Source organism: Sitophilus oryzae, unplaced genomic scaffold (assembly GCF_002938485.1).
Source record: "Sitophilus oryzae breed Bouriz unplaced genomic scaffold, Soryzae_2.0 scaffold_1181_pilon_pilon, whole genome shotgun sequence".
NCBI lineage: Eukaryota > Metazoa > Arthropoda > Insecta > Coleoptera > Curculionidae > Sitophilus > Sitophilus oryzae.
The window spans coordinates 2,013,221-2,157,399 of record NW_022145817.1 but is presented as its reverse complement, the minus strand read 5'-3'; the positions used below and the strand labels follow the sequence as shown (position 1 = coordinate 2,157,399).

Below are 144,179 nucleotides of genomic sequence, written 5' to 3'. Positions count from 1 at the left end.
GGCAATACGCAGTGACTAACTATTCTGGCGGTCCGTCTTTTATAGGTTTTAATCGACGTTGTTAAACTGTTTAAAAATCGTCTAATTATTTTTTATTTTCGAATGGATTTATATCAAACCATGTTAAAATTATATATAAAAGTATCTCTTAATCAATAATTTTCCCATTCAGCACGATATATTCATGATATTGCCAATATTACTCAACATGCAATACTACTGTCACATTAGTCAATTAGGCCGCGTAAACAAACATAACATATACAATTTTATATTCTAATTCATTATAATAAAATTAATAATAAACATATTCTAATTATACTCTACATATTATAAACGCGTGTTCAAATATTAATTTTGAAGAATATATATTAAAATAAAACGGCAATGTACTTAACGAAATATCATCGTAAAAACAGCTATTTTAGAAACGTTTACGTTTACTTATTTCACTGAGATTTATGAAACAAAAATCCTTTGACTCGGGTACAGATACCGCCACGTTTTGGAGATATCTCAAAACGAAATAAAATTGAACGAGGCAACAGGAAAGGCCAAAAAAATCCCCCACGCCCTCCTCACGAGTAGTTTTCAGGCGCTTTTAAGAATCGAAAGTAGGACGAGGCAAAGCGAAGTGGGTCAAGACAAATCGAAATGCGATGAAGTTGGGCGACGAAATGCGAACTTGACCTGTTTCGAAGAGTTCACCGTAGAGCGTAGAGGCTGTTTAAGGATCATAAGAGGACCACAATAAATCTGAAACGGTCACAGTGGAACAGGCCGATCAAAAAAAGGCCCAGCCGCCTCAAAAGTGTAAACAATCCAAATCTAAAGTCATCATGTTGTAAATGTAGCATCAAACACTTTATCCCAATTTCGTGCCCCATATTAGGACAACAGAAATATTTTCTATATTAAAAATAAATTTGTCATTCGTTAAAGAATCCGATGCACTTCCCATTAAACGCCATTATCACCTCCCTCATACCTGAACTTCTTTTTGAAATCTCGTCCCGTCGATACGAACACCACGAAACAAGTATGGCGCCGGCATATCCTCGGAACTACTCTCCGATTCTCGACAGATATTTAATCAAAAGAGGACGATAATTCGACCCGGAACGGGATAAATATTTGGGTTTCAAGGGAATTGTTAGAGCAGGGAGTTTGTAAAACGAAGAGAGAAACTTTGTGGATTCCGGAAGACGTAAATGAGATTTTCTGGTTATCGAGTTTCAAAGGAGGAGCTTAATAATGCTTTAAATGATCATTTCGTTGACACTAAATTTATCTTGTTACATTATTAATGCGCTAAATATGTATAGTTCATATCAAATAAAACTATTAGTCACGTCATTAAGCTTGACCGGCACAGCGTTGCCCAGTTTTACATATTTTCTGTTAATCAAAATATTTTAGGAAACAAAAATAAATTAATTATGAATATAGAAACGGAATAAAAAGTTATTATTTACATCAACAAAACTCACTTCCTTAACAGCATAAAGGACATAAAAGGCATTACTACCGCTTTCCGGTTCAAAATATTTTAATGAGGTTACGATGAATTTTTTACATCAGCTATTAAGCTATCTTGTACTCTTCGTACTAAAGCAGGTTCTAAAAAGAACAATGTACGACTGCAAGGTCTGCTAGTAAAAATTTTGAAGCTTAAAGTATCACAACACAATTCATTCAAAAACTCGTAATACAAAACTACAGTGTCAAAATGAATAACAAGTCAGTAAATAAGTAAATATGGCAACTTGACATTTTTTACAGCAGAGCTACCACCTGAATCCCCAGCGGGAAATTTAAATTTCAGTTAGTCAGCCCGGCGCCGAATATGTCCATGGTTGATAACAACGAATTTAAAAATTGCGCCCTCGATTACGTAACTAAAAGTTTAATTCGTATCGCTTATATATTAAAAATCTCATTGAAACCTAGAAAATATATCTAAAATACCTGTATAAATGTTATCTGAAGTCTAATATTATTTATACCATACAATAAAAGAAAGTAACGAAAATAGAAATATTATTATAAAATACCTGTTGAATCCAGTGTAGTAGAACTTTGGCAACGTTGGGATCGGGTTGAGGAGGTGACGTAGTGTTCTGGAGCGCCGTTGCCAAATTACTCGCGGCCTCCCTAACGCTTGGAGGTGGATTGTTAAAACCGTAATCTGGCGAATGAGCGGTCAGCGAACCAGAACCTGAAAATGCAAAAAATTACTTAAAATAAAAATATGTATATCAAATTCAGAGATAATTTTATAATATAGAGGTAGAAAAAAATAGTAAATAACTTTTTTCCACAAACATTAAAATCGGGATATCCATAAAAATTATCTATCAACAATAAAATTCAAATATCAAATAAAATTTTAGAGTGTCAAATACCGGAATCAAGTACCTCTACTTGTCAAATACCGGAATCAAAATTGGATAATGTCTAAAGTCCCAAAACCCCCATATCTGAAGCAAAATCAGAACTATCTAGTTTGGTTTGGTTTGATTAAATATTGGTTCGTATACTGGTTGTACTATTAATGTTAATATTGTAAATAACAACTAGAATATTATGCATTAGTGTTAAGTTTGATATTTGTTATTTGTTTATTCTTGTATATTTCGAAATAAATAATTAGTTATGATTTACTTCATTTTCCAAAAATCAAAATTTTAAAATCCCATATAATTTACATGCAGTGTGCGGAATAGGCATTTCGCGCATTACTTCGCGCACCGTTTCATGGTAACGTAAGAAAATTAAAAAAAAGTGTCACTTCGCACATTGCTATCAACATTGCCTGGAAACCATAGATAAAAGAAAATAATCTACTATTAAGATAGATATGAAACTTAATAGTAAAATTTAGGTCAAAGCCCCCCCCCCCGTGTTCTTAGTAGAGACTACGTTTAACCCAGCGCCTTCGCCTTTTCTGCTGTAAATGTTTTTTATATTTATATTTGAATTCAAAGGATTTATTTTTAAAGTTACACTGATATATTAGTAATCAGCAACTTTAATAAAACATAAGAATATATATATATATATATATATATATATATATATATATATATATATATATATATATATATATATATATATATATATATATATATATATATATATATATATATATATATATATATATATATATATATATTTTACAGTTTATTAAAAATAAATTTTGACTACAAGGTAGAAGGTAAATCACAATATTTGATAAAACTTATAAGTATACCATTTTTACATTTAATAAATAATAAAACTATTTCTGACTATGATATTTAAAATTTAGATAGATAGAAAATTAAAAAACATACCGGTATTTGCAGACGCAGACCCAAATTCAATAAAAACCAAAATTTTTCCTGCGAAAATCGGGCTTTGTTCACTGAAAGGGTATAGTCTGTCCAACGAGAAGATCCTTGACAGTGATAGATGTGTCTGTCATTTTAATTTCAAAGTAGTTTATTTTATTTTAGAAAGAAATAAGTTGGTACAACTGGAACGCATAGCAGGATATATTTAAAATTTGATTGGCAAGATGACAAGTGATTACTTCAAAATATTGTGAAAAAAACTGTGTAAAACTGAAAAAATGTAATCGAGTTATTTTATTTAATAAAAACGGTATGTGTTAATACAAAACAAACAAGAACAAGCCACTACATACCAAAAAAATATAAAAAAGAACTATTATTTACTTTCAAGCTTTATGAAACTAACCGCATTTATGATTATATTTATCAATATAACTTATGTACAAATACAAATTTGTAATATTCCACAGGAATAAATAAAACAACATAGGTAAATAAAACAAACTATTTTAATAATAATAACACCTACCAAATTTTATACCTTACAGGTTGATTAATTAACTTTAATCTTAATTTTTTTAAACCAGTACCTTTTGACATTATTTTTCTGCAGTACTAAAATCCATTATTTACCTCTCGTGTGATGTCGATATTTTACAGCTACTCCAGTTTTTAGTATGTGTTTAGTTTGATCCTTCTACCATATACGAGATGCACTTATCTACAACGAAATGGTATACAAACTTTATCGATGGCAACTTCATTGGTGTATAAGACTTTCTGCCTGGGCAGCGAGTATTAACCATAAACTGTGCTCTGGGTCTACAGTTAATTTTCACTCGATTTTTCCTCCACTTGACTTCAAAAGACACAAAACACACGTAATAATACGAATCAAAATGCATCATCTTCCAAAACGCAGGGTATGGCGTAAGGTATTAAACAAAAGTTGACAGAAAATTATAACCTATAATTTGGCAAGACTTTGACAAGCGTCAAAAATGACAAAAATCTAAAGGCGAGTTCATACGCATCGGTGTCCGTTTGTCGTTCATCGTTCCGTCAAACCAATAAAAATGAAATACGATCTGTCATTTTTTAAATAAACCAATAAAACTGGTTAAAAACAACAAGACACGACGCCATGACGGATTTATATTTAAACCCATCCATAGATAACTTAAAAATTATTAGAAACTTTTTTTAGTAAAATAAATAGATTGGTATGGGACGTCATCTGCTTTTCTTCTGTCATCGTCTGTCGAAATCTTACCTGAGAAAAAAAACAGAGTATATTTTTTGATTTATCAGCAATCATTGTCAAGTTGACAATATACAGGGTGTTTTCTAATTAGTCTAAATAAATTGTGGTGTGATTCCTCATGTGTTCTTAAAACAATTTTTATATAACCATTGGGTCTAAAGTACTTCCTTTCTGATCTACAGGGTGTTAAAAATTTTAAAAAATCAATTTTTTGCTTACCATGAATGGTACACCACTGCTTTTTTAAAGAAAATATATGTTTTTCTTGACTAGCCATCCTTTTTCAACAAAATTGATCTTTTGAGTTTTTCTTGTTCATCAAACGGTTGTCGAGAAACAAATAAATATACTTATTAAGAGCCCGCCTTAAGCCGTTTTCTAACGATTTTTTATTTTTTAGATTAATGGCAATGCTGGAAACTTATATGGTGAAATTTTGATAAAATAATTCAGTACTCACTAAAAACACGGTATGTCGCTAGTGGTAGGAAAAATAATTTTTAGAGGTTACTAGTTTATTTGGTTGCCTGTGATATGCATACACAGGGTGTTTCCTAATTAATCTAAAAAATAAAAAATCGTTAGAAAACACCGCAACCGTTTGATGAACAAGAAAAACTCAAAAGATCAATTTTGTTGAAATAGGATGGCCAGTCAGGAAAAAAATATATTTTCTTTAAAAAAACAGAAGTGTACCATTTATGTTAAGCAAAATATCGATTTTATTTTTAAATTTTAACACCCTGTAGATCAGAAAGGGGAAGTACTTTAGACCCAATGGTTATATAAAAATTGTTTTAAGAACACATGAGAAATCACACCACAATTTTTTAGACTAATTAGAAAACACCCTGTATATTGTCAACTTGACAATGATTGTTGATAAATCAAAAAATACCTTTTCTGTGAAAAAAGCCCGATTTTCGCAGGAAAAATTTTGGTTTTTATTGAATTTGGGCCTGCGTCTGCAAATACCGGTATGATTTTTAATATTCTATCTATCTAAATTTTAAATATCATAGTCAGAAATAGTTTTATTATTTATTAACTGTAAAAATGGTATACTTATAAGTTTTATCAAATATTGTGATTTACTTTCTACCTTGTAGTCAAAATGTATATTTAATAAACTGTAAAATATATATATATATATATATATATATATATATATATATATATATATATATATATATATTCTTATGATTTATTTAAGTTACTCTGATATACTAATATATCAGTGTAACTTTAAAACTAAATCCTTTGAAATCAGATATAAACATAAAAAATATTTACAGCAGAAAAGGCGAAGGTTAAACGTAGTCTCTACTAAGAACACGGAGGGGCGCTTTGTCTCAAAATTTTAGTATTAAGTTTCATATCTATCTTAATAGAAGATTATTGTCTTTTATCTATGGCTATCAATTCGCGAACCTTGTCATTTTTTGACGTTTGTAGAAAAAATGTTGTTTGCAACTCGTGCGCGAACTACTTTAGTGATCTCTTAGACAAGGAAAGAGAGGGGCAGGTAACACGGCAGCTGAAAGCGAGGCCACTTGTCACCACACGAAATTCTCCAATGGCGTAGCATCAGAAATTAGCTTGTACCTAGACGATACAAAATATTTAATAAAACGTTAACTAATATATCGTTTATTTTTGAGTAATGCATATACAATTTCGTATTTTATAGTCTCACCTTTATAATATTAGAATATCTAAGTCGATAATGCAAAATTTAACAGTCACACCCGATCATCAAGACAATTATTTATTTATTAACGTGTGTATAATGTATAATTAAATAAAAAATACACAATTCTAGAAGCTTTGTGTTATTTTATATATTTATTGTTAATTTTTTATTAATTACTCACTGAAACTATTATTATACACCTAAATTAGCAAATTTTTTGAAAGGATATTTCAAAAATATAGTAAAAAGTAGCCCACCACAAGTTTGTCCACCTCCAGCAAATCTTGGCAGGTAAATTTAAGTTTTATATAACAACTATACATATGGATTTTTTATAACCAGAATTTTTCATGTTTTTTTTATAGTTTACAATTATTATTTTACATATTTGATAACAATACTTTATACATTTTTTTTACATATAAAATATATAAAAAAATATTGCAGAAATTGTATTTCTTTGTTTATAATTCCCTACGCCACTGGAGAAATCCAGTCTGAGTGGCATTATTGATAGTTTCAAACATTAATTATAATATAGGATATTGAAAATACTACTTGGAATTAATAAAAATAGTTTGCTTTGGATGTGGTACAAGACATATTAAAAGCATTTTACATATTTTTTCTGCTATAATGAAAAAAATGTACATTTTATGACTACATAACAAAAGTTGTGTATCGACTTTTACCTGTAAAATGTAATTCCAGCCACTTTTTTCTCGCTTCAGTATTTGCAGCCATACGCTGAACATCTCACCATACTAAACAACACAGTTTATAAATCTAAAATAAAATAGTTGTCACAAAAAACATAAAAATTCGCTCGGTATCGCCTCGAAATCTTGTCACCAAAGTATGGCCGCCGATCAAATTTTGGCCTCACAAACCGATCATGGTAGAATATGCGTGTTACCCGTCCCCTCTCTTTCCTTGTCTAAGGGTGATCTCGACTAATTTTTCAACTCGGCTACGCCTCGTTAAAAAAATCAAGTATCGATCACCAAAGTAGCACGTCGCGCACTAGATACAAAAATAACTATTAAACACTTTGAATTTTTGCATCCGTTGGAACCAATTCTGAAAGCAGTTATTCCACTTGCTTCTTGGTATCTTCAATATTTCGTTTTTGAAGGCGCTGACTTTATCTTCTGGGGACTGTAATATCAACATCGATATTAACCGGACATCGGACTTTATAACCAAGCTTTAACCTTAACTGTAACATATACACTGCTGTTACCACTTTTCCTGAAACTAGCTCGTGTGACACGGCCTTGAATTTTTAATCCCAACGCGCGCAAAGAAATTTCACTTCAAAAATATTGTTTTTTTCGATCATATTGTAATATTTTACATTCAAGCATTGTGAAATAATAATTAGTTTCTTGAAGTAAAATGAAATCAATTTTTACTCGAACAAGCTTTTTCCTTCGGACCTCTGTAATCGTCCCATCAATCTTCGGTCACTCCGAAACAGCATTTTAAAACTGGAGAAAGCCAATCCAGAACGGAATTTGGTCCATAAATCAGGCTAACGTGAAGTTGCCCAGTTCACTGCGAGGCACATTTTCCAACTGCAAAAAGCTTCTTTCTTACCACTTGCATGCCCCGTTAAAATGTTGAAACAACATAAAGTAATAAACTGTATGTATATAAAGTTTTCGAAAGCCTTAAAATCAATTTCGATTTGATTGAGTTATTAACGATTATGGTTCGCTGCTACCTCCATACTTCGTTACTTGCCATTAATCCAGATAATAGCTCAAACCTCGCCGTGCAACTAAATGGTTATCGTTGAGCCAGGACTATCGAATGCTTTTGATAAATGAAATTTAGTCAGAGTATTCGTTTGATTTTTGTGTGCGTCAGTGCATTATTAGTTCTTCCAAATTTTTATAACTTCACTTTATAAATACTGTGCCAATTTTGGGTTTATTAAAATATTTAAAATACTAAAATAGTAATTTATTTTTAATTGGCGATTGTGTGCGTGTGCAGGTGTCAAAATTTTTCCGAAAATTTGTGTGATTTCCGTAGCCCGATCATTCAATTATTTTATTTTATATGGTATATATGGTCTATTTTTTAATGGGAAATTTTGAGAAGTAGCAATTTTTAAGAGAGGTGAGATGAACTTGGAATTAATTCTAAAAATACATATTTGTATTTTAGATGTTTAAATAATATGAATTAGTTGAACTTAATAATCATATTTAAGTAATATGGTTAAGTAAATGGTTATCGAACTCAAACTATGGGGTGAGAAAATTAAATTGAAAGTTGTACACGTGCCAATTTAAAAAAAAAGTTAACGATGTTTGTATTTTGTTTATGCTAATTCTCTTACATGTAGTTTTTTGCGAAGAAATATTTCATTTATTTTTTAAAGTAAATGCCAGTAAAAGTAAATATTATTTTTAAATAGTAATATAAAGTACCTAATATAAATAATTTTGATTTCTAATATTTTATTTATATTTTCCTTCCATTACACTGCATGCTTAGAAAATTAATAAATGTTTATATTTCATGATTTTAAAGTTTGTTGTTAATATAACAAATTAGTTCTGTAATTATTATTATTTAATAAACCAACGTTACCACACAAAAAATTTAAAGACTATATTATTTTTAAATAGGATCTAATATAAATAATTTTGACATCTAATTTGTTGTTTATATTTTGCTACTACGTAAAAAAATGTTTATATTAAATTATTTTAAATTTTGTTGTTAATAGGTATAACAAATTATTACTGTTATTATTATTTTTTATTAAACCAGTCTTTGCTTAAAAACATTAAAAATCATTTTCCTACATCCAAAATAACAAGTATTATTGCAGTGTAACAACAGAATATTAATAAAAAAAATGCAAAATATATAGACATACTATCCCCAACTAACTAAAGCCAAACAATAATATTCTTTGCTAATATCAACTAATACCAATATATGGCAACAGCGCCCTTCATAATGTATTTTCTGTGTAAATACTAACACCTCAATAAAAAAAAAGAATGAGCCCTTATCTTTATATGACTCCCCAAAAAATCAAAGATGCCGGCTTCTTTCATAGCATTGCCATCGACCGCTGTCGGGCGGGTTTCTCGGAAAGAAACCTACGTCGCCGGGCGACAACTAAAATCCAGTTAATATTTTATTATAATCGATCCTTACGAATAAATGTATTTCATAAATGAATGAATTTTATAAATGAATGGTTTTTGCTGCCGAATTACTAGAATACAATATTTCAAGGCAGATGACGCATCTATTCGATAATTTTTATTCGAATAGTTTTCAACGAATGTTTTTTTACTAGCTATCGAATTATTCGAATGAATTCCAACTATCGAATGTTTCGATAGTATTCATTCGATAGTTCCCACTACTAATAAGGATACATTCCTTCGACCAATTTGATGTTTTTTCTTATTATTTCTAGATGTTTACGCCTTTTTTTCACTTACCACAAGGTTGAACGATCAGGTGTGATAGTTGCTAGATAGCTGTTCTGCGACTTGTGCGTTGAAGTTCTTCTCTATATCGTATGCAATTATATCTATCGTTAAACTTTTTAACAATTATGGTATACTCACATGCAGAAGAAGTGGAAATACTCGAACTTTATTTTAAAACTAATGAATGTGGCAATCGGGTTGCGCAGATATTCAATGAACGCCATCCTGACAAACACCTTTATGGCAAAATTGTTCGCGAGTTGGTAGCAAAATTTGGCGAAACTAGTTCCGTTATGAATAAAAAGAGGCAGAGGGAAATTCCTGTAATAAATGAAGCTATGGAGGTATTCGTATTGGGCCAAGTTGCCATGGATAGTACGCTGAGTACAAGAAAATTAGCCAATGAGACCGGCGTGAATCGTACAAGTGTCCAAAGGATATTAAAAAACACAAGTTCCACCCGTACAAAATTCAGTTGGTACAAAAAAGAACTCAACGAAGACGATTTTGATCGTCGCTTGCAATTTTGTGAAAATATGAGTGAACGAGTAGCGAATGATACTAATTTCCTATGTAATGTGTGTTTTTCGGATGAGTGTACTTTCTTTTTGAACGGTGTAGTTAATCGGCACAACTCTCGGTACTGGGCTGAGGACAATCCCAGGGTTTTTCACGATGTACACACACACAACACCCTCAGAAATTGAACGTGTGGGCTGATATTTTTGGAAATTCTATTGTGGGTCAGTTTAACGATATTGAGAACAACTTCAACGCACAAGTCACAGAACAGCTATCTAGCAACTACCGCACCTGATCGTTCAACCTTGTGGCAAATGAAAAAATGAGTAAACATCTAGAAATAATAAGAAAAAGCAGCAAATTGGTCGAACGAATTTATCCTTATCATTTACTCTTCTTAGTGTTTAAATAAACTTTTCAAATTTCAATTCTTCATATTGTCTCAATGACTCGACCGATTTTCAAAAACGAAGCGCGGAAATATAGAGAATAGAAAGCTCTTTTCATTGCGGCGCCACTAGACCACCCTTCCCATTTGAAAAAAGTTGGGGGATGACACCCCCGCTTAGAGGGTTGAAGATTTTGCAATCATTTTTGGGGCAAAAGTTGTCCCTTCACAAACAAAATTGACGTGTTTAGGATTTTATGAAAAAAAAATATCCTGGCCGTTATACCTTGCGGAACGTTTTCGATGGGCCACCCTGTATAACATAAATTAGGATTGATTGACGTATTCAATTGTCACTTCCTGTTTCTCCGGAAATGACTACAACTTTTGATTTTTAAGTGGCACATTCGATATTTTTTTTTACTTTATTCGATAGAAAATGACATATCATATGTCAACTTTTTACATTTTAATACAGCTATGGCACTCTAAAATTCAATTCCACCATTTTTTAATCAAGGGGCAACAATATCGATATTTTTTTTACTTTGTTCGATAGAAAATGACACTATGAATAAAATGCATACATACATACTGCCATTACTCGCTGACGAGTATTCGACACGCATCAAAAGATGGTCACGCAAGGCGTTTTCTTTCATGAGCTTTTCTGTGACTGAAAAGCCCGATACGTGATGTTATTTGTTGTATACAGCTATAGCTATAGCTGTATTAAAAACACCAATTTTTAATCAATGAGCCTCGGAAAAATAGATTTGATCATCTAATGTTTTTCGTGTATTGTCCTGGTCGGTTAAAAGTTGCCCAAATCGTATTTTTAATCATATCTCAATTTTTTCAAATGAAACGAGGATGGCTCATTAGCATATTTGGAAAAGACATTTTTTTGCGAATAATTTGGTACCACATTTGATATTTCGAGTAAAATCGTTGTTACATTTATGACCATGACACTCTAAATTGAAATTTAAATGCTATTTTTTTATAATTAAATATGTCAAACGTTGACATATGATATGCCATTCCAGTGAAAGTGTCATTTTAAATGGAATTAAGTAAAAAAATACCGAGGATGCATTTAAAAATCAAAAGTTATTAGTAGTTATTTCCGGTGAAACAGTAAGTGACCGAAAAGAATTGAATACGTCAATCAATCCTAATTTATGTCGTATACTAACATACCAAATCTCGTTTTTTTATCTGAAAAAATAAATAAGGTATAGGCGGTGAGCCACTTTTGAGAGGCACCCGGTATAGAAAATTAATAAAAAATTAATTATTTGTTTAATGACAAATTTAATTTATCTTTAAATGCGAACCTATACGTTTTGTATGCAGAGCAGACGGTGTCATTTAATAAAAGTGCAACAACGCATTCGAAAATTCCAGCAATCGCAATAATTCCTATATGATTTCAGTGTGAAAAGGGTCATGTTAGGGGGTTAAGGCCGTTAAGGGCTAGCGTTATGAATGCGTTAATTGACCATTTTAAAGGATGCGTAAATATTATTCGAATTCCGTACAATGCAGCACTAACTGTATAATCATGTTTAGATGTGACAGACAAAATGCGCATAACAAAATAAAATAATAATGAATATTTGTTATGCATATTCACAAAAGATAAAAATTTGCAAAGTTAAATTTTAAATATTTTGGCATTTAAAATATAAATTGTGCTACATATGACATATGTATAATAGGTATAATTTATATACACAGAAAAAAAAAACTTAGTTTAGCCCTTAACTGGTCCGGTAATAGATATGTATCATAAACGGTCCGGCGTAGTCTGTGGGACTACGCCTTCTAAAAAGTGAAAAAAACACACAAAAACTAAAAAACAACAAATTTTTATTATATTATATATTATATTAATAATAAAATGGGTTCAATTAATATAAACTTTAAGAAAATATAGTACAAAATAAAATAACATACATATAAATTGGTATTAGTATCTGTACTCTTTAAAAATTTGGTATATCTTTAAAAATAATCTAAAATGTCAGTATTCCATGGGTATATTGATAAATGAGTTCTAAATTACAAGAAAATGCATTTTCTACGGAAACTTGAAGAGATAGGTGAAAAATGGTATAATACAATTTGATAGACAATTAAATTGTGCATCTGATTCTTATAAAATATACAGGGTGTTCTTATTTTTAAAGTAAATAAGTTATTGCCATTTAAAGCTAGTAATTATTTAAAATAAATTTTTAGACACTCTGTATAAGGTAGTATAATTTTTATTATTGCAACACAATAACTGATCAATAAATAAGCTTCAGTAAATATTTAGTATTAAAAACTTTGATATCCTCGGAGAAATGAAGCCTTAAAATTTATACTGCAATTTCGCAAAATTGAAAATATTTCAAAAACGGTAAGGTTTAAGTGTAATCTTAATCAAATTTACCTTTATTTTAATCGTAGAAACTAAAAATGCAATAATATACAGGGTGTTCCATTTAAAAAAATACAACTTTGATATTTTTTATTTATTTGGGACACTGTATCTTGTAAAAATATTTTTAAATTGTAGCTCTAATAGTCCTTCAACGAACCCAAAACTTACAATTTGTAAAAATCTAATCATTTAGCTACAATACTCCGTGTCGTATGTGGGGAACAATCCTGTATTAATGAGCCACCTTCGTTCCATTTGAAAATATTGAGATATGATTAAAAATACGATTTGGGTATTTTTTAATCGGCCAGGACAACAGACGAAAAACAATAGACATTACTTTTTTTCAAAGGATCCTTAATAAAAAAAATAGTGTTTTTCAACACAGCCATGGTACTCTAGATTGAAAATTAATATACGATTTTTTAAGCGTAAATGTCAAAAGTTGACATATAATATGCCATCCTATTCAGAGTGTCATTTTCTATCGAATAAAGTAAAAAAAAACCGGGGGTGCCATTTAAAAATCAAAAGTTGTAGTCATTTCCGGTGAAACAGGAAGTGATCAAAACGAATTGAATACGTCAATCAATCCTAATTTATGTCATATGCTAACATACCAAATCTCGTTTATCAGACAAAATAAAAAAGTTATAGGGGCGCACCACTCTTGAGAAACACCGGGTATATTATTAATCTTGGCCCTAGAAAATAGTACCTTCTCTGTAAATAAATAAAATCTGAGAAAAAAATTACATCGCAGTTTACTATAAAATGCTGCAATGGACCACAAAATTACATTCGCAAAAAAATCCCAAATCGCTAACTCCTATAAAAAAACTCGCAGATCAGGTATCACGGTCCTAGTTTACAAAATCACAATCGCAGCAAAATCGCAACTCGCAACTATAGTAATATTGGTTGCCTAAATTGAAACTCGCAATTAGAAGGAATCTCAGTCGCAGTTTCCTATGAGAGTCAATCATAGGTTGCGATTGCGAATTTAAAAACGCAGCGATTTGTTGCTCATATCTAGAGGAAATATTTGAAACTGTTTCTTTAATTTGATAAAGGTTGCTTTTATATTTTATTTTTTTCCGCTGGTCTCAATAAGGAAAACCCGGTAAATATCGGTAAACCGGTATTCCTATATTTTAAATAGGGTTTTAAATTACCGTTTACCGGTACATTAAAAATTCCAATGACTAAAGAATCCAAGGACAAATAACACCCGAGAGCAAATAGTGACCAAACCAAACAGTGCCGTGGCACATATTTTTCTTAACCTATGTAGCTGTTTGAAAAGTTATTTATATTTTTTGATAAATGTTTTAACGTGGTATCATACTAATTCATTTCGAAAAAAAAGTATTAAAATGTTAACAAAACTAGTATGGACGTATAGCACACATCAAGTACATATAATATCAGAAAAATAATTATCGAATTGAATAAGAACACTAAGAAAACGCAAAAAAGGTGGAGCGAACTGTTTATTTACCTATGAAACGTAACTTCTGGCTCTTTCTTATCGCTGCTGCTTTTACACTTGAAAGCTGAACAACTAATCACCATTGTAATAAAGTTTATACAAAGTTCACTACACACAAACTATTAAAAATCGCTAAAATTGTCGCTGGTGACCAGCTGATGACTCATTCGTTGGCATCAAAAGAATGGCGTCTAAGGTCAAGGTTATTAAAAGATAAGGTTGTCTCGTAACTCGATCCGCCATTATCGAAAACGTCATCTACTACGTCATAGGAATGATACCACTATATTTAAAGGGATAAAAACTACCCACAGTCCCACAGTGCATTTCCGAATCGATATTCATTGTGTACTTTATGGTTTATAGTGTATGGCGTCAATAGTTTTCAGTTGTTTGATGTGTGTTTTCTTTATTGTATTGTCCATTTATCTCTCTTTATCAGTTGCATTTTATTTTTTATTCCTTTATCTATGATTTTATACGTTCTGTAGCATCCGTGTGACGTAGTTGCAGCTTCGCTCCTATTGGTCCAAAAGTTACGAGACAACCTTATCTTTTAATAACTTTCGTCTAAGGTCACAAATTCTGCTGCAGCCCGTATATGGGCGTTACATGTCCTTATATTCTTTAATCATTGAAAAAATCGGCAAACTTGCCATTCCCACCTAGTAGATCAATTCAGATTCGTTGGTCAAACTGTAAAGATGAGTGTTGCGATAGAGTATAAAATAAAGAAGCATAATTAAAATAAATCTTAGTCAATAGCTTACTCACCATTTGCATTGACGATGTTTTCGTCACCACCCTGTGGGGCAGCGCCCGCGTGACACATATTAAACCACCACCAGCGCGTCATGTAAGCTTTATAGTCATCACACTCCGTAAAAAAACCCTCAAAAAATTAACCGAAAAAGTCTCTCCATAATTAATAAACTTTCCTTACAGGTAAGCACATCGACGAATATAATATAATTTTTACCATTAACCAAGCGTAATAAAGTTAGTTACAATGTTAATATCACAAATAACACCTATATTCTTATCTGTGTTTAATTTTTATGAAATGTTCCTATGTGGCTTCTTCATACACACAAAAAAATTAAGTCAAGGTGTGTTTGTCCTATGAAATTTAGATTAAAATAACATAAACCGCTTTATAGAAAAAATATTCTGTTAATAAAATTATAACACAGTATTGCACAAAAATGTTTTACGAAATATACAGTATGTCCCCGGATTGTGTTTACAAGAAAAAGTTTTTTATTATTGACATTTTGAGGAAAATGCATTCTCCGTAACATTTTTTGCTTGTTCTAAAATGGTTAATCCCATTTATACTTTTCCAAATTTCCACATCGTTTTAGAAAAAATTAAGAAAAACTTGATATAGTATAGTATTGATATAGTATTTTTTATCATTTAATATCATTTAAAATGTCATTCTTTGACAGATGGTAATTATTAAATTTCCATTAACGTCATATTTTTTACTGTTGTTAAAGTATCACATTTTCCGATTTCCCAACTATGATTTCTTTAAAAATGAACTAAATTAATTTTGCACTTAATAATAACAGCAAAAAATATGATGTTAATTAAAATTCTATTAACAACAATCTGTCAAAGAATGCAATCGAAATTATATTACCATATAAACACTTTTTCATTTTTAGGACTTTTTTTAGGATATTTTTTAAATTTTCTCTAAAACGGTACGGAAATTTCGAAATTTAGAAGTTGTAAAGACAATTCGGGGACATACTGTATGTACTTTTTGGGGTCGGCGTAAATACACTTTAAGTACAGTTCGTCTGCTGGATCTGTGTCTATGAAAGGAATGCGGACAAAAAACATTTAAATAAACAACAATATATTTTATACGTCAGCTTGATGAGTACGTCACCGCAAATCGCTCCGCCCACTCATTTTATTGGCTACTTGCAAATTTGTCGAATTTTTATTGATGCTGTTCTAATTTTTTATGAAAGTCTGCGTCGTCTAATTTTTTATGAAAAACATGGAGAGAATATCGTTTCCCCTCTCACGGATACCCCGTACGTCTGTCCCCCCCGTACGTCTGTCCCTACAGAAGGGACAGACGTACTGTATACATAAGCTAGTATTTGCTTTTTAATTTTTAACTTGTTAAATTATACAGATTGTGTCTTAAATAAGCGCACAACAGCATAATATAAAGGTTTGTTTTTATCGCGAAAAAAAGTTTTCAAATAATTTCGAATTTTTGGTATTTTAAAAATTTTTTTTTAATTTTCAGTTAAAAATTTTTTGTTCGCTTATTAAAATCTACCAGCCCTAAAAATGTTCCCTGTTTTTTAACTTATTTAAAACTCCCCACAAACTAACTTATAGTTTGTGGACTCACCCTGTACAGATATATGTAGGTATAATTTAAAAAAAATATAATATGTTATTTTAAAAATTATATATACAGGGTAAGTCTTAAATAAATGAAAATATTTTTAAGGGTAGTATATTTCGGTCCCAAAAACACGTCTATGCGAGGTTTTTTTCGCGTAAAAGAATTTTTGAATTTTTTGAAAAATAATTTGGATTTTTTTTAGTTTTTAGTTAAAAACACAATTTCTTGATAATATAGCATTATAGTAAGTAGATTAAATTTCTAAGACAGAAAACCCAGATCCAGTCTCAAATTTTAAGAAAAGATCATTTTTTTAAATTTTCAAAGTAAAATACTTGGCAAAATAAAAACACTAAATCACCACAATACACCAAAACACTTTTACTTTTACACTGGACGCGCGTTTCGCTAACCATGTTAGCATCATCAGCAGATGATTATAAACTAAGTTTTGAGTTTATAATCATCTGCTGATGATGCTAACATGGTTAGCGAAACGCGCGTCCAGTGTAAAAGTAAAAGTGTTTTGGTGTATTGTGGTGATTTAGTGTTTTTATTTTGCTGTGTAACACCAAAGGTTCCAAACCTCAACTGTAATAAAATACTTGGGTTATTTTTATTTTGGATTTATTTGAAAAACGACAAAGAGAAATTATATGTTTCTTTTATCGAGATCTACCGGCTCTGAAAATATTTGCACTTATTTAAGACTCACCCTGTATAAAGAAATTGCTTTATTCTAGATCACAAGTATTTCAAAGGTATTAATATAATAATTATTTAAAAACAGTTTCAAAATTTTATACAAAATAGGACGAAAATATCAAATACAATTTATATTTCTGAAACATCCTGTATATTTGTAAATTGTTTTAAATTGTGCATATATTACAAAAAAAATATTACCGCATACTTTAAATGCAATTTTTACCATTATGATATACTGAGCGATATACATATACCTACCAATTTATTTATTTTTATGAATTTTAGTTTTAGAATCATTTTCCTAAATAAATACGATGATTCGAGTATAATTTTACCTTAAAATTTACTGGGTAGATCTACTACAAAATCCCAATTCCAAAAATACCAAAAAGTAATCATATTAAAATCTATACTGATCGGTTTTTGAATATCACTATTTTTAATGCTCTTTCAAATTTCAAAAATCGCTAACAAAATTGTTAATTTTTTAATTGACAAAATTATATGATAGTGTTCTTCATAACTAATGTAAAAAAGTAAAAAGAGAAAAATGATACAAAACTAGAAATAATGTTTGACAGTAACACAGTTTTTATACAATTTTATGTTTTATTAAAGACTTTCTATAGGTACTCAAATTTAATCATTTTTGGCTTAAAATACAGGGATATCTATTTCAGTTCTAAAAATTAGTCCTAATTTGTATAATAAATAGGTATGTGTATTTTGTTGACAAATGCCATATTTCTTTTAAAATAGTCTAAAATAGATATTTCAATTTTTTCAATAAACAATGTAATAAATTTAATAAACAATGTAAGAATTGTAACGTGCTTTCCTATAAGAATTGTTTTTTTTTTCAAACGTCACAAGAGTATTAGTTTTTGCGACGCGATGGACAATATAAAAACGTCATTTTAACGCCTATGCATAAAAGTAAAGCACTTTTACGCCTAAGCATAAATGTACGAAAGTATAGGTATTTTATTAAACCATTATTAAACTGACATAAAGTGTCAAATTCAACGAGCGTAACCATAGTTTCTCTATACAAGGTGTCCCAGAAATAAGTGCAAGTATTTTAACTGGTAGTATAGTTCAACCCCAGAAACACGCCTATGAGGTTTTCTTCTCGAATTTTTTTTTTGAAAATTCGGAATTATTTGAAAAAAATTTTGGATTTTTTTTTAGTTTTTAGTTAAAAAACATAATTTCTTGATAATATATGGCAACATAGGTAGTTATTATGGCAACTACAGGTAGTAGAAAAGATCCAGTGGTTCTCAAAACTTGAGCAAAAAATCATTTTTTTTTTTGGTAATTTTCAAAGTAAAATAACTCTGTTATTGTGGACTTATTTGAAAAACGATAAAGAGAAAACGTGTTCATTTTATCGAGATCTACCACCCCTTAAAATACTTGAACTTATTTCTGGGACACCCGGTATATAATTACTTACAAGGTATTACTTTTAAATATTTTTATATTATTTGGAACGTTTAAAAAAATAGTTGGAACGTTTAAAAAAAAATAGCATGTTCTATTCGGAATAAAAATGACTTCTTGTGCCTCGCCTGTATGTCAAACGTAGGTACTTCCTCGCCTCGAAAAGTATCATTTTTTACTCCTAATTCCTAATAAAACAAGATACTATTCTCTGTCATAAAAAAAGGTAATAATTTTTTTAAAACCTGTCAATTAGATATATTTTTCTATGATTACCATTTACCGGGTATAATAGAACAAACACACCTCTCAGACAACTTTTATCTCACTAAAAACTCTTCGATATTCCGTCCAGATTTTAATTTAACTTTCAAAGACAATTCCAATTCACGTCATATCTCGCGACTCGAAATTTTTTTTTCCCAACCGCGTCCGTAAACACGATACAGAGTTGACAGTTCGACAAGAGAAAGCAAGTTTGCGCGAATATTACCGTATCCAGACTACGGCCGAAATCCGAAGTGGAATTCCTACGTCGCCGGTTCCAACTTGTTGCCTCCAAACGATAGAGAACGGCGAAGAGATGGAAAGAGGCCGATGGAGGAACGTGAGGAGGTGCCACCAATCCCCCACGAGCGTGGAAGAGCGTGCGCAACCCTGTATATTTGCATATTAGCGCGCACTATACCCCGGAAACCTGTATGTGGGGTAGGTCCAAATGCCATTAAAATGGAAAGGTTGTCTGGAAACTGGGTAAAGGTAGGGAAATGAGGAGACTAGTGTATTATCGGATTTTCTATTAACTTCTTTATCAAATAATGTCATTTTTCTTAAGCAGTGGTTGGTTACAGTAGATGATACTGAATTATTTACGACGAAAATGTGTTTCGTTGAAAGCGTTGTTTCGTTAGACCTTAAAATTCATATATACTGTAATAAGTCGACAAAGATACAGGGTGTCCCATTTTGGTTGAAATCATACAGTATCTTCCTTATTAGTGAAGATAGAAGGGTGCGGTTTGCACAAATCTCCCACTTTTTTGTCAAACTGACGGTACCCTAAATAAAATTTTCATAGCTCTCTTCGTTTCTGAGCTACAGGGTCTTTTTGAAAATTTTGCAAGATGGAACACCCCCGGTATCTCTGTTATTCGTAAAGGTATCGAAATTCTCGATTCTGTGGGGAAAATGGGGAAACACCAGTACACCTCATCACTGAGTACGCCGAGACGACAACCATTCGTGCCATGAACTTTGGTACGACTGATATTGGAGATGGAGAACTACCCTCTATAAAACCGTCCCAGATACTGTCTTTTGTCAAAGCCCTGGGACTGTATGATGAGTTATAACTCAAGAAAGGGCGACACAATAGATCTGTAAGGTCGCAATGTTTATCCCCCCCCCCCTCATTCTAAAAGGTATCGAGAAGGTGAAAACTGTTTATTGTAGAATGTTTCCCCAAAACTTTGAAAATATTATATTTTTTAACTATTTCCCAAATCAATGAATTCAGACTAATGGACCCATACGATGGCCTCCCTAATCCCCGGATTTGCCCGTTCTCGATTTCTGTATTTAGGAATATTTCAAATATAAAATAGATCTAGGGCTATATATAGAAGGCCTAGAAAATGCTATATCAGCTATCAGGCAAGCTTTTAGATTTTTGCAAACCCATCCCGTTAAAAAAAAGAAGAAAAATATATTCAGAGATTTAGTGGTAGCAGTTTAAAAGTAAAATATTTCAGTCCCAAATAAAATTTTAATATGAATATGACTATTTTAGTAAATAACATTTTGATTTTTTTGTTATCTATCACGGCCTCCAAGAAAATGATATCTTTTAAATATTGCAGTAAATAGTGAAAATAAATATACAGGGTTGTTCACCACATACGACACAGAGTATTGTAGCTAAACGATTAGGTTTTTACAAATTGTAAGTTTTGGGTTCGTTGAAGGACTATTAGAGCTACAATTTAAAAATATTTTTACAAGATACAGAGTGTCCCAAATAAATAAAAAATATCAAAGTTGTATTTTTTTAAATGGAACACCCTGTATATTATTACATTTTTAGTTTCTACGATTAAAATAAAGGTAAATTTGATTAAGATTTATTACACTTAAACCTTACCGTTTTTGAAATATTTTCAATTTTGTAAAATTGCAGTAAAAATTTTAAGGCTTCATTTCTCCGAGGGTATCAAAGTTTTTAATGCTAAATATTTACTGAAGTTTATTTATTGATCAGTTATGGTGTTGCAATAATAAAAATAATACTACCTCATACAAATTATCAAATGTCTACAAATTTATTTTAAATAATTTCTAGCTTTAAAAGGCAAAAACTTGGTTAATTTAAATGGAATGCTCTGTATATTTTAGGAGAATAAGATGCACAATTTAATTGTCTATCGAATTGTATTATACCACTTTTTACCTATCCCTTCAAGTTTTCGCAGAAAATGCATTTTCTTATAATTTAGACCTCATTTATCAATATACCCATGGAATATTTATATTTTAGATTGTTTTTAAAGCAACAAATGTACAGACTAGTAATATTCTCGTTTTTAGCAAAACGATGATATTACTAGCCCATTTGTATGCAAAAAAGAAACTATTTAAATCTTTATAAAAGAGTATACCATTAATTAAATAACCACCATTATTTCCGCCCAAATACTAATTAATTACATACTTAATTGTGTTAGTTAATAAATTATTCTTAATAAATATGGATTTGAATCAGAAATTAATATAATAATAAGTTATGAAAATGAACGTCTCTGTTGTAATAAATAAACATTTGTCAAAAAAAGAAATATCATTTTTAAGATGTTACTTTTTACCACACTGTCTAATACACATACCAAATACAGGGTATCCCACTTTCTGATTTTTTGGTGTTTGGAGCAATTATTATTAATCAACGCAAACAGTCAATTAATGCAGTTTGAATACTGGAATCACATTAATTGGTCCTCTTTAACAAATATTTAAACAGTTTTTTTTATTTTTTAATGAAATAATCGAACTATATCGACAATATTAGTGTCTGTACTCTTTAACAATTTGGTACAACTTTAAAAATAATCTAAAATGTCAATATTCCATGGGTATATTGATAAATGAGTTCTAAATTACAAGAAAATGTATTTTCTACGGAAACTTGAAGAGATAGGTAAAAATGGTATAAAACGATTTGATAGACAATTAAATTGTGCATCTGATTATCATAAAATATACAGGGTGTTCCATTTAAATTAAACAAGTTATTGCCGTTTAAAGCTAGTAATTATTTAAAATAAATTTTTAGATACTCTGTATAAGGTAGTATAATTTTTATTATTGCAACACAATAACTGATCAGTAAATAAACTTCAGTAAATATTTAGCATTGAAAACTTTGATACCCTCGGAGAAATGAAGCCTTAACAGTTTTACTGCAATTTTACAAAATTGAAAATATTTTAAAAACGGTAAGGTTTAAGTGTAATAAACCTTAATCAAATTTACCTTTATTTTAATCACAGAAACTAAAAATGTAATAATATACAGGGTGTTCGATTTAAAAAAATATAACTTTGATATTTTTTATTTATTTGGGACACTCTGTATCTTGTAAAAATATTTTTAAATTGTAGCTCTAATAGTCCTTCAACGAACCCAAAACTTACAATTTGTAAAAATCTAGTCGTTTAGCTACAATACTCCGTGTCGTATGTGGTGAACAACCCTGTAGAGTGATATGTATATATTTTTGAGCTCATAGCAAGACGGATCATATCACTTATAAATATACAGGGTGTTCCGTTTGATTTGATCGTCTAATGTTTTTAGTGTCTTGTCCTGGCTAGTTATAAAATGCTCAAATCGTATTTTTAATCATATCTCAATTTTTTCAAATAGAACGAGGGTGGTTAATTAGCATATTTGGAAAAAGTCATTTTTAACGAATAATTTAGTACCACACACTTATTTCGAGTCAAACTGTCGTTATGAATCGCATGTTGCAATTTCAAATAAACCCTTAATAAACCATATTCGAAAATGTCAAAACTTGGCATATGATATGTCATTCTATTCAGAGTGCCATTTTCTATCGAATAAACTAACAAAATAACGAGGGTGCCATTTAAAAATCAAAAGTTGTAGTCATTTTCGGGGAAACAGGAAGTGACCGAAAACAACTGAATACGTCAATCAGTCCTAATGTATGTCATATACTAACAAACCAAATTTCGATTTTTTATCTGAAAAAATAAAAAAGTTATAGGGATGAACCACTTTTCAGACGCACCCGGTATGTCTATTTAACTTTCTGATTATGTAATGGCACTTTGTTTACACTACACACTTGTTTCGTCGAATTGCTTCAATTCATTTTTGCTTTTGATCAAATCGGTTTGAGAAGCTGTGAAACTGTGAATGTCATTGCACCCAAATTGCACCCAACAACCACGTAATTACGCCCTCCTTTATACGTTGACATTTTTCCGGTAATTTTATTAAAATTTGAAATTGAGTTTTGAGTTCTTTTTCACTTAATTTTTACTACCCGAAACAACGTTACATCACACAAACCTGGTATACCTGAGTGTTTTATAGTTTCAATAACTGCACTAGCAAAAAAAGTAAAATACTTAAATCGAGACTTAAATATTATGACAAAGCCACAATTTCAAAATTATTTTAATGCAACATGAAATGTAACCGAGACAGCGTGAAATATATAGCGAAAAATTCTGATTACTGCCGTGGAGAGTGCTGGGGTCGGAATTTTTTGAAAACAACTGAAATGCACCAAGCCTACTCACATATATGTATAATCTCGCATATAACTAAATGCACTAGCCATATAGACATATTTTAATCTAGAACCATGTTGTACTATAAATTGGTCTGATTTACTCACATGCTAACACAATTTTTTGCCCGAAAAAAATTAGGTGATATTTGCCGAAATCCTCTCTCTCCCTCACGTGAGATTTAGTGAGGTTCAGCCCCCTCCCCTTTATTCCCTCACGTAATTAATGGACGCACCCAAAGATAAAAGGTAAATAATAAATTTGCAATTCGTTTACAAAATAACAATTTTAATTTTATGCCTATGGCAAATTATACATTTAAATATGTGTTTGTTCCAAACCTCTGTTGGCTTGTAAATTACCATCGATGACATTCCCCATATAATTTTACCCAGAAAAAATGACAGCAATCTTTATTTCATAGCCATCGCTGACACCGTTTTTTTTCGAACATACGGTAGAATTTATTACGCCTGTCTTAAAAATAAAAAAAATCAAGGTTCAATTTTAAATTCTACAACATTCCGGATGCAACAGGTTACTGTAATTACCTAAATATACTAATTTATATTATATTTAGAGATAAGATGGGTAAATGATATAAAATGACTAGGTAAATCACAATAATTCCTTACCAGATATAATTCCATCCATCTGCATGAGGGCTTGTTCCAATAATTTACTAGCCTCGGTTTGTGGAGATATTCCGGGTACGTTATCACCCATTTTATCGGATTTTCCCATTTTATTTCTCTCGCCAATCATTTAAAAATTGTTTTAATTAACTATTTATCAGTTCAAAATCACCATTAAGGTTAATCACCAAAGAAGCCACAATCTTATAATCCGAAGCACACACTCGCGAAAAGAACCGTTTTACCGAAAAGAAGAAAAACAATAAGTAAAATAGTAAAATTATATGTTTTTATTTTAACATAAATAAAATTATAAACAAAAAATACACTTTTTGATCAGTCCCCTGATATCTGTCAGTTTTTGTTTACTTGTTGTTGAAAACTGTAAAAGTAAAACTGGTGGCGCCATCTGCAATAATCTTAGCAAACTAAAAGACGATATTCTCCAAATAATAATAGAAATCTTCAAATATTTCCAAGGATGGGTAGGTAAATTTTTTTTTCTTTACATTTTGGTATGTAAAAATGTACTAAAAGTTTTAAAAAAACTATTTACAGAACAAATATTGCATATAAACACAATATAAATAATGTTTTACCTGGTATACCTTTTACCTTAATATTTAACAGGAACTTTTATCGAAAATTACTCTTTATTTGTCCAAAATACTATATTTTAAAATCTAAGAGAATGTGTCAATAGTGATCCATATCTATGGTCATTGGCAATGGATCGTTTATAGTGTTTATAGGTTAAATTTTAATAAAACAACATATTTTATAATTTATTTCTCTATATTTCAATTTAGAACGAAAATGAGTGAAACTGATGTTATACAGGGTATTAAAATAACATAACATTTTATATATGTATTTCAAACCATTAAAACAATATTCCAGAAAAGTCTGATGCAAGACAGAAAAATAACAAAAAGGAAAAGAAACAAACAGAGAAAAGTAAAACTGACGGGGCCACTAACAAGTTATCATCTACAGGAGAAGATAAATTAACAGAAAAGCAATTAAGAAAACTGGAATGGGAAAAGAGATTGGCTGAACAAAAAACACAAGGAAATGTTAATGATGTAAAAGAAAAGCTAAGTAAATCGGAACTTAAAGCGAAAAGACGTGAACAACAAGAAGCGCAAAGACAGGCCAAAACCGGAAAAGACAAGGAAACTGTTATTAACAATGTTATTACAGAGGTAATAAAACAATATCATCAAAAGTAACTAATCTAATGTGTGAAATTTTTATTAGGTAAAACAAGTATCCCCTGATACCCCAAAATCTCAAAATAATAAACATCCTGAAGAAAAAAAATCACCTGTAAAAAAATCTGTAGATATTAAAAAAGCAAAACCGGGGTATGTTCAACTTGTACAGCATTTGTACAGGGAACCCAAGCTGGAATATGTATCTAAAGTGGTTAATTCTAAAGAAGTTCACCCTGTTTTTGTAAAACTAGGAGTACAATATTCAGAAAAAGTTATTCTTGGGTCCAATGCAAGATGCCTTGCACTACTGTCTGCAATTAAAACCCTAATAATTGATCTACAAAGTCCAGCTAAACAAGAGTTTTGCAGATATATGGAAGCAGTTTTACAAACATGTACAAACTATTTACAGGTGAGTGTTTAAAATTAGACAATACCTACTTTCAAATAACAAAATATGTTTACAGGATTGTAGACCTTTTGCTGTATCAATGACAAATGCTCTAAGACATTTTAAAGTACAACTTACTCATATGGATAAAAATTTATCAGACAATGAGAAACGAGCAAAATTAATTGATGTAATCGAATTGTACATTAATAATGATATTAAACGGGCTTGGGATGCTATTTGCATGAAAGTAAATGCAAAAATAGTAAATAATGATGTCATTTTAATATACGGATGGTGAGTATTAAGGGTAATATCAAGTTTCATATAGGTACCTGTAATTTTCTATAAACTTTTTAGTTCATCTCTCATTCATAAAATACTTCTGGAAGCCAATAAATCTGGAAAGAAATTCTCTGTAATAATAGTGGATAGTCGGCCTCTGCTGGAAGGCAGGGAAATGCTCAGAAGATTAGTCGGTGCTAAAATAAAATGTACATATGTTTTAATAAATGCTCTCGATTTTGTCATGAGACAAGCAACAAAAGTGCTTTTAGGCGCTCATGCCTTATTAACCAATGGAAGTGTTATGTCAAGGATAGGTAAGTTATTGGTATTATTATCAATGGTTATAAATGTATAAATTGATAAAATTATATTTTGGTGAATGCGCCAAATTCAATTTTGCATATTCTACAAGGGCAAGTTAGTCAAAATAGACCTTAAAAATTTAATTCTGATACAAATTGTCCCCCAGGCAAAGATTGTGTCTTGTTAGAGTTGTTACCGAATATATAAACAAAGGTTATAAATGTAACAGTATAGGGTTCTACAAATATGATGTAAACTTTTAGTCTGTATACTGTGATTATTTTTAAAAAGTAAATTATTTTTTAATTATTATGCTTACAGGTACTGCCCAAGTAGCTTTGGTAGCCCAAGCTTGTAACAAGCCTGTACTAGTTTGTTGTGAGACATACAAATTCAGTGAGAGAGTTCAAACAGATTCGTTTGTTTACAATGAAATTGGTATTTTATCATGTTTTATAAAAAAAATCCAAAATAAGATTATTTATTTTAGGTGATTCGAATTTGTTGCTCTCCATTGATACATCGAGCACTGCCAGCCCTTTAGTGTCTTTAAAGGACAATACTAAATTAAGTATTTTAAATATATTGTACGATGTGACACCTCCAGATTTGGTGACGGCTGTTGTTACGGAATTAGCAATATTACCTTGTACAAGCGTACCAGTTGTATTGAGAATCAATGCCAATGAGAATATGTAGCAATGAGTGTAATGTGAATAATGTATTTTATTTAAAAACGATAATATATTCTTTATACAAAATTTGTTTTTAAATTCATATCTTCTAATTTTATTGTTGAATTTTATTTTGATTGATTTAGAACCGATTTATTAACGGTTCGTCAGTGACGTATGCGTTCATGTGAGTTGATGTGAGTAGGGCAAATTATTTAAAGCTAGAAAACAGTCAGTTTTTAAAGTTCCCAACCCTTAGTAATTGACATATTTTTATTCTATGGATGATTTTTCTATAGAAAAAAGAAATCTGTAATTAGAACCGCCTCTTTTTCGGTCGATAAAACAGATTTCTTTTCCAACTTTCCATAACCCCACTTCTTATTTGACAAATCATTTTCCATAAACAAATTTTTAACAAGTCATTCACAATGGAAGCAATGGATGTTGTTTTACCCGAAAAAGTATAAAAATACAGTATTTCACATTTATTTCTATCTATATTTATTAACTGGGATTTTAGGAAGAAGGTAGCCCTTCGGATACAACGAAACCAAATCTTCAGGATCTAGACACTGAAGATTTATACACAAAGTATAAAAAACTGCAACAAATGCTCGAGTTTTTGGAAGTTCAAGAGGAGTATATTAAAGACGAACAAAGGAATTTAAAAAAAGAGTATCTGCACGCTCAAGAAGAAGTCAAGAGGATTCAGTCTGTTCCTTTGGTTATTGGGCAGTTTTTAGAAGCTGTCGATCAAAATACAGGTCAGTTTACGTAGATGTTTAGGGTCGAAATAAATATGTGCCAAAATATTTGTAGCTTTTTCATTTGCACTTGGTATAATGATTAGTTAGAAGAAATTTATGTTATTGTTATTAGGTATTGTTGGATCAACAACTGGTTCAAACTACTATGTAAGAATCTTATCAACCATTGACAGAGAGTTACTAAAACCTAGTGCTAGTGTAGCATTACATAAACACAGCAATGCCTTAGTTGATGTATTGCCTCCCGAAGCTGATTCATCAATCAGCATGCTTCAAGCAGATGAGAAGCCTGATGTTAGCTACAGTGATATTGGTAGGTGAAATGTTATCTATATTTTAAAAAAAGTTAGCAATATTAATTTGTAACTTTAATTAAGGTGGTATGGATATGCAAAAGCAGGAAATTCGTGAAGCAGTAGAGCTACCCCTAACTCACTTTGAATTATATAAACAAATTGGTATTGATCCTCCAAGGGGTGTGTTAATGTATGGACCACCAGGGTGTGGCAAGACTATGTTAGCTAAAGCTGTTGCTCATCATACTACAGGTTCACAGAATATTTTATAGATTTTTAAATTATTTTCTATACAAAATATTTTGTAGCTGCCTTTATCCGAGTTGTTGGTTCGGAGTTTGTGCAAAAATACTTGGGTGAAGGTCCCAGAATGGTAAGAGACGTTTTTCGTCTAGCCAAGGAAAACTCTCCAGCCATTATTTTTATTGATGAAATCGATGCCATCGCTACAAAACGTTTCGACGCTCAAACGGGCGCCGATCGTGAAGTTCAGAGAATTCTTTTGGAGTTGTTGAATCAAATGGACGGATTTGATCAAACTACTAATGTTAAGGTATATAAGAGAAATAACTTTCTATAATTCTTTTGGCATAACTTTTCTCAATATTTTGGAACACAATTCAGTCTAAGCAATCAAAGATGGTTTTCTGGTGATATTATTTGTCATTATTTTTAAGCCATCATCTGAATATCACAGGTTGTTTTAAATTTTGATTAGTTGATGGTTAATATCAAGAATTTAGAGTAAAAAATAATTATATTGATTACTTAAGTAACTACTTATGCTATTCTTATTCTATTTTTGTCAATTTTTGGATGCGGACTCCACACTTACTGTCGCTTCTTTATATATATAGCATTCCGAACTATTACTGTGCACAACATTGTAAACCAAAATAAAAAAACTTACATGAGAATAATAAAATATGTATTTTCTAGGTTATTATGGCTACAAACAGAGCTGACACCCTCGATCCTGCCCTTCTTAGACCTGGTCGTTTAGATAGGAAGATAGAATTCCCGCTACCTGACAGAAGACAAAAGCGTTTAGTTTTTAGCACTATTACCTCAAGGATGAACTTATCTGAAGAGGTTTGTCTGTGTGTTGTGTTTTTTGAAGAAACCTATTATTTCTACCCTTCCAACTGTTCAATATTGTTCTTTTTCAGGTTGATTTGGAAGACTATGTAGCCAGGCCAGATAAAATTTCTGGAGCCGACATAAACGCCATTTGTCAAGAGGCAGGTATGCATGCAGTGAGAGAAAACCGTTATATTGTGCTGCCAAAAGATTTTGAGAAGGGCTACAAAAACAACATTAAGAAGGACGAGAGCGAACATGAATTCTACAAATAGATCTTTATCTTTTTTTGTGTATTTAAGAATTAAAATATTCAGTTTAAAAAATTAATAAATGTAATGCTTTTCCTGTAGCAGTTTATGTGGCCTTTATTTGAAAAAATTTCATATTTTTATCCTGCATTTTATTTTTGAAGCTTTCAATTGCTTTCCTCCATTCACGCAGTTGTGCAGCTCTGAACTGTTCAAGAACGCGAAACTCTCACTCCATTCAATTGAGTCATAAAGTTCAGAACTGTTCCGCTCCATATGAAGGCACCATGCTATTGCGCACAGCTCCTTTCAGAACCGTTCTCGAGTAGCCCAGGGCGTAAAGCACTGGAACTTGAAGTTCGCGAATGGAGGACAGCAAATAATGGTTAATAAAATATTGTTTTAATATACTGACAGTATTTGGAAATTGCATAAAATATGTCTGTACCTCAGAAGCAGTTGGGCTGAAGTCCACTTTTTTACTAAATGTTTATGGAACTTTTGAACATAATATTATCATGGCTTTCTATAGCAAAAAGGCTGGAGTCGAACATATGATAAGAAAAAAGATAATAAGCAAATAGTGGACTGAAGTCCCTATACCTTTAGTGTATAGTTTGGTTTTTGCTCTCCTGTAAAATTATAAAAACTGGACTTCAGCCCAAGTGCTTCTGAGGTACAGATATAAAATTGAGTGATGCAACGTGGTCAGCCGTGGCACCAACAGTAGTGTGTCGATCTGCTGTGCGATTACACACATTACAACTACATGCAAGAGGTAACCTACACTCTGTACCGAGTATGGCACTGTAAGACGAAGACTCAAAGTTCTCACTACATACATGCATAGGGCGGGCATAGGTATAATAGAATCAATAATACATTTTCAATGTATTTTCATATACACGGTGTTCGAAAAACGCATGTCTAAATTTCAGAGAGTGATTTGTGATTCTCACAAAAGATATATATTAATAAATATAAATAAATATTGCATCATGTCTCGGTCATGTTCTCGGCCGAGAATTTCTTTTTCTCTCGGTCTCGTTCTCGGCCGAGACTAAAAATCCAGGTTCGGTCAGTCCACAATTTTTAGTTGCTTAATTGAAAAAAATATAAAAATTGCAAATCAGTCAGTACCTCACATTTGTCAAAAGTATTATTATTTTCGATAAGGTGTCCCTTGGGACGCCACTGGACTTAATAATTTTAATTTAATTAAATCAAAATTGGGCACTTATTACTAGAAATAGTAGCATGAACAAATTACAGGAAAATCGGCTACAGGATACCTAATATTAAACACCGTATGATCGAAAAAAAACCGGCGTCCAGTTGGCTGAGAAATGACGATCGATGACATTTCCCATATAAATTTACATATAAAGGAACAGCGAACTTCATTTCATAGCCATCGCTGACACCGTTTTTTTCGATCATACGGTACTTCATTAATTTTAATTTGCATTTTCTAAATTTACAATACTGTATAAGGTAATTCAAATATAGTATCTTTACACATTTTGTTCAGTGTTGCCATAAAAATTCAATTTAGCACTCACGGCGCACTTAGACGTTCTTTTAAAACTCGGACACGAGTCAGCGGCAATACAAAAATTCAATTCAAATATAAGATGTCATTTTTATGGAATATGGTTTGTTCTAAACTCTTCTTTCTCTCTCAAAATTAAGAAATCATAAATTCCGTAGTGTAAAAACTCCGATATTCTAAAAAATAATTATACACTTAACTGAAAAATTCAACATTCATCTCTTGAATAACCAGGTAGATATTTTAAGTCAAAAACAAGAAACTATAGAAGTTTTGTAATAAACTTTATTAAAATCTATAATATATCAATGTTAGTTACCTTCTAAAGGCTAAACAATATTTCATGATAAAGAAGTAAATAAATAAAAAGGCACTATACAAACTTCATAAATTAAAGTATCTTTTCCATTCTATATAGAAAAATAATGTATTATCACATTCCTTAATCACCACTCAACACTTTACGAACCAGTTCATTTTTTTTGTATTTTCTCGACTATTTCACGGTAACAGGTAAATTTCATGTTGAATTACATGATGCATTTAAAAATATCATTCGGTTTGAGATTACAAAACCGCCAAATTAAACGCCCCTTCAATGTAATGTCAATATTAAGTGCATCATATGTCCTAAATTAACATTTGGCATTCTCGCAACACCCTTATAAACATGCAGAGACAATAAAGTCGCGATAGCATTATGATATAAAAGTTTTAAAATATGAATAATATTTATAATATATTAATTCTATAACACCTATAAGGCTTGATTTATTTTAGAAAAATCATTTATAATGTTTTTGGTCGATGTTTTAAGGCCCTACGGAGAAATAGTTATTGACATAACAACCATCATAATATAGTCATCAGTTTTTAAACCGACGAGCAGTTAATTGTTGCTTAATTTTACATAAATCAAAAATGGATGTTACATCCAAAACTATTTTAAACTATCTGTCTCATTCTTATAATCTAGGGAAAGTCGATTAGGCAACTACTTTTTTGTAAAAAATTAGTAACTGCTTATCTTAAAGCTGACCTAAGGAAGTATTACTTTTGTGACATATTTTTTACGTTTAAAAAAACAAGACCCTAAATAATCAGATCAATATTGAAATCTCTTGAAACGAGCGACTATATTTATATTATTGAACTCCGCCAAAAGGTATACAAACATTACTAATATCTAAAATAAAGTGTCTTGTTTTTCTAATAAAGTTCTAGACTACCACAGTTGAATCAATGGATCTTTGTGTGCACATCATCCTTTGTGTGTAACTTTAGCTCCAACTGTATGCTTATAATTATGAGGACAGACGCTCAGTGTTTTTTCGAATTGCTTCGTTTAAGAGTCTATTTCGCTGTACTGTGCGGGTCGGGTAAAGCAGGTGTGCAGTCGAAGGAAATATGTATTATATTTCAGAAATCTGCCTAAGGCTTAGCCCGATCCTGTCGTGTTAAGCCACACCCAAAATTCCAAACACACATGCTTTGCTTATAGCTCAGGGCCGATACATCGTTTTACATGGGTGACCTTCAACAAATTAGAGACAAGCTGCAATTTTGCATGGAGCTTCATTTTGTAGATCTTTAAACATCTTGAAATCCCAGCGATGAACCGTTGAGCCCGTCACCCCAAAACCACCCCTACAAGTGGTAAAAATGGCCCTTTTTTACTTTTTCTTCAATCACTCTAAAACTACGAATTTTAGGAAAAAAAGTCACCAGTAAAAAATTGAAGAAATTTCCTACCACATAGGTAAAGAAACAATATTTTTAGAATTTCAGTGGCGCAGGTGCGAATTCTTTAATTTAGGAGGATTGTTTTAATAACCCACCATTCTGTGTTTAACTTCAAATGAAAGCATTTTTGAGATAAATCTCGAGACCAAAAAATTTTAGGATACGAGTTCCTATAAAAACGATCTTTTTATAAAGGTCAATTACCAGTGGCGGAGATAATTTTTTTAAATGTGAGTTTTTTACATTTTAAAAACATTGAATAAGAAAAATTGGTATATTGAAAAATTTACACGTTTAATAACAAAATAAGAAAAACCTTAGCTCAAAAATAGGATAACTTGTCTTAAGGATAGTCCTCATTTACTCCACATTTTGCATTGACCACATGCCATAGTGCAGGTGAGTCCCATTCGCTTTCATGTACATACTTTTTTACAGCCTCCCAAAGAGCAATTGCAAAACATTTCTCTAAACCCCATGAAGGAGCAATGGGCTGGTCTGAATGTATTGGATTTATCTCTCGATTTTTCAGATTTCAACCCCAATCTTACGGTGGTAAATTGTTATTTAGCGAAGCCTGTACCCTGCAATATTTTCAGATCTGTTTTCTCAATACTATAATTATATAACATATCACTATGGTAAAAATGTGACCGTTGTTTTTGATGAAGATTAATTTAGTGAACACCATCCAGAAGAAAAAGTTATGTGAGCTATTAAAAGAATTTTATAATCCCGAGGCTTCAAAGGAGAAGTTACATCTCAGTTTTTTATAGCAGCATATGTTAAAAACTCGACAAAAAAAAGTAGATTTGAATAGTGCCAGATACATGTGTTATCAACAGTACGTAGCTAACGAAGTCTTAATACCAACTTCAACTTGGCATCATTACCACTTACCTCCAATAGTGCGAAATATTAGCATAATTTATTCAATCTTTTTGAAATGTAAAAAACGCACATTTAAAAAAATCTCCGCCACTGGTAACTTACCTTTATTAAAAAGATCGTATTTATAGAAACTTGTATCCTAATAATTATTTTGGTCTCGAGATTTATCTCAAAAATGCTTTCATTCGGAGTTAAACACAGAATGGTGTGTTATTAAAGCAATCCTCCTAAATTAAAGAATTTGTACCTGCGCCAAGGATAACTAGATAAAAGCCTTGTTTCTTTACCTATGTGGTAGGACATTTTCTTCTCTTCAATTTTTTACTCATGACTTTTTTTTCCTAAAATTCGTAGTTTTAAAGTTATTGAAGAAAAAGTAAAAAAGGGCCATTTTTACCCGTTATAGGGTGACGGGCTCAACGCTTCATCGCTGGGGTTTCAGGATGTTTAAAGATCTACAAAATGAAGCTCCATGCCAAATTTCAGTTTGTCTCTAATTTGTTGAACCTCGGCCTGTATAGGCTCTGGGCTATTAAGGCTCGATTAAGGTTTCCAGAGCTTCAGCATTTGCCATAAAATGGCGAGCAAGTTGTTACAAAACCATATAAATTACATATCACTCTAATCACAAAACTTCAATCTTTGTCGGTATTGTAACAGAATTTTAAATTATTTCTTTATTTTCGAGAAAATTTAGTCCAAACATAAGGTATATTTTGTTGATGTTTGACCATCAAAATCTTAAAAACAGAGAAGTTATCTAAAAATGTGCTACAATAGCGACATAGTATAATCTTTTATCTTTAATTTCGTCCTTCATTTGTGTAAAAATAAAAATACCTAGCCAGTTTTACATAAAACGTTAAATGACGAACGCTTATTTTGCTACTTTTTCGGACTAGTGAAATGGACTCTTAAAAAGAAAAAGAAAGAGAGCGTATAAAAAGGAATTGATGGCTGATTAATGTTATGCACAGTTTTGTGACGTGCACGCAGAGATCCATTGATTGAACTGTAATTCTGTAATTAAGTGTAAAATTAGAGAGTTACTTAATACACAAATACATGATGTTAAATTAAACCAAAACTAAAAAATAGTCTCTCTTAAATACAATAATTAAAACTATAATCTACAGTGTGACCAAAAAGAATTATAAATATTGAATATTTATTTTTACACTGACTGAAAAACATTTATATATGGTTTTCTATTATATATGTGGTGACATTCATTAGGACACACTGTGAAATAACAATACTATACATATACTTATATAAAACATTTGAAAATAGAGAATCATTAATGCACCACTTAACAACAATATAATGTAATATATGCCTTAGTAAACTAAAGTTTCTTTGAAACTTCCATAAAAATTATAATGTAAACCTACAACCTATATAATTTGGTATTAACGATTAGAACAAGTGGGATTCTTAATTATAAAAACAAATAATTGACACAACATAAATTATATACAATGTAAAAACGATACAACAAATAACTATGGTAGGTAGCTCATTTTCATAAGTAAAAATTCAGAGAAAATAAATTATTTTATACTCTTAGCATTGATAATGGTTGACAGAGTTAAGGAATGATTGTCTGTCATAAATATTGAACTTCAAAGAAACTTGAATAGTGATGTCGCTTGTATCTCCAAATAAGTTTAAATATACTTAACCATATGTCATAATTTCGTTGAATTAGTCATTATAAATTGTACTTATACTTGGACGTATCTTCTTCAGTTAAATTTTTAGTACTTTCAAACGTAGTTTAGAACCTTGAAATACTAGCGCCATCAAAATTTTTAAATCATGAAGCTTTTTTTAATAGAGATAATCCTCCTTAATCTACACCCATAGCATGGAAAAAATAAGAATATACTGTACCTGAGTATAGAAAAACCAATATTTTGCCATACCATATCCGGTCACTTCATCTGCGTGGTCTGTATTTTAATGCATGCGACAGAGATAAATATAAATGACCGGTTGACAAACAGAGAGACAAAATAAAAAGCGGCATACAGTATTGCCGGCTTATACATTTGTAGGAAAATGTGTGGTAGAAAAACATAAAGTATTTTTAAAAATTTTCAAGTGTACTACTGAAATGAAGATAATATATCTAAGCTAAATATAATCTATTACAGCTGTAATAAAATGAGTAACTAATTGTAAAAAATAAAGTTCCAACCCTAGATACATTTTTTATAAAGGCCTACTTGTGTAGTTTGAATTTTTGATGCAAAATCTGGCAATACCGCATAGAAGAAATGTATCAACCCATCTTTTGTCTCTTTTTAAAACATTTGATTTTCCATTAAGCTGTCTACATCACTGTCTTACACGTTAAAATCCAGACTACGCAGTTTCGATGACCAGATCGGTATATCTAAATTTGTAGTATTCCTTATGAAATAAATATCCATGTTGTTAAAAAAAGTCGTCTTATGTATATCCTTTTTTTATCACAATATAATTGTCTTTTAATAATTTGAAATATAGGATCGAAAAAAAAACATAATTTTACATATATCAAGAGAGCAATTTTCATTTCCAAGCTAACTCTGACGCCTTTTTTTCGATCGTACGGTATTCTAGTATGACGAATTCAATATTTTGGAATTTATTATATCACATTGACTAAATGTAGATGCCATTTTACTTTGAACGAGTAATAATTACCAAAATAAAAAAATAATACCTTTTATTAAAACTTGCTTCTTTAACATTTTTTGACAATAATGCCCAAGCAGCTTTGGCATTCCTATACTCAGATATTATTTTATACATTTTTGACAAAAAATAATTTCCATTATGATGCAACATATTTCATATCACTTTAACAAACAGGATGAGCACTTAAAATAGATAGATATTCCACTCCACGCTATCTTCATAAACAGCTCTTAGATTTTTGATTTTATCTTATATAGAACAAAGAAATATATTTTTAAATTCACTTAATATTAGTTGAAAACAGCGTAAAAATCTGTGAAGTTATAACAATTATGATATATCACTGGTCCTATAAGTTCAACTTGTAATATGTGAAGCAATTATTCTCCCAATTTGTATAAAATACATATATCTTTTTTATCATATATGTAATATTTTAGTTCAGTATACATATAAATATCTATTAAGCAATCCTATAACAAAACCCTGTAGCTCAATAGTTTCTATACAATGATACTAATGAATATAGTTATATTATTAAAATTGAATTGTTTTTATTTCAAATAGCTGCATTTTGTTAAATCGTCGATAGAAGAAATAAGAAAATGCGCAATCTTATGGGCGATTTCGTGGCACAAAAGATGTCTGACATGTAGCTGGCGTTACTGTCAGAATGTCCGAGATTTAGTTTAGCTCTGCGCCGCTGCGCGCTGATAGTCGTTTACAGCGCAGCGGATAAATACTGTACCGTATAAAAACTAAACAACTTTTTTCGATCATACACGAATTTTTCATCCAAAGATATTTTCCTCAAACGTATTACAGATATTACACATTTTAATATGGCAACACTGTCACTTTCAGTTCCATACCGTCTTCGATATGCCTTCGTTGGCCGAATTAAAGAAAATAAGTGTTTTATGCATTGGCCGCAAAACGAGTGGCGGCTCCACCGTACAGCACTTGGGCCGTAATGGGAAATTAAATCAGTCTCGTCACGAATTCGCCAATTAGGTTGCGTATCTTCACAATTCTTTCAATGAACGGTTAAATGTAGTCTATACAACCATCGTTCCACGCTACGTCATATATTGTCCTACTCTTTTGTTCACGTGAAAACGGGATAAGATTGTAGACGTCATTATGGTAGTTCGTAAATAACTCCACATTTTTTTTAGTAGATAACTGTCGTTTTACTAGAGGTGTGACCTCTCTCTGATGGAAGTAGTATTACTGAATATCAACCCATATCCGCGAAACTGCATTGCTGACAGCGAACAAAGAAATCAGCAGACAAGAACTACATTTAAAATTTAGTTTTAGTTATTTTTTTTATCTCTTTCTGTCTCTCTTTTTTTTCTCTAATGATCTCATGGTGCATCCACACCATCCTAGAAAAAGCGGAACGGCGCGGCGTATCGGCTAGATTTCCAGCAATTCTATTGGCTGAAAAATTCATCGGTCACAAATTTCATCTGTCAGGTTCATCTGTCAAAAATTTCAGCCAATAGAATTACTGGAAATCGATTCAAGGTCGTTACGCCGATATGCCGCTCTGCTTTTTCTAGGATAGTGTGGATGCACTCTCAAACACACCCTAAAACGGGTTAGATAAAAAAAATTATGACGTAGCGTTGAAATAACCTTGTACAGACTCTATGAGAGGAAGTCTTTCTATTGTAGATGCAATTTGTCCTTTTTTTTTCGAATTTTGCAAACACTGTAAAATGGGTATTATATTTAGTCCTTTTTTTCCAATTTTGCAAACAAAGAAAAATTGCCACGCTTTTTGCAAGAAACTTACTGAAAAACTAGTATACTTAAAAATGAATAAAAAATCATAAAAATGTATGTAAAGTACAACCCACATGTAAAAAATCTAGTTTTGAAGATATCTGGAAAATTTAAAAAAAACTGTCCTTTAAAATGACCGTCCTTTAGACGTGAAATTCCTCTATATTTTTCTGCTACCACAGTCCGTATCCACATAGTCCGTCATAGTTCCATTCATTATTTTAAGTAGTATTATTCAAAAAATAGAGAAGTTGTAGTACAAAAAAGCTCTTCATCTGTCAATGCCAAACAGCAGTATGTCCACAGCACACATGGACATACTTGTTTGTTTGTCTACCGCCAATGGACATACAGCACATAGAAAGTCGAAGGCATTTTCGCCATTTAATTCGAATGGGATAAAATGTTTTTAACACGTCGTTTCTGGCATTCTATTTGTAACTTTGTGTATGTAGTTTGCAATGCCACTTTTGGTTGAAAATCTTAAAGTATGGACAAAATGCATTTAGTAAGTCTGCTCCTCATGTATGTATTTTCTATCTCTAATAGCAAGTCAGCTAATACATAGTTTGTGAAATTTAAATGATCATTATCAAAAGTTTAGAAACCATTGCTTTAACTACATTTTTCTATACTGTACAGAATAAGATAGATATGTTCTTAAAGATTTGTTATAATATGTAAAAATTCGTCAGTGATACATCAATTTAATTCGAAAAAAGCACTTGGACAATTCAAAATTGAGAAATAAAAGTATTTGGCAATATCCTTCTTCAACAAACTCTACTTGACTAGAGCACAGTAAAAAACTCGTGATCAAAACCCGTATTTAACCCTTCTACAATCACTACAAGAAATTTAAGTTTTGATTTAAGCAGAATTTATTTTAGTTTGATATATCTTAGCGGTGCAATTCCATCGCGATTAAATTCCTACTAGAAAATATACTTTGTTTGATAATCTAAAATATGGAATAGCTGAGCAGAGAAACTATGCGCATTTCATGCTATTTCCAAGTGTTATTGCTTTTAATTCGCATTGCAACAACGAAATTTGTATATTTTTTTTGGTCCAACAGTTACTTTGTCAAATAAAGAGTTTTAAAAATGCAAACACTAGAAATAAAAACAGCATATAAATGAAACGTGATAAAATTTATAGTACAAAAAAAACTATAATCTACTATAACATTTAACAAAACGAAATTCAACGTAAACAAATTGAATTTTATTTGACCGATACTTAGAAGTGCAAAGAAAAACAAAAATTAACCATTACAACCAAAACTTATATTATTTTAATTTATTTTATACTTGATAGTGATGTTTAGAATGCTTTAAAAATAAAATTAATTGTTTACGTAAAAACAATTCTATTTTCCAAAAAGATTTTCCAATGACTAGAACTTTTTCGTAATATCTAATGGTGGGTTTATGCTTGAGAATATTAGTCATAATTTTTAACCATAAGTGCTAAGAAATCTTAATTCATAAAACTGAGACAATTTTCTATTATTTTGTTACCGTAACAATTGTATTTTTTTGTAAAAACCCTGTAAAGCATTTAATAAATATAAATTGATACTGGAGACGTTTTATAGGTATTTAAAAATTAAAATGACGTCAAAAACAACTAAACATAAGAATAATGGCATCTTTAGTGTTGTAAAATGATCCAGAATTGATTTTTGGGGAAGGTTCACTGAGAGCAGACGAGAATAAACGAGCAAATGTCGAAAACAGTGATAGCAAACACCCGGTATATTAAAATTTGGGTAAATACCCAAGGTTTTGCACCCGGTATATATCCAGTGAGTAAATACAGGGTATCATGAATTTAGGTAAACATCATTATACCCGGTATATACCCAAGTATTTTGGCATTAAAGAAATATCAAAATCAGAAAATCATCAGTTAGTCAAAAAATGCGCAGAAGCCAATAAATTCTATTAAAAACACGAAAGCGACAGTGCAACTTAGGTGAATACCCTAATTTTATAAGGGTATTTCCCCGACGACAACATAAGAAATACAGGGTATATTACCAGGAATATACCAGTATATACCGGGTATATATATACAATATTCCTCAATCGGTATATACCCTACACTTCTGGGCATATACCAGATATATACCCAAATCTTATTTCACTTCCTGTTGGGTATTTACCCACCTCCCATCACTGCCATATATCCTACACCATCTGGGTATACAGGGTGTTGCAGGCTGAACGTGCATTAGAAATTTCTGACAAACAACAATATCTAGAATCTAATATAATCGTTTTGAACCATTGATGTGCAAAAAATCTCCGATCTAGATATTGTAGTTCTCTAGAAACTTGCTAATGCACGCTCAGCCTGGGACACCCTGTATACCCAGATTTTATTTATCTCACCGTTGGGTATCTACAGAATAAGGTAAACTATAAATAATATAGAGAAAATACTTTTTGAAATATATAGAATCACCTTAAAAACGTTCTAGATAGTGCTTATACATGCTCGTTTATGCTCATGCATACCCCTAGAGCTCAAACGCACTGACGGCCAGGTCGCAGCGACCTGGCCGTCAGTCGGCTGGTCGGATATCTTGCGTACATACGTGTGTCAAGATGAACGACCAGTTTCAGCAGGGCTGTCAGATCTAACGATTTTTTACGTTTTACCAATTAGAAAATATTGTTTTCAGAAATGTTAAAATATCTGAGTTAACTAAAAAGCGAAGTTCCTATTCATGAGCTTATTATATGTTCTAATATTAAATGCATTTAAAATATTAATGGTAATTACAGTAGAGTAATCAGGATAGTTTTCGCACATTGTAGAGGAAGAAAAAATAGATTATAAACGGCAGATCAAAAAGAAACTTTAAATAAGATTTTTTATTTTTTAACATCCAAACTCGAAGGTATAATAACAGGTATTATACCAACCATAAATAAAGTATGTCATATAAAATGTTTTGAATTTTTACTAGAATCCGACCATTGATAAAAAAGGGACTAGATTTAAATTTCCCTTTGATCCAGTCTGTATACTATTTCTTTGAGTTTTCTGCACGTGTGCAAAAACTACACCAAAACACTATATCTGAATCGAGCCTTGAATTTGAGGGATTTCATCTGAAAAATTATTAATTTGGAAGATAAACAGGAACAGGCGGCAGAAAATAATACTATTTTAGTGCAGTCTACTGGTCGTAGCGACCAGCCAACCGCCGGGTCGTCAGTGCGCGTTGTATCATTTGATTTAATAGTATTAGAGGTAGCAGCGAACGAATGCTTAGAGTTATGACTAATATTCATAGCATAAACCGGCGGTAAGAGAATATTACTTTGGATAATGACATAACAAGTTTTGATAACAATTGTAAAGATTTATTTTTCTAACCGCACTTACTTGAGCCCCTCCCCCCAAACATCCCACTCCTACGTGCTAGAATTCTCACCGATCTTTTCAGTACTGGCCGCCACCATAGCCAACGTTGCCAAACCTAACAGGGCGTTGTCACCTGGGAGACTGCCCCCTTCCGGCTCAGTCTTGTTCAGATGGGTGATGCTCTGTTTGTTTTTCCTTTTCTTCGACCCCACCACCGGCGTCGCTTCTGGTTTGTTACTGACATTGTTATTATCAGCTCGCTGGTGGATTTTATACCCAACATCCGATTTTATTTTCATCTTGCGCTTCTTGCTCTCTCTTTTCCTCTTGATAAAGTCGTCGTAGTTCAGACTGTCTAAATTGTCTATTCTCATATCCAAATTGAAGTTGATCGTAGACGATTTTTCGACGGGGCTATCCATAGTCGGTTCGGTTTGTTTTTGTTTCGACTCTTCGCTTTCAAAATCGATTTTGACGTTGGTCCGTTTGGCGAGCCTTTTGATGGTGTTTTCGAGTTTGGGCGGATCCAACGAGTGCTTGGTGTGGCTGAGTTCCTGCTCGATTTTCGAATCTATGCGACTGTATCGGTTGTGTTGAGTGAGGCTGCTATCGCGTTTGTGACCGAGAAGTTTGCCTTCCACCATGAACAGTTCGTAGCGTTTTCCTTTGCACATCCTGTCGCTTTTTCTTTGCTCTCTTGGTTCTGAAAAAAAATTATTATAAATACAGATTTCAAAGGACACCAAACTTGAACTAAAAAGAAAACTTATAACACAAAACAGTCACAGTTGCTGGGACCTTAACCACTAACGTGACGTCTTTGAATATCCAGTTGATTTAAAAAATTCCGATCGCAACGCTCAATGCGGCAGAAATTAAAGTGCCCGACTATTAAAGTATTTCACGCAGTTTCGTTACCGTTCATGTCGATCGCATTGAAATAATATTAAAATCGTGGTTTTGTCATAATATTTAAGTAGTTTAGTTTTTAGTAGTGCATTCAGGTACGAGATTTGTGTGATGTAACAATGTTTCGGGTAGTAAAAATTAAGTGAATAAGGACCCAAACTGGGCATCGTGTTGTGTAGTAACAATTTGAAATGTTATATTTCAATAACTCAACTTTCCCGGATATTCAACTTTCACGAAAAACATTTTATAGCTTCACAGCTTCTCACACCGATTTGATCAAAAGTAAAAATGGATTCAAGAAATTCAACGAAACAAGTGAGTAAACAAAGTGTCCTAGTAATGAAAGGATAAAATATTATTGTAATATTAATGGTATACTTCAACACCTATTACAACGGAAGAAATAGAAGAAGCGGTTAAAGAAATGAAAAATGGAAGAGCACCCGGACTCGGAGATATTGTAATTGAAATGATCAAGTGTGGGGGGATAACACTATATGAGAGAATTAAAGGCTTATTGAATAATTGTTTACAACAGAGAAAGACACCGAGTGAGTGGAAAATTGGATATATTTCATCTCTGCATAAGAAAGGAAACAGAAATGATCCAAATAATTACAGGGGGTTGTGCGTCACTGCTACTTTCTTCAGACTCTGGGGAAGAATTATACAAAACAGAATAAGAGCTGAAGTTGGAAACTCTATATCCGAAGATCAGAATGGCTTTACCCCAGGTCGGTCATGTACTGACAATTTATTTGTCATACAACAAATAGCAGAAAAAAAGATAAGAAAAAATGAAGAAATACATATAACATTTGTGGATATAAAGAAAGCATATGATAATGTCCCGAGAAATAAGCTATGGATGGCATTAGAAACTATTGGGGTTAGCCAACATCTTATAGAAGTTATCAAAGAACTGTACACCGATAACATCAGTTATATAAAACAAGGAAAGATACTCTCAGAACCCATATGTACAGCGAAATGTCTGAGACAAGGTTGTTGCGTATCCCCTCTTTTGTTTAATATTTACCTGGAGATAGCTCTTAGGAGGTGGAAGAGATCATGTCAAGAAATGGGTATTCCAATTAATGAGGAACATCTTCTGACACTTAACTTTGCAGACGATCAAGCAGTATTTGCTCAAGATTCCTTTGACATGGAGTTTATGCTCAGGAGACTATATACTGAGTATCAGGAATGGGGTCTAGAAGTCAGTTTAAAAAAAAACAGAATACTTGGTATTAAATTCCGACGCCAAATTTGATATTCTAATTGACGACAAGGCAGAAATACAGCAGGTAGACACATTCAAATATGTAGGAGCTATAGTTGATAAAAATGAAATCGGTGGGACAGAGATACGACAGAGAATTCAGAACGCGAGGAGAGTGGTAGGGGCACTCAACTCAATCTGGTGGGACAAACATATTAATATAAAGAATAAAAAACATATTGGCCAAACAATGGTAGAATCGGCCTTATGCTATGGGAGTGAGATATGGGCCCTAAGAGAAGAAGATAAACGGAGAATATTGTCTGTAGAGATGGATTACTTACGTAGAAGCGCTAGAGTGTCCAGATTACAAAGAGTGAGAAACGAGGAAATCAGAAACAGAACATCGGCACAAGAAACAGTAATTCAACGAATAGAGAAAAGAGGTTTGAGATGGTTTGGTCATCTAATGAGGATGGAGGACACAAGATGTCCAAAACGTGTATTCAAATGGTCACCCACTGGAAGAAATAAAAGGGGACGCCCGCGTCGGTCCTGGAACGATGGTATACGACATGCGATGAGAGATCGGAATATCGAAGAAGATCTCGTGTACGACAGACATGGCTGGCGATTGAGACTGAGAAGGCAACATTTAGTTGTATAATCTGTATAGTACAGCAACTGTATTTTTATAAGATTAATCCCAAATATATATATATATATATATATATATATATATATATATATATATATATATATATATATATATATATATATATATATATATATATATATATATATATATATATATATATATATATATATATATATATATATATATATATATATATATATATATATATATATATATATATATATATATATATATATATATATATATATATATATATTTATATATAACCATCTAAAATTATAATTGTGTACAGGGGTACAGTATTCTCTGATGATGGCAGCACCGACGGAGAATACACCAAGCCTATATGTTTGTCAGATGTCACGTTGCGGCTTACATCATGAAATTAGCAAGTTACTAGTAAAGGATTAATATAGTTTAAAGCATCAATCAAAAAATATTACGTACCCTCTTTGTCATTAGCATAAATATTATCCACAACTTTGTTGAGAAGTTCCTGGTGTGTCATGTCGCCGCTGTTTTCGTCGAAGATCTTCTTGGAACAATTTTTTTCTTCCTCGTGATGCTCAAAAAATCGCTTCTTGATAGGCTTAGGTGGCATTGTGGCTGTAATGGTGTTAGTAGGACTGGAGAAAATATTTGCGAGTATTTTATCGGTATCCGGTATAGTCTGAATGTGTGGATCTTCATTATTATTGTCCTCAGCCTAAAAAAGATTTGGTTGGTTATGAAACCGTGTTCTCGTAGATTACTTAAAAACCTGTAAATGTTCTAAAAAAAAAATAAAAACTAAAACGTTTTTTGAACAACCGCCGAATATGATACTAGAAAAAAAACTAAACAAAACTAGAAAACGTCATTTTTACTACATCATTAAATAGATATATTCTATGAGAGGATAAAATATAATTTGCTATATTAATAGTATACTTTTTTTAATCAGCTAATGATTAAATGTTTTAAAACATCTTTTAAAATTATAATTATGTACGTTTAAAAAATTTCGTTATAGCCGAAATAGCCCCAATTCCCAATAGCCCCCCACTAGGAAAACCGGTGCGTAAAGCTATGCTCGCTACCCTAGTTGAACTTATCCAAAAAAGTTTTTTTAACTGGAATAATAAATTATAATACAAGTGAGACCTTCTGAAGATATCAAAATATTTACTTATTTCTTTTTATTTTTAGAATTTTCACAAATTATACTTCCTAACACTTTTAGAATAATTATATAATAAATTTTTCGTATATTCGCTATTTAAACCCGTGTATTTGTATATACCAGTTGTTCACGATATTCTCCGATGGTGGCAGCACCGGCGGAGAATGCACCAAGCCTATAGAATTAACTCCAAATACTATTTTATATTCATACATTAAACATAGAGAAACACTGTTGATTCTCTTGACTCTTGACAACTTTGATTTTTTTTTTGTGTAATGTAATATTTGGTATACTCTTACCTTACAGCAATATGTGTCATCCTTCTTGACCAAGGTGTAATTGTTATTCATCAGCGACGTCAGGCCACCAAGTTGCGACTCGTCTGCCAATTTCCCCGGAGTGAATTCCGACGGAAGTAAAGTCGGTGGTGGACTGGATATTGTCGGAACAGGTTTGGAGATGGTGGTGGGACGAGTGGTTAGCGTACGTAGTGGTGGAGCTGGCAATTTGTACCAGCGGAAATCAGGATTGGCTGAGAGAAATGCATCTTTATACTGAAAAAAACAGTAAAGAATAAAGTAAGTAAACCCGATGCAAGTGGATGGACGGAGTGAACGTTTGAAAACTCGGTCGTGCTGTTCCATGACAAGAGAGTAAAATCTACTGACACCCACTGCTCATTCACGCCGCACAGTGGAACAACTACATATATGACAACTACACAGAAACATTGTGATACTTTAGAAAATGTATGCTTATATTTGCGTTCATAACAATTAAAACAAATTTTGATCTTGAAAACACAATAATTTATACAGGGTGTTCCTTAATGACATGCAAATATTTAAGAGCGTGATTCTTGGACCTATTCAAAGAGAAAAAGTTCATATGAAGTTTATATGTCCTAAACATCTTAATTTGTAAGATACAGGGTGGTAAATTTTTCTAAAAAAAAACTTTTTAATAAACCTATTTCATAACAGATTTCTTTATGAAACTTGATACACGTCTTCTATGCATCAAAATACTTTTTTTGGTGCACGCAGAATTTTATTTCAACCAGTGCGGTCCATACGGGTTTTACATTGAACATTTTTGACCTAACCAACCCAACCCAAAAATAATTTTATTTTCAATGTTTCTCGCTTTCTGCTAATCCATTCCAATGTGTGGCGTTTCGACGTAAAACTTCCAGTTAACAGGGTGTATTCCGTTGCTTACCTTGGTTATGGTTTTATGTTCCGTTTCTATCGGTTTCCTGAAAGTTTTCTTATTATGGAACACGGTTCCTGAAAAATATCTATCATAATTGTCACCAAACTAACCAGCGCGAGAAGGCTCGTTTTTCTGGTTTTGTTTGTCAATCAATGCCATTATGTGACAGAAAGCAAGCAAATATTGGAAGTTCGAGTGAAAGTCTCATTTCATTTCTAAAATGTGTAATAATACTTTGTATTTATATCCAAAAGCAATGGAGGTAGGTAGTAAACGTAAATTAATTTCATCAACTAAATAGAATTACTTTTTAGGACTATTTAAACTTTTCATGCAGCTATTGTTTCTTAAGGTCAGGAACATTTAAAGAAAACATGACAAACAAGACAAGTAATCGTGAATATGTTGTGAAGCTATAAAAATATAAATATTGATGAGTTTTGTTTATTTATTATTGATCTATTTTAATATTGGACCTGCAAATCTTGACTTGAGCTGTCTAACGAGTTTAACAGTTTATTAATAAAGTACTTTTCAATATTAAACTCCATTAAAAAGACCAACCAAACGTAAAAGCAGAGAAGGTATTTCTGCTGCAGATGCAAAAGTAGATTAGGTACTTTTGCATCTTTTGCATTTACTACAAAAGCAGTAAAATTAGGTACTGCTTTTGCAGTACCTAATCTGCAAAAGCAGATTAGTACATTAAAAATGCATAAAAGAAAAATTTTATAATAAAGGTATTCAAATTTAGAAAACGTCAACATTTGACATTTCCAGTATTTTACCATAGACAAACAAATAAAAAGAGACTAGCAAATTAAATGGTAAAGAGAGGGACAACGTTCCCGTAGCGCAACTCAGAACGCAAAATTTCGTTCTATTTATCTCATTCTAATATAACAAGAGAGAAAGAAGCAGCCATATAAAACGTAATTTCTAAATAGAAATTAGAACAATCGCCCCTTTCGTTTTCGTTATCATGACAACCAAGATGACAACATCATGACAATTCGTCATATTTGTTAATTTTTTTTGGCGATTTACCTTTTTTTCTAAACTTTCCATTAGGACTTATGAATATCTCCAGGACTTATGAATATCGATAGGGAACAAATTCCTTTGTTCCAGATGTGCGATAATGTCTTACGATACGTTTTATACCTATCTCTTTCTTTTTCATATAAAGCACACATAATAAAGAAAGATAGCAATAAAGACGTACGTCCTGCCATGGTCCTGCTAATTGGTTTCAAAATTGTTATTCTGAGTTGCGCTACGGGAACGCGGTCCCACTCTTTACCATGAGATTTGTCAGTCTCTTTTTATTTGTTTGTCTATGTATTTTACCAAACAGTTCCGTATCAAACCGATGTTTTTCAGGAACCGCTCTTTACCGTAGTTTCCCGGTTTGGTTCGCCTGGTTTTGCAACGGAATACACCTTTAGTAGTAAATTAGCAAGTGAGATACAGGGTGAGTCTTAATAAGTACAAATATTTTTAGGGCTGGTAGATCTCGATAAAAGAAACATATTTTCTCTTTACCGTTTTTCAAATAAATCTAAAATAACCAAGTTACTTTACTTTGACAATTTATGAAAAAAATAATTTTATAGTAAAATTTTGAGAACCACTGTCAATTTTGAGAATCACCGTATCTTTTCTGGGTTTCATTTCTTATAAATTTAATCTACTACCTATGTTGTCATAATATTATGTTTTTTTACTTAAAATTAAAAAAATTTCAAAATAATTTTTTCGTGAAAAAAAAAATCATAGACGTGTTTCTGGGGTCGACATATACTACTCCTAAAAATATTTGCACTTATTTAAGACTCACCCTGTATAATAACAGATTGATGGTTAATATCTAACTGTAAGATGGTTATAATATTCATATTTTCATATAATTCTTTCAATTTATCTAATACAATAGAAAATTAATGCCTATTAAAAGTAATATCTTCATTATTTGTTTAAGTCCAGAAATCAATAAATGAATTACAATAACTGTGTCACTATTAGAAACTACACAACTACATAAAAAATGATTAATTTTGATTTCCTTAATGATATATAAAGTAAGTCGCCAGTATATTTAAAATTTTCCTAACGACTTATTGCCTTAAAAATCAATTATTGTTTTTAATATAGGCTCACTTTGCTATAACAATAGTTTACTTTTGAAACATAAATAGGTCACGTATTATTTCTTTTGTGATGAGAATCGTGGATTCTTCTTTTGCAAATGATTCGCCGTCGTAAGAAGGTACACTCTGTTTTTAGCTGACCATACCAACAAGTATGGTTAGGCAAAAAAAGTTTTTTTTAATTTCACTCAAAATGAGTTATTTGGATCATAAATGACCTAAATACAAAATATTTTCATGGCGTCTGTCTGTCTGTCTGTCCGTCTGTAACACAATAACTCAAAAACCGCTAAACCGATTTTAACCAAATTTGGCGCAAAAATACTGTGCCGCCCGAGAATCTGGCCATTAGTTTTTGGGGGGGTGGGGGGTTGGTAAGGGGGTATGGGAGGGGGTTAAAAATTTAAAAAAATCGTAACTACAAAATTACAGTAGCTAGCGAAACGTAGTTTTCAATTTAAGATTAGGAATAATATTTGCAACAAAATTTGTAATAACATCAAAATCAGTCAAAGTAGCAGTTTTTGAGATAAAAAAAAATTGGGAAAATTCCTTTACTTTGAAACTAAAAGAACTGCCTACCAACTTTTTATTAACATATTTTAGTATGGGCGGCTATACGTGCCACCCGGCGATAATTTTTTTTTCTCAGGTAAGAGTTCGGCAGACTATGCCAGGAAAAAAGGCAGATTAAGTGCACACCAATCCATTTATTTCACTAAAAAAAGTTTCTAATATGTTTGAAGCTATGGAATTTATGGATTACCTATGGAATTTATGGATTATAATGAATCTAATAACAGAGAAAAAATATCCCCGGAAGGCAGGATTTTTAGTTCAATTTTAAAAGGTGTCGGTGAACATTCAAAGTTTTCTTCTTTAAAAAAATCTTTTACAGTTTTAGTGTTTATTGATTAAAAATTGTCATATTTAGCAAAAAAAAATTAGATTACTCTCAGATAGATTTTTTAGGAAACTTCATGTTCTACAAGAATTCGCGATGTAAATTTTTTTATGGTAAACCGTTTCAAATTTATGGTACTTTTAAGGGAAATAGATTTTTTTACGTGTTATTTAAATGAAAAACTTTGAATGTTCACCGACAGCTTTTAAAATTGAGCTAAAAATCCTGCCTTCCGGGGATATTTTTTTCTCGGTTATTAGGTTCATTATAATCCATAATTCCATAGGTTCGTTTTTTTGGCCCACCCTAATACCCATCCAGTAAAGTTTGTATACCATCTCGTATATGGTACTAAAATCTGGAGTATCTGTAAAATAACGACATCACACGATAGGTAAATAATAGATTTTGGTCATGCAGAGAGATAATGTCAAAAAATACTGGCTTAAAAAAATTAGGATTAAAGTTACTCAATCAACTTTTAAGGTATAAAATTCAGTAAGTGTTATTAAAAAAATACTATTTATGAAGTTTTATATGAACTTTTTATGAAGGGTTACGTGAAAAGTCCTGTATTACAATTAGTATAATTACCTGTAAATAATTCATACGTCTAAACACCTTTTAATAAGTATTAATATTTAACAAGATTTATTAAATGATCAGATTAGCATTATAAATTAACGTAGAATTGGCATAAATTTCTTTAACTGTTTTTTTTCTTACTTTACAATTCCCCATTTCGGTAGAGCCAGGTTATTTAAAATATTTAGATTTGTTTGGACTAGTTTCCAATGTATAAACAGTACTAGACTATTAAATGTCAAGGACACGGATAACGCAACCTTTATGATATTAACAGAGAGCTAATTATTGCACATATATGTTATACCTCTTTGGCTAAGTCATTGTAAGGTTGTTTCTCAGCAGCGTTCAAGAGAGCCCACCATTCTCCCAAAATTTTCGTCACTCCCCTATTTTCGGTTGTCGGGTATCTTTGTCTAACGATTGGTCTGTGCTTCTTGCAAAAGATAAGAAAAGCATTCGGAGGTCGTCGAGCGTGATGCGATGGAGAAGTTTCTTCGTGGTCTGGAGTGGATGGCTCAGCATGATGGGTTGTATCCTCCATTTGATCACCTAACAAAATATTTTTCCGTAAAGGTTTTATAACATAAAACGGTCATAGAAGACGATAGTTCTAGCTAGCCCATAGCTAAAACAATCTACCGCAACGAGTCAGAGAATATTTCGAGATAACGAAAAATGACAGAAAATACAACTTGCCTGTGAATTAAAACGACAGACATCTGTTATTGTGAAGGATTCCCCCGTTTGACAAACTAGTTGTTCATTCACAAGTACAATGTGACCAGAAAGTATACTGAATATACAGGGTCGCTGGTAGTAAAAGTATACTGGTATACAGGGTATACAACCCTGAATTGAATATTGAAATTATAATTAATTGAATACGTCGATCAATTCTAATTTATGTAACCAAATCTCTCTCTCGTTTTTTTATCTGAATAAATAAAATAGTTATAGAGGTGAGCCATTTTTGAGACGCACCCGGTATAAGGGGGGCATATAAATAATATTTGTATAAATAGAGGTATAATACCGTATGATCGAAAAAAAACGGCGTCCAGTTGGCTGGAAAATTACGATCGATAACATTTTCCATACTGGTATACAGGGTCGTTAGGTATGGAAACGGTCGATTATTGGGCAAGGTATACAAGGTGCCGCAAAATGTTAGATACAAAAGTTATAGGGTTTTTAAATGCCTAAAATCTTGTAATAAATTTAAGTATACAGGGTCGGTCATAAGGTCGTCGCACCTCAAAGATTCATTTTTTTAATGGAACCCCCCCCTGTATATTATTGGGTATTTCAATTCTTCCTTCAATTTTAAACAAAAATTGTAATACACATAATGTACCTAAATTCAACCGTTTCCGAGATATCGAGTTTTAGTTTCGAAGTGTTTAAACAAAATTTTGTAATTTCCATTTTATACATCTATAAATGCTAACTTCAAAACTATTGTTAAATATTATTAAGTAGACCAGTTTCCGCAGAATGGCATGGTTAAATGAAACCGAACATATCGAAATTAATTAAATCAAATTGTTTTAAGTGGTGTTTTCAAAAGTCAATAACTCGGAAACGGAATTGAGAATTGAAATATGCAATAATATTATATACAAACTTTGATGTGCCACGAATTTATGACTGACCCTGTATACCTAAATTTATTATCGCGAATAGACATTTAAAAATTCTATAACTTTTATATTTAACTTTTTGCGATACCTCGTATATTTTACCCAATAATCGACCGTTCCCATACATATGAGCGACCCTGTACAAATATTAATATTTATTTTTAGTTCTTCGACAGACAACATTAATAAAAGATATCCAAATAAACACAATATGGTTTTAAACGAAAATTCTAAACAACTGTTATTGTTATACAAGGTGTCCCTGAATGATATGCAAATATTTAAAGAGCTTATCTTGGACCTATTCTAAAAAAACTTCAGATGAATGTAGGGCGTAAATATCTTAGTCGAGATCTTAGCTTTTGAGATACATTATTATTAGGATTGATTGACGTATTTTTAATGGCACCCTGTATATTTAAATGGCAATGGTATATTTAAATGGCACCCTCGGTGTATTTTTTCTTTATTCGATAGAAAATGACACTCTGAATAGAATGACATATGGTATGTCATCTTTGACATTTTGGCAAATGGTTTATTTGAAATTGTAACATGCAGTTCATAACGACAATTTGACTCGAAATACCAAGTGTGTAGTACCAAATTATTTGTAAAAAAATGATTTTCCCAAATATGCTAATGAGCCATCCTCGTTCCATTTGAAAAAATTCAGATATGATTAAAAATTCGAAATGGGCATCTTTTAACTGGCCAGGACAAGACACTGAAATCATTAGACAATCAAATCTATTTTTCCAAGGCTCTTTGATTAAAATTAGTGTTTTTAACACGGCCATCTAGATTGTAATTTAAAATAAGATTTTTCTTACAAGAAAACGTCAAAATTTGACATACGATATGTCATTCTATTCAAAGTAGTGTAGTAATTTCCGGTAAAACAGGAAGTGACCAAAAACAATTGAATACGTCAATCAATTCTAATTTATGTAACCAAATCTATCTCTCGCTTTTTATCTGAATAAATAAAATAGTTATAGAGGTGAGCCATATTTGAGATGCACCCGGTATAATAGGGGCATATAAATAATATTTGTATAAATAGAGGTATAATACCGTATGATCGAAAAAAAACGGCGTCCAGTTGGCTCGAAAATGACGATCGATGACATTCTCCATATAATTTTACATATAAAACGACAGCGATCTTCATAGCCATCGCTGACGCCGTTTTTTTTCGATCATACGGTAGTATACTGGGGGAATCTCCGAACAGACCGTAAGTTTTTCTGTATTATGTTGTCGTTTGTTAAAAGTCTATATAAAAGCTAATAATAATACCTATTTAGGATCAAAAATACAAAGTCAACTTAAATTATGTAAAAAAATAAAAAAATGATAGGAAATGTTCTCATTTCTACTTGCTCTTAAAAGGGAACGTTCCCTAGTCACAAATTGAAAACCTCTCTTATTACAACACTAGTAGCTAGTAGCAAAGTATTAATCAAAATACCTGTTTCAGAAAAAGAATCATCAGCTTTGATTAGATTTTGAGCTGCATTTTCATTAATTTCCTCGTCGGTAGTTTTCCCTTCACCTGACTCATCTCTTCTGCTCGCTCCCCAAACTGCTGGAACGTTACTAAGATTCGCTAAGTTTTCTATTTTAACTTTATTGGTATCAAAATTATGCTTTGACCATACTTCTCCAATTTTTTTCTCATTTATAGAAGACATCTGATTACTGTTTTGTACTTTGTGATAGGGCTCCATAAAAGACGAACTGGATAACAAAAAATTATGTCTGGTCGGTTCTATAAAGTTATTTTGTATCGAATTCATAATTTTTCCTTTACCTTCACATAGGTGATTCACAAAAAAGCTTTATCTGAAAACCATAAAAAAGGAAAAAAATTAAGCTGTTGTAGATAATCTGGAATTTATAGAAATTATTGTTTGTACAATACTTATCTTTAAAACAAAAATAAGTTAATGAAAAGAATCAGATATTGTTGTTTAAAAATAATGCCGATAGATTATAATTTCGTACGGATGGACTGGTCGATCCTTTACGTCATTTTTAAAAAAGCGATAAAAATTATATTTTAATATAAACATTAAAAACTACATTGAGTAGAAATATGTGATTTAATTTTCAGTAAAAATTATTTTGAAAATATATTTGTATATCTGATATTAATTAAACTTTTAGTTACGTAATAAAGGGCGCAATTTTTAAATTAATTGTTGTTAACCATGGACATATTCGGCACCGGGCTGACTAACTGAAATTTAAATTTCGCCTTGAGAATTCAGGTGGTACTGCAGTAAAAAATGTCAAGTTGCTGCATTTATTTTTTTATTTCCTGACATTGTCATTCGTTTTGACACTTTAGTTTTTTATTACCGTGAGTTTTTGGTTTAAATAAATAGTGTTGTGATACTTTAAAGTTAAAAATGTTTACTAGCAGACCTTACAGTCGAACATTGCTCTTTTTAGAACCACTTTTAGTGCGAAGCGTACAAGATAGCTTAATAGCCGTAAAAAACTCATCGCAACTTTATTAGAATATTTTGAACGGGAAAGCGGTAGTAATGGCTCTTTATGTCCCTTAAGTGCTGTTAAGAAGGTAAGTTTTCATGATGTAAATAATAACTGCTTATATATGTATTTATAATTAATTTATTTTTGTTTCATAAAATATTTTGATTAAAAGAAAATATGTAAAAGTGGGCAACGCTGTGCCGGTGAAGCTTAATCACGTGATAAAAGTTTATTTGGTATGAACTGTAGGTACTTATGTCTGAAAACGTTTTTTCTTTTCTTTTCTCTTTTCTCCACATTTTTTTGCCAATTTTCAATAAATGACGTTCAGCTTTCAGTATGACAAAAATTATCATCGATCGTCATTTAAAAGGCCACTGTAACGCCGTTTTTTCCCATTGCAAATATATACCGGATGATCGAAAATAAGCGCCAATTTACCTGTGAAATGGCAATCGTAATTTCTAAAGTAAGTATATACTTCGGTCAGACTGGTCAGAGCTGCAAGTTCACAGAAAACTTAAGTATTTTTTTGATTTAAATGATTTTAATGACTTAAGTCAATTTATGTCATATTTCGAAAACTGGCTTGACACTTAAAATTAGTCATTTTCAAAATGATTTGTGATTTAATGAATCTGAATAGAATGACATATCATATGTCAACTTTTGACGTTTTGGCTTAAAAAATCGTATTTTAAATTTCAATCTAGAGTGCCATGGCTGTGTTAAAAACACTAATATGTAGTCAAAGAGACTTGGAAAATAGATTTGGTCATTTAACGTTTTTCGTGTCTTGTCCTGGCTGATTAAAAGATGCCCAAATCGTATTTTTAATCATATCTCATGTTTTCAAATGGAACAAGAATGGCTCATTAGCATATTTGAGAAAATCATTTTTTACGAATAATTTGGTACCAAACACTTGGTATTTCAACTCAAATTGCCGTTATGAACCTAATGTTACAATTTCAAATAAACCATATGAAAAAAAGTCAAAAGTTGACATATCTCATTCTATTGAGAGTGTCATTTTTTATCAAATAAAGTAGAAATATACCGAGGGTGTCATTTAAAAACCAAAAGTTGTAATCATTTCCGGTGAAACAGGAAGTGACCAAAAACAATTGAATAAGTCAATCAATACTAATTTATGTCATATATTAACATACCAAATCGTGTTTGTTTATCTGAAAAAATAAAAAAGTTATCGGGGTGAGCCACTCTTGAGACGCACCCGGTATATATCTACAATAAATCATAAGAAATACAAGAAAATTGATATTAACATTTAAAAAATAGGTACTTAAATTGAATTCTGGTTGTCCTGACTTGATTGTAATTATGTTGATTTAAGTCATTTTACTGATTTAACTTGGAGATAAATCAGTAAAATTTAGGACTTAACATGTAAGTCTTTTTAAAACTGACTTGTTGCTTAGTAAAACATTAAAATTTTATATCTCTCAGAATTAAAGCAAATGCATTGTTCTTAGAATGCATTCAGCCAATTTCAAATGGTTAAAATTAGAATAAACTACCTTTTTATTTTTAATTAAAGGTAATATAACTAAACTTGCATATGACAGGTCTAGGTAAGCTTTGATACAATTGATACAAATACTTAATTTGGTATTATATGTTGTATATATTTTATAGAAAATATTTAGTTGAAAGTATTTCGACATTTGCCTTACAGGGACAATAAATTATTCACATTTTACAGTAATTAAACAACAAAATTTAGTAAAATATTTATCAAATAGCTAAAATACCTATGTAAAAAATACAAAGAATTTATTCAGAACTAGAACAATAGAATATAGCTCATTAAATAAAAAGAAAACCTAGATAGTGTTAATTACAACTGCTCTATTGATAAGCCATCTGACTGACATAAATAAAAATTATTAAAAAGGTGTAATTAATTAATACAAAATTGAACTTCTAACAGATGTTTATGAGTTTATGGTTCCTTTCTGCCTACCCACCTCTCAGTAAATTAGTTGTAACGATAATAAATTCATTTCAATGTCACCGAATTTATATAAAAACCATTATGATTTATTTAAAGAATTAAGAAATACTTCTCTATTATTGGCCTACTTGTATTACAGGTTGCACTTTCTCATGAAAATCCTTTAAAAAGAGATGTTTCAAGGTTAACTGTGATCTACAAACAACATAAACATTTTGGGACTCCATAATTAAAGCTTTATAACATTTTTTATGCATGTCGCGGGTTACGAAGTGTTTTCAACATTGTTAAAACTTGTTCAAGGACGTTTGAACAGCTAAATCAAAATTCACGGTTTATTTACTTAAAATATTGATTTTGCCCACTGCCATTACTTAAATTATAGAACTAAACTATCAAGTAATCTTCCGATATATAAATTCCTAAGGAATATGTAATAATTAGAAAGGAAATTTGGATATTTACCTCTTAATTTCTCGTACTTCATAAATAAACGCAATCACATGACGTCACACTATGGAAATTACACGATTTTTCTTATAACGGAACGAAAAAAACTGGAATTTCTAAAAGAAAAAGAAAAAGGAGGAAGCACTCAGGTCACTTTTCTGTCATAACTAAAAATTTAAGTAAGTTATTTTAAGAAAAAGCCGCACGAAAAATGCAATCAAGATGTCTGTATCTGTTTAGATTTTGTCAGTCAGCTGTTCCCCACTCTTCAATTTACCTCCCCTCCAACCGTTCTGTCATTAATCCGAGCTTTCGATTGGTGTAAGCACAACAATTAATTTATTGCATTTTTCCTTTGCCCTTGTGACATATATTTAATTTTTAACATTCCCGTCGTAATTTTTTACCTTAATATTTAAATTTTTAATACACTAATAGGATATCGGGCAAATAAATAATTTAAATCTATTTAAGCTGTCACAAACTGGCTTTAAATTCTGATTTTAACATTGCGGTGGGCGTGTCCAAATGACATTTCTATTTTTTGTTTATTTTGAAATTTGATGAAAAACAATACTCTATCTTGTTTCACACATACCTAGATAAATATTTTTTTTGATTTTATTGTTCTATGCCTAAGTTCTATGCATATTTAAAAAAAGTAGCATAATGAGAAAAGTAACTATAAATAAACCTACTTTCACCTATTCCCTTTAATTAGAATAATTTTTTTAATAATCGATGAAACTTTATAAAATAAATAGGTATGTAATATAGATTTTTTGAAGCGGGATTTAAATTAATTCAGAAAATATGGAATATAAAAATAATAAAATTCACCATTAAATATTTTCAACAAACATTTTGGAAAGCAAGTATTGACGTTTTCCGTTTTTTTTACCATTTCGAAATAAAAATGGAGGTAAAAAACGTAAAAAGTGTCTTTCACTTAAATATATCTTGTACTTTTTTTCTTTTACTACTTTGAACAACTCTTAAAAATGTTTTTCAACATTACATTTTTACATGTCAATAACTATTTTTTATTACAATATTATATCAGCTACTCATCCCTGGTAGGTAATGACAAATTCCATGTTATTCTACTAGATGACAGATGCCGCCACAGTGGCAATCAGCTGTTTTAAGAATAAAAATATGATAAAAATGTTTATTTTTTCTCCTATTTTGACAACCATTTTTTAAAGGTTATATTTTTAATAATATTGAGGTGGCATGTAGGTAATTAGTAAAGTTTGGGGACATGCTGTGCTATTACAAATATCAAGCTTATACTTACTTAAATCGCCCACACTCGTCCATCTTTGAAATGTTATGAAATTGAATTTAAATATAAATTTATTCCATCATGATTGCCGTACAGAATTATTCTGTACTTTTAGTGTGTTTCTTTATTGCTATAATTTCTAGTGATCAGAACACTACTGCTTTTACTGGTAATTCAACTGGAAATAAGGATTTATATATTGAAGCCGAGAATGTTAGAAAAGTAAATAAATCAATGCAAATGCAAACTTCCAAGCAAGTTGTGTCGTCAACTTTGGGAACACATATGGGAAGAGAACATGTAATGATATCCCCTAATCCTAACATAATTACTACAACAAACAGCACAGTACAAGGTAATTATTCCTATTTTAAGATGTTATTGGTTATAAGTATGAAATGTGCTAATTTTTAGCTAATTCTGAACCTGTAAAACCTGTTCACGAGGGTGCACGCCCTATTGCAGATCTCGATATAGCACCAAAACAAGACGACGACAAGCCCAGTGTGCCAAAAAAAAGTGTCAAGTTTGTTGATGTAGAACCACCAACTAATGTTTCCACAAATTTAAGTAACAAGAAAATTGATACCAATTCCAGTGGATTAGACAGTAACTTGAAAAAAGTTTTTAATATAACTGAAACCGTTCCAAAAACTAATGCTTCCATTGTAATTCACAAAAGCAAGAAGCCTTTAGTGACAGAATCTGATAGTGATTATATTGATCTATCAAGCCCAGAAGAAAATGTTATAAGTGCCGATCAAATTGATCCCCTATTGTCCAAAAAACAAAGTAAACGTTCCGATTATATTGTGCCAATTGTGGTTGTTATTTTGTCTGTGCCCCTGGTGGCAATAGCATTATCTTTTGTCTATAAACGCGTTGCTTATTGGTGGCAGCATAGAAATTATAAGAGAATGGACTTTCTTATTGAAGGAATGTATCATAACTGATTATCTATTATTTAGAAAAATACCATAGGACCAAAATTAATAGCGCTGATTTTTGCATAGAAATGCCAGTCTATGATAATTTTAAGTATTATTTTTATTGAAAGTTATTAACTTCGATCAAAATTTCAAAGGTCACTTTGACGCTTTTTTCTTTTGATTACTTTTTGAAAGATTATTTTAATTTTAGAATAACCTTTATACATACATGTTTATTGTTTTCATATTTTATAATGTTGACCCAAAGATAATTAATATCTAACTATATTGTTGACTACTTACTACTTTTTTATGATAAGGCATTTATTTTCGCAATATATAAAAGTGTATATTTTATAAATATTTATATATTTGTTGAATGCAGTGATAAAAGGTATAAAATATTTTTTCTGGAAGTTTACCAATCTAAACATAAGTGCCTTAGAGCAATAATCTTGTTGTGATACATTTTCAATACCTAGGGATACATGTATTTTTCTATGTGTAGAATAAAAACTGCTTTGTAACAGAATGCGTTTTATTTACCCCATTATTAGATACAAACATTACATAATGATACTGTTAAATGTTATACAAATGACTGTATTAATGAATATTGTATTGTACACATAAGGAGGATGAGAGAGAGCAATGCTACTGTTGAAAGTTAATATATACCTATAGGTAATGTAGGATGCTATATGCATATACTATGCTATCTGTGGTATGTATTCAAAAACATTGAAGAAGTTACAGTGTTGTTGAAATCGAAATATTTAGCAAATTATATGGTATAGATATTTAAAGCATTATGAGAAATAATTTCTTTGACTTGACTTTCTTGACTGTTATTTTATAAATAATATTAATATAATATTTATAACCGTGTACATTATAAAACAAAAACGTTTTTTTTATATGGATACAGGATGTCCCAGAAATAAATGTAAGTATTCTAACTGGTAGTATATTGCGGCCTCAGAAACACGCCTATGAGGTATTTTTTGCGAAAAAAAAATTTGAAAATTTGGAATTTTTTTTTAAAAATTTTGGAAATTATTTTAGTTTCAAGATAAAAAACATAATTTCATGATAATATGGCAACATAGGTAGTAGCTTAAATTTACATGAAAAAAAATCCAGAAAAGATCCAGTGGTTGGTTCTCAAAATTTTAGCAAAAAATATTTTTTTTTTAATTTTCAAAGAAAAATAACTCGGTTATTTTGGACTTATTTGAAAAACGGTAAAGAGAAAAAATGTTCCTTTTGACCAGATCTACCACCGTCTAAAATACTTGCACTTATTTCTGGGACACCCTGTATATAAATATATTATAAAATAAAAATCTTATAGGCCATATTTCCATTTTTTTATATAACAATATTTCAAATTATTGCACAGTAAAAAATAAAACTGTTAAATATGTATAATGAGATATATATTAAGACTACTTTAGAAATCACATTTTGCTTTCTGCAATTCTTTCCTGGTCATATACAGGAGATTTAAATGACTCTTACCAGTATATGTATATGTCTTACTTTAGTACAATTTAAAATAAAATATGTTAGAACACATAAACAAAAACATTGTAGCATATAAGACCTCTAAAATAACATTTCAGTTTATTGTTTGCAATTATTAAAACTACGATAAACATCAGAGAATGTATTTTTATTTTCAGCATTAAATATTTTTTACAAATAATGGTATTTGTATGGTTTTAATAGTGAAACGTTATTTTGTACTTACATCTCCTGTAACATATTTTTTCTGCCCATTTAGTGTTTGCATAAAATTATTTATCTTCAATATATTTTTACTAATTTATTTAATTTTTACAGGGTGTCACACTAATCAAAAATATTTTGTTTTTTAACATATTAAGCATAATAATATGTTAATAAATAAGTTTGCTTTTGTTCGACCATTTATATATAATGGGACACCCTGTAGTTTACAACAAATTACATAAAATAAAATTGTTAATTACATCCATTATAAAAATGCTGATGTATAATAAAAACATGTATGAATAAGATTTATAGCGATTTTGTTCAACTTGATTATTTAAACCCTGTATAACATTTATACAAATATACAATCTCTTCTCCTTTATACAGAGAGCCAGTCTTATCTATCACACTCGTTTAAGAACCATTCTCTAAAAAGTTACTTAGAAAAAATTCTTCTATGATCAATAATGAACAATATTAATTGTTTAACTTATAGGTAAACTGTATAACGCATATATGAAACATAATATCTAAAATATACATAGCAAGTAAAAAAATAATTACTTTCAGTAACAGTTCACACAAATTACACCTTTTATCATTATAGAAATTAAATATACAGGGTGATCTGGGTAATACACTGTGTCAAACAGCTCCATCATGTTTCTTACTTGAGATTATTATTCCAATTTATTTTAAATACAAAGCAAATACGCAGCCATTGATTGCGCTAGAATATTTCTTGGTAAGTTAAAAGAAGATATTTTTAAAACACAGGTTTTGTCCTTTTTTGCTAAATTTTATTTATAAAGAGCAAGAATCTCAATGGATATCTAATTTTATTGGTAGGTGTTTATCATGAAGTGCATGGCATTCTATTTTTCAACAAAAATTAATATTTATAGTCTAGAAATGATAAAATTTTTGATGAACCACTCAATTTTGAATTTGCAATATTTTTAAAATGAAAACGAAAAACTTATGACTAAATTTCTTCAAAGAAATACAATTTTTTAATGTCTAAATAAATTGTCACCCTGTATACGAACGTAGCAAAAAAAGGTAGACATTTCGGCACGTTGAAAAATGATAACAGAGAATATTTAATTTCAAAAATAGTACATAAATTTATACAGGGTGGCGCACACCTCATTCGCCTCGGTTGATTATACGAAAACGGAAAGATGTAGGAACAAAATATTTGATGGGTATATGTGGGAAGGCAGTGTGCATAATTTAAAGTTATTTTGAAATGGACAGGGTATGTCAGAACTAAGATCCACACCAAAGTTATATTTTTTCTTATGGAACACCCGGTATTTTATTTCATATTTGGATCCTTGGACACAAAATAAGGCATTTATTATAAGGGATAAATATGTTTACAAGCTTTGGTTTTTGAGATATTTAAAAATATTTAAATATGCATGTTATAATAAAAAAGATTGTGAACAGTCAACACACTGTACATTGCTTTTGAGAATTAATTATTGTGCTGACTTTTAAGTTTAATGTATACAGGGGTATCAAAAATTGCTGGTCTATTTTAAATATTTATTTTACATAAAAACTTCGTTATTTCATATACTACACCCTGTATTTTTTAAAATAAATCGAAGCTGATTCAAATGCTTTTACAAACTTATATTATAGTTTCCTATATCTCAGATTTTGAATAAAGAGCAATTTTTCGGTAAACAAGCCATTTTTTTAGCCATTTTTAGGCCCAAGAAACCAAAAATGAAATATAATACCGGGTGTTCCATAAGAAAAAATATACCGTTGGTATGGATCTTAGTTCTGAAACACCCTGTATATTTAAAAAAAATTAAATTGTGCACATTGCCTCCCAATATAGCCATAAAATATTTTGTTTCTACATTTTTCCGTTTTCGTATAATTAAACGAGGCCAATAAAATGCGCCACCCTGTATAATTAATTTAGACAACTTGCTCAAAAAAAAATCATACATACATACAATGAAATTGTAGTCATTTTTTTTTAATAAGTAAAAAATATTTTTTATCGTCTTTCAGTGATATTTAAAGTATTGGTCACGGATTTCCAGATTTACTAAATGCTTCCATATTCTTTTATGTTAGATTATTTATGAATATACAGGGTGTCCCACTATTCCATGGACATAGAAATACTACCAAACTATTACGTATTTTTGGGATCCAAATAAGTTCATTTGATACAATTTACCACTATATGTATAGGAGTGTGCGTTTAATTTTTTTAAATAATAATGATAATGTTAATTTGATAATTTTAACAGAACGTCAACGGTTTTTGTAGACTTATCTGTTTTTAAAAAAAACTAAAGTGTTCTTGAATAGTTGAATTTAAATATTTTAAATAGTTTTTTCTTTACGCTTTGTATTTTTTTGCTTCCGACGGCGGAAAGAGATAAACTTTCCGAAACGTTCCGAAGCTGACTTACAAAAAACATTTTTTTGACACATCAAGCTATGTATGCGCATAAAATCTAGTATGCGCTGATAATATATAAAACAATATTGAATGTTATGTTAGTATTATAAATGATATTTGACAATAAGCTTCATAAATTTAAAATTAATTGAAGTTCCGGTTTATTTTTGATTGATGCCCTCTAACGGACAAACAAAGCACTTATGTGACTTATTTTGATTAAAAAAATATGTATTGTTCTATGTCCACGGAATATTTATTTCTCTGTATATTTTGTAGGTCTGCTTTGAAAAAAAAATAACAAACTTTTTTTTCTCAAAACTATACGATATGGCTAAACTATATAACGATTTTTTTACAAGGTTCAACAGTTGGAAAATATTTCTGCTAAAATTTATATAGTGGTGGGGGAGGTACTTTTTACCCTTCCCGTACCTATTCTCCTATTCCTTCATTTTTGTGAAAATTAAATGTTAAAGCGCTTAAATCTTATTCAAATCAAGTTTGATGCGCCTCCAACCAGCCAGACAAACGAAGCACTTGTATAGAGGTAAATTGTGTCCATTGAACTTATTTTGATTCTATAAATACGTAGTAGTTCTATGTCCACGGTCTACGGAATATTGGGACACCCTGTATAACTATGAAAAACCTGGAATGCTCATATTTACAGGCAAACTAATATACGCAAAAGCGATTATTTTATTTTTTTTTAAAAATAATTGACTACTGAATTAAAAACACCTGGTCCATGTTTAATACTAAAATATATTATTTCCATTAGTTGAAAACGTAAAATTGTTCTTTACCTAATAATCTGAAGTGTGGAAATTACCTTTTATTCGTACTAGATACGCTAAATTTTCATAATGAATAAATATAGAGTAGATTCTATGTAGTAACGGTATTTGAGTATAATGTTCCAATGGAATCATTTACTGATTTTTTACTTCGTACTGCATCTTCCAATAGTCCATCTTGGTTTGTTGCGTGTCCGGTATGGCTTCCCTTGGCGGAATGAAACTGAGCATCATGATATGCCTAAGGTACGCTCTGGTCTGTCTGAAAGCGGAGTCTGTCCCGTGGATCCTGTCCAATACACCCAGGACACCGAAACAGTTATTAAATCTATAAAGAAATAATATTGCCTAGTTTAACAATTTTGTATTTTTTATATGTATACGTACAGGGTGTATGGTCTCTCTATCTAACAATATATGGATTTGACTGGACTACATTTTAAAATTTGAAACTCTCTACAGTACTCTGTATAAAGCATGAGGCCCAAAAGAAGAATTGCGTGTATATAAAAGTACAAGTCTTTGACTTAAGTCATTTTATTTCAAGTCAGGTCATTTTTGTAAAGACTTAAATCAATATAACATTATTTAAGTCGTTTTTATGACTTAAGTCTATATTTTTGACTTAAATCAATATAATTGATAAAGAATTTTTGTAACATCCAGTCTCTCAATACTGTATACCACAGCCCAACTCTACTTAACAGGCCGTGAACAAGGAAATCTGGCAACCCTGGTTTCAGATCGATCGATTCACGTTTAGCCATAATATCATTTACGTTCATTGACCTGTTTGAATGTTTTGTTAATAAATCCGCTTTTTTGAAAGAAAATATTGTTTAGTTAAAGACTAAAGTTGTGAAAAGTATTACTGTGTAAGATTTGTAAGTTACCGGGACAATTTTTTTCTGTAGACATTGTGTAAAAACAAATATCCGTGGGTGAAAAATTCGCCGGGTTATAAGTGAGGTTAAGTGCTTTCTTCAAAGAATGGCGGCAAATTCGGCGGCGAATGAACATTTTGTGGTGCTGTTTAAAACAATTTATTGAAAGTTAGTTGCTGTCGTAATCAAAAATTACCATGCCAAATCCTTGTTGTGTGCCTGGGTGCAAATCCAATTATAAAACTTGTCTTGATGCAGGAGAACCGGCGGTATCTGTTTTTACCTTTCCAAAGGATGAAAACCTTAAAGCCCAATTGCTTAGGAATATTCCTAGGGAGGCATGGTCACCCTCAAAATATTCTGTGGTTTGTGCTAAGCATTTTGTAGAAAGTGACATTATTAGGGAGGAGGATTATCGCTTGCCAGATGGATCAATGCAAAAAGTACCTACTAAAACTAGACTAAAGTTATATCTTTGGTTAAATACAATGCCTATTATATCTTTCCAAATTTGCCACATTACTTGTCAAAAACAGTCCCTGTTCCCCGAAAAAGTCCTGCTGAAAGAACCAAAGAAATGCAAGATCGAAGTGAGCAATTTAAGCATTTCTTTGGTTCTTTCAGCAGGACATTTTCGGGAAACAGGAACTGTTTTTGACAAGTAATGTGGCAATTTTTTTAGTTTTTTTGTGGCAAACCTTAAATTCATTTAAAAATACTCGCCTCGATAGCCGATAAAACGGCCCGTCGCGCATTCGCGCTCGCTACAAACCATAGACAAACTAACAAAAGCAAGACTTTTCAAAGGATTGAGGAAGTCGAATTATTGTTTTTGCGCTGGCCAGTTGAGTCAGAAATCATCGCGCAGTCGCACTCGTCAAACCTAACCTAAATAAAACGAAAAACGTTATTGCCTTGAACCATCCTTGAACGAACTGTTGAATTCCTGATTTTGCGTTTTTTTTGGGTTATTACTATTATTTTATTAGCGTACAAAACGAAAACAAATAATTTAATACATTTTACATTTATGAAGAACATAATAATTACTGTGATTATACATATTATTGTGATTACATCGCTAACGTAGACAAAACGAAGGTCCTACAAATTGACTGTAAGTTATAAGAATCTTTATCTTTTTAATCTTTTTATGATTTGAATTTTTGTGCTTTATATTTTATAATAGACTCGAAATGTTAATATTTTTGAAAATTCTTGTGAAAATGTGAAGTTTATGTTTTATATTTGAAAAAGTTGTATATTTTTAAGATGTTTCTTGTTGTTCCTATTATTAATATTATAATATACATAATAATTTTTTTGTACCTTTTGAAGAATAATGCTTTTATTTCGTTTACCATAACTGTTGTTTTTTTATCATCTTTTTTGTTATTTTAATAAGAGGAATACGTTTTCGTTTTTTAACTTTTGTTTTTATATCTGTTATGTCCAGAAATTATTGTTTATTTTACCGATGGAAATAAATTTATTTGATTTTAATAAACGCTTTTTAATTAAACATCCTTGTCTAAAAGGCTACTACAAAATACACAATCCATAAGTAAACCGTCCTCGTCTAAAAGGCCAGTTGACGCAAGCGCGGTGATAAACTCTTATCAAACTTGTTACCGTTTTGCAGTACAGCATTGACGCGTCTTGCTTTTGTTAGTTTGTCTATGCTACAAACCGATCTGAATCTCTTGACGGTTGCGGCGTTGCCAAATGGTTGTTCACGGCTTGTTAAGTAGAGTCGGGCTGTGTTTATACTTTGCTTATGTACGATCTAGGCTCGAGTGCGGATGTATAATCTGGAACCCCTTCTATACTGAATATATTAATGTGCTCGAAGGTGTCCAACGAAGATTTCTTAAATACCTAACCTTTAAAATCTATGGCACTTAACCTGCTCGTGGCTACGATAACAACTTACTATTGCAAATAAGGTTCCATAGTATCAAACTTCACAAAGACGAGGTTACCTATGTTTAATGTTTTTATTTAAATTGGTTAGGAATTTTAATAATTGCGAGACATTACTGAGTGATGTAAATATTCGAGTACCGTCAGTGACAACCAAAAATAAAGAATTTTTCTATTTACCTACAGCCTCCAACAATCTGTTGTTAAGACAACCAGTCTACCATATGTGTCACATTTTCAATAGATTGTCCACTGATTTGGACATTTTTCATATGACGCTTGTGCAGTACCGCTTGGAAATCGGATAAATAATGTTATTTAAGTCGTTTTTATGAATTAAATCGATATAGGTAATTACCCTCAAGTCAAGACAACCATAATTCAATTTAAGTACCTTTTTTTAAATGTTAATATTAATTTTCATGTGTTACTAATTAGCAGATGCAGATGAGACAAAAACCACATAAAATAAAACGGTTAATTTACAGAATAACTACAAACACAAAAATATGTTTTTTTTTTAAAAATTCTAAAAAAATTTTATAAATATACTTTATATTAAAAAATAAAATCTAGGAACTAGTGGGGTTGCAGTCGGAAGGGTTTGGACTAGAATTAATACACTTTGTTAATTGTCAAGCTTTCGGAATTTATTTATTCCATCCTCAGGACATCAACGACAACAAAAAGACCTTCATAAAAACTACATTAAAAATAGGCTTGAGAGATACATGGAAAACTCCACAGTAAAAACATCACTGACCAGTCAACTACACTAAGGGCTATCTTGGGGCGGTTAAGCCGCCTGATTGTTTATTAAAACATTGGAAATCATTCTCACTTCCAAAAAAGATGTTTTCTAACGGTTGATAAATGATTTCTAATGGAATTATGAGGAATTGTTCCCAATTTCCGTTTTATTCGACAAAATCAATCAAATCGCAATTCATAGGTATAACGATTTCGCTGAGTAGCCTAATTAACGGATATCTAAAACAGTAGCGGCTTTGTACAAACATGGATAGTGTGGTCACGGTTTCCTGCAGTTATTAGGGTCAGTTGTTAGAAATAGAAAGGGATTGAGCCAAATTCCCCTTTGAAGTGTTCAATAGTACACCGACTGATATTTTGAAACTGCTGCACGCACTGGTTTAAATTTTGATACATATTGTATATAAACTTCTGCAATGCTATAGTTCAAAAGCAAACTAATCTTTACGTTGCTATATACCGGGTGCGTCTCAAAAGTGATTCACCTCTATAACTTTTTTATTTTTTCAGATAAAAAAACCAGATTTGGTATGTTAGTATGTGACATAAATTAGGATTGAATGACGTTAGGATTGAATTGTTTTTGGTCACTTCCTGGTAGTCACTTCCTTCACTGGAAATGACACCAACTTTTGATTTTTAAAAGCACCCTCGCTATTTTTTTACTTTATTCGATAGAAAATGACACTCTGAATAGAATGACATATCATATGTCAACTTTTCACATTTTTGTTTTAAAAAAAATCGTATTTTAAATTTCAGTCTAGAGTGCCATGGCTGTGTTAACAACAATAATTTTTAATCAATCTTTCATGTCTTGTCCTGGCCGGTTAAAAGATGCCCAAATCGTATTTTTAATCATATCTCAATCAATCACTAGGGTGGCTCATTAGCATATTAGGAAAAAGCATTTTTTACAAATAACTTGGTACAATTAAAAAGTTAGTGGCATTTTCTATCGAATAAAGTAAAAAAACCAAGGGTGCCATATAAAAATCAAAAGTTATAGTCATTTCCGGGGAAACAGGAAGTGACCAAAAACAACTGAATACGTCAATCAATTCTAATTTATGTCATATACTAATAAACAAAATCTCGTCTTTTTATCTGACAAAAATAAAAAAATTTGAGACACACCCGGTGTATACCTATAGCGAAGATCTGATGATTTTTTATATAACTGATTTAGGAATTGCAAATATCTATATTATTACATAAAAAAACTCAAAATTTAAGTGAGGATGCAGTCCATAATCACCATACAGGATAATAAAACTACTTTTTCAATTTGTCAAGCTTTCGAGAATTTTATTCCCATCTTCAGGACAGTTTGACTCAGTCAAATAGCAAAACAACATCCTCTGCACAATAAGGCCTTAAAAACTAACATCATATAACACAAGGAAATTTCCTTTATAAGATATTAAAATACATATAAAAAAAAAATAAAAAAAAAAATAAAAAATAAAAAAAAATAAAAAATAAATAAAAATGCTTGCGATTCGGAGCCTCGCAGCGACATATTATGTGCTCCGCTGTTTCAGGATCTTTCAGCTGTCAAGTGTTAAAAAAAAAATCTAAAAAATCTAAACGACGCGAGACGTTCTTTAAAAAAATATATTGACAGCATCCTCACTTAAATTTTGAGTTTTTTCTTAACTTAGTCAGTCACGACTAAACCTGCTATTTTTATATTATTACACATAAGTAATACGGAGCCATCAAAAATGATTGAAATAGTTGGCAATACTGTATTAGAGTAGATTTTCCACATTTTTATATAGAAGTTTTTGGATATTCAGGATTAGTAATCTCTGAAATTAATCCGGACAAAATCAGAACTTCGCCGAAAAATAAATTGTGAGTTTATTTATGGAAAGTCTGTCTAACGAAGGGAAAACACCTGACCTTGAGAGTCGTTGTCTGTAATTTTAATTCACAGGTAAGATGTATTTTCTGTCATTTTTTGGAAACCGACTAACACAGAGATAAAAAATATTCAAATTTCTTAAATTTATTGTTAACCACAGGAGCAAAATATGAATAAGACAACTACATATTTCAATCATTGTTCATCGCTCCGTATTTATGCAAATTATTCTCTTACTTCAAATGATGGAAATCGTGGGCCTCCGGACTGGGAAAAAACGGCAAATGGTATCCAGAATGGGCGTTCAGCGTACTAAGAATGGCCAGAGTAAACCATAACCACGCGGTGGCCACATGGGATCCCATAAGGAACACACCCAGAAAAGGTGGCACTAAATTTGAAAAGATGTGCTCTATCGGATGGCAATAGATTGCCGTCACCGCTATCGGTGCCGTCCATTCGTGATGCTGTTTGTGGATGTATTTGTAAATACGTTTATTATGTAAAAACCTGAAACAAAAATATGCTTTTATACGGGATAGAACTACTACGTATTTTTGGAATCAAAATAAGTTTATTGAACACACAGGACTGTGAGAACACATTAGGAGTTCGTTTACAACATCCGGGATTCTCCACTAATGTCCTAAAGATGGCGCGCCATTCAAATCTCTGTCGGTAACACCCTTTAACGGTTATTAGTTTTTTTCCACAACAAGAGGCCGTCTTCTGCCGGAAACACTGCGACCTGTGAGGCCTATTGTATTTATCCCCTTTCTATATCGTTTGTCCCCTTTCTATCTATCTGCACCCATTCTCCTATCCCTGTGCCCTGCATTAACTTATGCAGGTCCTTGATAGGATGGGAGCATAGTTCCTCCGGTTCTAGCCTAGCTTTTCCAAATAAAAATGCTTGCGATTCAGAGCCTCGCAGCGACATATTATGTGCTCCGCTGTTTCAGGATCTTTCAGCTGTCAAGTGTTAAAAAAAAAATTTGGATGCGGTTTGGACCAGATTTTAGATGCATCTATTGTGATTAAGATGCTATGTGGTTTTCGAAAATATATTTAGTGAATTCTCGTATACAGGGTGTTTTATAAGAGTGTGAAAATTTGGTTAAGAATCTTTTTTACCGCAAATTTACAATTTTTAAAAAATCGAAATTAAAAGTAAGTAATTGAAAAGTACGACTAATCTGTATTGAAATTAGAAAAAACAATTTGAGCGTTTTTTTTAATTTTTTTTGTTTTAAAGAAAATACGACGTTTTTTCGAAAAATATGCATTTTTAGTCATACCTATGGTCCTAAATGGTACAAAAAGCTTTGTACATTCTGCATATGCCAAAAAATTATCCATATAGAGTGCATCTAAAAGCAGATAACTAACACAAGTTAAAAAAACTTCAACATCAGAATAATATTTTTATTTATAAAATAAGTAGATAAATTATAATAAAATTTAAGTTTATTTAATATTAAATATATTTTTTGAACACTCTGTATACATCGGTCCAAATTTCTGTACTGCTAGTTTAAGATACACGCTATATCAATATATTATGGGCCTATGCAAAATGTACAATGCCTTTTGTACCATTTAGGACCAAATGTATGACTATTGTTTACAGTACCGCAATTTTGCGGATCCGCGGGATTGAGATTTTGGTGCGGGATTGCATTCCCTAATTAGTACTATTAGGTCCATTTTACGAAAAAATCAATCGTCGGTGGAGTTGAAAAATATTTCTACAAAAATTTATGTAGTGGTGGGGGCACTTTTCATCCTTCCCGTAACTTTTCTTGTTTTTTTTTTGTGAAAGTCAAATGCTAAAGCGCTTAGCAAAACATAATCACCCGAAATCTCATTCAGATCGGAATATTGGTTCATAAAATATCTTAACAAATGTTATTTTTTTTTAAAATATGGTGCCTTCTAACGGAGAAACAAAGCACTTTTGTGTAGAGGTAAATTGTGTCCAATGATTTTTTCGAATTCGATTCCAAAAACATGTAGTAGTTAGGTATATATCCACGGAATATTAAAACACCCTGTATATACAGGGCGGTGCGAAATGTATTTCGGAAACTTCGGCAGCAGATTCTGCAGATAAAAATAAGTAAAAAAGTCAGTATAAATGTATGTCCTGAAATGCTTAGTTTCGGAGATATAGGGTGTAAGATTTTCATTTAGGACATATATTTATTTATACGAATTTTTTAATTATTTTTATCTGCAGAATATGCTGCCGAAGTTTCCGGAATATAGTCCGGACCACCCTGTAGATGTAGAAGTATTTGATGTAAATAGATCTAAAAACAGTATTACCTATGCGAATAATAAAAACCGGCTTCCTCGGTTAGGATATGTATTGCCAACTCGTACAACACCCAGTGGAAGGTTGGCAATTCCCTAATGCCAGGATAGCCCCTCCATTTCATACAGTAATACATTATGTATGATGAAGGTATGCCGATAGCTATTTGGTTCAGAATAACGCACCATATTACCTGAAAAGCAATTCAATGTTGTATTCCATATTGTATAGAGGGTGCCCAGTGCCCAGGCTGAGCGTTCATTAGAAGTTTCTAGAAAACTACAATATGTAGATCGGAGATTTTTTGCACATAGTTGTTTCATAATGAGATCTACCGATAAAAAAATATTTCCAATATGGCGACATTTCCGGAAATACCGGAAGTTGACAACAACTTTCTTATATAACATCTGTACCCAGAAGCAAACTATGTTAAGTCACAAAACACAGTTTTCAGAAAAATGAATTTAAAGATCTTTTTTGAAGTTATTTCCTAATTACTCGGTTATTTTTAAACCTATGACTGTAATATTTATAAATGAAATGTAAAACAGTTTTTAAATAAATTGTACCAACATTTTTTGGAGTGACTCAAGACTCAAATATGCCAGTTTTAGATTTAACATAGTTTGGTTATAGAAACATATATTTATAATATATATTTTGTAAATTTTATGAATTCTGATGACAAACACTCTATACCTAACAATAACCGTTTTTGAGAAAAAATGTTTAACATTTTTGGAGAAAAAGAAACTGCCTGTCAAAAAAATGTGTATAGCCTAAACATTGAATTTTGTGATTCCACAGCCACTGTGGCATAAATAGAAGACATATGGCTATCTATATACTTCAAAGATTAAATTGTTCGAATGTCATATAATATTGGCCGTAGCTGTCATGGAACTGAGGGATTAAAAAATTATCATAAATCATTTTTTTTTAATGGAAACTCACTTTTTTTATTTCGCTAGTGAAAAGGTTTTTTGAAAAACTATACCTAAAATAAATCGTTAAGTTATTTAAGAATTAGTTTTGAAGCGTATAGACAATGGAAATTCTTTTAAGGCTGTCCCTGTCACGGTAAAAGTGTACTTTGACCAAATACGGTGGCGTCCAAATAAGACGCGCGCAGCATCCAACTCTATTTGATCATGATTTCATCCAAGTACACTTTAACCGTGTCAACTAGGCTTTAGATAAGACACAGAACGCAACAGAAGTTTGGAAGTTTTGTCCGCATAATAAACAGAGAATTTATATTCGAAAATATTTATTAGTACCGTATGATCGAAAAAAAATGGTGTCCAGTTGGCTGGGAAATGACAAGCGATGACATTTGCCATATAAATTTGCTAATATAAAATGACAGCGATCTTCATTTCATAGCCATCGCTGACGCCGTTTTTTTTGATCATATGGTATATCTTCCCCTCAAAATATCTTTACAGTTAACATCCTATATTATTAAATTAGGATTCTAGATTGGAATTAAAATGTAATATTTTTTATATTGTTGATATATGTTTGATAATATAACAATAGAACGAAAATACCTAAATATAATGAAATGATACAAATTCATCACTCATCAATGGTATTCGACAACACATTTTAAAAATAAACGGCATGTAAACAATTTGATAATTTTTCAGTATTCGCATATTTTATTTATTAAATGTATACATTGCCCCTAAAAATATCAAAGAATTTTTGTTTAATGGGAAATGAAATTTGTATTTCAAATAGATTCAGTGAACAATTTGTTTACATGAATATTTATCCAGGGGCATTTGAAAGCTGACATTTTTGTTTCTCGAGGGTACAAACTCTAATTAGGAATCAACACGGTACAGTGAAGACTAAATACCATTAACAAACAAACATACAAAGAACATAAAATGTAAACACAGCAAAAAACTCCAATATCTTAACTTGTAAATAAGCTGTGGTGGCAAATTGAATTTTGAAAATGTAAAATTGACGTGTATGATTTTTCAGTTGCGTGTATTGTTATTATGCATTATTGATACAAAAACAAATAAATATATTATATCAAGTGACTGAATAGAATGACATTTCATATGTCAATTTTTGAAATGTTCCCTTAAAAAAATAGGGATGATGTAGACAGTGGTACCAAATTATTCGTAAAAAGATGCTATTTGCGTATATATTATGCAATATACAAATGAGCCACCCTTGTTCCATTTTCAAAAAATTGAGATATGATCAAAAGTACGATTTGGGCATTTTTCAATCGGCCAGGACAAGGACACGAACACATTAGACGATCAAATCTATTTTTTCAAGACGCTTTGATTACAAAACTACTGTTCTTAACACTTACTTAAAACACATTCCCCTAGGAGATGCAAGACCTTGTCGTTGGTGGGGAAGCTCCTTGTCAGGTGCTGGAGAAATCTCCTCTAGCACTTTGGCTCGGTCTAAGAAGCATCTCATTATATTGTCCCTGGCTGTAGTGTCGTGGCCAGGGAATTGCACCAAGACATATAACGAGGCCGGACGAGGCTACCCCTGTCCGTCATACCAGGCACCCTCTACTGATTGTGGTCATGTCTCGCGGGTAGAGGGGGTCTTGGTAGTTTAACCGCCTGGACCAAGAGGAGACAACCTCACCAAAAACCTTAATCCTACGATGACGGGACCAGGTCAAAGGGATGCGTGGCTAGATAGAAAACTAGCTGTTACTGGCCTCAACCTTGGGGCATCATTGGGCACCCCATTGTATTTACCCCTTACTTCTTCATGCAGGGCTCTGTAGAAGTGGATCGACTATCTCTAGCGACTCGTGGGAACACTATAAGGTCTAGTATTAAAAACACCACCGGTGAAGCTGTGGGGAAGCCCCCTAGCGACACTGGGAACATTACAAATGAAAGTTCCAAGGGACCAAATCCAAAGAAAACTACAGGCTGACACTTGCTTGGGATCATCTTCCACAAGTGGCACACAAGCTACCACCTTCTCCAGCAAGGGTAGAGAGCCTAACTCTAGACCCAATAAGCGACATAAACTACCGTTTCGTCTACCCGGCCTGGGTCAACCAAGCGGGCTAGACGATCCTCTGAGAGTAGGTCTTAGCGGAGCAGAAGCACGGAGATACCTCCGACTGCTCCACGAAGGACTTGCTCCAGAGGAAGCAAAAGCGAAAACACTCCTCCGAAAAGGGAAAAGTAAAGAAACCAAGAAACAACCTGACTCGTCTCCATCAAAGGGCAAGAGAGGGAGCGAGAACCTCTCACCTCTTTCCCGGCAGGGAGAGAAAAAAGCCAGGATGTAAAGCCGTCCAACACCGGGAGGCAAGCAGGGACGTACCACCAGCTCTGCCGCTATTGCTGGACAAGTGAAACTGGCCGTGCTGTCAAAGGATTTCCCAGAGGTTGCTCTGACCACCGACCAGCAAACGTCTCTAGAAGAGGCTATACTGGATAATCGGATCGCAACACAACGATCTACAAAATGTGGGTCAGCTGCATTTTGCGGCGATACACTTTCAGGTGGGCATGATCCTCATAGATTGTGTATCTCAAGAATCGGCGAATTGGTTGGTGGAAATCGCACCTAAGCTTAAAAATTGGCAAGGGCCGGAACTGGTTGCAGTGAAGGGATAAAACATCCCTAAAGGGGCGGCCATAACGGTCTTTCTGCCGAGGAGCAAGGGAATGACACCACCTACCTGCTGAGCCTTATCCAAGGTCAGAACTTCAATGTAAGGATATCGAGTTGGCGAGTCATCAACTCGAGGGAGGAGGGTCATAGTCAGGTCCTTACAATAGGAATTGACCTCAAATCCAAGGAGGCAATAGAGAAAGAGGGACATATCCTCTATTATAGATACGGGTCAACACCGGTATCAGATCTAAGGAGAGACCAAGTTAAAGAGGTGGAGAAAATGGAGACAGATCTTCCAGCATCCACCTCACGGGTTCCTCGACTGTGAAGAGCGGCACGGAGGGCCAAACTCCAACCGTGGAAGGGTGTGTACCCTCGGAGGAAGAACTGTTGTCAGAGGAGGATCGGAAATACTCTGTCCCCTCTACAACAGGGGTATGATGGGTTAGAGATTGTGTGATGACTCAAGGAAGGGTGGCACAATAGATCTTTAAGGTCGCAGTGATTAACCCCCCTCTTACTCATTCTACATACTTAAAACACGATTTTTTTAAAGCGAAAATGTCAAAAATTGACATATCATATGTCATTCTATTCCGAGTGCCATTTTATATCGAATAAAGTAAAAAAATATCGAAGATATTATTTAAATATCAAAAATTGTAGTCAAATCCGGTGAGACAGGAAGTGACCGAAAATAAGTAAAAACGTCAATCAATCCTAATTTATGTCATATACTAACATACCAAATCTGGTTTTTATCCGAAAAAATAAAAAAGTTATAGGACCACTTTAAGGAAGTTCCGGTATATTTTAGAATTACCTGGATTTTTATATATGACAACGGATAACAACGTTTTTTGTGAGGCCTACTGCTTAGTATTTTAAGAAATAACACAGATAAAAATAGGAAAAAAATGCACAAACTAACCTACCTTCAAAAGCTTTCTCATATCAACCGGTTCATTTGTACCCGGCTGTATCTTATACCTCCTAATTGCCTGCGGCTTGTTGGTTACGTCCATAAACGTGTAAATACCGCCCACGATCCAGTAAACGCCAAAAGTTATGGCCGTGGTACCGTAAACCCATAAAAATTTCGGATCTTCCCCAGCTACGTCTAGGAACTTGTCCCACTGTGCCTGCCAAAAGTCACCCGACGCACCCCAGAATTTCTGACAGTGCCTGAAAATTAAGAAAACTAATTTTAATAACAAAGTCACGCTTTTAAAAAGCATTTTATTATGTATTTATACATTATAGTATATTGTTTTATTAGGAGTAAAAATAATACTTTTCGCGGAGAGGCGTAAAAATAAAAATTGGCGCCGGGAGGCACGTATTCACGTATTGGGCGGCTATACGTATATTTTTGCATTTGCCCATACTAAAATATGTTAATAAAAAGTTGGTAGGCAGTTCTTTTAGTTTCAAAGTAAAGGAATTTTACCAATTTTTTTTATCTCAAAAACTGCGACTTTGACTGATTTTGATGTTATTACAAATTTTGTTGAAAATATTATTCTTAATCTTAAATTGAAAACCGCGTTTCGCTAGCTACTGTAATTTTGGAGTTACGATTTTTTTAAATTTTTAACCCCCTCCCATACCCCCTTACCAACCCCCCACCCCACCAAAAACTAATGGCCAGATTCTCGGGTGCCACAGTTTGTGCCAAATTTGGTTAAAATCGGTTTAGCAGTTTTTGAGTTATCGTGTTACAGACAGACAGACAGACAGGGAAACAGACAGACAGTCACCATGAAAATATTTTGTATTTAGGTCATTTATGACCCAAAGAATTCATTTTGAGTGAAATTAAAAAAAAATTGCCGATATTAATAGCCTACCATACCTGTTGGTATGGCCATACTCGCCATATATTGCCATACTCGGTATACAAGGAAGGTAATGTGGCTAGTACTCTACGCTTCAACCGCCTATTATTACCTCAGGATTGTGAATCCCAAGTACTCATTTAAGGCTGAGTCGACCTAGGTACCCAAACTATTTTTATTTTAATAAAAATAGTCGGCTGATGAAATGCCGGGTGTGGGATTCGAACCCACTACAACCTTCAGATTGGTAGACGAGAGCCTGTACCTCTACGCCACCGGGCACCTTAAGCAAAATCATAAAAATGAAAATATCTAGGAAAATCTTTGTTTGAGGGGTAGGCAACCTTAATAATATTTAGATATGTGAATTCTCCATTTAACACCGGAATAATATACTGGGTCTTCCATTTAAAATAAAGGAATAACTTGCTTTTAAAAATGACCAATGTTCAATATTAGTTTTGTCTCACCCTGTATAACTTTGCGAGTCAAATTTTAATTTGGTTTAACATACAATGGATACTGTAATTAAATATCAGGCTATACAAGGTCAACTAAAATTTAGGTAGCTGTTATTGAAATTTAAAACTCTCTCTCTAACTCTTCATTTTCACATAATGTGAAATATGTCAAAATCCTTACATTTTAGACATATGCTTCTTTAATAAAAACTCAACTTTATTTTATTCCTAGAATCCGAAAGTCAATTGATATATAGGGTTTCCATTACAAAAAACACAAGTTTGATGTGTAACTTTTTTTGGGGACACCCTGTAGAACTTTCTATATTTTCAAAAAGTGCTCTGAATTAACCAAGAATTAACCAACAACACAAAATTTCAATTCAATACAAACTGTCGTTCTCCTTGGAACCTGCGTGGCGTATGTGAGGCGCTACTCTGTATTTTTTCAAACGTTACGAAAGAACTGATTTTGCGACATGATTGACAATATAATAAGGTCATTTTAACGCCTAGGCATAAAAGTAAAGCACTTTTACGCCTAAGCATGGCCTAAGCACAAAAGTACAAAAATATATGATTAAACCTGACAATAAACGTCAAATTCAACGAGTGTATCCATTGTTGTTCGATTTATATCTACTTGCACGGGATTACTTTTAATATTATTTACGACGTGGGTGAGTCTTAAATAAGTACACATATTTTCAGGGCTGGTAAATCTCGATAAAAGAAAAATATTTTTGCCCTACCGTTTTCCAAATAAGTCCAAAATAACGAGATATTTTAATTTGAAAATTCAAAAAGAAATAATATAGGATTCGTTTCCGGGTTTTTGTTTTTCTAAATTTAATCTACTTACTGCTTGTGTATATGTTGTCATATTATTAAAATATCACGTTTTTTTTAAACTGAAAATTAACTGAAGTTTAAAAAAATCCAATTTATTTTTGAAAAAAATCTTTAAATTGTTTTTGTTAATTGGTAGCCAATATAGTTGCATAACATATATGTAGAAAATATTTTTATTTCCTATAAATTGCCTACAACGTTTTTCAAAAATTCAATATAAATATTTCCCTCATTTTTTTATTTTCGACCTTACTTTTATTTATAGTTTGTATAGCGTATTATAACCACAGATAACATATTTTATGTTATGTGTTATGTGTGTTATAACTTATCAGTGGCGTAACAACAGACTCACAGGCCTGTGTCCAAAAATTCAACCGGGCCCCCTATTACACCTACATATTTCAATGCTTATATACTAATCTGAATAATATGCACTCATATTTTAGGTTAGAAATAACATTATCAAATTAATTTTTATATAGTATTATTTATTACAGCAACACAGAATATGTAACCCAAAACATATAAAATATCAAATAAATAAAAAAATAAATAAAAACAAAACAAAAAACAACAACAAAACTAACTAAATTAAAATAAACAATGTAAATAGGAACATTTACATGTTAAAATTCTTTTTTCCTTGCTTTAGCATGGGCGAAAGTTATACCGAACACAAAAAAAACACAATATTACCAGTGTCTATTGCACAGGCAACTTCATTTTCTATTGAAATAATTGCCAAAGCTGATAACCGTTTTTCGCCCACAGTATTTCTTAAATAATTTTTGACAAACTTTAATTTGGAAAAAGATCTTTCAGCCGAGGCCACAGAAACAGGTATGGTGAGAAAAATATGACACGCTGTTAAAATCTCGCTGAAACTAGAAGACGATGAAAGGTTTTTAATTAAAATAAATTCAGTGAGTTCAAAAATGCAATTGATTTCATATAAATTATTTTGGAAATATTGCCTGAAGGAGAGTAATTGAGAAGAAATCGTATAGGCAATATCATCGGGGTATTTAAGGTATAGAACCTGACCCATTTCATATATATCCTCATCAGAAACAGAAGGATTCTGCTTGATTCGCGATAGCATGTGATAGATATAGAAGTGCGTCCCGGGCCCCCCGAGGGCCCGGGCCCGTGTGCTTCTCACACACGGCACATCGATAGTTACGCCACTGTAACTTATTTAAGTTTTTTAATTACTTACTCTTATCGAAAATTTCTTAAAATACAGGGTAAGTCTTAAATAAGTGCAAATATTTTTCGGGGTGGTATATTTCGACCCCAAAAACACGATTATGAGGGTTTTTTTCGTGAAATTTTTTTTTCGAAAATTTGGAATTTTTTGAAATAAAATTTTGAAATTTTTTTAGTTTTTAGTTAAAAAACATAATTTCTTAATATGTTAACATAGGTAGTAGATTAAATTTACAAGAAAGAAAATTCAGAAAAGATCCAGTGGTTCTCAAAATTTTAGCAAAAAAAGTATTTTTTCTTCGGAAATTTTCAAAGTAAAAAAAAGTAAAAAGTAAAGTTTCAGTTAACGTCTCCTTTTTGCTGCCACGGCTAATCTGGACGGGACCTACTTTGTTTACGCGGAATCCGAACCGCGGTCCTCGGCCATATCATAGTCAATGGCCTACCGACTTGGCAAGTGTCTAAATCAACTCTTACTCACGAGATATCCGATCTCATCCGGCCTCGAACCGGCGTGAATATGCAGTATGTGTCAATAGATTTTACACTTTTGCCTTTATTGGACAAGAGCAAGCATTTTTATTTTTTTTTGGCAGCATTATTTTAAAGTAAAATAACTCGGTTATTTTGGATTTATTTGAAAAACGATAAAGAGAAAATATGTTTTTTAACGAGATCTGCCATCCCTGAAAATTTTTGCACTTATTTATGACTCACCCTGTATAAAGGATGTTCCTTTATGACATGTTACTTAGGGGTGATTCCTGAATCTATTTTAAGAAAAAAACTTCATATAAAAGTATCTATGTCCTAACCATCTTAACTCTTGAGATACTGGTTAGTGAAATTCTCTCAAAAAAACTTTTTTTATAACTCTGATAGTAATTACAATATCTTTATGAAATTTGATATATACGTCTTCTATACATCAAAATACATTTTTTGATGCATAAATAATTTTATTTATTTCAACGTGTGGCGTCCATACGGATTTTACATAATTCTCTAAATTTTCCTACATTTCTACAGAATTTTTTCATCTTTCGGCCGACGCGACGCATTGTGCTCAAAAACCCTAAAGTTATTTTACTTCAGGGTTAAATCCCTAAAAATCTGATGGGGTGACTGTTGTATGGAAATCGTTTTACATCAGATAAAAGAAATTTAAGAGATATATACCGGGTGCGTCTCAAACATGGCTCACCCTTATAACTTCCTTATTTCAGATAAAGAAACGGGATTTGGTATGTTAGTATATGGCATTAATTAGGATTGATTGATTTATTCAATTATTTTCGATCACTTCCTGTTTCACCGGAAATGACTACAACGTTTAATTTTTAAATGACACCCTCAGTATTTTTTACTTTATTCCATAGAAAATGACGCTCTGAATAGAATGACATATCATATGTCAACTTTTGACATTTTCGCATACGGTTTATTTGAAATTGTAACATGCGGTTCATAATGACAATTTGACTCGAAATATCATAGACTTAATTTATTTTAAGTCTATGCGAAATACCAAGTGTGTGGTACTAAATTATTCGTAAAAGAAATTATTCGCAAATATGCAAATGAACCATCCTTGTTTCATTTGAAAAAATTGAGATATGATTAAAAATACGATTTGGGGATGTTTTAACCAGCCAGGACAAGATACGAAAAACATTAAACGGTCAAATCTATTTTTCCAAGACTCCTTGACTAAAAATTAGTGTTTTAACACAGCCATGGCACTCTAGATTGAAATATAGAATACCATTTTTTTCAGCGAAAATGTCAAAAGTTGACATACGATATGTCATTCTATTCAGAGTGTCATTTTCTATCGAATAAAGTATAAATATACCGAGTGTGCCATTTAGAAATCAAAAGTTGTAGTCATTTCCGGTGAAACATGAAGTGACTGTCATATACTAACATACCAAATCTTGTTTTTTATAAGAAAAAATAAGAATTATAGGGGAGAGCCACTTTTGAAACGCACCCGGTATATAAAAAAATGTTTATATATCAAAAAATGCATCTTGATATATAAAAGACGTGTGTCAAATATCACAAAAAAAAAGTTATTATGAAGAAAAAACTTTATTTAGAAATTTTACCACCCTGTATCTAAAATGTTCAGATATTTAGGACATACATTCATATGAAGATTTTTTTTCTGAGAATAGGTCCAAGACTGATCCCATTAAATATTTAGCATGACATTAGGAAACAATCTATATAAAAAATTATTTAAAATGCTTTTGAAACAAATTTGTGTTTCTAGTTTGAGACACAAAAAAAAACACCAAAACATCAAATACAAGTAGAACAACACTGACATTAATTTTACGTGAAATACTCACATAAAAATGGTCTTCACCAACATACTACATAGATTTACTGATAAGTGATTTTTATCATTTAATACTTCTTTTTGAGTTATTGTTAAATCTCCTTTTGGGGGAGACAGAAATAAATAATTTACTGTTTTATTTAGAATAGTCGGGTCGTTAAGACATTTCGACATGATGGAAATTGAAGAAAAAATATTGAGCGTAAATATTGAAATCGGCAATTGCAAAAATACAATTCGGTTCTGGTGCTGCAGCGTGTTCAGTCGGCGAATAACTGCCGCGTATCTTTCGCGACGGGAGCGCTTATATCCTGTAACGGGGTGTAATTGCGACTAGGCGCAGGGGCATATTCTAACTTTGTTTATTCCGGAACCAATCCACAGGTCTCCCAGATTTTTGAAATAATGTACAGGGTGTGCCACTAAGAATAGCTCTCGGCTGTATCTCGGAAAGTAATAACCGTAGAACCAGCGGAAAAAATTGTAACTACAGGGACCACGAGAAATTGCTGGAAATTATTTTTAAGTTTGCAGAGAACTGCTATAAAACAAATAAGAAAAAGGAGTTTTTACACAATTTTGCCTATATAACAGATACTATAAATAATAGATTCGTATTCTACAGTAAATTTTTCATATTTTTTGTAAGAACCATTTTTCCCTATCTGGCCAAAATAAAGTGGCGGAAGAAGGTTATATCTATTTTTATTTAAATATTAATAACTCCGGACTGGATGAACGGAATTCAACAAACGGGGGCTCGTTCAAAAGAGCGTTTCTTACTCTATATTATAGCGTATAAACAATAATAATAAGCTTTTGAATGTAGACGCTAGGGGGCGCTGTCTTAGAATTTAACAAACATAGAGCATTTTTTCAAAACAAATAAATGCGTTAATATATGTAATTTTAGCTGATAGTAAAGAATAATAAAAGCTTAAATAAAAAATCGGTAAAAAAACTTTTAAGTTAAACGGTTTTATCCTATGTGCACTGAAAACTAGAAAATAATAACAATTAGGTATTTTGAACTTCTAGTTCAGAAATATTTTAGTACTAGGCAGAATAGCTTTTAGGCATATTAGACTAAAATAAAAACGTGGGGCCCCTCTGAAATCTTACCTATGACAAAGCATATCTTTATACTTTGGTAGATCATGAGCTCGGCGTTCGCTGGTGAAGCCGCCACGGCTGGTTATTGATTGTCAAAATCTCCAGTTACGATTATAGTAAGTCGATGCAATCCACACTTAGTATAGAAGAAAGTATTACAGCAATAGTTAATGGGCCCCACGTTTTTATTTTAGTCTAATATGCCTAAAAGCTATTCTGCCTAGTACTAAAAATATTTCTGAACTAGAAGTTCAAAATACCTAATTGTTATTATTATTTTCTAGTTTTCAGTGCACATAAGATAAAACCGTTTAACTTAAAAAGTTTTTACCGATTTTTATTTTCTAGTTTTTAGTATTTAACGGAAATGCCTACCGAATATTCCTCATTCTATTTAATTCATTTAGTGCATCATTATTACATGGTTTTTTTACCTGATAATTTATTACAATCTGACGCTCAGGTGTTTCTGACGCTAACAACTCTCTTTGTCTCTCTCGTTGTGATGCCAGCCTAGCACTCATGACGCTCATGTGTTTCTGCCGCTAACAACTCTCTCTGTCTGTCACGTTGTGATGCTAGCCTGGACTCATGACGCTCAGGTGTTTCTGACTCTACCAACTGCCTTTGTCTCTCACGTTGTGCTATTAACCTGGCATCATGTTACTCAGGTGTTTCTGTTGCTAACCGTTCTCTTCGTTTCTGTAGTCGACTATAGGTTTCATTTTCACTTTCTTTTGCACGTTTCGTTCTATACTTTTCTTTCGCCTTTTCGAGCCTTCTTTTTCGTTGTGTAGTAGTTTCGTTTTTATTTTTGTTTGTTTTTTTTATTTATTGTTTCCATGTTGTTCCCACGAGTAATGGACATTTTAACGGCCGACCCCCAGAGGTTCAGTAGAGGGGCAAGGCTATAATATACAACAAGAGGCGCCAATTTTGAGGGAAAACGCTTGCGACATTACATTTTAGCCACCCTAATGCCATACAGTCCACAGCACGTTTTAACCTATTACCTTAACTTGGGTGGTAAAGCTACCGCTAACTACGTAGGTACATCTAATCGCCTTTTTTTTTATCTGTCCTTCTAACGTCACACAATCTTGGACACAACTGTTCTGGACACGACTACTCATGCCCTCACCTAATACGCCATTTTGTAACGACGTCCATCTTGGATTTTAAATTTTGTCATAATCACAGTATTCTACTAGTGTAGCCCTTTCATTTGATACCCATATTGAGGGGGTTGTGGAAAAATATGAAAACCGCCATTTTGTACCGGCGGCCATCTTATATTTACAATGTTATTGATATTACTATATTGTATTTTCATCGGAACTAAAGGTGTGTACCAAATTTCAGATCAATCTGACAACAGGAAGGTACTTAAATTTCAATTTCTAATTTTGACCCAAATAAACAAACAAATAAATAAATACCGTACGGGTCGAGCTAAATAAAACCGTTTAAAAATCAACGAAAACCGCATCTTGATATCCTCTTTTAAACCGAAGATATTAGCAAAATTATAATTAATACGAAAAAATAAGCCCTTAATTACCTTATTTTTTTTAACACGGTTGCAGTAGCAGGCCAGGGGTGGATAGGGAGGTGGAAACCGGCCCGGGAAAAACAGGCAACCGGCCCAAATCCATAAAAACAAAATGACCATAACGAAGAAACATATTTTATTTATTAATATATAAGTAAGGGTGTGTTTCGCTCGTGCGAAAAAGCTCTTTTGCCTCCGGTTTAAAAAAAATTAAATTGTCTTGATCAAAATTTTCGTAAAGACCAATATTGGGTCGGACATCTGAATTGTTACAAACAAAATGGCTCAATTTTACAGGGTTCTACTGCTTTATTAAAAAAAAACTTAAACTTTATTTAACTCTTCTCTGTTGTCTCAGCAATTTTTAGCAAATTCATTTTAGCAACATTTTAAACAACAATTTAGATTTGGCTTTTAGTTCTCAGACGGCCCCCCAATTCATTAGTTCGTCCCCCCAATTCAAGCCAAGGCATATGTATGTTTTCTCCGTCAACCGCAAAGTTCGCGTCAAATTCGTCTACCATTTTTACAAAGTTGATCTCGAAAAATATTGCACCGAGGCCCCCAGTTGTCAATCTACGCTACCGTATTCTTAGTACCTATACATTTAGATAGACACTATTTAAATTTACCTAATGCTATTCATTCTTTTTTTGCTACCAGTCAGTCATATTTATTAGATATTAATAAAAGAATAGTGGGTAAAACTATACAGGGTGAGTCTTAAATAGGTGCAAATATTTTCAGTGGTGGTATTTTTCGACACCAGGAACACGTTTGTGAGGTTTTTTTTGCAAAAAAAGATATCAAAAATCGAGCATTTTCTTTTATATTTTCCTGTATACTTTAGAAAACTGTTTAGAACTTCCTGTTCACCGCAAATTTTCCCACGGTATAGTTTCTTAATCTCTGATATTACGGCACTAAAAGAGATGGAAATACCGAAAAATTAAGGTGGCTCAAATTTTTTTAAAAATAAATCTATTTTTTTTTTAATTTCCAAACTTTAATAACTCGATTGGACTTATTTGAAACTAAAGAGAATATATTATGTTTATTTTATTGAGATCTACCAGCCCTGAAAATATTTGCACTTATAGACTCACCTTGTATAATAAAAATTTTCAAACCGAATAAACATCAGATGACTTAAAATTATAAGTGTCCCAGAGAAAGACATTTTACAATAGTTATTTTACAAATTGGTGTTTATGTTTAAAAGCGACTGACGATTATACTGATGCAAATTGATTAGTTAGTCATGGAGTCACTAAGGATCGTACGTCACTTTAGTTAGAAGATTAACTATTAATTTTTGCTAATCCAATCTTTTTTGAGCTCTTATCGGGACCGGCCCACCGGCCCATCTTTCCACCGGCCCACCCGGAATTTTCCCGTTTTCCCATATGGCCCATCCACCCCTGAGTAGCCCTCTTGATTATGACCACTCTAATAAAAAAATAAGATAGAAACGATTACTTTATTCTAAAATCGACAATATACCAGGATACCATAATACCAGAGGTATTAATATCTAATAATTAAGAAATCAATGACAGTGAATAACAGACGACGCCTCAGTGAAGTCATGGTAGGCTTTGGAAAAAAGTTGCTTCTGACGTAATAGTATAAACGTCAAAGTGTTATTGAATCAACATTTTGATAGTCCTAGCAGCGTTTTTTCTCTTTTGAAGAAAAGCATTTTTAGAAAAGCTATTAAAAGATAAAAAAACGCTGCTGAAACTATCAAAATGTTGAATTTTGCAGCAATTTTTTTTCAAAGTTTATCATGAATTCACTGAGGCGTCGTTTCTTAGTCACTCTCATGGATATCTTAATTATTAGATATTAATACACCTAGTATTATGGTATTCTGGGACATTGTCGACTTTTTGAATAAAATAATCTTTTCTATCTTAGTTTTTATTAGAATGGTCATAATCAAGAGTGCGTGAACTGCCCCTTCCAAAATTTAGTTAAAAGCGCCATTAAAAGAATGTTGTCTCTCAATGCCTTTTACTCAGTGGAAGAATTTCTAAAAATTGATCTTTAACATCTTTTTTTTGTAACAAACGTGAGTTTTAGCATATCTTAAGTTTTATGAGTGTAATACTAATTTTATTTTATTTAATTATTATTTTATTTTGACTAGGTTAATTATTTTCTTTTGTTACTTGAGTAAATGTATTTTTTTATCATGAAGGTAATGGTAATATAGAATTTTAATTTTCGTGTATTTTACAGTTTTTCGTTCATGTGTTTTGTTTGACCAAACCCTCAACATTTTAAAATACTTTTAATATAAAAAAATTTCATTTTGTAATTCTCCCTAACAAAAAATTAATATACAAGGTGTTCCATTAAAAAAAAATAAAGAAAATTATTTTATATTTTAGAAACTTTGACATATAGAATTTTGAACATTCTGTATGATTTAAGATTACAATATTTATAATAAATTAAGTACAGACCAACTATACTAAGTACCTAGCATATTTTTGATTTTAGGATACATATTTTTATTTTTTCTTAAAAATGCTGATGAAAATTATATTTTTTTCATATATTTATTTATAGCTATAAAATTATAAAAAATTAATTATATCTTAGGACTGTGTAAGAAGGAAACCAAAAATGCAATAATATACAGAGTGTTCCATAAAAAATCATCCCGATCCACTAACACATTTTCGAGCCACCCTATAAAAGTTAAAATATTTTTCTGAAATAGGCCCTAATAGTACATCCTTTAGATATGCACTTAAACAAACTTTCTAAGTTCTTCTTTATAAGAGCAACAGATGCCCGACGCGTTGCTGCAGCACCTTGTATTGAACTTTCAGAAAGTACTTAATTGTTTTTCTGGATGAATATAATTCAATAAGATTTTTAAATAATCCTAAAAGTATGTAACTACAAATATTTATGTCTTCAGAACGAGCAAAACATGAATTTTAATTCTTAAATTTTAGACGATAACGGGTTTCTGAACCTGTAGTCGATAGAATGAATAAAATATAAAGATGTTTTGAAAATTTTCCTTTACCTTTTCATGGCCATTTTTACCGAAAACATTTTAAGCAAAGTTGTATTTTTATAAATATTTTACCGCAAGTGGACAGAAATAAAATCTTGTATTTTAAAAATGTAGATTGTAAAAATGTAACTTTTTTGATAGATTTCCTTACCTTTAAAAATCTACAGGGTGTCCCACTAAGAATAGCTCTCGGCTGTATCTCGGAAAGTATTAGCCGTAGGGGCTGCGGAAAAAAATATTTATAACTAAAGAGGCTATGGGAAATTGCTGGAAATTATTTTCAAGTTTGTAGAACGACCGCTAGGGGGCGCAACTGCAACAAAAAATAAGAAAATGGAGTTTTTACACAATTTTGCCTAGATAAGGTGTACTATAAGTAACAGCTTCATAATCTTCGGTAATTTCTGAATATTTTTTGTTAGAGCCATTTTCCTCTATCTACCAAAATAAAGTGGTGGGAGAAGGTTAGATCTATTTTTATTTGAATATTAATAACTCTGGACTGGATGATCGGAATCCAACAAGCGAGGACTCGTTTAAAAGAGCGTTTCTTATTCTATATTGCACCATATAAACAATAGTAATAAGCTTTTGAACGTAGACGCTAGGGGGCGTTGTCTTACAATTTAACAAACATTGCGCGTTTTTTCAAAAAAATGAAATGCAATAGTATATGTAATTTTAGCTGATAGTAAAGAGTAGTAAAAAAAAGTCAGCGAAAACCGCATCTTGATATCTTCTTTCAAACCGAAGATATTAGCAAAATTATAATAAATACCAAAAAATAAGCCCTTAATTACTTTATTTTTACAGCACGGTATCAGTAGCCCTCTTGATTATGCCCATTCTAACCTAAAAATAAGATAGAAACAGTTAGTTTATTTTAAAATCGACGATATACCCGAATATCATAATATCAGATGTATTAATATCTAATAATTAAGATATTAATAATAGTGAACAAGAAACGATGATCCAGTGAAGTCATGGTAGGCTTTGGAAAAAAGTTGCTTTTGACGTAATAGTATAAACATGGCTGGGAAACTTAAATGGAAATGACAGTTCATTAAAAATAGTTTTTCCTCCAAGATGCAGAGGCGCAAAATATTAAAACTGTCAATATTAACAATGCAAATGTCAATATCTGACAATAATAAAATTTGATTTTTAACTGTCACTCAGAGACGCTTTTGTTGTGATTTTACGGTTTGATTTCGTTTTGATTTGTCGAATTATTGTAAAATTAAATTCCTTCAGATTTTTTGCCAGTATTCTGTTTTAGACAATGTTTTTTAAAAATGGTGGGACAATTTGTGTTTTGTAATAACTCTTAATTATTTTTTATCATGGAGTTTAATTGTTGTACACCTGGTTTCCGAAGGATACAATGGTAAGTAAATTAAACATATCTACTTACAGTTATAGATTTTTAAATTAGTACTGCTAATAAATGCTACTTGCAGAGCAGTTATTTAATTTTTTTTACGGTGCATGTAAGGAATTAAGGACGCGCGTTTTATATTAGCATGATCAGCAGATGATTACATATAATTTAATTTGTTTTTATTATTTCAGGTCCCAAACGGAAACAAACTGGGAATCTTGCCTACACCAAAATTATATAGCCGTTTCCAATTCAGTTCAAAGGGAGGAAAATTATGTAAAACTTCCTCCGTCTACCAGAGGCGCCCTTGTATAATAAAATTGAAATGTATTATAAGTTGCCTATCTATTTAATAGTATAAGTCTTTTATCTATGAGTATAAACGTCAAATTGTTATTAGATCAACATTTTGATAGTCTTAGCAGCGTTTTTTATCTTTTGATTGCTTTTTCATACCGTGATACCGTGATACCGATATGATACCGTGTTGTAAAAATAAGGTAATTAAGGGCTTATTTTTTGGTATTTATTATAATTTTGCTAATATCTTCGGTTTGAAAGAAGATATCAAGATGCGGTTTTCGCTGACTTTTTAAGTTTGACGCGTTATATTTGTTAAATTGTAAGAAAGCGCCCCCTAGCGTCTACGTTCAAAACCTTACTATTATTATTTTTATGGTATAATATAGAGTAAGAAACGCTCTTTTAAAGGAGCCCTCGTTTGTTGGATTCTGAGCATCCAGTCCGGAGTTATTAACATTTAAATAAAGATAGATCTAACCTTCCCTCACCACTTTATTTTGCAGATAGGGGAAAACGGTCCTAACGAAAAAAATTCAAAATTTACTGAAGATTATGAAGCTATTATTTATGGTACCCATTATCTAGGCAAAATTGTGTAAAAACTCCATTTTCTTATTTTTTGTTGCAGTTGCGCCACCTAGCGGCCGTTTTACAAACTTGAAAATAATTTCCAGCAATTTCCTATAGCCCCTTTAGTTATAAATATTTTTTCCGTAAGCCCTACAGCTAATACTTTTTGAGATACAGTCGAGAGCTATTCTTAGTGGGACACCCGGTACATTACAAAATTATCAGTTATTCTAGAAAGTGTTTTCAGTAAGAATTCAAAAAATAATTGAGAAATCAATAAACAACAAGAAACCTATTAAACAATACTAAATACATATACAGGGTAAATTTTAAATATGTGCACCTATTTTTAGGAATCTATATTTAGACCCCAGAAACACGTCTATGAGTTTTTCCTCGCCTTTTTTTGAAATTTTGGAAATTTTTAGTTAAAAAGCATAATAAGTTCATAATAATATGGCAACATACATAGTAGATTGAATTTAGAAGAAAGAAAACCCAGAAAAGTTCCAATCGTTCTCAAAATTTTAGAAAAATCATTTTTTTTTATTTTTAAAGCAAAATATCTCGATTATTTTGGACTTTTACCGAGATACCAGCCCTGAAAATATTTGCATTTATTTAAGTAACTCACCCTGTATAGGTATGTAATGTAGTAGATTAAATTTAGGAGAACGAAGACAGAGAAAATCCAGTGGTTCTCAAAATTTAAGTAAAAAATCATTTTTTTAAATTCACAAAGTAACTCGGCTATTTTGGACTTAGGTATTTGAAAAACGATAAAGAGAAAATATGATTTTTGTATCAAGATCTACCAAATGAAATATTGAAAATATTTGCCCTTATTTAAGACTCACCCTGTACAGATTTCAGTTAATGGGATGTATACAGGGTTGTTCACCACATACGACACGGAGAATTGTAGCTAAATGATTAGATTTTTACAAATTGTAAGTTTTGGGTTCGTTGAAGGACTATTAGAGCTACAATTTGAAAATATTTTTACAAGATACAGAGTGTCCCAAATAAATAAAAAATATCAAAGTTGTATTTTTTAAATAGAACACCCCGTATATTATTACATTTTTAGATTCTACGATTAAAATAAAGATAAATTTGATTAAGGTTTATTACACTTAAACCTTACCGTTTTTAAAATATTTTCAATTTTGCAAAATTGCAGTAAAAATTTTAAGGCTTCATTTCTCCGAAAGTATCAAAGTTTTTAATGCTAAATATTTACTGAAGTTTATTTATTGATCAGTTATTGTGCTGCAATAATAAAAATTATACTATCTTATACAGAGTGTTTCAAAATTTATTTTAAATAATTACTAGCTTTATACGGCAATAACTTGTTTAATTTAAATGGAATACCCTGTATATTTTATGATAATCAGATGCACAATTTAATGGTCTATCAAATTGTATTATACCATTTTTTACCTATCTCTTCAAGTTTCCGTAGAAAATGCATTTTCTTGTAATTTAGAACTAATTTATCAATATACCCATGGAATACTGACATTTTAGATTATTTTTAAAGATGTACCAAATTTTTAAAGGGTACAGACACTAATATTGTCGATATAGTTTGATTATTTCATTAAAAAATATAAAAAAAACTGTTTGCGTTGATTAATAATATTTGCTCCAAACACTAAAAAATGAATTTTGTATGTGTATTAGACAGTGTGGTAAAAAGTAACACCTTAAAAATGATATTTAATTTTTTGACAAATGTTTATAACAACAGAGACGTTCATTTTCATAACTTATTATTATATTGATTTCGGATTCAAATCCACATTTATTAAGAATAATTTATTAACTAACACAATTAAGAATGTAATTAATTAGTATTTGAGCGGAAATAATGGTGGAATATTTAACTAATTGTATAATCTTTTATAAAGATTTAAACAGTTTCCTTTTTGCATACAAATGGGCTAGTAATATTACCGTTTTGCTAAAAACGATAATATTACTAGCCTGTACATTTTGTACAATTGTTGCTTTAAAAACAATTTAAAATATGTCAATATTCCATGGGTATATTGATAAATGATGTCTAAATTATAAGAAAATGCATTTTCTATGAAAACTTGAAGCGATAGGTAAAAAGTGGTATAACACAATTCGATAGACAATTAAATTGTGCATCTGATTCTCCTAAAATATACAGGGCATTCCGTTTAAATTAAACAAGTTATTGCCGTTTAAAGCTAGAAATTATTTTAAATAAATTTTTAGACACTCTGTATGAGGTAGTATTATTTTTATTATTGCAACACAATAACTGATCAATAAATAAACTTCAGTAAATATTTAGTATTAAAAACTTTGATACCCTCGGAGAAATGAAGCCTTAAAATTTTTACTGCAATTTTACAAAATTGAAAATATTTCAAAAACGGTAAGGTTTAAGTGTAATAAACGTTAATCAAATATACCTTTATTTTAATCGTAGAAACTAAAAATGTAATAATATACAGGGTATTCCGTTTAAAAAAATATAACTTTGATATTTTTTATTTATTTGGGACACTCTGTATCTTGTAAACATATTTTTAAATTGTAGCTCTAATAGTCCTTCAACGAACCCAAATCTTACAATTTGTAAAAATCTAATCGTTTAGCTGCAATACTCCGTGTCGTATGTGGTGAACAACCCTGTATAATATACTTAATAATATTACAATTAAAAAAGCCTACAAAAGCTTTTACGGAGAAAAAACTATCTGACATGCACTAAAAAAAAGTTGGTTAAATCTGTTAAAAACTATATTTGCAAAAGCAAAGTTTGTAAAATGTTGTTTTTTACAAAGCGCTTTTTAAACAAAGGTATATCGACAAAATTCAACAAAAGCTGGTACAAAAACCGAGATAGATATACTGATTTTTGAAACTTGCTGTAAATTTTTCCCACTTTTTACGATTGAATTTCTATTCTACAGGGTGTTTCCTATGTAGTCTAAGACAAAAAGATTACATTATGACCATGGGGTCCGAATTACTTCCTTTCTGATCTAAAAAATAAACTAAAAAATACTATTTTTATACAAAATAAATGACAACTAAATGAATTCACTTAATTCCCTACTAAATAGACACTTTTTACACTACTTTTTTTTGTAAAAGTGTCGTTGTCGTTATTATTAAGTAGACTGAATGGTACTAAATGAACTCGTCAGTCTACTTCATGTCGACTGGAAAGTTTAAATTTCGGGAGATATATTCTTGTTAAAAAATGAATTAATAAACAAATACCCTAACAAGCGTTGCTTAAATTGCAATACAATGTAATAAATCAAATTTATACTACTCAAGATATAGGCTTAAAATATTTTTGTTAAGTTAAACATTTTGTTTGATACAAAAGACCTGAAAAAAATAGGGAAAAACACGAAAGGGTAAAGTGATTCGAATATGAGTTATTTAGATTCAGCCGTTAATTTAATTAAAATTCTAAATTCTTCAAAGGCAATCAGGCTTCTGTATTAACAAGCCCGGAAATTAAATAAATTTTGTTAATAAAATTCCTGTTGTATTTAATAAAAAAGAGTAAAGTGTTCTAGATATTTTCAATTTATTTCTCAAATATCTTTTGTCAAAAGCCTAAATGTGAGTTAATTTAAAAAAGGGAGAAGAATATGAAGAAGCCATTCAAAATGCTGGGTACTGTATCAAATTTTGTATGATATAAAAATCTGATTTAATTTAATTGAATTTTAAAGCCTTACAAAAATCGAGTTAAAATGTTTATGAAATATATTTTAAAGAAAACCCTAAGAAAATAAACAAAATAAATTAAGTATCTATATTATATGCAAATACAATCAAGGGGGGAACTCTGTAATTAAATAGATAACTCTGTAACTAAATAGATTGCTATTTTGTTCGAGTTTCGTCCCAGAGTACCTTAACTAAGAGTCTATCTATTAGGCTGTACTGTTCGAGTCGCTCTCGGGGTGCATCCATACCATCCTAGAAAAAGCAGAACGGCGCGGCGTATCGACGCGGCGTAACGACCTTGAATCGATTTCCAGCAATTCTATTGGCTGAAATTGTTGACAGATGGATTTTCGAAAAATTTCAGCCAATAGAATTGGTGGAAATCGAAACAAGGTCATTACGCCGATACGCCGCGCCGTTCCGCTTTTTCTAGGATGGTATGGATGCACCCTGAGAGCGACTCGGAACAGTACAGTTGCAAGCGGGTGTGTGACCGAAGGAAATATTTATTATATTTTATAAATCTGCCTAAGGTTTAGCCCGATCCTGTCGTGTTAATCCACACCCAAAATTCCAAACACACGTGCTTTGATTAAGGTTTGCAGAGCTTCAGCATTTGCCATAAAATAGCAAGAAATTTGTTACAAAACGATATAAATTATATATCACTGTACTCACAAAATTTCAATCTATTTCCGTATTGTAACGGAATTTTAAATTAGGTCTTTATTTTCGAGAAAATTTAGTCTAAACATAAGGAATGTTTTGTTGATGTTTGACCTTTAAAATCTTAAAAATAAAGAAGTTGTCTAAAAAATGAGCTACAATACGGGTATAGTATAATCCTTTATTTTTAATTTCCTTCTTCATTTGTATAAAAATACCTAGTCAGTTTTACATAAACCGTTAAATGCCGAACGCTTATTTTGCTACTTTTTCTGCTGTTTACAAAGATGTTATACTTGCCAAGAAAAATTTTGGATTTTTTTTAAATTTTAGTTAAAATCATAATATGGCAACATAGATAGTAAATTAACCTTACAAGAAAGAAAATCCAGAAAAGTGAAATATGTATAGTGGTTCGCAAAAGAAAATATAGTGGTTCTCAAAATTTAAGCAAAAAAATTGTTTTTTTTTAAATTTTCAAAGTAAAATATCTCGATTATTTTGGACTTATTTGAAAAACGTTAAAGAGAAAATATGTTTCTTTTATCGAGATCTACCAGCGCTTAAAATATTTGAACTTATTTGAGACTCACCTTGTATTTGAACTTATAGTAGACTCACCTATTATTTGAACTTATTTGAGACTCACCCTGTATATCGAGAAACACACATTTCATTTGACACTATGCCACTTTAATAATATATATTCCGCACGCACTTTTGTGTACTTTCGTGCTTAGGTGTAAAAGTGCTTTACTTTTATGCCTAAGAGCACAGAATATACAGGGTGGTCCGAACTGTATTCCGGAAACTTAGGCAACATATTCTGCAGATAAAAGTAAGGAATTTGGAAAGTAAGGAAAATTGGAATAACAATTAGGATTTTAGTACTTAATTCAGTCGAAACAATTGGAAAAACTTTGTTTGTTGATGAGAACGGGATACCTATACAATAAGTAAACTTTCCCTATTATACCAGTTATGCTGTAGTTAGTTTTGACAAATAAGCATGATTTAACGAAAGTCTTTGGAACTATGAATCTAGGAATAAGCTACAAACTTAAATTTGAAGGCCGGCTTTTATACGAGAAAATTTTGAACCATGGTTGAAACAAATAAATGTAATAATTAAATTGATATGATACATACCTCTATTTTTGAAATATATTAATATATTGATAGAAAGATTGTTTCAATTAGTATTACTTCAGGTAGTTTTGGCATTTTAGGTATGTAATTGTGCACTTAATTTAAAAATAACTTAGAAAGAAGCTTGAAACGCATAGGAGCTCTTTATGTATGCTGTATAATTAAGGTTTGTATGTTATGGAGTGATTTTATACAACAAATTTATTATTAGTTGAATAAAAGCAAGTTAATACCACATAATACAATTAAAATATATTTTACTCTGCAATTTAATGTTATATTTTTAAAACAACAAGTGTCATAATGTTTAAGTATCATTATAATAAAAAAGTTATACTGCTATAAATTTAACATTGAAATAACTGTAATTATTGTTATACATAAATTAAGTAGGAATAATTTTACCTCGACAATATGTAAAACTTCAAATGAATCTTAACAATTTTATGTCATGTATAATAATCAAATTTAAATCACACACTTTTATTTATAACTGACACTATAAGACCAAATTTTTAAATATAACTTTACATGCTTACATTATATTGTTTACTTTTTACTAGTAATTACAATATGAACCAAAAAATATTAATTACTATCAATAAATACATAAAAAGTAATATATTTTAAGTCCATGAAAATAACTTTATAGTTAGCATATGCATACAAACAACAGTCTTGTTATTAGGAACAAATTTATTTGAGCTTTTTTTCATTGTTTTGATTAATATCCCTGTTAGTCCTGACTGGTAAAACCACCTGAAGCGATGTCATCCAAATCTGTATACATATATGTATCATAACATAACTTATTCTTTTAAATAATTATCCTTCCTTTGGTTTGATGATAATATATTGTAGATTTATCTAAACTTCTTACTGCAAAATGTTGAAAACTAAACTACACTAAACATTTTAGGGAATGATTACGTAGAGATTTCACTTACACTTAGCATCCTTTTTAAAAGATATGTATGGTAGTTTGCAAGTAAGGTCTTTGTCTTGTTCTAGATTAGATTTCTAGAGGTTGATCTCGGCCAGACCCACTGCGACCTTCCCAGATCTATTGTGGTCTTGTCTTGTTCTATAATGAAGTTTTATGTGCCAATAGGTTATACTACAAATAAGATTGTTAAAAATATTCACTGGAGCATAAATCAATTCAATCCACTACCTAACGTGTATTGAATATCGACGATGTTAGAAAACACATCAAATGGCGGCCTTTTCGTGTAATACACATTTCTTCACTAAAAATATCGACGCCTATACATTATTAACTAATAAATTTGTAGCATTTTAGTGGCTTTATAATTATTTTAAAATATGTGGATAAATATTTTTATCCTGAAATTGACAGCTTCTCAACATTTGACATGAACAACATATGAACAAATTCAGACAAATGTGACATTTAAACAGTCCTACCACTACAGTTTTTCCAGAAATAACCCCAAAAATCCGCCATTTTGGCGCCAATAACATTGAACAAACCAATTGGGGTACTTTATATATATAGGGACTTTAACTCCTACTAGTAGAGGGCGCCACCTACATGTGTTTTAACTGTTTTGAAGTGTAATAACTTTTTGTCCATACCTGTATAAAACTACCGAGCGAAAAAATATACATCTCTGTGACTTTTTACGTAAAAAATATCTCTTTGTAAAAATCGCTACCAACAACCGTTCTTAAGATATTTAGAATGGAAATAGTCAATACATGTCATTATTAAAACACGTTGATTTGAGTAGATATAGTTATTTCACTGAAATAATAAATTTTGGAATTTCTTATTTTTTTAAATTAATCATAAATTTTTCTGCAAAAAATGATGATAAAACGGTTTCTGTTGAACTTTTGACACAAAAACATTTCAAATTGAAGATTTCAGTCTAATAACTATTTAATCAACACGTTTAATTTATGTCAATGATGACAGGTATTGATAATTTCGATTCCAAATACTTCGAAAACCATTACTCGAGACCTTTTTCACGTAAAAAACGTCGTAAATATATATTTTTTTACTTGTTAGTTTTATACAGGTACGGACGAAAAGTTATTACTCTTCAAACCAGTTAAAAAATATGTAGGTGGCGCACTCTACTAGTAGGTGTGATATTGACATCAAAATCAAATTTCTCATGTAAAAAAACTCCCACTAATTTTCATCCAAATATTGACGTTACTTCAGAAATTATTTGGAAAAAATCGAAATAAAAATGAAACTTCTACACCCTGTATCTCCGAAACTAAGCATTTTAGGACATACATTTATACGAACTTTATTACTTATTTTTATCTGCAGAATATGCTGCCGAAGTTTCCGGAATACAATTCGGACCACCCTGTATATTCTGTGCAAGCTATATATACCGCGTAGCTATACAGGGTGAGGAAATATTTTCAGGGGTGGTATTTTTCGACTCCAGGAACACGTCTATGAGGTTTTTTAGCAAAAAAAGGTGTTGAAAATCGTGCATTTTCTTTTAAATTTCCCTGTATATTTTTCGAAAACTTTTTAGAACTGCCTGTTCACCGCAAATTTTCCCACGGTATAATTTCTTAATCTCTGATATTACTATAGTTTTACAGCTTTACTCTATGGTTATGACCCTAAAAGGGATGCAAATACAGAAAAAAGCCGGTGGCTCTCAATTTTTTTCCAAAAAAAATCAATTTTTTTCAAATTTTCAAACTTAAATAACTCGGTTATTTTGGACTTATTTGAAAAATGGTAAAGAGAAAATATGTTTCTTTTATCGAGATATACCAGTCCTGAAAATATTTGCACTTATTTAAGACTCACCCTGTATATTCCCCGCTAGGAGTTAAAATGACTTTTTTATATTGTCAATCACGTCGCAAAAATTAATACTTTCGTGACGTTTGAAAAAAATCCCGGAAACCTTTTATAAAAACAAAGATTAAATATATTTAGAAAAATAAATAATGTACTCGATTAGGTATAATTCACTTATACTTATCAGTCTTTTAAACAATAATTAAATTGTTTTGCAATAGATACATAATACATATGTACTAATTTAAGTGTATTATTAACTAGGGATTAATTATTTTTTATTATAATTGAAATTTTTTTAAAGACAATCAAGGCCTTAACCCTTTACTTGGCAAAAGAAAATATTTCTGATTTTGCCTAAAATTTTATGATTAATGAAATAAGTAACATCAATGTAGTTAGGAAAAAATGCAAAAAAAAATTTTTTTTTTGCTCTTGGTGGATATTTTATATGTATCCCAGAGGATACATTACCTATTTTGAAGAAACTAACGATAAATAATAAATGTATCTTAAAATATACATTGCCAATTATTACTAACATTGAAATACTAAAACTTAGATTAAATAAAAAAAAATCGGAAATTAGAAACAGGAAATATGTATATCATAACATTTAGGAATAAAATATAGCTTAATATAGGTGGTATTTTTTGTTTACCTCTCAAAATGTTCCATGTTTATCCAAAGAGTTTCTAACAACACTAACAGTCAAGAGCGCAACAACAAACGGAACAAAGCACTGATTCAAAATGCTAGATACATGGAGATTTTAGCACAAGTGGTTGGTGCTGCACGAAAACTGACTCTTGACCCTATATAATACCGCATCAACAGTAAACGACGACCAATTTAGTTGTAATTATTTACCGCCGTGTCTCGCATGTGTGTAGCGTATATTTATCAACAATAACGTTAATGACAACAAAGCGTTCGCAATAAGCCCGAAGATAACGCGAGCGCGAGCGCTTCAAAATACAAATTAATGTAGATCTTGCGTTGAGAAAGATAATGGCAATCAAAAATTGTTCAGCGCCTTTGTGTGAATTGTTAATTTAATAAGTGCGATAAATGACGTAACAGTGACAATAAGAGACAACGCAAAAGAAACAAAACTTAAGAGTCACTAGCCCGAAAAAGTAGGAAAATTAGCGTTCGGCATTTAACGTTATATGTACAACTGGCTAGGTATTTTTACACAAATGAAGAAGGAAATTAAAGATAACAGATTATACTATATCCGTATTGTAGCACATTTTTAGACAACTTCTTTATTTTTAAGATTTTGATAGTCAAACATCAATAAAATATTCCTTATGTTTGGACTATTTTCTTTCGAAAATAAAGACCTAATTTAAAATTCCGTTACAATACGGAAATAGATTGAACTTTTGTGATTACAATGATATATAATTTATATCGTTTTGTAACAAATTGCTCGCTATTTTATGGCAAATGCTGAAGCTCTGCAATCAAGCCTTAATCAAAGCACGTGTGTTTGGAATTTTGGGTGTGGCTTAACACGACAGGATAGGGCTAAACCTTAGGCAGATTTCTGAAATATAATATATATATTTCCTTTTGCCACACACCCGCTTTACCCGATCCCTGAGAGCGACTCGAACAATACAGTGTAACAGACTCTTAATTCTTAATTTAATAAGTGCGATAAATGAAGCAAGAGTGACAATAAGGGATAACGCAAAAGAAACAAAACTTAAAATTCGATTTAGACTACACTGAATAAAAAAGAACCTTTAAATCACTATTTTTCGCTTAGGTGTCTCTGGAGCTTCTTGTTTTTTAACTCATATCAACACATGCCTGGTTATTTTTTAGAATAAAACGAAATTGCAGGAACAATTTGCAAATTTTTCCAATTATTTTTTAATATGACGAGGCGGCTTTGATATTAGAACTCTACGGGGTGCGTCTCAAAAGTGGCTCACCCCTATAACTTTTTTATTGTTCACATAAAAAAACGAGATTTAGTACATTAGTATATGACATAAATTACGATTGATTGACGAATTCAATTATTGTTTTTGGTCACTTCCTGTTTCACCGGTAATGAATCCATTAGACTGCTAAACACAGGGATTTATTTTAAAATTTATGTATGTGACAAGAATTCGCTGTTCGAATACATATCATTCGCAAAGTCTAGTGCAGAACTATATATGTTGTTCTGATATAGAGACAATCTTTATTACCGAGAATCTATAATCGTTGTCACAAAAAATGTTGATTTTTTTTTGAAACGGTTGAATGTTGAATGGTTTCCAAATTCTTACCGACATTTTGATCTGCAGTAAGTACTTTATACTTTGGCATTAGATATAATAGATACTAATTTCATTTTCGACTTGACTATTTCCGAACAATAGTGTATTGTTTTATTAGGAGTAAAAATTTAACTTTTTTGACGATGCTGTACCTGTGAAGAGCCCTTCCAACGTTACAGGGAGGCACAAAAATTACATTTTACTCCGAATAGAACATACTATTTATCTAAAACATTACAAATAATTTTCTAATCAATTTCAAACATTGCAAATAATATGAACAGTAATCGAGCAACAATTTTGTACACTCCTTGAATTTGACATTTAATATCAGTTTAATAGTATATTTTTGTACTTTTGTGCGTAGGCGTAACAGTGCTTTTCTTTTATGCCTAGGCGTTAAAATGACAAAAGTTAATATTTTTGAGATGTTTGAAAAAAAATCCTTTTGATCTGAAGCTGATATGAAACTTTTTTTGTAGAATAAATTAGTGACCGATGTGGAAAAATTTTGGGGCAGAGTTATAAAGATTTATATTATTTAGGACTATTTGGGATAGGACTTTAATTGGAAATAAGTTCTAGTCATTTGGAAATCCGATTTAAATATTGTTTTGATTTAAAATAAAAAAAATCTGATTTAAATCAAAAAAATCCGATTTAAATAAAAAAAATCTGAATTTTTTTATTTTTTTAAAAAAATCATGATTTTTTCCAACCCTGGCTAAAACTGTCTGCAGATTGAAAACACTGATGTATAGGCTTGGCGCATTCTCCGATTTTACTAGCGGAGATATAACTGGGGCCTGAGCGGGGCTATTTCGGTTGTAACGATTTTTTTTAAAGGTACATAATTATAATTTTAGAAGATGTTCATAAACAATCAAATCGGTGTGAGAAGTTTGTGAATATATAAAATATTGTTTCTGGAGAGTTGAATATCCGGAAAAGTTGAGATATTGCATGTTATTACACCCAAATACCCAAAACAACGTAATTACGCCCTCCTTTACATTTTTTCGACAATTTTATTAACATTTGCAATTGTCACAACACAACACGACGCACGCCTAGTTTGAATTCTTTATTACTTATTTTTTACTACCCCAAACGGCGTTACATCACACACACCTCGTATGACAAAGCCACGATTTTCATATTATTTCAATGCAACCAACATAGGTACTGCGTGAAATACACATCAAAAACTTCTGATTTCTGCCTTATTGAGCGCTGCGGTCGGAATTTTTAAAATCAACCGAAATGCACCAAGCCTATAGATTTTAACAAATATATTTTTGCTTAACTAGACGATAAAAATTCAAAAAACATCAGAATAAAAGTGAAAATAGCTTCTCTGATCTCTTGCTAAATAAATCTACTGGCTAAAGCAAGCCAATAATGTAGGGTGCGTCGCGTCGTGTCACGGTGTAGGCCAAGGATAACCGAAACATAACATCAAGGGTCGATGTAGGCTTGAATGACAAAGTTGTCATGTCAGCCTCCCCCCCCCCCCCTTCCCAAGTTACTATAAAGTTATATTGCTTGTAACTGGCTGCATTATTTGATCCTTGCTTAATAAACCGTAAAATAGACACACTTATATATAGTATGTTGGAAAATTGAACAAACAATACATGCATAATAATATCACATAATATCCAGGTGAATCTTAAATAAGTGCAACTAGTTTTAGGGGTAGTATACAAGGTGTTCCTTGATGGCATGCTAATATTTAGGGGGACGATTCTTAAGCCTATTGTAAGAAAAAAAAACTTCATATGAATATATTGTCCTAAACATCTTAACTTTTCAGATACAGGGTGGTCAAATTTTCTATTTTTTTTTCAAAATATCTTTGATGTTATATTGGATACACAATCTTCTATGCATCAAAATGCATATTTTGATATACAAAAAAAAATGTTTTATTTCTTAATTTCCTTCCCGCCGATGCAGAAACGATTACAAAACAACAGTCATCGCATCAGATTTTCAGCGATTTGACGCTGAAGTAAAAAATCAGGAGATAAAAATTGTTTAGAAATGAATGGAGATTTTGAAAATAATTTTTATTTTAAGAGAAGTCACTGGTGTACTAATTTTTTCTTCAAAAATATTTAATGTAAAACCCGTATGGACGGCACTGGTTAAAATAAATAAAAAAAAATGTTCATCAAAAATGTATTTTGATGCATGGAAGACGTGTATCAAGTTTCATAAAGATATCTATAATTAAATCTGAGTTATGAAAAAAAAAATTTTTAGAAAATTTTACCACCCTGTATTTCAGAAATTAAGATGTTTGGAACATACATATGAAGTTTTTCTCTTAGAATAGGTCCAACAATCACCTCCTTAAATATTAGCATGTCATTAAGGACCACCCGGTATTTAAACCCCAGACACACGTCTATAAGGTTTTTTTCGCGAAAAATTAATTTTTAATGGAGAAATTATTTTCGTTTTTTTTTAAGTTAAAAAACATAACATCTTTATAATATATCAACCTACCTAGTATGTTGCCATATTATGAAGATATTATGTAAAAGTGGATTAAATTTAAAAGAAAAAAAAACAGAAAAGATGCAGTGGTTCACAAAATATCAGCGAAAAATCATTTTTTTGGAAAATTTTAAAGTAAAATATCTCAGTTATTTTGTACTTGTTTGAAAAACGGTAAGGAGAAAATGTGTTTCTTTCATCGAGATCTACTGTGTTTATGACAGCCACCGCCTTTATTTCGAACAGAAGAGCAAAAGAGTCAAATCAATTTACCTAGCTATTTCGGAAATCAACCCGGATATTAACTTTTAACAACAGAGAGACAAATGGATAAAAAAATAAAAATACGCCTTACTAAAATCCAAATGACTGAATCCAAACACCGGAGTTTAAAGAATAGATAATATTATATTCGGAAATAACATACGTTTCAGTATTTCTGTTTTAAGAGTACTGTAGTATCACTACAGTACTACTATTTGTGTAGTATCTACCTAGATATACAGGGTGGCCCATTAATAACTTAAAAAAACGCCACATTTTTTATAAAAAATGCCTAGTCAAATACGATTTTTTTAAGCGAAAATGTCAAAAGTTGACATATAATATGTCATTCTATTCAGAGTGTCATTTTCTATCGAATAAAGTAATAAAATACCGAGGGTGCCATTTAAAAATCAAAAGTTTTAGTCATTTCGGGTGAAACAGGAAGTGACTGAAAACAATTGAATACGTCAATCAATCCTAATTTATATCATGTACTAACATACCAAATCTCATTTTTTTTATCTTATAAAACAAAAAAGCTATAGGGATGAGCCACTTTTGAGACGCACCCGGTATAATGTTAGCTAATTATTTTCGCCACCTCATTTGTCATCGGTTTTATGCGATCATTACGTATCATTGGCACATCCTCCGTAATCAGGATATTTAAGATAAAGAAAATGCATCAAAACGTTTCTATATAGTTAAACGAAAAAATTTAATGAAAAATTGGTTATTTTGAAATTGGAGGTATTAAGTATTAAAAAATTTAAAACAAAAACTCGTTTTCTATTTAGGATTTTAAATCTATGTTTTTGGAAATTCCGCACAAGTGAACTCTGAAATCCGGAAAATTATCTAAAGTTTGTCTAAAGGAAGAGAACAGTGCACAGTGCCGTCTTTAGTGTAACGGGGCCCTGGGCCTGATATGACGCAGCGAAGGGCCTCTGAAACCTTGGACGGGACCCTTTACAAAATCGCGGTATTTTGTCTTTAGTATTTCTCTGAAAAGGTCGCTAAAGTAACGCGACTCATGTGGAACCGGTATTCCCACCGCTAGTTGCTTTTAAATAAATGCGAAAATTCGCTCGGGGATTTCCCGATCTAAATACTGCAGGACCCGTGAATGGTCTGGTAAGCGCGTGCAGTTTATGACTCGTTAGCAAAATTATGTTCTGAGTATGTCCCGGATTGTCTTTACAAGAGGAAAAACTTTTTTTTATTATCATGACATTTTGAGAAAAATGCATTCTTCATAAAAAATGTTGCTTGTTTTAAGATGGTTAATCCCGTGTATAATTTTCCAAATTTCCATACCGTTTTAAGAAAATTGAAAAAACAAGAAAATGATGTAGTTGAATTTTTTGAATCCTAAAAATTAAAAGACTATGGTAATATAATTTCGATTTCATTCTTTATGGTTATTATTAATTTTGATCAAGGTCATATTTTTGCTGTTGTTAAAGTATCACATTTTCCAATACCTATTATCACTCTTTCCGGAGCATTGAACCAAATAAATTTTGTGCTTCTTTAACATTTTAAAACAGCAATAAATATGACGTTAATTAAATTTCTATCGATCAAAGACTGAAATCGAAACTATATTACCAGAGAAACAAGTTTTGATTTTTAGGAAAATTCAACTATATTCTCATGTTTTTTTTCATTTTCTCTATAACGGTTTGGAAATTTTGAAAAGTATAAACGGGATTAACTATTTTAGAATAAGCATAAATCCGGGGACATACTGTATAGTGTGTTAAACCATTAAATTATTTTTTAACTGAAATATTTTAATTATAGATTTTATACACCTAAAAAACAAATAAATGCGTAAATTTATATTTTTTTAGTAATTATATAAATCGTTTTGTCATTACTGTCATTTGAGTAATAGTTCATAAACAATAATAATATAATTTTACGTAACAAACAATTTTAGTAATTTAAAAAAATATATATCTTAACACCAATTAATTTTTGTTTTAATTATATTAAAAATTAAAAATACGCTGTCAGATGATTGTTACAGACTTATTATACAGGATATCCCAGAAATAAGTGCAAGTATTTTAACTGGAAGTATTGTTCAACCCCAGAAAAAATTTTGAAAATTCCGAATTTTTTGAAAAAATTTTTGCAATTTTTTTTAGTTTTTAGTTAAAAAACATAATTTCTTGATAATATGGCAACATAGGTAGTATATTAAATTTACAAGAAAGAAAATCCAGAAAAGATCCAGTGGTTCTCAAAATTTTAGCAAAAAATATTCTTTTTTGAAATTTTCAAAGTAAAATAACACGTTATTTTGGACTTATTTGAAAAACAATAAAGAAAAAATATGTTTCTTTTATCGAGATCTACCACCCCTTAAAATACTTGCACTTATTTCTGGGACATCCTGTATATGTTACAGCTAAAATGGATAGGTACTTGGCTAGTTTTCAAACTAGCCAGCTATTTTGCAAACGAATAGCAAAACCAACACCACAAACTGACACCTAACCAACAAAATAACAGCGCTTTTTGAAAAATAGCTGACTAGTTTGAAAACTAGCAAAGTGTCCATTTTAGCCGTAACATATACAGAATGGTGGTTCGAACTGTATTCCGGAAACTTCGGCAACATGTTTTGCAGATACAATTAAGTAAAAAAGTTCATATAAATATATGTCCTAGAATGCTTAGTTTTGGAGATACAGGGTGTAGAAATTTCATTTTTATTTCGATTTTTTCCATATAATTTCTAAAGTAACGTCAATATTTGGATGAAAATTGGTGTCTGGGAGGTTTTTGATATGAGAAATTTGATTTCGATGTCAATATGGCTCCTACTTGTAGAGGGCGCCACCTACGTATTTTTTAACTGGTTTGAAGAGTAATAACTTTTCGTCCGCACCTGTATAAAACTAGCTAGTTAAAAAATGTACATTTACGACGTTTTTTACGTAAAAGAGGTCTCTTGGAAAAAACCGCTACGAGTAACGGTTCTCGAGATATTTGATATCGAAATTACCAATACCTGTCATCATTGACATAAATTAAACATGTTGACTAATTAGTTATTAGACTAAAATTATAAATTTGAAATGTTTTTGTGCCAAAAGTTCGACAGAAACTGTTTTATCATCATTTTTTCGAAGAAAAATTGATGGTTATTTTAAAAAAATAAAAAGTTCCCAAATGTCTCATTTCAGTCTACTGTCAATAACTATCTACTCAACATGTTTATTTTTAGTCAATAATGACATGTATTGACTATTTCAATTGTAAATATCTTGAGAACGGTTGCTCGTAGCGGTTTTTACCAAGAGACATTTTTTACGTAGAAAATCGCGTAAATGTATATTTTTTCACTGAGTAATTTTATACAGGTACGGACAAAAAGTTATTACTCTTCAAAACAGTTAAAACACATGTAGGTGGCGCCCCCTACAAAGAGGAGTCATATTGACATCAAAATCAAATTTTTCATGTCAAAAAACTCCCAGACACCAATTTTCATCCAAATATTGACGTTACTTCAGAAATTATTTGTAAAAAATCGAAATAAAAATTAAACTTCTACACCCTGTATCTCCAATACTAAGCATTTTAGAACATATATGTATATAACTTTTTTACTTATTTTTATCAGTAAAATATGCTGCCGAAGTTTCCGGAATACAGTTCGGACCACCCTGTATACTATTTTTGTCCTTTTTCTATTTTTATCTCCTTTTTTAACCAATCTGAAACTAGATAATATCTTTTATCTAAATTTTTGAATAAATGGATTTTGTTGAACAACGTCGCTTTTTTACGATATCTTTTTATAACTATACAGTGATGTAAAATTGTTTCTACATCGCTTATACGTCACTAATAAACTGGAATTACTGGAAGTCGGCAATATTAAGGCTTCATAGTGATTGCGATAGTTTTATTGATATACACCTTCCTTAAGAACCTCGAAATTAGTGGTTTCAATTAGCGTAGAAGTTGGTTCTTCTAATTTCAATATAAACATTCAGAACGCCAAAATTAGCGGTAGTCATCTTCAATTAGAAGAAGAAGGTTAACAAACTTTTTCCATTAACCCTAAAATTTTGCGAATAATAATAATAATTAATGGATTTAGTATTTTTTATCTAAATAATCTAGTATACAGGGTGGTTTGGACTGTATTCCGGAAACTTCGGCAGCATATTCTGTAGATAAAAATAATAAAGTTCGTATAAGTGTATGTCCTAAAATGCTTAGTTTCGGAGATGCAGAGTATAGAAGTTACATTTTTATTTTCATTTTTTCCAAATATCTGAAGTAACGTCAATATTTAGATGAAAATTGGTGTCTGGAAGTTTTTTGACGTGAGAAATATGATTTTGATGTCAATATGACAACTATTTAAAGGGGGCGCCACCTACATGTGTATTAACTGTTTTGAATAGTAATAACTGTTCGTCGGTACCTGTATAAAACTACTGTGTGAAAAAAATATACATTTTCGTGACTTTTTACGTAAAAAATGTACAAAAATCGCTACGATCAACCGTTTTCAAGATATTTGGAATGGAAATAGTCAATACAAACATGTCATTATTGACAAAAAGCAAACACTAGATAGTTAAAAAATGAACAATAGATAGTTATTAGAAATTGACAAAAAATAAACAATAGATAGTTATTTGACTGACATAATAAATTTGGAAAATTTTTATTTTTTTAAATTAATCATAAATTTGTCTGCAAAAAAAATATCATAAAACTTGTTGAATGTTTGGCTCAAAAAAAAATTCAAATTGAATTATTTCAGTCTAACAACTTGTCAATGATGATAGGTGTTCACAATTTCCATTCCAAATATCTCGAAACCCATTAATCGTAGCAATTTTTACCAAGAGACCTTTTTACGTAAAAAAACTCGTGAATGTATATTTTTTTACTCGGTAGTTTTATACCCGTTAATAAAATTTGTCGATGGCGCCCTTCAAATCTCTCATCAAATTTATCATGTCAAAAAACTCCCAGACACCAATTTTTATCCAAATATTGATGTTACTTCATAAATTATTTGGAAAAAATCGAAATAAAAATGAATCATTTTTATCTGCAGAATACACTGGCCGAAGTTTCCGAAATACAGTTCGGACCACCCTGTAAATATCAGTAGTCTATACACAAGGTTTTACTTGATACGATTTGACTGAACAGGTAAGATGAAAGGTAAATCGTTATAAGTAGACGCGGCTTAACGCTAATCCTATGTAAGATCTTTGATCTTTAACAAAGATATTTTTTGGTGACTGCTTTGCAAACGCTACCTAGTTCAAGATTTCGATACACAAATCAATGAAAAAAGACAAAGCGTTACTATATTTTTTATCTAAAGCCCCGATACACAAACGAGATAATTACTAAAATACCTGGGAACGAACGCATCGCGATCGAAATAAGCGATTTTGGCCGCAAAATAACAAAATGCAAATTTGTTTACCATGTAATCGTGTTTCTGGCAGCCGCGAAAATAATTAAAGCTGTGCTAATGACGACCAGGACGCTGCCTAGCGAGGACAGGATAGAGTTGGGCTGTTCCTTGTAGAAGGGATCCTCGTAATTTTCATAATTTATTTGTTTGTTGTTGTCGTTGTTGGCTTTGTTGGACGACGTCGTCGTGGGGCTCGCCGAGCTGTCACTTTGCCGGTTGGCAACGTCGGGCGATCTGTCACCGAACATAGTCAGGCCTGGAAACAAACAAATTAATTCAATTGACGGAAAGTAAGTGTTCCGCCGGGACCCCATTACGCCACACGCCACGCCATGCCACCCCACGTCTTGAAGATCTGTGCGTGTGTTTTTCCATTTAATTACATGTATTGCTTACACACACGACCCAACATGCCACCCCACGCTATCACACGTGATGGGCGATTCGTCTGTCCCAGATCTCATAATATGTACACTCTTCCCTACGTCGCAACACGTGGACTCACGTGGAATAGTGTAGCGTCGCGTGGCGTGTGGCCTAGTGGGGTCCCGGCATTATTTTGTCTCCGCACCAAAAAAACGATAATGCCTTTAGGTGGATCTGAAGAAAATTCAAGTTAAGAGTAAAGATATAATTTTTGTAAAACTTGGAAAATAAGTTTGTTATAATAATGCTTTTATTTATTCACTATTATAATAAAGAATATGCATTCCTTCGGAAACTCTCTATTTATTTATCTAGTAATGCTAAAACACTCTATTTGAAAGTCGATTAGAGAAAATAGTATGATTCATTGGCAAGCGATGTAAATATTTGTGATCAGGTAAAATTGTGATGTAAGAGGAGGCTTAGCTTGCAGGCGGCGGCGGGTCAATAGTAGACGGGCCGGCCGGCTGTAGTGCTGTGTTTTGTCATAGAACTGACATTTGGGGGTTGCGAGTCTTTTGACTATAAAAGTTGCATGTACTGTAAGGCAACGGGTCGTTTGACCATTGAGAAGAAAACCTCTTGTGACGACTTGCCTTCGAGGTTGGTCTTGAGAGTTTGAGGTCTCCCTTGTCTTCTCGATTGACACGATGCGGCGTTGGGGTAGTGAGGTACCCCAATTAACCTATTCGATTAGGATGCAAATCTGTTGAAGATTAATAACCAATAGATCCGAATAATATTTGAATTAGATGGAAGACATGGAATGGGATATATTGAATAGAATGTCAGTGATGTCAGTGGCTAGGGGGCGGAGTACCCCCGGGTGAGTTTTACTATTTAACTATCAATTTTATCTAGATCAGTAAATGTTTGTTTTGTTATTTTCATGTACAATGAGAGAGTGCTTGCCAATGACCAACTAAATGGATATTTGAGGTGAATTTGCATTTTGAGACCCGGTTGAGTAAGCCCCAGAAATAAGCGATTTTACATTTTATTGGGCCAAGTTGATTGTCGGCCTTGGTTGTCCAGCAGTTTCTTTTTTCATCACATCAATCTGCACTCACCGGCACGAAAAACGGGCAAAAATGCAAATATTCGAGAACACTTTAGTTTTTTTAAACAGATAAGTCTACAAAAACCGTTGATAAAGATTATTTAAGAAAGGGAGATTTTCACAAATCTAAGATTTGTCAGCATTCATGGGACACAGGGCACAGAATAAATTTTAACAATGCCAAAATTATAATGAAAGAAGCGATAGCCTCTAAAAGAAAACTAAAAGAAGATTTTTTAATACAATCTAATAAAAATAAATGTATTGCTCATGCATCTGTAGATATTGGTAATGTATGGCAATCGCTTCTTTGATGTTAAAGGACATAACATAAATGAACATAACATACGTAAAAATTAAAAACAAATTAAAAATAATCATACAGAAAGTTTGAGGCTTTTTAGTTTTACCTTATTAAGTAATTGTTATCAGTGTAGTAATTGTTAATTTTGAAGTTTAACTTGATATAATGTCATTTTAACGGAACGTCAACGGTTATTGTAGACTTATCTGTTTAAAAAAAAACTAAAATGTTCTCGAATAAATGCATTTCAATATTTTAAATAGTTTTTTTTTCTTTATTCTTTGTATTTTTTTTGCTTCCGACGACGGAAAGAGATAAACTTTCCGAAACGTTAAACATTTTTTTGTTCGTTAGGACTATGTCATCAGTGAATCTTCGATGGTTAAGATATTCTCCATCTATTTTTAATTCTTTGTTGGTCCAGTCTAGTTAACGGAAGATTTCTTCTAGTGTTGCTGTAAACAGCTTTGGGGATATTGCGTCTCTCTCTTACTCCTTTGCCAGTTTAGTACTCTGGGGTTGTTTTATATATCATTACTCTTGCTTTAGCTTCTTTGTATATATTGACGAGAGTTTCTATGTAAGGCCTATCAATACCTTTATTCGCTAGGGCTTCTATTATTGCCTTAGGATATATCGAGTCGAAAACCTTCTCAAGGTCTATAAAGGCTATGGCTAGTGGAAGTTCGTATTCTTTTGTTCGGCTGATAGTTTCCTTAGCGCATGTATGTGATGAATCGTGCTGAAGCTGCTTCTAAAGCCTGCTTGTTCTCGTGGTTTTGCAGCATCTAGCGCGTGTTTGAAATAAATAGAATTAGTTAAAGAATGATCATTTTTTTTCTCAAGTAAACCTCCAGACGTCCCTAAAACTGATGTGTTACTAACTACATACGGCTTATTTTAAGCGCCTTATATTCAGGCATTATCTGTCAATTCGATTATTCCAAAAGTCTAAAGCATGCATTATTTACAAATGCAAATACTTAGATCGAAGTGAGAAACGACATCCTACGTAATTTAGCAAGATGGAAAATCGATAAGTCGATAAAAAGCTCTAAATAATGAACAGATAATTTTCGACGTATTATACTTGAATGTGAAAGACATTTATCAGATAATTAAATCGGCTATATGTATTGTTATGCTATGCTAAGTTCATATACACGGGAATTGCGAATATTGCTGTTATTGGTCGATTTCAAAAAAATACGGAGACGGCAAGATTGGCAGAAAGTTCTTTTAATATTTTGCGAATTCGCATAAAAAACATCCGGTGGCGGGAATATTGACTGATTTAATTTTTGCGAATATTCGCTGCGAATTTTGAATTTTTAGATTATAATATGTTATCTGTTGTCATTTATTTCTTGTTATGGTTATAACAATACTAGCTGATACGTATCCACTTCACTGTGCATAAAAATTTAGAATGATATATTTCTTTATAAATCTTGCAATGTTGGTATAAGTACAGTGTATGTATTTAAAGTGGAATAAACATTCATTATATCAAATACACAACTTAAACAAAATGCTTCAACATTTTAATTATTACTTTAAGTTGCTCATACTTTTACATAAAACTTCTAAACATAATATTTCTACAGAAAGCAGATATTTCTACAGAAATCTTTCTAAAAAGAGCATCGGGTAATAAAATTGCCAGATTTGAAATGCTCCTAAATACTGCAAGTACGTCTGGCCATTTGGATTATGGTTGATATTACTACTGATTTAGTTTGGTTTGGTTTAATTTGGTTTACCAATAATGCCCGCTCAAACGTTAAAATCATTTCTCTGGCACTGAGTATAGTCCCGCCCAAACCTTAAATCCATTTCTCTGGGTATTGAGTATAGTTCTCCCTCATGCAGTGTTTGCTTTATCTGCCCATAAACGACAGTTTCGCAATTCGTATTTCACAATTCGCGTGTATATGAATCCACCTTTATTAAAGTGAAACTACTTTACGCGCGATGGGAGCTAAAATTGAAGGTCGTGACACATGAGACGCGAGAGGAAAAGTGATAACGATTTAGGGAGCTGAAACTTGGAATGTAGATGGCGCTCTTCGCTTTTCATGATATTTTACCGACGTTTCGTGCACTATGAAACCCCATCATCAAGGACGAAAAATTCGTCCGATTTAATGGACTCTATGTAAGCTAGGAGGCTGAAGAGCTCCATCTTTTCAAGATATTTTGATGATATTTCGTGCACTACGAAACCCCATCATCAATGAATCAAATAAAAAAATCTTCCGGTTTAAATGGAATTTGGTGAGTCGATATATTGGACCAAGGCCAACTTGACCGTGTACGACACGTGTCATTGTGACAGATAGTTTTGACGTAAGAAACGTCAAAAGTTGATGTCGTCCGATCGAGACTAAATTGGGTGCGTAGCGTAGGCTATATGAGCGACGGTGCATACTACAGTCCCTCCAAAGTTGGATACAACGTTTCGTTTACATCTTCATCAGGGTGGGACTAATGATTTTATACTGAAGAAAAATGTTGGTCGATTTTGGCATAATTGAGGACGGGCTACAGGATGACGCCCTCGACGTGTTGAACCAAAAATGCAAAAGCCTCTAAATGGACGAAATCATCAGGTTTTTTTATTTATGGGTTTATTTTTATTATGGGTCGATATTTAATTATGGGTCGATTGGAACCAAACTCGACACGTGGATAGAGGTACCCGAATGGAGTCCTCAGACGGCCAGATGCACAGACAGACAGACAGACGGAAGTAAGAAGTTTCACTTCAAATATGCGCACATAGTGCACACATATTTTTTTTTAAAATGTTTGAATCAATGCTTTTGCAAAAAAATCTGTATACTGCATAATAGTGCATAAGACCTTACAAGTTGTCAAACGAATTTAAACTTTCATTAATGAATGCTTTTCAAAGAGAATAAGACTAACTGGAAAAATATAATCAATGAGCTTACAGATCTTTGGAAAATAAGTTTATATTTAGTTGAAACTATAAAAGCTTATCTAAGCGAAAGATGCGTTATTGTAGAGGATGCAGAAGTTAAAGTATCTAAAGGTGTACCTCAGGGATCTATACTTGGTCCTTTACTATGGAACGTACTGTATGATGGACTCCTTCATATGGAATATCCAGCAGAAGTAGAAGTCATAGCACATGCAGATGATGTTGCGCTGATGGTAAAGGCTAAATATACCGAAGACCTCGTTAGAACTGCGGAAAGAGCATCGGAGCAGGTGTGCTCATGGATGGATGAGGTGGGACTAGAAATAGCGCCGCACAAACGGAGGCAGTTATTTTGGTTGGTAACCGAAAATCACGCAGTGCACGTTTTCATGTGAAACAAAATATAATTGTACCAAAGAAAACAATAAAATATTTGGGTATTGTTTTCTAAGCGGGAGGAGGCTTTTCTGAGCATATCCGCCATACAGTTTTGAAAGCAGAAAAACAGGGGGCCATGTTATCCAGAATTATGCCAAACTGGTCTACCTTGGGTCAAACGAAACGCCGAGTGCTAGCTGCTGTACAAGCATCTACAATTCTGTATGGATCCGAAATTTGGGAAGAAACCTGCAAAATTCGGAGTCATAGAGAGAAACTTCTTGCAGTACAACGAAGATTGGCCATAAGAGTATGTCGTGGATAGAGAACAATATCTGCGGAGGCTGCCCAAGTTCTGAGCTCAATAGCCCCGATAGACATAGTAATTGAAGAAAGAATGGAGAGGAAAGAACATTCAGGAAGAACAGCGGAAGAAATTAGAAATAGAGTTCTGGAAATATTGTGTAAAAGATGGAGTCAAAACAGAAATGGGAAAGGTAAATGGACTAGAACACTTATAAAGAACCTAGAGTGTTATTGAGATAAATAGAAAATATGGAGATATGAGCTATGTCATGAGTCAATTCCTTTCTGGCTACGGTTGTTTCAGATATTACCTACATAAAATAAAGTTAGCTGATAGCCCGAGATGTCTTTATGGCGACTCTGATGCTGATACGGTGGAGCATACCCTTTTGGAATGTAACCGATGGACAGCTGAACGAAGGGCTATACAAAAAACTAAGAGTCCTAAAAATTAAGATTTCCGATCTAGTTCCAGAGATGATTCGATCCCCAGAAAATTGGAATAGTGTTCACACTTTCATGGAGACACTAATAGATGTAAAAGAAAAAGAAGCTAGACGAAGTAACTAAAACATCGCAGTAAACCGCCTCCTCGAGAAGTAATACCGAAAGGTAGTTCCCCGGGGAGATATTCAAAGCGGCTTGTGGAGGTTTTTTAGTCGGTAAGGTACCTCAACCACCCCGACAGTACCGCATACCCGGTCTCTGGTTTGCAGATTTTTTCCCACAAAAAAAAGAGAATAAGAAATAAAGTCATAATTCTTAAATAGTATATCTATTCTTGTTGATGACTCACACATTATTATACCTATATGTAGTCTGGTTATACCAGTTACACAGTTACACCATTTATAACTCTGATTTAGTGGATTAGTCTCCACCCCGAATAGCAGAATAATATCAGAAAAAAATCACGGAAAAAAATACACAAAAACTTAATTTTTAAGTAAATTAGGTTTAGAACTCCGTCATCTTGACGCAATTGACTGGTCACGCACGCTTATAGCTTAATTGTTATAATTGAGGTCTACTGCAAATCAGTGACAAAATAGAAATTCAACGGAAAATTTCACACCTCTACTTTTCAACCAATAACATGCTTTAATGTTGACTAGTTACCATGGCAACTGAAAAAATTTCCGGAAATTTTTTCGAGGCGCCACGAAACTTTAGTGGAAATTTTTTGACAGTTGAAAAGGTAAACATAAGATCTACAATCATAATGTGAATGAACTACAATACCAAATCTATATTGGAAATATTCATTTGAGTTTTAGCATTTTACGTAACTAATTAAAAATATAATATTTGTTAATATTATTAACAAATTGAAATTATTTTAAAATGTCATGTTGGATTAATATTTTTTCAAATTTAGGTGTGAAATTTTCTGGTTTAGTCGAAGACGTTTAATATTCCTGGAAATTTTTTCGGGCACGAAATTATCCCTGCCCGACTCGGGATAATTTTCAAAATATTCGTGTCCTCAAAAAAATTTCCGAAAATAATTTAAGCTCTTGTGATATTATAAGTGAAAATAATAGGAAATAGCATATTCATAGATATAGACAAAATAAAAACTCATCGACACTAAAAAAACATGGATTAATAATATAGAAATTATTATACAACAAAAAATAATTATATTACTTTCTACATTATTATTAGTACACAAATTTATTACAAATTAATAGGTCCACATAATTAATTTTTAAAGCACTGAAAATAAACAAAGTAATTAAATATTGAAAGCATTATCTTCTTTATCGAAATCAAGCCAAAATGCAATGACTAATTAATATAATACATCTACTATTATTGATATAAACTAATGATAAAATATAGCATATTAATAATATAATAATTATTGATATGTAATTTTATTGCAACCAACTTCAGCTAGAAATTTAATTTGAAAAGCATGCAAAATATGGCTACCATAAATTCAAAATGAAATTTTATTTTATTTTAAGTCTATATGATAGCTACAGTATAACTGAATTTAACTGAATTTGAAAAGCACTCTATCTGGTCTAACGAAATCAATATGCCAATGATGTGTAGACTAATGTAACTCACTTATACGTTTGCAGGGAATGTCTATATTAATTAAATTTATATTAATTTCCGTCAAAACAATGTTTTACTAACACAGATTTTTTGTTTGGTAAGCTCACTTTTTATATAGAAATAAATAATTAAAATACAATGGCGGCTCATGGGTATAAAATTAAGTGAAGAGTTAATTTCTGAAATTGCGCCTCAGGCGAAATATTTTTTTGGCGTATTCACCATTTTGTCAACATTTTTTAAAATATTATTTGAAAATTTTTTGCTGCATTCACCATTTTGTCAACATTTTTTTTTGTTATTATTTATACACTAATACCTATAATATTTTAGTTTTAGTTTGAGCTAAAACGCATTAAGTAAAAAGAGATACAACCAGTTTTCGATAAACACATTATTTTGCATTTCATTGAAAATATAATTAAATTTAAATTAAATATAATAAACATTATACAGGGTTCATACGATCATCGGAGCATTGTAAGCAACGATTGATTTTTTACAATTGTGTTTTAGTTCGCCGAAGCTGATCACAGCTGGCACTTAAAATATTTTACAAGATACAGAGTGTCCCAAATAAGTAACAATATTCCAGAAGGTATTTTTAATGGAACAACCTGTATATTATGTTATTGATTCTACGATTGAATAGCCTATCACCTGCTGTTTGAAATATTTCAATTAAGAAATTGCAGTAAAATGACAGTTGCCTATAGTATCAGTGAATACTAGTTAGCATTGAAGATTATTTATTGATGCTGCAATAATAAAATTTTGATTGTTTTTATATATACAAAAATTTATTAAATAATTACTAGTTTTAAAACGGCAATAACGTGCTTAAGTTAAATGACTTAAAGAATTTTACGTGAATCATATGCACAATTTAATTGTCTATCAAATTTTATTATACCATTTTTTACCTATCTCTGCAACTTTTCGTAGAAAATGCATTTTCTTATAATTTAGACCTCATTTATCACTATACCCATGGAATATTGACATTTCAGATTTTTTTTAAGCAACATATATGCACAAAATATACAGGTGGTAAATATTGCAAGCCTATTGCGTATACCAAAAAAACTATTTAAATCTTTATAAAAGAGTATACGAATTAAATTACCACCATTATTTCCGACCAAAAATTAGTTAATTACATACTTTTAAATTGTTTTAATTAATAAAGTATTCTAAATAAATGTGGATTTGGCTCAGAAATCAATATAATAATAATTAACAATTCCTCTTGGAAAATTTGTTACATCTTTAAAAATAATCTAAAATGTCAATATTCCATGGGTATAGTGAGAAATGAGGTCTAAATTATAAGAAAATGCATTTTCTACAAAAACTTGAAGAGACAGGTAAAAAATTGTATAATAAAATTTGATAGACAATTACATTGTACATCTGATTCGCGCAAAATATATAGCTAGTAATTTATAGCTAGTAATTATTTAATATACATTTTTGAACACTCTGTATAAGGTAGTATTTTTTTTATTATTGCAACACAATATCTGGTCAATAAATAATCTTCAGTAAATATTTAGTATTAAAAACTTTGATACCCTTGGAGAAATGAAGCCTTGAAAAATTTTTACTGCAATTTCATAAAATTGAAAATATTTCAAAAACGGTAAGGTTTAAGTATGATGAACCTTAATCAAATTTACCTTTATTTTAATCGTAGAATCTAAAAATAGAATAATATACAGGGAGTTCCATTTAAAAAAATACAACTCTAATAGTTTTTACTTAGTTGGAACACTCTGTATCTTGTAAAAATATTTTTAAATTGTAGCTCTAATAATCCTTCAACGAACCCAAAACTTACAATTTGTAAAAATCTAATCGTTCAGCTACAATACTCCGTGTCGTATGTAGTGAACAACCCTGTATACAGTGTCCACCATAAAGTTGTGTTGTAGTAAAAACTCAATTTTCTTATTTTTATAGCAGTTGCGCCGTCTAGCGGCCGTTCTACAAACTTAAAAATAATTTCCAGCAATTTCTCATAGCCACTTTAGTTATAAATATGTTTTCCGCAAGCTCTACGACTAATACTTTCCGAGATACAGCCGAGAGCTATTCTTAGTGGGACACCCTGTACAAATTCATAAAAAACTATCGAAAGTGTTTGTAATACAGAATTCTATAATCATTTTTACGGTAATAGTAATACTGTACATGTGTAAATTTAGATTATTGAATTTTTAGATTAAATGTCTCTAAATCGAAAATCGATATCCTCAGGGACATTAATACTGACCGTAATGTGTTTTCACTGTTTTCAATCTAATGATTTTTTCATCCTCCACAATTTTAAGAACAGTTAAAGGCTTCTTTAAAAACGCATTTTTCTAGCAAGATCTCATTTTTAAAACTTTGTTTCTAAATAAAAACATGGTTACATTTAAAGAAAAATAATAAAAGCAAACTAAAAACAAACTACTTGCTAGAACAAAAATCTATATACCTACATGACAAACTATAGTAATTAATTGTTATATAGTTTTTATAACTTACTAGATAATTATACATATGTCACGTTTCACTTAAAACCTTTGTATGCATTGTCTTTGTCAGCGTTTCTATGTATTTATTTGTATATTTATGACCTACATTCTACAAAGAATATAGAAGATGTATTTGTTTTAAAAATAATATTTTCTATGATTGATAGAGAAAGGAAACAATAAAGAGGTGTATCAAAATATCAAATAAGAACGAGTAAAAATTCTGTATATGAATGTGTAAAATAAACCTATACATATATTATATAAATATGTTTCTGCAAATGTTCTCAGCTTCATTTCTGAGGGCTCCAAGTCGAAATTACTTTAATTTTTTTTTAAACTAAAAATTTTTATTTTACTTTTAAAAAAAAATTTTTATTTAACTTAATGGATAAATTCAATTTTGATTTTGGTCTTCAGAATTACTATGTTCCTATGAGCTTTAAACTTTTTCATGAAAAATGAAAAAAAATCAGTGGGAAAATCCATTTTACTGAGTTCCTATCAAGATTTAAAATAATTGATTTGCATATAAAAAATGCAAGTGGAAGTGACAGCATTGAAATTCGTTTGAAAAATAAAGTTCGAACTCATTAACTGGTTTCAAAAAAATTGCCAGGTTTTCAGTGTTAATATCATGCAGAATAACAAGCAAAATGCAAAAAATGCCAAGGACTCCTTTATTAAATCTCTCGATATTGAGGAATATTTGATGCGAAAATGAATTTTATTTTTATCGGAAATTCGACCATTTCGCGCATTTCCGCCCGAGAATACGAGTGGTATGCTGCAAATTATTAGACTGTAATCTTAGACAAAGACGTCGAAGTTATAATTCTATAGATGGATAAAAAATTAATAAAATGAAAAATCAATATCAACTGGATTTTAATTTTATTTTTTTGTCAATGAAAAAGTATGGATGGCGTCCGAGATTGAAATCAATTCCAATACTTCACTAAAAATAAACTGATAAACTTTTCGATTTCCTGCAAATATATAGGGTGATTCACGGCGATGCGATGGCACGTTAAACGTTTGTTGAGAACCGGTGATATAATTTTTTTTGAAAATTGGGATTTTTACATAAAGGCACCTGATCCATCTTTCTAAAATAGTTTCAGCGTTACAATGTTGGCGCATCATTTGAAAAGTAGTAGCATCTTTTTGTTTTAAATGGAACACCCAGTATATTATTACATTTTTGGAAACTACCGTATGATCGAATAAAAACGGCGTCCAGTTGGCTTGGAAATGACGATCGATGGTATTTCCTATATAAATTTACATATAAAATGACAGCGATCTTCATTTCATAGCCATCGCTGACTCCGTTTTTATTCGATCATACGGTATTTTCATATCTCATAACTTTTTTTATTATACTGACCTATACCCATCTCTAATAGTTTTTGGGATAAAGAACAAAACATGTGTACGATTGACCAAAAGATGATCGTGAATAAGCATTGGTAGAATCATGAATTAAACATTTTTCAAGTTGAAATTTGAACTGAAATTTGCATAAAAAATAAAATAAAGTCAGTGAAAAAATCCATTTTACTGAGTTCGTATCGAGATTTAAAATAATTGATTTGCATATAAAAAATGCAAGTGGAAGTGACAGCATTGAAATTCGTTTGAAAAATAAAGTTCCAACTCATTAACTGGTTTCAAAAAAATTGCCAGGTTTTCAGTGTTAATATCATGCAGAATAACAAGCAAAATGCAAAAAATGCCAAGGACTCCTTTAAATCTCTCGATATTGAGGAATATTTGATGCGAAAATGAATTTTATTTTTATCGGAAATTCGACCATTTCGCGCATTTTCGCCCGAGAATACGAGCTGTATGCTGCAAATTATTAGACTGTAATCTTAGACAAAGACATCGAGTTATTCTATAGATGGATAAAAAATTAATAAAATGAAAAATCAATATCAACAGGATTTTAATTTTATTTTTTTTGTCAATGTAAAACTATGGATGGCGTCGAGATTGAAATCAATTCCAATACTTTACTAAAAAGTAATAAACTTTTCGATTTCCCGCAAATATACAGGGTTGTTCACCACATACGACACTGAGTATTGTAGTTAAACGATTAGATTTTTGCAAAATGTAAGTAAAATTCGTTATTTTGGACTTATTTGAAAAACGATAAATAGAAAATATGTTACTTTTATCGAGATCTACCACCCCTTAAAATACTTGCACTTATTTCTGGGACACCCTGTATAATTATATCAACTTTAATTTGTAAACTCAGTTTTTTTATAAAGTTTAGTATTTGGCATATTATACAGGGCTAATCGAGAGGTTGTTTTTTTACCCTAACTTTGACACACCCTGTGCAATAATTTCGTGTGTAAATTTTCCTGAAATATAATTTTAGGATCAGAATCATCTCTTCTGAGCATTTTGTTCTTTTGGATCATGTCAATATATGCCTTGGTTAATTGTTAAGTGCGAAATGAACAATTTTGCCACCAACAATTTGCAATTTTTTCAATTATAATTTATTATTGAAGTTTTTTTTCGATATGACAAGGCAGGTTTGGTGATTATTGTGAACTATATATTACTATCTACTATGAACTGCCCATCATGTTCGACGTTTGGGAAATAGTTCAGTCATTGGGGATCAAAAAAGGATCCTGCTTGGAAAAAAGTCCGGAAGTTTTGAAACTTTGCAGGCTTATAGGTTTTGGGGTCCCTAACTAAAATCCATAAAATGCACATTTCCAAACTTGCCGCCGGCGCCGCCATCTTGCCAAGATGGCGCTCAAAATCGGTATTTTGTAAATATCTCGAAAACTATGCGTTTTTCGCAAAAATTTGAAGAGAGCAAAATTAAAGAGAATTAATTTTCTATAAAAAAGGTTATATAAAAATTTTCGCTAAAGTCAACCGTTTAGGCACAAAATCCCTGGAATTTTTACAATTTTGCATAAAGTATGATATACATAATATATTCGATTTTCCGAAATCGAATGTCGATTAGGGTTCACTAAAACTAGTTTTAGTTTAGTTTCTTCAATTTTGTCATGAAACAGTGGCGTAACATTAATTCGCTCATTAATTTATGAATAATTAATTGTCGTGCTAGACAGCATTCATTGCGAACTTACCGCCAGGTTCAGCATTGGTCTGGTTGTACCAAAGATGCCGAAGAATGGGGTTAGAAGAAAACAATAACAGGCATTACTCCAGTCACAACGTTGAAAGATCCAGCTCCAAAATTCCTATTGGCATTTTTATCCTGTAAATGCAAAACTATGGTAAAGCCTGCTGATGCAGAAAAGCAGGATTAAAATGTTCAATGATTTGTGCATACTGCAATGGGAAATCCTGTGACAACGTCACTGAAGTATCATTCGACGAATCCGATGAAGAGGAGTTGGACTTGCCTGTAGATATCCCTCTTGCGACTGAAGATGGACGTATTGAGAGACCACCCTGATGAGCCCAGCACAGCAGACACGATCGACTTTGACATCAATGAGCCAGATCCGTCGGACTTGTGCAGATAAGTTAAAGTTTTTAATTTATCTAGTAGAGTAGGCGTTCGGGGAGACCACGTTAAAATAAACGCGCCATGCACTTTACCTCTTGGGTGGTGTGGAAACAAGTACACATTTTCAATAATTAAAATTAATTATTCATAAATTAATGAGTAAATTAATGATACGCCACTGTTTTATGACAAAATTGAAGAAACTAAACTAAAACTTGTTTTAATGAACCCTAATCGACATTCGATTTCGGAAAATCGACTATACATAATATATCATATTTTACGCGAAATTGTAAAATTTCCAGTGATTTTGTGCCTAAACGGTTGACTTGAGCGAAAATTTTCATAAAACCTTTTTATAGGAAATTTTATTCTCTTTAATTTTGCTCTCCTCAAATTCTCGCGAAAAACGCATAGTTTTCGAGATATTTACAAAATACCGATTTTGGGCGCCATCTTGGCAAGATGGCCGGCAGCAAGTCTGGAAATGTGCATTTTATGGATTTTAGTTAGGGACCCCAAAACCTGTAAACCTGCAAAGTTGCAAAACTTCCGGACTTTTTTCCAAGCAAAAATCCCCAATGACTGAACTAAAATGCTTGGCAGGAGGGTTAGAGGTCGCGAAGCGTTACCAGCTTCATTAAATGAACTTCGCTTGATCCTTAAAGAAGAATGGGCAAACATAACGCAATATGGTATATGCAGCCTCAATGACATTATGAACAAACGTGTACAGCCAGTTATAGCAGCCAGGAGAGACTTTTTCTGTTTATACAGGGTGTTTCAAAACAAATGCGAAAAACTTCAGGGGGTGATTCCTTGTTCAAAATAAAGGGTAGTTTGCTTCATAAACGTTGGGTCAAAAGTCAACCATTAGGGCGAGATATCGCGGTACAAAGATGGGGGAAAAATAATGTTCTTATTTTTTATCTTGAAAACAAAAAGAGATAGACTAATGAAATTTTATGGAAGCATTACTGTTATGAAAACACACTTTCTGGTAATTTTTTCACTTTTTTAAAATGAGTGGAAGGGGTTGAAATAAACTACCCCTATCATTCTTGTTAACGAAATTTAAAGAAAAATCTTATCAAACACATGCAAAAAAATTAATTTGGATAGTTTAGTTTGTTTAGAAACTTTTTTATCTCTTGTATTTTTTTATAAAACTCACCGATTTGAAATTAAAAAAATAAAATGTAAAGCATTACATGTCAGGACTAAAAATATTTTTAGATTAAGAATCTAGTGATAATAATAATAATAATAATCTAGATAATAACGTATTGCAGTAGGGTAATGTCAAATAAAACAATATTAGAAATATCCTAAAAGTGACAGCGCCCGACTAGATTTTTCCTAAAAAATTACAGCTGCCCACTAGATTCTTTATCTAAAAATGTTTTTGTCCTGACATGTAATGCTTTACATTTTATTTTTTATTTTCAAATCGGTGAGTTTTATCAAAAAAACACAAGAGATAAAAAGTTTTCTAAATAAACTAAACTATCAAAATTAATTTACATGTGTTTGATAAGATTTTTCTTTAAATTTCATTAACAGGAATGATAGGGGTTTTATTTCAACCCTTCCACTCATTTTAAAAAGTGAAAAAATTACCAGAAAGTGTGTTTTCATAACAGTAATGCTTCCGTAAAATTTCATTAGTCTATCTCTTTTCGTTTTCAAGATAATAAATAAAAACATTATTTTTCCGCCATCTTTGTACCGCGATATCTCCCTAATGGTTGACTTTTGACCCAACGTTTATAAAGCAAACTACCCTTTATTTTTAACAAGGAATCATCCCCTGAAGTTTTTCGCATTTGTTTTGAAACACCCTGTATAAGTACTTCAGTATTACAGATGTCTTCCTTAATATCGTTAGTTCTGTTATTGTTATTAATGTTTATTAAAACAAGGACTGTATCGTTAGTCTTTAACGTTTTTTTTTTAATTTAGTTTAGAGTATCCGATGCAGCGTAATATGATGTTGCGACAATAGTCACCAAAACCATCTCGAGTTTTTAAAAAATTACATCAAAAGTAATGATAACTGCAAAAATTGCAAATTGGTCGTGATCAGTTCATTTCGCTCTTAAAAATTAACCAAAGCATGCATTGACGTGATCCAAAAAATAAAATGCTCAGGAGACATGGTTCTTACCGAAAAATTATATTTTAGAAAAATTTACACACGAAATTATTGCACAGGGTGTTTTAAAGTTAGGATAAAAAATAACCCTTCGATTAACCCTGTATAATATGCCAATTACTAAAGATTACAAAAAAAATAATTTACGAATTAAAGTTGATATAATTATGTACAGTTTGCTAAAAAATTCATGCCAATAGGGCTAAAAATAAGAAAAATATAACATTTTAAGTTTGACCAAAAATTTCTCTGTTGCGTTTATGTTGCATCTGAATGTATTATTATTTTTTCTGATCTCCCTGTTTCTTTGATATCCCCAGTTACTCCACTAAATAATATTTTTCGAAATCAAAACGTTATGATTCGGAAGCGATACGTGTATGATAATGTATACAGACCTTTAGAGTTTTGTATACTTTACAAAAAGTTGTCCATTCTTTGCCAAAAAAAATATCTATTGCCAATTTGTATTTTTTTGAATAAATTTTTATGTTTCAAAAGTAACCCTAATTTCTTTATTGAATTAAATAACAAATTTTAAATTTATTTTGTTTTTGTTGAAACCCCACAATACCGGCACGTGCTCCTCGTGGCCGCTCGTTTTTCTATTGAATGTTTCCAAATATAGAAAATTATGTTTAGTTACTTTTTCAGAATAGAGTTTTTGCTTCGTTTTGATTAGAAAACAATCTGTTTATGTTTATAACAAAATTTTTAAGTTAAATGAATTCTTCCTTTTAATATACAGGGTAGTCCGAACTGTATACGGAAACTGTGACAGCATATTCTGCAGATAAAAATAAGTAAAAAATTTCGTATAAATGTATGTCCTAAAATGCTTAGTTTCGGTGTAGAAGTTTCATTTTTATTTCGATTTTTTCCAAATAATTTCTGGAGTAACGTCAATATTTGGATAAAAATTGGTGTTTGGGAGGTTTTGACATGCGAAATTTGATTTTGATGTCAATGTGACTCCTATTTGTAAAAGGCGCCACCTATATGTGTTTTAAATGTTTTGAAGAGTAATAACTTTTCGTCCGTACCTGTATAATACTACTGAGTGAAAAAATATACATTTCCGAGACTTTTTACGTAAAAAATGTCTCTTGGTAAAAATCGCTACGAGCAACCGTTCTCAAGATATTTTAGAATGGAAATAGTTAATAGATGCTTTGATAGATGTCATTATTGACGAAAAATAAACACGTTGAGTAGATAATTATTTCACTGAAATAATAAATTTGGGAAATTTTTATTTTTTTAAATTAATCATAATTTTTTCTGCAAAAAAATGATGATAAAACAGTTGCTGTTGAACTTTTGACACAAAAACTTTCAAATTTATGATATCAGTCTAATAACTATTTAGTCAACGCATGTTTAGTTTATGTCAATGATGACAGGTATTGATAATTTCGATTCCAAATATCTAGAAAACCAATACTCGTAGCGATTTTTACCAAGAGACATTTTTAAAAAACGTCGTAAATGTATATTTTTTTACTCAATAGTGTTATACAGGTACGGACGAAAAGTTATTACTCTTCAACCAGTTAAAAAATATGTAGGTGGCGCCTTCTACTAGTGGGAGTCATATTGACATCAAAATCAAATTTTTCATGTCAAAAAACACCCAGATATCAATTTTCATCCAAATATTGACGTTACTGCAGAAATTATTTGGAAAAAATCGAAATAAAAATGAAACTTCTACACCCTATATATCCGAAACTAAGCATTTTAGGACATACATTTATATGAACTTTTTTACTTATTTTGACCTGCAGAATATGCTGTCGGAGTTTCCGGAATACAGTTCGGACCACCCTGTATATAACTTTTTCAGCAGTAAATTTCCATAAACACAGTAAGGAAAGTAATAATTTAAAAATTAATTAGCATACGGTTCCCTATGATCTATGCTATCTTTGTAATTGAAAATCGGAGACATGTAAATAGATTTATTATAGCACATGAATGTTATTTCAGGTGTATAAATACAAAAATTAAAAACTGCATACCAACTGAAAACAAATATTAATTTCAGGAGACATGGTTCTTACCGAAAAATTATATTTTAGAAAAATTTACACACGAAATTATTGCACAGGGTGTTTTAAAGTTAGGATAAAAAATAACCCTTCGATTAACCCTGTATAATATGCCAATTACTAAAGATTACAAAAAAAATAATTTACGAATTAAAGTTGATATAATTATGTACAGTTTGCTAAAAAATTCATGCCAATAGGGCTAAAAATAAGAAAAATATAACATTTTAAGTTTGACCAAAAATTTCTCTGTTGCGTTTTTGTTGCATCTGAATGTATTATTATTTTTTCTGATCTCCCTGTTTCTTTGATATCCCCAGTTACTCCACTAAATAATATTTTTTCGAAATCAAAACGTTATGATTCGGAAGCGATACGTGTATGATAATGTATACAGACCTTTAGAGTTTTGTATACTTTACAAAAAGTTGTCCATTCTTTGCCAAAAAAAATACTTATTTTGACCTGCAGAATATGCTGTCGGAGTTTCCGGAATACAGTTCGGACCACCCTGTATATAACTTTTTCAGCAGTAAATTTCCATAAACACAGTAAGCAAAGTAATAATTTAAAAATTAATTAGCATACGGTTCCCTATGATCTATGCTATCTTTGTAATTGAAAATCGGAGACATGTAAATAGATTTATTATAGCACATGAATGTTATTTCAGGTGTATAAATACAAAAATTAAAAACTGCATACCAACTGAAAACAAATATTAATTTATGAAATATGCATTTGAGATCCAAAAATTCGCATGGACAAATATGAAAAGTAAAAATTAGATACCTGCCAAAAACAAACATTAATATATGAAATGCGCATTTCGCATTCGGAGGTGCTTAATGGCGAAATAGAGAGTTGGAAAAAAACCTGGCTTACTTATTGCAAATTTATGGGCCCAAATTATCTAACTGTTTCAAAGTGGCCAATTAACGGAACATTTTAATTTGGTACTTTTCCAATGACAAACTAAATAAATATTAAAGGTTTCCGTACGAATCCAGTTCTCCATTTTGGGTTGAACAATCAACCATATTATACCAGGTGGCCCGGGTGCGTCTCGAAAGTGGCTCACCCCTATAACTTTAATTTTTTTAGATAAAAAACGATAGTATTAGTATATGCCATAAATTAGGATTGATTGACATATTCAATTGTTCTTGGTCACTTCCTGTTAAACCGAAGATTACTACAAGTTTTGATTTTTAAATGGCACCCTCGGTATATTTCTACTTTATTCGATAGAAGACGACACTCTGAATAAAATGACATATCATATGTCAACTTTTGACATTTTTGCCTAAAACAAAATTGTATTTTAAATTTCAGTCTAGAGTACCTACCATGACTGTGTTAAGAACACTAATTTTTAATCAAGAAGCCTTGGAAAAATAAATTTTTATCGTCTAATGTTTTTAATATCTTATCCTGGCCGGTTAAAAGATGCTCAAATCGTATTTTTAATTATATCTCAATTTTTTCAAATGGAACGAGGGTGCTCATTACCATATTTGGTAAAAGCATTTTTTACGAATAATTTGGTATCACACACTTGGTATTTCGAGTCAAAATGTCGCTATGAAGCGCATACAATATCAAATAAACTATATGCAAAAATGTCAAAAGTTGACATGTAATACGTCATTCTATCCAGAGGGTCACTTTCTATTCAATAAAGTAAAAAAACATCGAGGGTGCTATTTAGAAATAAAAAGTTGTAGTCATGTCCGGTAAAACAGGAAGTGACCAAAAACAATTGAATACGTCAAGTAATCCTAATTTATGTCACATACTATACTCTGTTTTTTTTTCTCAGGTAAGATTTCGACAGACGATGACAGAAGAAAAACAGATGACGTCCCATACCAATCTATTTATTTTAATAAAAAAAAGTTTCTAATAATTTTTAAGTTAACTATGGATGGGTTTAAATATAAATTCGTCATGCGTCGTCACTTGTTGTTTTTAATCAGTTTTATTGGTTTATTTCAAAAATGACAGATCGTATTTCAATTTTATTGGTTTGACGGAACGATGAACGACAAACGGACGCCGATGCGTATGAACTCGCCTTTAGTTGTGACAACTTTTGTCAAATACCCTGCGTTTTGGAAGATGATGCATTTTGATTCGTGTTATTACGTGTGTTTTGTGTCTTTTGCAGCCAAGCGGAGGAAAAATCGAGTAAAAATTAACTGTGGAACCCAGAGCACAGTTTATGGTTAATAGTCGCTGCCCAGGCAGAAAGTCTTATACAGATACACCAATAAAGTTACTATCAATAAAGTTCGTATACCATCTCGTCGTAGATAAGTGCATCTCGAATATGGTAGAACTATACTAAACCCATACTAAAAACTGGAGTAGCTGTAAAATATCGACATCACACGATAGGTAAATAATGGATTTTAGTACTGCAGAAAAATAATGTCAAAAGGTACTGGTTTAAAAAAATTAAGATTAAAGTTAATTAATCAACTTTTAAGGTATAAAATTTGGTAAGTGTTATTATTAATAAAACAGTTTGTTTTATTTATGTTGTTTTATTTATTCCTGCGGAATATTACAAATTTGTATTTGTACATAAGTTATATTGATAAATATAATCATAAATGCGGGAAGTTTCATAAAGCTTGAAAGTAAGAAATAGTTCTTTTTTATATTTTTTGGTATGTGGTGTCTTGTTTTTGTTTGTTTTGTATTAACACATACCGTTTTTATTAAATAAAATAACTCGATTACATTTTTTCAGTTTTATACAGTTTTTTTCACAATATTTTGAAATTACTTCTTGTCAGTCAAATTTTAAACACAGAACACACTAAAAATTTTAAATACATATATTCTGTGACATATATTCATTTCGTGCTATGCGTTCCAGTTGTACCAACTTATTTCTTTGTAAAATAAAATAAACTACTTTGAAATTAAAATACAGACACATCTATCACTGTCAAGGATCTTCTCGTTGGACAGACTATAACATACCAAATCTCATTTTTTTATCTGAAAAAATAAAAAGTTATAGGGGTGAGCCACTTTTGAGACGCACCCGGTATACCATCCTAATTAATAACCATCCTGGACATTTATATTATACTCCTTCCTTTCAAAATTTTTCAGAGTTTTTAAAAAATATTTGCATGGTAACATAACAACAAACAAGCATTTGATTGGACGTTAAAATTTTCACAAGAAATTTTCGTAAAAAAGTTTAAATTTTTTACATAATATGGGGGCAATGATAACGCATATTTTGAAAATATTATTGTCAGTATACAGGGTTGTTCAAATAAAAAAAACAAAGTTGTATATTTTTAAATAGAATACTATATATTTTTTTAACTGGCTAGTGGTTTTTGAAATATAACCGTTTTAAAACTAAATTTATCACTGCTTATCTAAAGCCCTTTTAAAATTCTAAGTTCAAAGAATTTTATTTTTTTTTAACAAGGACTGTATAATAGTCTAATAGTGTCTTCTTCAAAATTCGGTCTACCATAATTTGCAGTCTTGTTTGATATATACAAGGTGAGTCAAAACCAAATGTTGTATTTTTCTCCTTTATTTTAAATCGATTACTCTGTACTTTGTATCATAATCGAACAAGATTTTGTTTAGTCTTTTTGTTTTCTTATTCAGTTCCTGAACCCAAAATCGATATTTGATAAGAAAATTGTGTTTTTTTTTGAAAATATAAGACCTGATCTGACTTTCGACGTTTCAATAATTATTGGTGTTCATCATTAAAACTATCATACCCATCTACAGCAAAGTAGAAAAACCTTCGAATAAACTCAGTGTTACTTTTTGAACGTTAGAAATTAATAAATATGATTGTAGCAGCTGAAAATATTTTTTAGCAAGAATTTATCATCAAATATATCTATATTTAAGTTTGCTCAATTGCTCAATATAATAAAAATAAGAAAAAACATCGTACCTACTTAGGGCATATATTGAGAAATAAAAAATACCACGTCTTACAATTAATAGTTGAGGGTAAAATTGAAGGAAAAAGAGGTCTCGGCATGAAGAAACTGGAAATCTTAATTGAGGAACATCAGAAATTGGACTCACCTAACTTTTGAAGAACTCATAAGGAACGCCGAGAATCGTGAAGATTTTGCCAATGTGATCGCCAACCTTCATGAAAGAGACGGCACTAAGGAAGAAGAAGAAGGGCACCACAAGTATCCGTATTCAAGAAATTAAAACGTAGGTTTGATAGTACGGGTAATGTGGATTATAAAAAAGATGTATTTTCTTCTTTCCTTGAATCAATGTTGAAATTAATTCAAACTCAAAAAAAAACATTTCAAATAACAAAAAAATTGTGTGTTCACTACGTGCGCATATTTGAAGTGAAACTTCTTACTAACAGTTGTTAAATTGAAGGATTTGAATAACATATTTGAAAAAGTGTAGTTTGAAATGTTGAAACAATAATAAATTAATAATTAATAAATAATTTGATTGACTTTCACAAAATTTGTATTAAAATGACCGTCTGTATTGTATAGTAATTATGTAGAGTTGTCTATAGTATCTAATAAATAAAAATATAATTTGATTCACTTTCACAAAATTTGTATATTGCAAAATATCAATATTTTTGATAAACACGTGGACTACTCTCAAATACACGTCGGGTCATTAGTCACTACGTATTTATAAGCCGTAAGTTGTCCTTACCTCCTGATTGATGTCCTGATTGTTTGGGAAATATCGTAAATTATTCTTGATCTGCAATTTTCCCGTATATCGCGAGTTGTAGTGAAAAATAATTTGAACTTTTTATTTGTATAGTGAAATTACATGTTTACAATTCGATGCTGAGGTAAAAAATCTAGAATTAAATTTAAATAGTAGTAAAAACGTATAAAGACATTTCAGGAATCTAAATCTAACTGATAAGAGAATTGAGGTATTTAGCGGTTTCTCGTTAAAATTGTTTGTGCTGTTGCCAGCTTGTGCTGAGAACAGGATATTTGGGATTGATAAGAGCAAGGGACTTCCGATCCGTTGAGGAGAGTCTGTTCTTTTCGCAATCCCTATAATTAAAAGGAAAATAATATGGAGCAAAAACATAAACAATCCGATATGAACGAAATAAAAGAAATGTTCGATTTTATTAGAGAAAATATGCAAGTAATGGATGGTAAACTATCCGATGTTATAAAGGAGCTGAGAGATACTAAGCTAGAAAATGCGGCGATAAAGACAGAAATTAAAGCGCAAGGAATAAAGATTGCCAATTTGGAAAGGGCGATTAGAAAGAAAAATCTGATTTTTAAAGGTATTATGGAAGATAAAAAAGAGGACTTCGAACTAACCAAACACAAGACAATTAAAATTTGTGAATCCTTGGGAGTGCCTATGAAACCAGAATTTGATGTAGACCAGGTAAGAAGAATAGGCAAACAAATCCCAGGTAAACCGAGACCAATATTACTACAACTTACAACTACAAATAAGAAATTCGAAATACTAGGAAAAACTAAAGGATTAAGAGGATCAAACATATGGATTGATGAGGATTACCCAAAGGAAATACAAGAAGAAAGAAAAATTCTGGTGTCCGAAATGAAAGAAGCATGGAAAAAGGGCGAAAAAGCACAACTTAGATACAACAAACTAATTATAAACGATAAGGTATATGATGCAAGCAACATAATAAATAGGGAGTCAACTAGCCAATATAATAACGCCGACAAGAAGAGAAAACCCGATATGAGATCACCGGAAAATGATAAATTTGGAGAACAACTGAGAAAGATTACACGAACTTCAAAAAACTAGAACTAACCAATGGATTACACGGAGCAGGATTATCGGACATGGAACTTGGCATTAAACGGACATTGAAAGGAAACTTAAATGGAAAAGGGCTAACATTTGGTACATGGAACATTCGGTCGATACATGACAAAGAGGGCGAACTAATTAAAGAATTTGAAAACATTGACCTAGACATACTAGCTATAACTGAAACTAAAAAGAAAGGAAAACAAACAGTTGAATTACAAAATGGACATATAATGATTTTGAGTGGGGTCCAGAATGAGAAAAGGGCACAGGCCGGAGTTGAGTGCATTATAAAAAGTACCTTAGCTAAATTTGTAACTAAATGGGATACTATATCAGAAAGAATCATTATGGTACAATTAAGGCTTGAAGACAAGAACACGATACACATATTAATACTGTATGGCCCAAATGAAGATGAAAAAGCTGAAGTAAAAGACAAGTTATGGGATGAAGTTACGGAAGTTGTAGACAGCTTAAACGGAGATATTATTGTTCTGGGGGATCTAAATGGAAGAGTTGGTATTCAGGATTATGAAAGCGGCGATGTCGTAGGAAAAAATGGAGAGGCTATAAGAAATAACAACGGGACTAGAATTATAGAGTTCTGTATACAGAATGATTTATTAATCATGAACACCTTTTTCAGACACAAAGAAATCCATCAGTACACGAGAGAAGTTAAAAGTCGAAATGAAAAATCCATAATTGACTACGTATTAGTATGTAAACGATTAAGGCGATATATAAAAGACGTACGAGTTAAAAGAGGCCCCGAAATAAACAGCGATCACTACCTGGTCTTAGCAAAAACCAAACTAGGCTTTCAAAAACCAGATCAAATAGAGAGACCACGGAGCAGCGTAACAAGAGAAGTAGTCAGGTCGTATAGATTGAACAACAGGAATACTGCCGTGAGTTACAGGAAAAGAATACAAGAGCTAATTGAAACTCAACCAGTCAATGAGGAACAAAATCTAGAAATAATGTGGGAAAATTTTAAATTTATACTATTAAAAGCAGGGAAAGAAATCTGTGGAACAACGAAAATTAACAAAAGCAAAAGACAAACCGCTTGGTGGAATGACGACATCAAACATGAAATTAAAATGAAAAAAGCGGCATGGAAAAACTATTTATGTGGCAGAAACATGGATAAATATGAAGTATATAAGAAACATAGAGAAAGAGTGAAGCAACTTGTAATATTATCAAAGAAAAAGTCATTGGAAGAATTCGGTCTAAAAATTGAACACGATTTCCACGCAAATAAAAAGCTATTTTACAAAGTCCTTAAAAATCTTCGATGCAATAACACAGATGAAACAAATAAACGATAAGAATGGAATATTACTAATGAATGAAGAAGACATTATTAAGAGATGGAAACAATATTTTGAGGATCTTTTTGAAGGGCAGAGTGATCAGAAAAATTTTGTCGTGGAAAGTAGGGCCACATCTCAAGAGGAAGATATGATAGAGTTAGAGGACGTCCATTGCACCATACAGAAACTTAAAAAAGGAAAGGCGGCGGGACATGACGGCATCACCGCAGAAATGCTGAAAAACATGGGAGAAAAGGGAGAAGAAATACTAACAAAGATTTGTACTTTAGCGTGGAACGAAGGAAAAATCCCAAATGATTGGAAAATAGGGGTCATCGTACCAATTTTTAAAAAGGGTAATAAAAGGGATTGTAATAATTATCGAGGAATCTCACTTCTTAGCATTGCCTCTAAAGTTTATGAGCGAATACTGGAAGCAAAACTCGTAAATCAAATTGACAACCAACTTGAGGAATCGCAGAGTGGATTTAGGAAGGGCCGTAGTATACAAGATCATATATTTACAATTAAACAAATAACGGAAAAAATTAGAAATACAAATGTCCAAGTTTACCAAGCCTTTCTTGATCTTGAAAAAGCCTTTGACAGACTTCCAAGATCTGAAGTTCAGAAAACCCTAATAAATAAAAACATTGACCAAAACTTAAGAAGAGCAATAATCAGTTTTTATTCCGACACTAGAAGCTATGTAAGGACCGATAATATGCATTCAGAAGAGTTTTCAATTCGTGAAGGTGTTAGACAGGGAGGTGTCCTAAGCCCAATTTTATTCAATTTAGTTATGGATGATGTAATGAAAGAAACCAGACGAGAGACATCTACACATTTCTAGGTAAAAAAGAGGTATCATTGAAGACCAAAATCAGCGTGTTTAATTCAGTATTCGTACCAATATTAACATTCGGTAGTGAGAGTTGGGTTCTCACCAAGAGACAAAAAAGCTTAATACAAGCAGTAGAAATGAAATACCTACGAAAAGTGCTAGGGATTACGAGGATGAATAAACTACGCAATTCCCATATTAGAGAGTAGCTGAAAGTCCAGCCAGTACTAACAACTATCGAAAACTGCCAGTTGAGGTGGTACGGACATTTGAAAAGACTCAACAAAGAGAGACCAGTAAGAAGAGTATGGGAGGCAAAAAGGCAAGAAAAAAGGAAAAAGGGTAGACCTGCAACTACTTGGGATCAAAATGTTGCAAAATTACTTAAAACTAGAGGGATCGGCTGCGCCGAAGCAGCAAGCATGGCCCTGGACAAGAAGAAGTGGTAAAATTTTATTTATGGAAAGTAGCTACTAGAAGCCTACACCTTCGGGTAGAAGGCCCTCGATTATATATATTATATATATATATATATATATATATATATATATATATATATATATATATATATATATATATATATATATATAAGTTGTCCTTACCACTCTTCGTCTCGCCGTAGCTTGTGTGTCACGGCCTTGAATTTTTATTCCCAGGGCACGTAAAAAAGTTTCACTTCAAAAAATGTCAGATGCTTTATTAAGGAAAAGAGTAAGCTGAATGTATTATTATTATTAGAAGAAAATCGTAATGCTTCTACTCGAGAAATATTGGCTCAAATGGACGTTTCTCAGAGTAGTCTTCATAGAATCCGCGACGGACCGTCCGCTACTTCGAGCAAGTACCATAAGTTTATATGAACAATTTCACATGGGCGCGTAGGACGAACTCCGTCCGACGGAGTTCGTCAGATAGCTATCTTGAAAAAACACGACGGACGGTCCGCTCCATCTGAAAGCGCTGTTAGCTTAGTACTCATTTGGAATGTAGGCAGTGTTGCCATTCTGTTCCCCAATAAGTAACCGTCCAGTTAACAATCTGTATATCGTCTTTATCAATTGGAACTTTTTATTCTTAATCTAAGATTGGAACTACCTACATCACGATCTAAATGACTTTATCAATGGAATGAATTTCGGAATGCATATGCTTAACACAGTTAATGAAGATTGGGGAATTTAACTATATTTCATATCAATTAAAGTTTAAGTTACGTAATCGAGGGCGTGATTTTTAAATTCATTGTTGCCAACCATGGACATATTCGGCGCCGTGCTGACTAACTGGAATTTAAATTTCGCGCTGGGGACTCAGGTGGTAGCTCTGCTGTAAAAAATGTCAAGTTGCCGCATTTATTTATTTGTTTCCTGAGATTTGTCCTTCGTTTTGACACTTTAGTTTTGAATTACGAGTTTTTGGTTTAAATAAATAGTCTTGTGATACTTTAAGCCTAAAAATACTAGTTCATAAGCCTAAAAATAAGCCTTTAAGCCTAAAAATACTACTAAAGTTTACTAGCAATAAACCTTGCAGTCGAATATTGTTCTTTTTAGAACCTCTTTTAGTGTCCAAGTTTAAGTGTCCAAGATAGCTTAATAGCCGTTGCAAAAAACTTATCGCAACTTTATTACAATAATTTGAACGAGACAGTGGTAGTAATGGACCTTTATGTCCCTTAAGTGCTGTTTGGTTTGGTTTGTTGATATAAATAATAACTGTTTATATATTTATAATTAATTTATTTTTGTTTCCTAAAATATTTTGATTTAAAGAAAATATGTAAAAGTGGGCAACGCTGTGCCGGTCAAGCTTATAATCACGCGACTATTTGGTATGAACTGTAATATCTTATTTTCCGATGAAGCTACCTTTAAAAGTAATGGATTAGTAAACAGACGTAATATTAATTATTATGTAACAGATAGTCCCCATTGTAGTAGATATAGTTATGCCACTATTAATAATAAACGCCTACTAGTGGATGAGTGAATGTCAGATCTTGTCTTATATTTTCAAAAAATTACAATTTTCTCATTAGATATCGATTTTAGGTATAAGAAGTGCTTAGTTCGATTATGACACAAAATACCGCCAGTTCCATTTAGAATACTGGATAAAAGTACAACATTTAGTTCTGACTCGCCCTGTATATATGAAACAAAATTGCAAATTTTGGTAGACCGAATTTTGAAGAAGACACATTATACAGTGCTTCCTGTTCTTGTTGTAAAACATTCTTCGAATTTAGAATTTTAACAGGGCTTTAAATAGGGGTAAATTTAGTTTAGAAACGATTATATTTCAAAAAACCACTCGCTATAGTATATGACATTTGGAACAAAAATTTAGTGGCAAATCAACTGAGCTAAAAAAATTGACGCCGGGAGACACGTACAGCCGCCCATACTAAAATATGTTAATAAAAAGTTGGTAGGCAGTTCTTTTAGTTTCAAAGTAAAGGAATTTTTCCAATTTTTTTTATCTCAAAAACTGCGACTTTGACTGATTTTGATGTTTGATTCCTAATCTTATATTGAAAACCGCGTTTCGCTAGCTACTGTAATTTTGGAGTTACGATTTTTTAAAATTTCTAACTCCCTCCCATACCCCCTTACCAACCTCTCACCCCCACCAAAAACTAATGGCCAGATTCTCGGGTGCCACAGTATTTTTGTGCCAAATTTGGTTAAAATCGGTTTAGCGGTTTTTGAGTTATCGTGTTACGGACAGACAGACAGACACCATGAAAATATTTTGTATTTAGGTCATTTATGACCCAAATAACTCATTTTGAGTGAAATTAAAAAAAAAAACTTTTTTTGCCGATCTTAATAGCCTACCATACCTATTGGTATGGTCGGCTAAAAACGAGGCTAAAAATATATAGTATTCCATTTAAAAATATACAACTTTAGTTAGAAAATATGTTTTAATCACCCTGTATGTTGATAAAAATATTCTCAAAACGTGCGTTACAACTGCACCAACATTATGTAAAAAATGAAATTCCCAAACCAAAAACCTAATAGGTAGTATAAAGAATAAAAACATTATCAAAATAACTTACGTTTCTTCGAGCAAATAACTTTAGCGGCGTACTTTTTCCTAGGCGAATTTTTAACTATATCCAATGCCATCGCGATTTAATCGTAATTACAACGATGTAAATAAACAATCACTGGCTTAACTGACGTGCATGAATTGGCATAAAACAGTTGCTGTCTTGCTAGTACAAAACTGCAACAGTTAGTTGAAAAGTCGACAGCAAGACTGGGTTGGCGAAAAAGGTTCAAGTCGTGGCCCACTTTGTGCTCATTTTATTCGCATGAAACTGTCCACTTTTGCAGTGGAGATGGCTGTAAGTGCGTGTGATGTTCAGTGTATGTGCAGAAAATTTTAAACAGTTTATGTTTATCTGTTCAATTTTATTTGCTTTACTAATTAGTACATTTATACTTTATGTGGTAAAAAAATAAATGCAATTTGTTTCTTTATTGAAAGATTAAAAGTTTTCTTTTTGTAGATATTAAAGCTCCGTCTACACGTAACATTTTACCTGTCAGTCTTTCCTGTTCAATCAAAACGTATCAAGTAAAAGCTTTTTGGGTGGTCGAAATTGGTATATTAGTATTATTATTATTATTAGAAATCGAGCCCATCTATATCGGTATTACATACGGATATAGATGGGCTCGATTTCTGAGACACGTTTAGTGGCGTAAACCGCCTGTTGATATTTTCACCGCCAACCGAGATACGGGGTATTTTTGAATTTTTTACTATTTTGAAAATTGCTCATAACTTTTTTATTTTGCGGAGTAATAAAATTCTGTAAAAACGTTCTTAGGGCACTTTTTTAAGCACAATCCAGTGGCGTAGTCAGTTTTTTTCTATGCTTGCTCTTTTTGTCACAAATAATGAAAAATATAATTTTTTAAATGGAAATCATAGTTGGCTGTAAACTTAAAAAAGTGCTGGCGTTTAACCCTTTTCAATGATATAAAGTTAAGGGTATCTATTTCTAAAAACGAGAGAAATATTAGGTTTTTTATCTTTATACCGAAGCGGGCCTTGATTTTGTGTTGACCTATGTGCCTAATTATTTTTTATCACAATATAATATTCAATATTATTGTTTATCTGCATAATTAAAAACTTTTGGAAATGTAAATTAACATTCTATATTAGTTTTAGTAATTACAATTGAAATCGATACAATAAACAAAGAACAAGACTAAAAAATGTATTTTTTGTGTGGCGAATATAGTTTTCTAAAAAAAATCATCAAAGATTTTCAAACTGAGCATCTCCTTGTTGAATACACAATAAACATCTTTTTCGCACAGAGCTACAACGATTTATTACGCGAACTAGTGTAATAAGTCCAAAAGCTTGCCTAGTATTCTTCTGGAATTCTTCTCTCGTCCCATTGGTGCCTCCCTTATAGATAAGGTCTTTTAATTTCCCCCATAAAAATGTTGAAAGGAGTTAAATTACAGGACCTAGCAGGCCTAGAAATGGGGGCCAAGATATAGAGCCCTTTGTTCCAATCCAATTCTCTCTAAATTCTCCATTTAATAGTGCAGTTGTAACCCTGACGTTTTAATAGCAAATGCTAATAGTAATATAGAATGTTGATTTATCTTTTCAAGAGTCTTTAATTATGCAGATAAATAATAATATAGAATATTAAATTGTGATAAAAAATAATCAGACAACTATAATAATAGGTCAACACAAAATCAAGGTACGCTTCGACACAAAGATAAAAAACGTAATATTTCTCTCATTTTTAGAAATAAATACACATAACTTTATATCGTTGGAAAGGGATAAACGCCAGCATTTTTTTAAATTGATAGCCAACCAATTTCTATTTAAAAAATTATATTTTTTATTATTTCTGACAAAAAAGCAAGTATAGAAAAAACTGACTACGCCAGTGAAGTGTGCTTAAAAAAGTGCCTTGAGAACGTTTTTACAGAATTTTATCATTCCGCGAAATACAAAAGTTATGGGCAATTTTCCAAATGGTAAAAAATTAAAAAAGACCCCATATCTCAGTCAGCAATGCAAATATCAACAGACGGTTTACGCCATTAGACGTTTCTCAGAAATCGAGCCCATGACATCTATGTCGGTTTTGCTCTATCTAGTCAGGAAATAGGTTTTCTCTGTTAAAACAGACCAATTTCGACCCACCCTGTACACAAAAAACGGTCCGTTTTACTTAAAGTGAATTAAGATGGAAGAGTGTCTAGAGAACTTACGTTCAGTTTTACAAAAAAAAACTGTCGTTTTGCCTACACTGAAAAAACATAAGTAAATTTACAAAAAATAATATAGACATACTAAAGCATCTTAAATAAGCGTTTTGTATAATTTCACAATACATTGTATAGGTAGTATGTGGCTAAATTGGAAATACATAGTAAATATTTTTCGGGAATAATAGAAATCTATTCCTGGATAATCGATTTAAATATTGTAATCATGAATTAACAACATGATTTGCCGATAGCCTTTAATAGGTTTCGAATATTGAGGCTGGAACAAAATTATTTCATGCAGGTATGTAATTTGAATAAACACAATAAAAGCAGAATTAATGTGAAGTGGGTTAATTCGTTATTTATAAATACAGGGTCCGGCAATAGTGCGTCGGGCATCTGTAGCTCCTAGAATAAAAACTTGGAAATTTTGTTTAAGTGTAAACCTAAAGCATGTACGGGGATGTATTTCAGGAAAATATTTTAACTTCTAGAGGATGGCTCAAAAAAGTGTGAGTAGATCGGGATTTTTTTTACTGGAATACCCTGTATATTATTGCATTTTTAGCTTCCCTTCAGATCACTTTACATAATCCTAGGTTATCAGTAAATATTTTTGTATAGTTTCAGAGATATTAATAAATAAATAAAAAATATATGTATATGTTTCAGCCTTTCTTAAAAAAAATATTAAAAATACATGCAAGAACTGTCTTGAAATCAAAATTATATTAGGTACCTATTTACTTTAGATTGTGTAAACTGATTTTGCTATAAATAAAGCAATATTAAATCATACAGGATATTTAGAATTGTACGCCAAACTTTCTAAAATATAAAATAATTTTTCTTTCTTTGTTTTTTTTTAATGGAACGCCCTGTATATTATTTTTTCATTAGATGGAGAATTAAAAAATGAACATTTCTTGTATTTAAAGTATTTCAGAACTTTTAATGGATCCGCAGATACACGTAGTATTATTTCATATAGACTCTCTCGTATTTTAAAGAGAAAAATTATTGGGTGGCTTCGATAAAACTTTACTGTGGAAAATTCTATATGAAACATAAAACCGCAAATATCTGCGAAACCATTAAAAATTTCGAAATACTCTAAATATAAAAATGTTCATTTTTTAATTCTCCATCTATCAAAAAAATAATATACAGGGTGTTCCATTTAAAAAAACCAAGAAAAATTATTTTATATTTTAAAAAGTTTGGCGTAGAATTTTGAACATCTTGTATGATTTACGATTACCATATTTATAGCAAAGTAAGTACAGACTATCTAAACTAAATACCTAATATTGTTTTGATTTCAGGACAGATCTTGTATTTTTAATATTTATTTTAAGAAAAGCCGAAAAATATATATATTTTTTATTTATTTAATATCTCTGAAACCAAACTGAAACTATCTAAATATATTTACTCATATATCGTAGGATTATGTAAAGTGGTCTGAAATGGAAGCCAAAAATCCAATAATATACAGGGTGTTCCATTAAAAAAAATCATTCCGATCCACTCCCACTTTTTTGAGCAACTCTATAGAGGTTAAAATATTTTCCCGAAACACATTCTAGAACATACTTTAGGTTTGCACTTAAACACTATTTTCAAGTTTTATCTTCTAGGTGCTACAGATGCCCGACGCACTATTGCCGGACCCTGTATAGTGTGGAGATGCGAATTTATGGACAGTTTTTCTGTGTTAAAAATTATGAGAAATTACACCCTTGTAACTTTTTTATTTTTTTCAGATAAAAAAACGAGATTTGGTAGGTATGTTAGTATATCACATAAATTAGGATTAATTGGCGTATTCAATTGTTTTTGGTCACTTGCTTCACAGGAAATGACAACTTTTGATTTTTAAATGGCACCCTCGTTATATTTCTACTTCATTTTCATTAGATAGAAAATGACATCTTCAATAGAATGACATATCATATGTCAACTTTTGACATTTTCGCATATGGTTTATTTTAAATTATAACATGCGTTTCAGAACGAACATTTGACTCGAAATACCACACACTTAGTATGAAATTATTCGTAAAAAAATGCCTTTTTCAAATATGCTAATGAGCCACCCTTGTTCCATTTGAAAAAAAATTAGATATGATTAAAAATACGATTTGGGCATCCCCTAAAACCGCGCTTGTATGACCTAATAATGCATTAGTACATACATACAGGTTGTTAATTTGTTTATTACTTGCGGCAAGAGCTTTATGGTTGAAATATGGCAACCTCAGCCCGCTCGTCGAGAGACGACGCGACGCGACGGGACGAGTCGGCAGCTAGCTTAGTTCTCATTTGGTTTGTAGGCAGTGTTGCCATTCTGTTCCCCAATAAGTAACCGTCCAGTTAATAATCTGTAAATCAATTTTGTATACTGTGATTTTCCCTTGGATTTTCCTGTGAGTAAAATTCCATAAAAATCTTGTCTGTTATTTGTATTTAAATTTATGTTTATATTCAAGAAAATATTAAAAAATTAGATCCATAGATTATAAAACATACATAGTTTGTATGTGTGAAAATAATAGACAATTAGAATTAAAAAAATATTTAATTTTAACCACGTCCCTCATATCTTAACTAATAAAACGCGGAATAAGTCAGGCATGGAGCGAAAAATTAAAAAGTTAAAATTTAAGTATTAGGCACATCTATATAATTAGTGTTTCATCTTATTCGTGTTTGAATTAAAAAGAAAAATATCATAGAAGTACGTAGGTAAACACTTACCTCAAGTTGGAAAATAAAGCAATTTCCTCTTCACAAAACATACAATTTTGAAAACAAACCAAAAGCGTTTAAATCAAGTGGAAATTAGAGCTGTTAAATACTGTGACACTAAGTAAGGTAAATTGACATTCAATATATTGTTTATAAATTTTATGAAAAAATATTCAAGCCATTTTTTATTACGAATTTGTTATTTTTTCCTTTTTAAATTATGATTTTATTTAATCGCTATTTTTACAAACGCGCTGAAAATAGGAATATAATGGCATTACACACTCTAAAGTACAAAATAAAAAATCAATTTATCAAATATGACCCTAAAAAATCATTGTTTACATAAATATAAAGAAGAATAAATTGGAAAATGTTACAATCAATATTTAAAATAAATTAAATTGATTTGCCTTAAAACCAAACCAGGATATATTTTGGTAAAACTATAAATATTGTATAATTACTTGCCTAATCCCCAACGATTGCTTTTCATTACTGCTACGCAAAAAAAACTACGGCACCATTTATGCTGTTGATACTGAAACACTGAAAATTTTGTTCCTGAAAATCACTGAAAACAAAGAATTATTTAAAGCGGCGGCCTCTATACGAAGTTTTTTAAATGAATATACTCAAGAAATCTTTTATATAAGTATTATTTCAGTTAGCGCCATCTACCCTCCACAAGCTTGAACTCGCTACGGCTATCAAATGTGGTTCAAATGGGTTCAAATATTACCCAGGGCTATATCCTGGCTATATCTTTGATATTACCCCAATCATCCCCAATCTATGCCCGGAAGGTATCAAGGATGTTACCCATATTTTACCTGATTCATTTAATCTATGGTTACATATTCCACTTTTGACTCTTGAATTTTGTGAGGGTTGTGTATAAAGAACTCATACAGTTGGATACAAAATTATAAATAATATTTATTTGGATGGATAGATTTGTTGTACAGAATAGGAATATTGGTAAAGGTGTGGATCCGGTGGCTGACC

At 31.4% G+C, this 144,179-nt stretch overlaps 5 protein-coding genes across 11 annotated transcripts; 3 read left to right on the top strand and 2 right to left on the bottom strand.

The window, feature by feature from the left end:
* Positions 1-25,266: 25,266 nt before the first annotated feature.
* On the top strand, positions 25,267-27,541 carry LOC115891490 (translation initiation factor eIF-2B subunit delta). Its single transcript, XM_030911955.1, has 7 exons — positions 25,267-25,422; positions 25,482-25,786; positions 25,842-26,210; positions 26,266-26,486; positions 26,550-26,791; positions 27,102-27,218; positions 27,271-27,541. The coding sequence occupies exons 1-7, from the start codon at positions 25,398-25,400 to the stop codon at positions 27,477-27,479; spliced, it is 1,488 nt and encodes a 495-aa protein (XP_030767815.1). The 5' UTR covers positions 25,267-25,397; the 3' UTR covers positions 27,480-27,541.
* A 269-nt stretch (positions 27,542-27,810) lies between these two features.
* On the top strand, positions 27,811-29,958 carry LOC115891487 (26S proteasome regulatory subunit 6B). Its single transcript, XM_030911946.1, has 7 exons — positions 27,811-27,918; positions 27,978-28,221; positions 28,337-28,537; positions 28,602-28,772; positions 28,829-29,073; positions 29,460-29,612; positions 29,690-29,958. Exons 1-7 carry the CDS (start codon positions 27,886-27,888, stop codon positions 29,873-29,875), a joined length of 1,233 nt encoding a protein of 410 aa, XP_030767806.1. The 5' UTR covers positions 27,811-27,885; the 3' UTR covers positions 29,876-29,958.
* An 8,885-nt stretch (positions 29,959-38,843) lies between these two features.
* On the bottom strand, positions 38,844-57,742 carry LOC115891486. 4 transcript variants are annotated; one of them, XM_030911943.1, is made up of 7 exons: positions 57,695-57,742; positions 57,303-57,403; positions 53,829-54,202; positions 51,019-51,263; positions 46,157-46,411; positions 45,140-45,398; positions 38,844-42,603 (listed from the first exon to the last, which is right to left on the bottom strand). In XM_030911943.1, exons 3-7 carry the CDS (start codon positions 54,154-54,156, stop codon positions 41,951-41,953), a joined length of 1,740 nt encoding a protein of 579 aa, XP_030767803.1. In that variant the 5' UTR covers positions 54,157-54,202; positions 57,303-57,403; positions 57,695-57,742; the 3' UTR covers positions 38,844-41,950. The 4 variants fall into 4 exon arrangements, with proteins under 4 accessions (XP_030767803.1, XP_030767805.1, XP_030767802.1 ...); XM_030911945.1 differs by lacking the exon at positions 57,695-57,742 and having other exon boundaries at positions 53,829-54,097; positions 54,171-54,202; positions 57,303-57,541; XM_030911942.1 differs by lacking the exon at positions 57,695-57,742 and having other exon boundaries at positions 57,303-57,541.
* A 713-nt stretch (positions 57,743-58,455) lies between these two features.
* On the top strand, positions 58,456-60,029 carry LOC115891485. Its single transcript, XM_030911941.1, has 2 exons — positions 58,456-58,930; positions 58,990-60,029. The coding sequence occupies exons 1-2, from the start codon at positions 58,657-58,659 to the stop codon at positions 59,526-59,528; spliced, it is 813 nt and encodes a 270-aa protein (XP_030767801.1). The 5' UTR covers positions 58,456-58,656; the 3' UTR covers positions 59,529-60,029.
* A 3,667-nt stretch (positions 60,030-63,696) lies between these two features.
* Positions 63,697-143,741, bottom strand: LOC115891484 (fatty acid hydroxylase domain-containing protein 2). 4 transcript variants are annotated; one of them, XM_030911937.1, is made up of 6 exons: positions 143,643-143,741; positions 109,441-109,687; positions 76,815-77,064; positions 72,255-72,436; positions 70,164-70,436; positions 63,697-64,806 (listed from the first exon to the last, which is right to left on the bottom strand). In XM_030911937.1, exons 1-6 carry the CDS (start codon positions 143,665-143,667, stop codon positions 64,614-64,616), a joined length of 1,170 nt encoding a protein of 389 aa, XP_030767797.1. In that variant the 5' UTR covers positions 143,668-143,741; the 3' UTR covers positions 63,697-64,613. The 4 variants fall into 4 exon arrangements, with proteins under 4 accessions (XP_030767797.1, XP_030767798.1, XP_030767796.1 ...); XM_030911938.1 differs by lacking the exon at positions 143,643-143,741 and adding an exon at positions 143,181-143,316; XM_030911936.1 differs by lacking the exon at positions 143,643-143,741 and adding an exon at positions 138,218-138,467.
* Between the last annotated feature and the right edge of the window lie 438 nt (positions 143,742-144,179).

Coding starts and splice junctions, on each gene's coding strand:
- LOC115891490 (XM_030911955.1), top strand. CDS start 25,398: ATGAGTGAAACTGATGTTATACAGG. Junction 26,211..26,265: donor CATGTACAAACTATTTACAG/GTGAGTGTTTAA, acceptor ATATGTTTACAG/GATTGTAGACCTTTTGCTGT. Junction 26,487..26,549: donor GTCATTTTAATATACGGATG/GTGAGTATTAAG, acceptor TAAACTTTTTAG/TTCATCTCTCATTCATAAAA.
- LOC115891487 (XM_030911946.1), top strand. CDS start 27,886: ATGGAAGCAATGGATGTTGTTTTACCCGAAAAA. Junction 28,222..28,336: donor AGCTGTCGATCAAAATACAG/GTCAGTTTACGT, acceptor TATTGTTATTAG/GTATTGTTGGATCAACAACT. Junction 29,613..29,689: donor GGATGAACTTATCTGAAGAG/GTTTGTCTGTGT, acceptor GTTCTTTTTCAG/GTTGATTTGGAAGACTATGT.
- LOC115891486 (XM_030911943.1), bottom strand. CDS start 54,156: ATGAATTCGATACAAAATAACTTTATAGAACCGACCAGACATAATTTT. Junction 45,399..46,156: donor ATGACACATATTGCTGTAAG/GTAAGAGTATAC, acceptor AATCTTTTTTAG/GCTGAGGACAATAATAATGA. Junction 42,604..45,139: donor TTATGCTAATGACAAAGAGG/GTACGTAATATT, acceptor ATTTTTTTTCAG/AACCAAGAGAGCAAAGAAAA.
- LOC115891485 (XM_030911941.1), top strand. CDS start 58,657: ATGATTGCCGTACAGAATTATTCTGTACTTTTAGTGTGTTTCTTTATT. Junction 58,931..58,989: donor AACAAACAGCACAGTACAAG/GTAATTATTCCT, acceptor GCTAATTTTTAG/CTAATTCTGAACCTGTAAAA.
- LOC115891484 (XM_030911936.1), bottom strand. CDS start 138,287: ATGGCATTGGATATAGTTAAAAATTCGCCTAGGAAAAAGTACGCCGCT. Junction 109,688..138,217: donor AGTTATTTGCTCGAAGAAAC/GTAAGTTATTTT, acceptor GTTTGTTTCCAG/GCCTGACTATGTTCGGTGAC. Junction 70,437..72,254: donor GGTTTTTATTATTCGCATAG/GTAATACTGTTT, acceptor TTTTTGTTTCAG/GTTTTTACATAATAAACGTA.